The following is a 144179-nucleotide window of genomic DNA, read 5'->3' as shown; positions in this document are numbered from 1 at the left end:
ACAGGATCCTGTCCCTCCTGATAAGGCTTTCAGTGGCTCCCCTCACCCTCACCAGGCCTTCCTGTGTTCAGTCTACTTCTCAGATCTTGCCACTCTACCCGCATGATCTTCTTAATGCTTGTCCCCTCCACCTGGAGCACTCTTCCCCCAGTGTTGGCTAAAAGTGAGTCATCCTAGAATTACTAATTTCCGACATTTCCGGGCCTTTCCTGACTCCACCAGACTAGACTCGAGGCCCACGGCACCAGGAGCAATTATCTATCGCCGTCCCAAGCACACGCTTCATTACAACCATCTGTGGGTTGATTTCCCCAACGCGATCAGCTTCTTAACGTCAAGGGTTAGACGATACATCTTTGCATTTCCGGCCTTAGCACGGTGCTAGGATGTTTACTGAACAAATATATATATATGAATAACAGGGTGGTGCTTTTATTATTGGAAAGTTGGAATAGTTCACGAGGTTAACTCCTGAGTTCATCAGGATAACTGTTTCTAAAGTCTCATATTACATGACTAGTATTAGAATAATTAGGATCATTATATAATGAAGAGTTTTTTTGAAAAACTGGCACCACAAAGGATGGGAGCCAAAAGGGAAATATTTCAAGGTACTTTCTCTATCCCCTTCTCCCTCTAAAATAAGTGGGATGTTTTTAAATTGAGCTCCTCGGGTCTTCATGGTTCTTCTGAGAGATACTTTTGCTTCCTTGGCATCTGAGAAATAGCCTGACCTCTACGTGCATGGCCCTGATGACACGAGCCCTGATAAGAGATCATCCCTGAAGCTATTGTTCATGAGTGGGCTAAAGTAATGAGTCCAGTCTTGCACTTAGTGGGTGCTTGATAAATATCTGCCCAAGAACTGAGTTCCTCATGTGTTGCTTGTTTGTGCTAAATCCTGTGAACTCCAGTCTGTGGCTGGAGGTCAATTTCTTAATTTACCTCCTTCAGAAGCAAGAACAGTGTCAGCTGTTCCAGTTTTGAAGTAATCAAGGCATTGGAAGGTTGTAAAAGCAATGGGACAATTATTTAAATCAACCTAAAGTGCATATACAGTATTTACAGTTGATATGGGAATCATCTGATCTGCTTATTTTTAGTGAGCCCATGAATTGGTATTTAAGTTTCATTATATGGGTGTCATTGTCTTTCCATATGAATCTCTTGAAGCTAAAGCCTTAATTGATGCTTGCAATCTACTGTGCAAGGTTATCTTTTTTTTTTTTTTTTTTGGCTGCGGTGGGTCTTCCTTGCTGTGCATGGGCTTTCCCTAGTTGCGAGCAGGGGCCCCTCTTCGTTGCGGTGTATAGGCTTCTCATTGTGGTGGCCTCTCTCGTAGCCGAGCACCGGCTCTAGGCGTGCAGGCTTCAGTAGTTGTGGCACATGGGCTCAGTAGTTGTGGTACATGGGCCTAGCTGCCCTGTGGCATGTGGGATCTTCCTGGACCAGGGCTCGAACCCATGTCCCCTGCATTGGCAGGCGGATTCCCAACCACTGTGCCACCAGGGAAGCCCTGTTCAAGGTTATCTTTTAACATGTCCTTAAACGGCTCCTTTTAAGCTTCAAACAGTGCCCTCTAGTTCTTATGCGTGCTGGTGATTATTAATGACTTTCTGGATTGTGGTTTTATCTTTGGGGTTTATTGCCACTAACTGAGGACCTTACGGTGGGAATCACTGATGAATACTAGCTAAGAACATTTTTTTTCTTGCTTTTAATCTTTTAAAGATTTGTATCATTTTATGCACAAATACACAATGCTTTTAAATGAATATTAACGTTAGATGTAGAAAATACAAATATTTTCCAAATACAAAGTCTTATACATAATGAGAAATTCATAATTTCATATTTGATGGAGAACAGACACTCCTGGGGGAAAGTACCCAGAGATGGGCTTAAGGATCATTAAGAATTTCTGCTTAACAAAGATTTAGAATCCTAACAACTCCTAGACTTACCTTCTTTCCTTGGGCATAGGTGAGATGATAACTGAAAGAATTTTCTTGTTTCTGATTGTTATCTCAAATCAAGAGGCGTGTCTAGCAAAAAAGGAACCTGTGCTCACAGCATTTTACATTTTGAAGGAAAAATAAAGGCAATTTAGTCGTCCAGACTTCTCAGAGGCAGAAATGTTTTAGAACCAAGCTTCCCTGATTTCCCATCTTCTGCCTCTTGCACTATCAGCTAATTTGTTAATTAGGATCACGTTCACCTGAAGAATATATCGTTTAGATGGTCTTCCTAGTCATAATCTTTATTACTAAACAACAAATGAAACTGCTTGGATTTCACAAGTAAAAGCAATCAACTGATATTTATTGGGCGAGGGTTTTAAAGAAAAATAAACCTTTAAAACTGAAGCTTATTTTACATCGGAGCTAGGGATCAGAGGACTAAAGTGCTTTTCTGAGCCTTTACAAGTGGGCAAAGGTGGATTCACTTTAGAATCGCAAGTTTCAGATGAGGATTATTTCAGATTGGCATTTTTACCAAGGGGAGCTCTGGGGTAACAGGAAGTGAGACCGAATGGATGGAGCCATGCAGTGTGACCCAGAAAACAGGCTGAGGAGGACAGACCCCAACAAGCTTAAGCTATCCCAGGTGCCCGCATATTCCAGTGCCTTCTATCTGCCTAACTTTATTTTTTGAAAAGCTCGAACTGTGGGATCCCCAAACTAGGGTCAGCTGGGTTGAGGCGCTCTGGGGTGGGGCGCTCAGGGACTGTTGGGAAGCACTGTCCTGGAGAGTAGTTCTGGGGTGTAGAACTTGAGGACACCCACTGGCTTAGATCACAGGACAGCAACCTCCTGATGGCTCTAGGGTGGCGGAGGCGGGCATGTGACAGACGCCACTCACTGAGTACCTGAAACAGCGGGGACTCAGGACTCACACCCACCCCGAGAATTAGACCCCTATGGACATCTAACTTTTTAGGAGTTTTCACAAAGGCACACATTCTGAAGACACGCAGCCCACACCCACACAAGTTCTCACGCATTCTAACCCCACCCCGGAGTTTTTGCATCCCTACACAAGACAGGAGGGATGAACCAAAAGCTTGAAATTACCCTGGCACAGACTCCCCAAATCAGGTTTCCCAAAGCCCAGCAGAGTCGGGGGGGGGGCGGGGGGGGACAGGGAGGATGGGACGGAAACAGAAGACTTTTGAAATAGATTCCTCCGAGCGAAACTGGTAGCTCCATCTCTAAATATTAGCAACGTTAAGACTTCTCCTGTTGTCACAACTAGGAAAAAAAAGACTTCACACCCCCCAAAAGGGATGGTCCGGGAGAGCACCCCCTACCTTGCTACAGCGCCAGGTGGACAGGTCTCCGAGGCCGGGGAAGACACAACCTGATCCCGGGCGGCTGGCCGCAGGAGGGGCGCAGCTGCGAGTGAAGGCTGCCGGAGCTGCGGCCCTGGCCCCGCCCCTCAGACGCCCCGCCCCCAGGACGCCCCGCCTCTCGGACGCCCGCAAACCCTCGGGGCTCGGCTGCCTTAGCCGCAGCTAGGTAACCTCCGGACCCGAGCGCCCGGTGCATTGTGGGACGCCGGAGCCCGCTACTGAGGCTGCGCTGACCCCTGGCGGGCGCGTCCAAAAAACAGCCCTGGGCTGGCGGGGTGAGTCTGCGGGGACCCGCCGAGGGAGAGGCGGGGCCGGGCACTTCTGGGACAGCTGCGAGCTAGCGTGGGTTACCTGTTGTTCACATCTCAAACTTTGCTTTTCAAAGTGCCTGGGCCCCCCTCTCCCAGGTAGTGACATAAGTAAAAAAACCAAGAAACTTTCAGTCTCGGAAAAGCTTTTTAAGCTAGGAAAAGTAATTTTAAAATCATAAAACTAAATGACATCAAGATTATGGGAAAACCTGAACACTTAGTTTTTAGTTCTGGTGAAACCACAGATCGGCTCAATCTGTCTAGAGAATAAAAATAATATGGAACAGAAACTATGAAAGTGTGTAATTCAGGACTTTCTCTTCCTCAAGGAAATAGTTCAAGTGGAGTAAAAATAAATCACAAAAATATTCACAGTGAAAAATTAGAGTAACAAACAACTAAAATACGTGAAAGGCACAAAGATAAAATGTCGCTGTTTAAATAAGAATATGAACATCATCACTAAGTAGAAATATTTCTATCAAATAATGTTAAAAACAGAACCCAGGAAAGCACATGGCCAATGATTCTGTGTGAAAATATGTGTTGACAAATGTAAATAGAAACTTTGGAACAATGTAAATAGTTTTATATGTCTTAAGTTTGTCTTATTTTTATTAAATAACTTTTTAAACGTTTCTAACTTGTAGGTACTAGTTCTAATTTTGGATGGCTTTGCAATATTTCAGTTTCCCCTCATTCTACATGATAAAGAAAAAATTCTGAGGTTTTAACAAAGATAAGACATTAAAGAGTTTTGCTTATCTGCAAACCCTGATGGGGCACAAAAGAAAAGTACATTTACTGGGGAGTGTATTAGTTTCCTTGAGCTACAAACTACCACAGACTGGGTGGTTTAAGCCACAGAAATATATTGTCTCACAGTTCTGGAGGCTCAAAATCTGAGATCCAGGAGGTCCCATTCTCAGGTGCTGGGAACTAGGACTTCAATCTATGAATTTGGGGTGACAGGACACAATTCAGCCCATAACAGGGAGCAAGAGCTTGAGATTCAAAGTATAATCTTACGAAAAGGGCACTCACCCAATGACAAAAATAATAGTAATAATGTATGCAGTCTCAAATGTATCAAAACCATGACAATTTAGAGTAAAACCAAACTGATGACAACATTCTTCTTTCTGTCCTCTAACACATTTCAGGCCTTTCCAGTGGAACCAGAGATGTTAATGGAATCAGGTAGCCTCTAGCTTCACAGATATAGATCTGATGTGTCTGGCCTCCTGCAGGAAGGGCTTGGAAAAGGGTGTGTCCAAGTGCCCAGAAGAAGGGCGGCATCTCTTACATTTGAGCCTGGAGAACAAGGCAGAGAGGCCACGGGTGGAGAATTATAGGAAGCAGGATCCTGTCATTGGAGAGCACACACAGACACCCTCCTGTGAAGAACTCAGCTTTAGTTCAAGAAGCCGATAAGAGCCTCAGCTTGGGGAGGGTACCCTGCGAAGGTGGAATCCAGTCTTCCTGAGCCGAGCCAGCCTCTCCCAAGTAACCTCACCACATGGGTGGGAAGAGAAGCTTTAAATCATCCCTGAGCCCTGCCTTCTGAGGTGATGGGGACCCAGAAGATCTCTTGAGAGAAGGAAGTCCTGCCTAATACTTCCAGATTCCTTTGTTTGTTTGTTTGTTAATTCTTCCGAAAGAACCAGAAGCCCAATTAGAGGTGTACTGATAAAAATAACTGGCTCTCCAGAAAGAAAAGCTCTGATTCGTGGTGTTTGCAGATTTCTGTGGTGTAAATAAAACTGAGCAGAACCCTGTGGGGCTCCTGGGCATGGAAGCCTTTCTGTGTCCCCCATTTCTTGTTTGTAGGGAATAGGCTTCATTCAGCCTCCATGACCTTCCCTGAGTTCCAAAGGGCAGGTTCAAACAGTTGCTAATCAGGGAAGGGAGGGGATGCAGAGACAAGGGAGGATCAGTCAAGAAACAATAGTGCAGCCTCGGGCAGGGTCCTGGTTCTGCCTCAAGGGACACACATAACAATATCTTTGAGCTCTTCTGCAGAACTAAAACCCCCAGCAAATGGAAGATGTTTACTACTCGAAGCATTCTTCATTCCAGAGAGAAGGTCACAAAAACAAAAGCTTGAGAACAAAAAGCTCATCAGGAGACCACCTGAGGCCAGATTAAAGGAATGCAGGCCGAGTCTAATCCTTATCAGCAGCCCTGCCCCTGAACTATAGCTATAAAACTCCTCACCAAATCCTCCCGGGTTTGGACACAGTTTTTCGGGGCACAAGCCTGCTGTGTCCCCCTCTGCCTGGCAAAGCAATAAAGTTATTCTTTTCTACGTCACCAAAAACTCCGAGATTCGATTTGGCTGTGGCCCAGACAGGCTGAGTTTTCAGCATCATAAATACTTCCACCATGGCTGATTTCAAGCTACCAACATAAGGTCTCTGAACATAGTTGGAATGCCAGCATGCCACCAAGCCCTGGTAATTGGCTTCAGAGTCTCAAAGCCAGGAGGTGGCCAGGGAGCCGTTTCTGGGGGCACCCCAGTGAGGAGTAGAGAGAAGAGCAGCTCTTGTGGGTGTGGAGCAGAGCCTCCAGCTGGGCAGCCGTGCTAGCAGGGAGCCATGGGCAGTGGGGAGGCCCAGTGAGAATCAGGGACCACACACAGCCTCCAGGGCAGCGGGGATGGGGATCAGGTGAGGAGACCAAACACAGAAGGAGGAAGTGCACTCAGAGTGAAGTAAGTCAGAAAGAGAAAAACAAATACTGTATGCTTACACATATACATGGAATCTAAAAAAGAAAAAAAAAAAGGTTCTGATGAACCTAGGGGCAGGACAAGAGTAAAGACGCAAATGTAGAGAATGGACTTGAGGACACGGGGAGGGGGAAGGGGAAGCTGGGACGAAGTGAGAGAGTGGCATGCACATATATACACTACCAAATATAAAATAGATAGCTGGTGGGAAGCAGCTGCATCGCACAGGGAGATCAGCTCAGTGTTTTGTGAGCACCTAGAGGGGTGGGATAGGGAAGGTGGGAGGGAGACGCAAGAGGGAGGGGATATGGGGATATATGTATACATATAGCTGATTCACTTTGTTATACAGTGGAAACTAACACAACATTGTAAAGCAATTATACTCCAATAAAGATGTTAAAAAAATAAAATAAAATAGATAATTAATAAGGACCTACTGTATAGCACAGGGAACTCTACTCAATGCTCTCTAATGACCTATATGGGGAAAGCATCTTAAAAAAGGAGTTGATATATGTGTATGTATAACTGATTCACTTTGCTGTACAGCAGAAACTAACACAACATTGTAAATCAACTATACTCCAATAAAAATTAAAAAAAAAAAAAGAAGTCGCTTTATGACCCTAAACATGGGCCACTGCCAGGAAAAATGAGGAAGTAAACAGCCAGCATCTTCTTTTTGTGTCTTTCCCTTCCAGGCACCAGGTGTTGATAACTGGTATGAATCATTAAGGGTAGAATTTTAGGCATGAGTGGGAAAGAAATTTTTCGGATGTAACAAGGCTGCAGGCACTCCTCAAATCACACCATCACACACACCACATACTCAGCTTGGCTGAAAGGCCGGTCCTACCTGGACAGATCCTCTCAAGACTGAGACACTCTGACAGGAAGTGGGCTTTGAAAGAACATCCTGCTTCCTGGAGTTGAGCATAACCGGGAACACTAGGCTACCCTGATGTAGTCTGAGTAAAAAGGGCTTGAGATGATAAAAGAGGACGTGGCTAAAAGAAGGAAGCAAAAAGAACCTTGCGGAATAAGCCCTGTAAATCAATATTGTTTCCCTTCCATTTCCTAAGCCTGGAGACAGAAACCACAGCAAGTTCTAAGACAGCCTATGCAGAGCCACTAGGTACTGCGGTCACCAGGGTGCTCCTGGGAGCCTTCGTGTGTTCCTAGCTCCTGCTCTATATCCAAGTCCACACTCAGTACACAACTGCTAATGAATTCACTTAGAAAGGAAAGCTCCTAAGCATTCAAGCAATATCAGCCTTGTGCAAAAATCTTAAGGAGCACAAGATTTGCCTTTTACATCTGACTGTCTCTCTCTGTGGGGCTTCCATCTCGCTGTCTCCATTACTGACTCTTCATCTCTTACATCTTCCCCGTTTCCTTCCACATAAAATTATCTTGACCTGTTTATTGAAAGGATCTTATATACGAATTCATACTAAGGTATGCATGACTGAAAATAGCCTACTATACTGCCTTTTGCAAGAGCAGTCACATTTTTCAAAGTAATAATTTCATCAGTGATAGATTGGATATAATTTCCTTTTTAATCCAAGAAATGAAGATATACCACACTAACACCAATCAAAAGAACACTAGAGTACCTATATTACTTTCAGACACAGTGGGCTTCAGAGCAAGGAAAATTACCAGGGATAAAGAAGGGCATTATCTAGTGATAAAGGGGTCAATTCTTCAAGAAGACATAATATCAAAAAGAGTCACGTACCAAAATGTTAATTGCAGCTCTATTTACAATAGCCCGGAGATGGAAACAACCTAAGTGCCCATCATCGGTTGAATGGATAAAGAAGATGTGGCACATATATACAATGGAATAGTACTCAGCCATAAAAAGAAACGAAATGGAGCTATTTGTAATGAGGTGGATAGACCTAGAGTCTGTCATACAGAGTGAAGTAAGTCAGAAAGAGAAAGACAAATACCGTGTGCTAACACATATATATGGAATTTAAGAAAAAAAATGTCATGAAGAACCTAGGGGTAAGACAGGAATAAAGACACAGACCTACTGGAGAACGGACTTGAGGATATGGGGAGGGGGAAGGGTGAGCTGTGACAAAGCGAGAGAGAGGCATGGACATATATACACTACCAAACGTGAGGTAGATAGCTGGTGGGAAGCAGCCGCATAGCACAGGGATATCAGCTCGGTGCTTTCTGACCACCTGGAGGGGTGGGAGGGAGGGAGACGCAAGAGGGAAGAGATATGGGAACATATGTATATGTATAACTGATTCACTTTGTTATAAAGCACAAACTAACACACCATTGTAAAGCAATTATATCTCAATAAAGATGTTAAAAAAAAGACATAATAATACCTAACATGTATGCACCTAACAACAGAGCATCAAAATACATGAGGCAAAAACTGATAGAGCTGCAAGGAGAAATAGATGAATCCACTATTATAGTTGGACACTTCAACAGCCCTCTATCAGAAATGGACAGATCCAGCAGGCAGAAAATCAGTAAGGATATAGTTGAACTCAACACCACCAATCACTGGAGATAATTGACATCTACTTTCAATTCACTTAACAACAACAGAATACCCATTCTTCTCAAGTGCACATGGAACATTCACCAAGACAGACCACATTCTGGGCCATAAACACACCTTAACAAATTTTTTTCCTTTCTTTAAAATTGAAATATAGTTGATTTACAATGTTGTGTTAGTTTCAGGTACACAACAAAGTGATTCGGTTCTATACATATACACATATATATACATATATATATTCTTTTTTAGATTCTTTTTCCATTATAGGTTATTACAAGATATTGAGTATAGTTCCCTGTGCTATACAGTAGGTCCTTGTTGGCTATCTATTTTATATACAGTAGTTTGTATATGTTCATTCCAAACTCCTAATTTATCCCTCCTCCTCTTTTCCCCTTTGGTACCATAAGTTTGTTTTCCATGTCTGTGAGTCTATTTCTGTTTTGTAAATAAGTTCATTTGTATCATTTTTTTAGAGTCCATATATAAGCAGTATCGTATTATACTTGTCTTTCTCTGTCTGACTTACTTCACTTAGTATGATAATCTCTAGGTCCATCCATGTAGTTGCAAATGGAATTATTTTATTCTTGTTTATGGCTGAGTAATATTCCATTGTGTATATATACCACATCTTTTTTATCCATTCATCTGTTGATGGACACTTAGGTTGCTTCCATGTCACACCGCAACAAATTAAAAAAAAAAAAAACTACATACAAAGTATGCCCTCAAACCACAGTGGAATTAAACTAGAAATCAACAACAAAAAGATCATCAAAAAATTCTAAAATATTTGGAGTTTAAACAACACACTTCAAAATAACACATGGTCAAAGAAGCCTCAAGAGAAGTTTTTAAAAATGTAAACTAAATGAAAGTACAACTATCAAAATTTGTCAGATACAGTGAAAGCAGTGCCTAAAGGGAAATTTATATTATTGAATACATTTATTACAAAAGAAGAAACATCTAAAACCAGTAATCTAAGCTTATACTATAGGAAACTCATAAAGAAGATCAAATTAAATCCAAAGTAAGCAGAAGAAAAGAAATAACAGGCATTAGAATAGAAACTAATGAAATCGAAAACAAGAAATCAATAGAGAAAATCAGCAAAACCAAAAGGTGATTCTTTGAAAAGATCAATAAAATGGATAAACCTCTGGCCAAGCTAATCAAGAGGAAAAGAGAAAATACAAATGACTAATATCAGAAATGAAAGAGAGGCTTTCATAACAGATCCCATGGACATTAAAAGGATAATAAAGTAATATTATGAACAAATCTATGCCTACAAATTTGATAACTTAGATGAAATGGGTCAGTTCCTTGAAGATGAAGGGATTTTTCCAAACTCTCTTCTACCAAAACTCACACAAAGAGAAATATATAATCTGAATAGGCTTTTCTCTATTAAAGAGAGTGGATTGATAATTAATAAACTTCTAAAACTGAAAGCACCAGGTCCAGATGGTTTCACCGATGACTTTTAACAAACATTTAAGGAAGAAATCATATCGATTCCCTACCATCTCTTCCAGAAAATAGAGGCACAGGGAACATTTCTTAACTCATTCTATGATGACAGCATTATCTTAATAGCAAAACCAGACAAAGACATTACAAGAAAAGAAAACTACAAACTAATATCTCTCATGAACATAGGTGCAAAGACCCTTAACAAATTATAAGCAAATTGAATCCAACATTATATAAAAAGAATTTTATACCATGACCAGGTGGAATTTATCCTGGGTATGCAAGACTAGTTCAACATTTAAAAATCAATTAATGAGGGACTTCCCTGGTGGCACAGTGGATAAGAATCCGCCTGCCAATGCAGGGGACACGGGTTCAATCCCTGGTCCGGGATGATCCCACTCGCCTCAGAGCAATTAAGCCTGTGCGCCACAACTACTGAACCTGTGCTCTAGAGCCCGCGAGGCATAACTACTGAAGCCCGCGTGCCTAGAGCCCGTGCTCCACAACAAGAGAAGCCACCGCAATGAGAAGCCTGCACACCGCAACGAAGAGTAGCCCCCACTCGCTGCAACTAGAGAAAGCTCGCATGCAGCAACGAAGACCCAATGCAGCCAAAAATAAATACAATTAAATCTTAAAAAAAAAATCAATTAATGGAACCCAGCATATCAGGCTAGAAAAGAAAAATCATATAATCATATCAATAGATGCAGCAAAAGTACTTGACAAAATTCAACACTGATTCATGATAATAGCTTTTATACAAAATTAATAAGATAATAACAATTTTTAAATGAATAAATTATCGTCAAGAACACTTGCCTTGCTAGAATTTTTTTTTTTTTTTTTTGCGGTATGCGGGCCTCTCTCTGTTGTGGCCTCTCCCGTTGCGGAGCACAGGCTCCGGACGCACAGGCTCAGCGACCATGGCTCACAGGCCTAGACGCTCCGCAGCATGTGGGATCTTCCCAGACCGGGGCACGAACCCGCGTCCCCTGCATCGGCAGGCGGACTCTCAACCACTGTGCCACCAGGGAAGCCCGCCTTACTAGAATTTTAAAACATGTTATAAGTGGACAACCATCAAAAGGGATGAGATTAAAATGCCAAGATAACTTTTGCAATGAAGATAGGTTTTGACCAAAACATCATGCTGCCAGACTGGTGATGCCTTTTCTTTCTCCCATCAGAATGCTCCTCTGGACCTAGACAGTCAAACAGCAATTAAGGAAGAGCCCTTTGCCCTTTGCTGCTGGCAAAGGAAGTGATGATCCCAGAATGCCAAGCCTCTGCTCTCACAATGATGACAAGGTCTGGGGTGACAGTGTGTCTGGGGCTTCTGCAGCTAGGAGCGAACAGAATCAATTCTGTATTTAACCCCGTGTCTCCTTTGACATTTCTCTGGCAATCTTAGTCTTCAAAGCACAAGGATTTAGAAAATGAGAAGTATTTTCCAGACATAAAGAAAGAAAAGAAGAAACCAAGAGCTGTAAACAAGGGCAACAAAGAAGCTATGTCAGTATCCTTTCTGTGTCTAAGTGGCCTTTCACTCCTGGGTGTCAGGGTAACAAATGCACTCCAAAGGCGAGGTCAATTACCCTCTCTTGCAATGAAAGGGTGGAAATCATACTCTGGCTAAAGCATTTCAGTGATGGTATGATTCAAAACTCTTGCTGAGAAAACTGAAAAAGTAAACACTGAAATGCATTTAAAATCCAGAATATTACAGCTGGATGAGACCATATACATTAAAATTTTAATGTCCCATTTAATAAATGAAGAAACCCCAGTCAAGAGAGGTTAGAAGTCTGGCCCTTGGACACATGACAAGGAGAAGCAATACAGGACAATAGCCTCCAACAGATCTGGGTGTGATTCCCAAATGCGAAGTCATTGCACCCATCTGAGCCCCTGTTTCTTCAACTGTAAAATGGGCATAACAGGAATCATTTCACAGGATTGGTGTGAAAATTAAGATAGAAACCTGCAGAGCACTGGCATAGTTTTTGCCACATAAAAGTCCTCAATAATTATTTTCCTTTCTTTTGGTTCCCAGGGTCAGAGCCAGAACTCAATGCCTGGGCTCTGGAATCACAGTTCATTCCTCTTTCCTCTGGTCCAAATGACAGCAACAGGTAGAGTATTTGCAGGTATCAGGTCGAGATGGGGATGAAAGGGATCCCTGGGTGTGTTCCACTGGCTCTATAGCTCTGCTCTCCAGCAAATGAGATACTGAATGGAGCTTAGCTTCTGCCTCTGCCCCTGATAAGCTATACATGAAAATCTAGATCCACCTGCAGTTGAATTTTTCCATCTGAGAAATAGGGCAAAGGTCATTAAAAATTGATATTATCTGATATTTTGGAAGCCTTCCCAACTGCTCAATTCAATGAGCGTTTCTTAATCTGTATTTACATCTGTATTTGCTGCAAGAACCAGAAGTGTGTGTGTGTGTGTGTGTGTGTGTGTGTATGACTGTATGACCATCTGTAGAGGGTGATGGGAATAGATGGAAAGGTGGTCCTATTCTAAATGGAAAAATGATCGGGGTCAGTAAGGACGTTGGTCAGCCCAGATCCTCATACATACAAAGAGAAAGAGCCAGTAGGCCAAGAAAAGGAGGCTGCATGGTCTTGGGAGAGTGAGGCTCTAGGGATGTGGAAAGAGAAGAGAATGTTCTTCTGAGAATGCACAGGAAGACAAACGCAATAGCAACTTAACAAAGAGCGTGAGGGGATTCTTCCTATAGCCTCATGGCTCCCCAGGTCTACATTTTCAGCCCTGACCTCTGCCAGAACTCTAGATGAACACTTGAATGGTTTCACAGGTGTTAGAATGAGCTTGCTCAGAAGAGAACTCTTGATTCTACCCTCCCACATTCAAACCAGCTCCTCTGTCAACCATCCCTGTCTCAGAAAAAGGCAACACAATCCACTCAGTTGCTTAAGCCAGAAATCTAGGGATGTTCCTGGGTCTCTTTCTTTCATCTTCCTCAGCGCCGTAGAACCTTCGTTCACAAGACACCCGAATCCATTCTCTTCTCTCCGTTTCTTCTGCTCTGACTCCACCGCCACCAAGTCCGGGCCACCATCAGTTTTTGTTTTAGCATTGCAGTATCCACCCAACCGATCTCCCTGATTCCAGACTTGCCCCCTCTTCATAAACCCACCAGAGTGACCTTCTAAAAATATAGACCAGATCAAATTATCCCAAAGCTTAAAGCTTTCCAACGATTTCCCACTGCACTTGGAAAAAAATTCCAAATTCCTTCTTCTAAGTCACAAAATCCTCAATGACCTACCCCCGCCCCCTACTGCCTTTCTAACTCATCTCATGCCTGCTCTCTCTGTTCAGTCACTGGGCTCAGGACAAGTTGGCCTTGTCTCTGTTCCTCAAATGTGCCAAGCTTGGTCCTGTGCTAAAGCCTTTGCATCAGCCGTGCCTCTGCCTGGAATGTGTTTCCCTCATACCTTTGCCTGGTGGTCTCCTCTAGAACTCAGCATGATGTCACCACCTCAGACGATCTGTGCCACCCATTCACTCACCATTCTGGCACCCTATTTTATTTCTCTGCGTAGCTCACATCACTTGCTGATGGTTTTCTTGTTTATTTCTTTAGTTACTGTCTGTCTCACTCTGTGAGATAGCAGGAATCTTTCAATCCACGCTGTTTCCTGTTCTGACACAGGGAAGGCACGCAACAAATACTTATTGTTTGAATAGAAAAAGGAAAGAACTCCAAACCACCAAAAGTGAACTAAAGAGCCTTATCTTGGGGGGAGTGTTCATTTTAACTGAATCCCAAGACTGTCTCACAGAAATCTGGTGATGTTCAGAAGCCCACCAGGTTAATGGAAATGAGAAGAGCGTGGGCAAGTTTCAGCACAAAACCCTGAACCCTTTTCTAGAGGATCCCAACTGTCTGGACATCTAAGGGCCTCTCCACCAGGAGACCTCTGGAAATAGAGTTCTATGTGTTTCTGTAATGAGACCAGCCCAAATGTTTGTTTTCAGACAGATGAATTTTGTTACAAATGCTCTGCTATGTAAGTCCTACGGCCTCTTTCATGGGAGGCGTTTTGGAAGGGAGAGGTTATCTCAAGCCAGGGCTCAGATGTTGTTAAGAAGAACCAGTTTCTTAAAGCGAATGTGAAATTTCCTTATTTTCACCTCATGCCATGCACTTTCATACCTTTTGCCTTTCCTCCGGCTCCTTCCCATCCCCCACCTCCTGAAATCCTACTTCTTCATCCTTACAGCACAGCTACAGTGCTACCGCTTCTCAGAAACTCCGCGACCTCCTGCAGTTGAGGTGAGCCAAGGCTTTCCCAGATTCCATTACCCTTTTGCACATAAATCCATTAGATTACTTATTTTATTTTATCTTATAATTACTTTTTACACCTAGAGTTACCCTAGAAGATTATAAGTTCCCTGAAAGAATAATTATGTCATTCATTTTTTAAATCTCCTCTTAGCAAGGATCACAGTTATTTATACAGAGGCAGTGTTCGATAAATGAGTGAAACGAACAAAGGAAATAAGAGAGGGCAGTGTGACTCCTACCCAGGTGGCTAAAACCAATTTATGGCTCCGAAGAGTGGGGGGGGTGGGGGAGGGGCGGGGGGTGGATCTTAAACTTCCAACAGCATTTACATATATTCACAGCTACCTTCTCACCTCCCAGCACAAACCCAAGCTTTGCTGTGCTTTGCTCGAGTGACCCAGAAAAGAGGAAGAGACCTCCCCAAACAGGCACCCCCAATATATGCGACATGTGATGCCGAGTCATCCTGACGGGTGAAGATTAACTGCTAAGACAGGAGTGAGTTAACAGAGTTAATAGATGAAAATTTTAGGTTAATGAAGAAAATGTCTGATTTTACTTGCGTATGTGCTTCTAAAGTTGTTCTACGATGCAATCTCTAAAATAATGGAGTTAAACTGTTTTCAGAAACACATTTTTCAGTAAATAAGACACGGACAATTCATGGTCTGTGACTGTCACGGATGTCAAATTTGATCTACGTGACCAAGGCTCCCATCACACCCAGCGGACAGCCACACAATGGGACTCCAGGGGTATTTATTTTTGATTTTGTCTTCAGGAAAATGAATTCACTCGTCTTTACAGGCAAATGACATCATTCTGAACGATTTTAATCTGTTTTAAAAGCTTTGTCCTCTCCATTTGTTTCTCTTTTGTGATCAGCAAAAGAATATTCAATGCTGAAGAGCCACCCCAAAACAGCTACAGTGTTCTCTCTGCCACCCTTACTCGTCTTGACCTCGACATCCCATGGCCAAGTTCATTCCTCGAGCTGGAGCCCCGTCTCCTCCCTCTCTTTTCTTCCCTTCTCTGTTTCTTTTCTTTTACAATCTCCTGTCAGTTTACTCCTTACATCCCTCGCTACTTCTCACTCTCTGGTGACTTACTGGGTCTTCTGAAAACCACAGAGACAAATCTCCACGGAGGATTCTTCTCTTTTCAAGCACTTTGGTTAAAGTAACCAACGTTCGGTACCTGTTAAAGCTAGATGCTTTGCTAAAGGATATGTTATCCTTCCGACTCAGTAATCCCACCCCTGGGTTTACAGCAGGGACATGAGTGTCTATGGCCGCTTACAAGGATGTTCACAGCAGCTTTCTTCAAAAGTTAGAAAAAGGGGCTTCCCTGGTGGCGCAGTGGTTGAGAGTCCGCCTGCCGATGCAGGGGACACGGGTTCGTGCCCCGGTCCGGGAGGATCCCACATGCCGCGGAGCGGCTAGGCCCGTGATCCATGGCCGCTGAGCCTGTGCGTCTGGAGCCTGTGCTCCGCAGCGGGAGAGGCCACAACAGTGAGAGGCCCACGTACCGCAAAAAAAAAAAAAAAAAAAGTTAGAAATAGCTAAATGCCCATCAACAGCAAAATGGATAAATTGTGATATATTCACACACTGGAATGACTCACAGCAAAGAAAAAGAATGAATTATTGCTATATACAACACCATACATGGATAAATCTCAAAGACGATGATGAAAGAAGCCAAACACACAAATATCTATCTATTATCCATTATCTATCTATCTATCTATCATCTGTCTCTCCATATGTACACATCAAACAGACAAAGCTAATGTACAGTGATAGAGACGGGAAAAGTGCTTACCTTTGGGGGTATGCTGACTAGGAGGGGGCATAGGGGATCCTACTGGAGTCCAGAAACATCCTATATCTTAATCTGGTTTGTGCTTACCTAATCCTAGCATACTAGGTCAGCCAAAAAGATTGTTCGGGTTTATCTGTAAGATATGGAAAAACCCAAACAAACTTTTTGGCCAACCCAATACATGTAAAAAGTTGTCCTGATTAATGCAATTTACTCTATATAAGTTATACCTCACTTAAAAAGTAAGAAAATATATTAAAATAAAAAAAACAATAAAGTAACCCATGAATTACCACAAATTTCAGAACAGAAAACAAGCTGTGCTCTATCCCTCTCCCCCACATTTTAATTTAGCTGCATCCTCTTGTGTTTGTGCCAGGATGGCATACGACGGGTGCTGTTGGCATATGATGTGAGAGAGATGTGCAAAGCAAGCAGACAGCCTGGCAGATGGAAGCATACACACCTTGTGAGGGGAACAGATCTGGACCTTCCTTCTGCAGTCTCCTCAGCTGTGGATATAGAAGATGAGCATATGCCCCGAGAAAGATGGTGGAATTAGCAGTTTCTCTATGACTCTTTTCCCAGAATTTTACCCTCACGCTCTACCTCATAGTCAAGGAAAACTCAAAGTGCTAACACCCGGGCTTTAATTTCTGCCCGTTTAATTCACTCTGGACACGTGGTACAGGACCCATCGCACCTCTCTTCTTTCCCTTTCCTCTTCATCACCTATTTCATCCTTTTCATCACATCATTCTCCGTGCCCTCCTCCCACTATGTCTTCTTCTTTTTTTTTTTTCCACTATGTCTTCTTTATCTTCCTACTTCTTTTTCTTTTTTAAAAAAAAATTATTTTATTTATTATTTATTTTTGGCTGTATTGGGTCTTCGTTGCTGCGTGCGGTTTTCTCTAGTTGCAATGAGCAGGGGCTGGTGTTAGTTGTGGTACGTGGGCTTCTCATTGCAGTGGATTCTCTTGTTGTGCAGCACGGGCTCTAGGCACGCCGGCTTCAATAGTTGTGGCACTCAAGCTTAGTAGTTGTGGCACACGGGCTTAGTTGCTCTGCAGCACGTGGGATCTTCCCAGATCAGGGTTCAAACCCGTGTCCCCTGCCTTGGCAGGCGGATTCTTAACCACTGTGCCACCAAGGAAGCCCCCTACTTCTTTTTCTACCCCATCCCTCTGTGTGATTCCCTCTCTCTTCCCAATCTTCCCACTAATGTCTTTCCTCTATAATGTGGGAGAAAGATCTAACAATTTTCTTTTCTTTTTTTTTAGAAGATCTAACAATTTTCTACAGCATTACAGATTATTTCATTTTAAAAAGGAATTTGGAAAAGCCTAGATTTTGTTTTATGAAACATCTTTCCTGTTAACTTAGACACACGTGTACATGATCACATAGAAATCTGCTTTTTAAAGTAGTTTTCATGGAATTCCCTGGTGGCGCAGTGGTTGAGCATCCCCCTGCCAATGCAGGGGACATGGGTTCAAGCCTTGGTCCAGGAAGATCCCACATGCCACGGAGCAACTAAGCCCGTGCAGCTCAACTACTGAGCCTGCGCCCTAGAGCCTGCAAATCACAACTACTGAGCGCACACGCCACAACTACTGAAGCCTGCACGCCTACAGCCCGTGCTCCGCAACAAGAGTAGCCCCTGCTCGCCGCAACTAAAGAAAGCCCATGCAGCAAAGACCCAACGCAGCCAAAAATAAATAAATAAATAGATAAAAATAAAGTAGCTGTTACTCTAAAAGTTAAAAAACAAAGCCTGTTGGAATTGTAGTATGAGGGGCTTGCTGTTTTCCCCTGAGGAAAACAATTTCCAGCAACATTGTTATTAAGGACCGAAAATATTTACTCAAAGTGGAAGTCACATAGAATTTCTACATGACCTCAGCTTATAGACACGATAATTGACAAAGCGCCTCGCGGTGGAAAAGCAGTGAGGGGAGATTTGCTTCATTGCTACCTTATGATCCTCAGAGAAAAGAGTGGGAGGGGGTGTGCATGGAGGGTGGAGAGTGGGGAGAAAGGAGAAGACTGGAGAAATGAAACGGATGTGGGTGGAGGCCAGGCAGGGAAGACACAGATGGAGCCAGGGCTGGACCAACCATTAGACTCGCCTTTCAACCCGCAGTCGTCTTTAGCTGCCTGCTCAGTATTGGGAAGGGGGACAAGAGCTGTACGGTGGGTGTGGACACTTTGCGGTGCCGGGTAGGAGGGAAGGGCGCCCTCTGGGGGCAGCCGCTCCGCCTTTCCCCACACGGTCCCAAGGCACTCAGCTCTCTCTCACCTTGCACACCACCTCGGCAAACCAGAACCCTGAGTTAGCCAGAGCCTCCTCCACGCTCCAGAAGGCCAACTAGGAGCCAGGGGTTATAACTCCACCCCATCCCCAGAAGCCCATCGACTATTTCTTAAAGCTTCTTACTCTACTCTCCCCAAGAGAAAATGCTGGAAATAAAGCATTCTCCACCTCACTACATTTCCAGCAAGGTATGGGCACTCTTTAGAGATGGACGTCTGGGCAACTATAACTGGACCCACCTTTGGCTCAGCTCTGCAAGGAGTTATTGAGGGACCCTTTAGAAAATCCACGGTAGGAACATGGAAAACGCATGCCATTTAACCTGATTCTCAGCTCCTGAATCTTGAAAATTAGGGGTGATAATACCTACCACCCGGGGCTTTTTTGAGGGTTAAATGTGCGGCAGTAGCTGGCATATAGTAGGTGCTCAGTAAATGTTGGTTCCTTTCCACTCCCATCCCACTCTACCTCACCCCACAGCCCTTAAAAAAAGGTGGGGACTTCCCTGGTGGCGCAGTGGTTAAGAAAATCCGCCTGCCAATGCAGGGGACACGGGTTCGAGCCCTGGTCCGGGAAGATCCCACATGCTGTGGAGCAATTGAGCCTGTGGGCCACAACTACTGAGCCCGCGTACCACAACTACTGAGCCCGCGTACCACAACTACTGAAGCCCGTGCTCCTGGAGCCTGTGCTCTGCAACAAGAGAAGCCACCGCAATGAGAAGCCCACGTACCGCAACCAAGAGTAGCCCCCGCTCGTCGCAACTAGAGAAAGCCCGCGGACCGCAACAGCAACGAAGACCCAACGCAGCCAAAAAAAAAAAAATGGTGAGTTGGTAAGTTCATTTCCTCCTCCTACTTGGCCTGCAATCAAGATAAACCGCCCTCTACGGGCAGGGCTGATTTGGTTCACGCCTCCCCGCCTCTCGGTAACTGCATATGTTATTAGGTTTGTGAGAGTTTGGTGCAGCTGCTTTGATGTAGGAGCGTTTTGATTTGGCCTCTAATGCCATCATTGTTTTTCACCTTCAGAAACATATCCACCCTCGGTCCCTGAGACTCCCGTGGATGCCGTCCATCTCCCATCCCCGGATGGATGTCAATTTTGTACATGACATAGGAACAAAACAAACAGCAAACAACAATTTTACATTTGGACACTACTGAATGAAACAATTATGTCACGGAGTTCCTAAGTCAAACAGCAGCATCAAATCAGTTGCTAAAATAGCAACCAAAGTGTTCTGCATTATGACAATCATATTCAGAAACCGGCTGAGCAGTCACTACTTCGGAAAATGTGAGTCCTGTGTAGGGTGTATTTTAAAATCATCTTACATGCAAACTATTATATATAGGACAGATAAACAACAAGGTGCTATTGTATAGCATAGGGAATATGCTGTGATAAGCCATAATGGAAAAGAATATGAAAAAGAATATATATATGTATATGTACATATAACTGAGTCACTTTGCTGTACAACAGAAATTAACACAACATTGTAAATCAACTATACTGCAGTAAAATTTTAAAAATTAAATTAAATTAAAATAAATAAATAAAATAAAATCATCTTACAAACAGCCTTCAGCAACAGTGTGTCATGTTCAAAGACAGGTCCTTTGATTCTGCTGAACTCTTTGATGGTTTTGGTCATGCAAAGGGGGGCCCAGGGCTAAGTTTACCTATTAGAGCCAGAAAGTGTTTTACAGACTTTCTTTTCTTTTCTTTTTTTAAAAAATCACAACACTTATTATTTATATTATGATTGAAACATTTCACAAAACAGTACTTATTCTTACCGTGCACACATTCATATTTTCTATTCTATTTAATTTCTAAGAAAGCCTGGTGGTGACCCTCTGTATTGATTCTATTACCATGAATGGGTTTTGACATAGATTGAAAAACAGTGGGCTAGGATGCTGAACTACTCTATCAAATAGAGAAGAATAAATGTGTAGTTCCCACCGGTAACTGGGAAAAAGCATGTGAGGGAGAGAGAGAAGAAAGGGAAGTGAAAAGATCTATGAAGATGTCGTGAGACCAGAACAATGAGGGGAAAAAATGACCAAGAGTCACTGGCAGGCAACCTGTCTAAGGGACTTTAACAACAGATTTTTTTTCTTTCCAGCTTTACTGAGATATAATTGATATATAACGTGAAGTTTAAGGTGTCTGCCATGATGATGTGACATGTGTATACTGTGAAATGATCACCACAATAAGGTTAGTTAGCACATCCTTCACCTCACAGAGTTACCTTTTTGTGTGTATGTGGTGAGAACTTTTAAGATCTACTCTTAGCAACTTTCAAATACACTATCGTTAAGTACAGTCACCATGCTGACATTATTCATCGTATAACCGGAAGTTTGTGCCCTTCAGGCCACCTTCACCCATCTTCCCCCCACCCCTGGCAACCACCCATCCTCTCTCAAACCCAGAAATTTCCGATGGCCATTTTGAAGCTGTTTGCCTTGGAGCATTGTGACCACTCCCTACTCCTGAACATTCAGTTAAGTCTGTTCCTCACACAGATGCCTCCTGTACGTCAGTTTTAGGTGGGATTGGAGGTGAGGCTCAATGTTATTTCTGGGTAGATATAGTGCAGAACACAGACAGCGCTTATGGGGTGAGGATGAGACCCATAAGCTACACGAATGGTGGAGGCAGGGCTCAGAGTCAGGAAATCACAGAAATGCAGGCAAACGTCTGGACTCCCCCTAGCTTTGCAGTAGGCGTTCAAACCAATGCGACTTGGAGCTTTTTTAAAAATTTTATTTATTTTTGGCTGCGTTGGGTCTTCGTTGCGGTGCACGGGTTTCTCAGTGCGGTGGCTTCTGTTGTTGCGGAGCATAGGCTCTAGGCACACAGGCTTCAGTAGTTGTGGCACATGGGCTCAGTAGCTGTGGCTTGCGGGCTCTAGAGCGCAGGCTCAGTAGTTGTAGTGCACGGGCTTAGTTGCTCCGCGGCATGTGGGATTTTCCCGGACCAGGGCTCGAACCTGTGTCCCCTGCATTAGCAGGCGGATTCTCAACCACTGCACCACCAGGGAAGTCCCAGTGACTTGGATCTTAAGGGCAGGGTTATGCCAGGATTTTTAGACCAAAGATCCCAAATCCCAAGTTCTCAGGAGCAGTTTCATACCCCAGAAAGAACCCAAGAGGAGAGACGTTAGAGCCAGCCTGAGGGAAGGTGGGAGGGAGAGGTTGGGAGAAGAGAAGGGCGGACTGCGGTCAGTAGACTTGGGACCTCCAATCTGGGGAGAGGAGCGGAGGGTTGGGACGGAGGCTGGATGAAACGTGTGAGGGGTGAAGAGCGTCTGTGGGATAGAGAGGCTGGGAGCGATGTAGGGGAGACGGGAAGGTTCAGAGAAACCCAAGGACGGTGGATGTGACTTAGGGTGGAGGAACGGGGAGAGTGTTTGGGGCAGAGAATTGGAGGAGAAAACATGTGTTAATGCAGGGAAAACCTATCTACCCATAAAGATGGGCCTCAGACAGACAAATGAGAGGTGCCCTACCTGGGCTGTCACTCAGTCTCTGAATGTCAAGGTAGCATGTTGCCAATTGCTAAAGGTGAAGTAGGGAAAATGCTTCCCTAGAGACCAGCATCAAAAGGGAGCCACCCTCCTGAGCAGTGTTTCCTCAGCAAATCATTCATCTCTGAAGGTACGAGGAAGGGACTCGTAGAGGTGAAAACGGACATTTTTGAATCAATACAAGGTCAGCTCAAAGCTGTCCAGGGGCAGCAAAGACTGCAGAAAGACGAGCTAAGAATTCCCTCCCTTCCAGCACCCGTGGGCTACAGAAATGGGAGCAGGAATGAAGGGAACCTCCCTTTTCTGGGGAGGGAGGAACCTCCCTTTGCACTTCTGTATAGTGTGGGCTCACGATTAAAGGTGGGATTGCAGTCTGTACTATTGAAGATCAAAGATCTGCTCTATCCAATGGTTGAGTAGAGTCTCGTATTGCTCAGATGACATAGAGTCTGACCCTTCCCTGCTTCCTCTGCCTCTTTCTCTCTGTAGCCACCTGTTCAGACAGACCAGAGAGCTGCTGAAAACCAATCTTGTTCATTCATTCAAATTCTATTAGGTTTCTTGCCTTTTGACGTACCTTCCTCACCTACCGCAGCATGCAATGTAAAAATGTGACAATAGGGGGAGCGACTGTGCTCCCGACATCTGATTATACCCAGGGCAGGAAGCTACGTTCTCATTCACAGCTGAAGGTTCATAAGGGGTAAAATTAATTGTCACAGTTGAGCAAAACAGTAGCCAACAGGGTCTTCCCTGGTGACACAGTGGTTGGGAGTCCGCCTGCCAATGCAGGGGACATGGGTTCAATCCCTGTTCCGGGAGGATCCCACGTGCCTCGGAGCAACAAAGCCCTCAAGCCACAGCTACTGAAGCCTGCGCGCCTAGAGCCCATACTCCGCAACAAGAGAGGCCACCGCAATGAGAAGCCTGCGCGCTGCAGTGAAGAGTAGCCCCCTCTCGCCGCAACTAGAGAGAGCCCGCGCGCAGCAGCGAAGACCCAACGCAGCCAAAGGTAAATAAAAACATTTTTTAAGAACTTAAAAAAAAAAAGTAGCCAACAACTATCCCTCCTGAATGTTTCTTAGAGAAAAATATGAAAGATCCAACTCAGTGGCTTTTAAAATTAGGAAAATAACTAGGGAAACTAAACCTTTATTTACTGAACACTGTTCAATATGTGACAATTATTAGTATTCACTTTTATATTATGGCCAATTTTCAGAAAAAAAAAAGATGGCATGGGGCAATAAACCAAAGATAGATGGAGAAAGAGAGAAGGCATGAGAGAAGGGACAGGAGAGACACTGGCCAGGGAGGAAGGGTGTTAACAGTACAATAGTCAGAATTCTAAGGGGGCAGCAAGAGGGTCAGAGAAAGGAAAAGGGAGAAAAAGTCTAGAATAATCGTTCTTAAGTTTCTTCTCATTACAGTCCACTTTGACAATATGAAAAACTATGGGCCTTTTCCCATACAATAGACTTATTCTTGTATATTCAAGGGATCTATGAACCATAGGTTAAGAACTCCTGGTTTAAGGAAGTTCCCTGGTGAACTAATGGTTAGGATTCTGGGCTTTCACTGCCGTGGCCCGGGTGCAATCCCTGGTCGGGGAATTAAGATCTCACAAGCCGAGTGGCGCAGCCAAAAAAAAAAAACACCAACTCCTGGTTTAAACAGGGCTGCAGAGTAGCAAAAGCAAAGAGAAAGATCCAGCAAGGCAGAAAGATGGAGACATGGGTAGAAAGAGCCTCAAGGAAAGAAAGGAAGATGAGCATTCTCCTCCCCATCCTATCTCCTCTCTCATCTAAACTTATGCCCCATGTTAAAAGGGAGCACCGTGGTCGTGGCACATATATACAATGGAATATTACTCAGCCATAAAAAGAAACGAAATTGAGCTATTTGTAATGAGGTGGATGGACCTAGAGTGTGTCATACAGAGTGAAGTAAGTCAGAAAGAGAAAGACAAATACCATATGCTAGCACATATATATGGAATTTAAGGGGAAAAAAATGGTCATGAAGAACCTAGGGGTAAGACAGGAATAAAGACACAGACCTACTAGAGAATGGACTTGAGGATATGGGGAGGGGGAAGGGTAAGCTGTGACAAAGCGAGAGAGAGGCATGGACATATATACACTACCAAACGTAAGGTAGATAGCTAGTGGGAAGCAGCTGCATAGCACAGGGAGATCAGCTCAGTGCTTTGTGACCGCCTGGAGGGGTGGGATAGGAAGGGTGGGAGGGAGGGAGACGCAAGAGGGAAGAGATATGGGAACATATGTATATGTATAACTGATTCACTTTGTTATAAAGCACAAACTAACACACCATTGTAAAGCAATTATACTCCAATAAAGATGTAAAAAAATAAATAAATAAAAAATATAATAAAAATAAAAAATATAAGAGAAAAATAACCCAAACTTATTGATAGGAGTCATTCTAGAGTAACATCATAAGGGAGCCACCCTCCTGAGCAGTGTCAGCAAATTATTCACCTCTCAAGACCCAATGAAGGGACTCACATAGGTGTAACGGGCATTTTTGACTCAATACAAGGTCAGCTCAGAAGCTGTCCAGGGCCCAGTAGGAGTCCTGGATGCCATGGATGGGCAGCAGGAGCAAAGCCTGCAGAAAGACGAGCTAAGGCTTCCCTCCCTTCCAGCACCCGTGGGCTACAGAAATGGGGGCAGGAATGAAGGGAACCTCCCTTTTCTGGGGTGGGGGAGGAGCCTCCCTTTGCACTTCTGTATAGAGTGGGCTCATGGTTAAAGAAGGTGGCTGTCTGTGTTGAAACCATCAACCTGAAGTGTCTAAAGCTGACCTTTGCCCCAGGCCTCTTCCCTTTGCTTGGAGTGTTGGCTGGGGCTGACCCAGAAAGCCACAAATTCCACCTTGTCTTCCAACTTAATTTTTAACTCCAAATAGATGGTTTTGGCTCTAGCATTTTTATTCTAGAGTTCTACCAAGAGATAAAGAGCTCTAAGAAAAAGGTACTGTAGGGGGTTTGAAGCAGAGATAATATAAGAAATGAAATTTCTGGATTAGGCCAGCCCTTTTACAGGAAGAGGGATACTGACATGATATTCTTAACTTCATGTTGTTTTCTTAGGGGTTATATTTCCGAAGTATCTAGGGGGGCTGGAGGCAGGAATTGCTCAAAAGAACAGAGGCTTTGTTTTGGATGACTTGGAGCAGACAATGTCCCTATTCAAGGGATCAAGGTGGGCTGGGCAGGGGTAATGGATGGAAGAAGAAAGGAATAGATCAAGTGTGAAAAGTCTGTGCCAAACAGCCTCATGAGCTTCCTTCCAGCTAATCTGACCCTTTTCAATGAGAAGGGTGAACTAAAGTGTTGCTTTGATGATCGGTCCACTTTTTTCCATGGGGGTGAACGTGGTGGGAGCCATATGGCCTCCATTCATTTGCAATCCTACAAGAGGAGGCTCTGGGCCAAACGTGAATAATGAGCTCCTCCCCTCCAGTCAGTCAACAAGCAAGCTCGTTAGGACAGCTGACTCAGAAGTGCCCTGTCACTCCCGGGAGCTGTACTGCGCCCACTAGGCTGGCTGGCAGGTGTCTGCCTACTTCACACATGCCCACCTCACGGCACAGAGAGAGGAATTCGGGGACAAAGGGAAGGGGAAAATCTCAGGAAGTATTCAGAACTCACCATCCCCTGCTTATTTGTCCTTCGGTGATAAAGAGGATTTACTTGTTGCCTAAGGGATTCAAGAATCCATGATGGGGCTTCCCTGGTGGCGCAGTGGTTGAGAGTCCGCCTGCTGATGCAGGGGACACGGGTTCGTGCCCCGCTCCGGGAAGATCCCATATGCCGCGGAGCAGCTGGGCCCGTGAGCCATGGCCGCTGAGCCTGCGCATCCGGAGCCTGTGCTCCGCAACGGGAGAGGCCGCAACAGTGAGAGGCCCGCGTACCGCAAAAAAAAAAAAAAAAAAAGATGGAGACATGCCTCAATCCACTTCAGTCCCCCTCACAAGAAGATCAATTAGTATCCGTCCATAGACAAGACACCACTGAGAAAAATCCCAAAAAGTAGAGGTGACGCTGAAGCACCCCCCTGGACCACAGAGACTGAGAAGGACCACATTAGAAGGGAAGAGGAGTGGCTACGCTCTGACCACGTTGCCCCTCCCCCAGGCCGGCACAGCACTACCTGAAGAGGGCCCCTCGCCTACAGTTTGCTCCAGTGGGAAAAAGAGAACCCAAAGTGGACACCCAGCTTTCCCAGTATCGCGGAACGCACTTCCAGGGAGGCGCATTCAGGTCTCCCCTCAAAGAGATCACTTGGGGAACCGGCTGGGCTCCACCATTGGAGACAGAGCGCCAGGCTAGCAGCAGCCAGCGCTCAGACCTCCACAGACCGCGTTACTACTTGCCGTGCGCCGGTGCAGAGATCCCAGCCAGTGGCTCTGCTTGTGGTCCTGTCTGGCCAGGGAATACTGTTGTTTGGCAGTTCTGCCTGATTTGAGTCTCCAGTCAAGGGCCCCCACCAGCTCATTCTACCGCCTCACTTCAGCAGGAAAGCAAATACACAGCCTCAGTTCCTGCCCATCCGGGAAACCTGGCCAGAGAACCTGGGCAGCGGCAGAGCACATCCTATAGTGCTGGTTGGTCTGGGATCTGAATTGACATATTTCCAAAGAAGATATTCAAATGGCCAACAGGTACATGAAAAGATACTCAACATCACTAATCATCAGGGAAATGCAAACCAAGTGTCTCCTTCCATTATTTGATGCCCCCATCTTCATATGTAGCCTCTAGATTCCTGGCTTTTTTTTTTTTTTTTTGCGGTACGCAGGCCTCTCACTGTTGTGGCCTCTCCCATTGCGGAGCACAGGCTCCGGACGCGCAGGCTCAGCGGCCATGGCTCACGGGCCCAGCCGCTCCACGGAATATGGTATCTTCCCAGACGGGGGCACGAACCTGTGTCCCCTGCATCGGCAGGCGGACTCTCAACCACTGCACCACCAGGGAAGCCCTAGATTCCTGGCTTTTAATAAAAGATATAACTCAGGAGCAGCCAGATGGAAGAGATGCACAGGGCAAAGTATGGGGAGACAGTGCAGAGTTTCCATGCTCCTCCAAGCACGCCACTCTGAGGCAGGAGATAGATGGGCCCCAGACTGAGCAGTTGGAGTCTGTCGCTTGTGGACAGATACTCCAAGATGAAGACAATAGGAGCGAGGAGGAGCTGAGCCCAGCCCAGATAAGAGATCAAGAGACCACATATTTCTCATTCTCGAGGTCAAGGAGAACCTCCTGACTACACATGCGCAGAAAGGTTCCTTGGGGGTCAAAAAGGGCGGGGGCGCCACCCCATAGTAGGTGATGTCAACCTACCCATAGGCCTCTGCACTAGAATCCATCTTGGCTCAGAGATGCACGTGCACACATGGGAGGACCCTGAGATGTACCAAATGTGGGCTCAGAGCCAGGCAAAGCAAGATGATTGGCCAGAGGAAACCCGGAAGAAATGCCCCATGTAAGTGATTCAAGCTATCACGAGGGCGCGACTCTCTCTCTGAGCCCGCCCACGTGAGTCTGTTCACACGTACTCTTTTTCCTCCTAATAACACTTGTTTCACTACTTTCCGTCTCTTTGTGGAATTTCATTTCTAAAAAGACGACAGGCCAGGGCCTTGTCACTGGCTACTGGCCCTCCTGGTCTGCTAGGATTCAGAGCTCTCACTGCCACGGCCTGACTTCAGTCTCTGGCAGGGGAATTTTGCTTCAAGCTGCCGCAGGCTGAGACCACCCGAGATCAACTCTCCCCAAATCTCTATGTGTTCACCAACCCAGAAGCTTCTACTTTAACCTCATTCTTGAGAGATAGTTTTTGCTGGTTGATAATTCTTGGTTTACAGTTATTTTGCTCTCAGTAAATTAAGATATATTCCTGGCTTCTGACTTCCATTATTGCTATAGAGAAATCAGCTTTCAGTGTAATCGCCATTCCTTTGAAATTGATCTTTCCCCTCTCCGGTTGCTTTAAGATTTTTTCCCCTTTGGTATTCATCAGTTTTCCTATGAGATGTCTAAGTGCTGTTAAAAAAAAAAAAAAGTATTCATTTTAGGATTCGCTGGGCTCCATGGACCTAGTGATTATTGTCTTTCAACAATTCTAGAAATTTCCTAGCAATTAACACTTCAAATATTTCTTTGTTCCCATTATTCTTTCTGGAATGTTGATTAATCTCATTTCATATTTTCTATCTTTCTTCCTCTGTGCTGCCTTTAGGGTAATTTCTTCAAATTAATCTTGTATCATTTATTGCTGCATGACAAATTAGCCCAAAACCTAGCAGCTTAAAGCAACAAACATTTATTACTTCACACAGTTTCTGGGGGTCAGGAATCCAGGAGTGACTTAGTTGGGTGGTTTTCACTCAGTGTCTCTCACAAGGTAGAAGTCAAGCTGCCCCTGGGGCTGTAATCAAATGAGAGCAGTTCTATTTGTAGTTTTTTAAGGAACCTCCATACTGTTCTCCATAGTGGCTGTATCAATTTACATTCCCACCAACACTACTGGGCATATACCCTGAGAAAACCATAATTCAAAAAGAGTCATGCACCAAAATGTTCATTGCAGCTCTATTTACAATAGCCAGGACATGGAAGCAACCTAAGGGCCAACGGACAGATGAATGGATAAAGAAGATGTGGCACATATACACAATGGACTATTACTCAGCCATAAAAAGAAACGAAACTGAGCTATTTGTAATGAGGTGGATAGACCTAGAGTCTGTCATACAGAGTGAAGTAAGTCAGAAAGAGAAAAACAAATACCGTATGCTAACACATATATATGGAATCTAAGAAAAAAAAAAAAGGTCATGAAGTACCTAGGGGTAAGACGGGAATAAAGACACAGACCTACTAGAGCATGGACTTGAGGATATGGGGAGGGGGAAAGGTAAGCTGTGACAAAGTGAGAGAGTGGCATGGACATATATACACTACCAAATGTAAAATAGATAGCTAGTGTGAAGCAGCCGCAGAGCACAGGGAGATCAGCTCGGTGCTTTGTGACCACCTAGAGGGGTGGGATAAGGAGGGTGGGAGGGAGATGCAAGAGGGAAGAGATATGGGAACATATGTATACGTATAACTGATTCACTTTGTTATAAAGCAGAAACTAACACACCATCGTAAAGCAATTATACTCCAATAAAGATGTTAAAAAAAAAAAAATGAGGGCAGGACTAGGGCTGGCAAGCTGTGTCTGAGACAGCTTATTCAGGAGGCCTCTGTTCCTCCGCACAGGGGCCTCTCAGCAGGCTGCCGGAGTGTTCTCCTGACAGACCAGCTGGCTTCCCCAAGCCAGGGATCTAAGAGAGGGAAAGCAGCAGCAGGAAGGCACAGTGTCTTTTATAACCCAGTCCCCAAATCACACACCTTCACTTCTGCTTTATTCAATTTGTTAGAAGCATATCACTAAGTCCGATCTATACTTAAGGAAAGGAGAATTAAACTCCACCTCTTGAAAGGAAGAATATCAAAGAATTCTGGACATTTAAAAATCACCACAGGGCTTCCCTGGCAGTCCAGTGGTTAAGACTCTGTGCTTCCAATGCAGGGGGCACGGGTTCCATCCCTGGTCAGGGAACTAAGATCCCGCATGCCACACGGCGCGGCTAAAAATAATAATTTTAAAAATAAAAAATAAAGTTAAAAAACATCACCACATATATTTCAGTTCAGTAGTCTTTCATCAGTTGTGCTTAATCTGTTGTTTCTAATTTTGATTATTAAATCATCCATATCTGGAAATTCAACTAGGTCTCTTTTTTCAAATCTGCCTAGTCACTTTTCATAGTATTGTGTTATATACCCAATACCTTCTTTAATTTCTTCAAACATGTTAAATTGTTATTTTATATTGTGTGTTGACTCTAACATCTTAATCCTTTGGAGAATAGGCTGTCATTTGTGATGTCTTGTTCTCTTTTGTATGTTTTGCTAGTTTTGACTATGACCTGCTCCTTTCCCTTGGAAATTTCTCTGTGGAAATTCCTTGGCACCTAAATTAAAATTGCTTTCCTCTTCATTTGCTTCTGACAACTGCCTGAAGTAGCAAGCAATCCAGAACCCTTTGAGTTATATTCTTGGCTTAAGGTTCAGATCACACACAGTGTACATTTGGACCAAAAAATGTGCATGAGGGCCTTTACACATTCTCAGGGGGAAATTCCACCATACTCCTGCCAACCAATGCTAAATTTGAATTCAAATTTCTTTGATGTCCTTTTCTGGGTGACTTTCTTTTCTTCCTTCTCCTTTACATTGAAGGTATAACCCATTGAAGTCCCAGCTTTATGCAGAGATCTATTACATTCTCCAACTGATGTTGACCTTAGGGTTAATCTCTTATCCCCCAAATATGGTGCTGTCTCCGGGGCTCAGCAAAAAAAACTCTTAGAGCAGAAGCTGGTATTGGTGCTGCTTTATTGCCAATGTTTCTCGCTTTCACTTTGTTTTTGACTTTTGTTGGTAAGATCATGGCAGTTCAGCAATACAAACACAAAGGTGATTTTTATATATAATCCAGCATTTTAACTGCTTACATTGGGAGGGTCATTGAAAGTACCGAATCTTCCAACTGCTGGAAATGTAAGTTCCCCATTTTCTCTCCAATCCACTCCATGCTGGCCCCCCTCCCACTCTATTTAAGTTGTTCTTTTCAATAACCTCCACGTTGTCAAGTCAAATGATCTTCCTCAGTCATCATCTCCTTTATAAAACACTTCTCTCCTGGCTTCTCTAACAGGTTCCCTGGATATTCTTATCTCACTGGCTTCTCCTTCTCAGTCTCCTCTCCTGACCTTTTGTCTTCTACACAACTTCTCCTCTCTATCCAGTCTTCTCCAAGGTGATCTCATATAAAGTGATGGCTTTAAATGCTACCTATATCTTGATGATGCTCACATTTCTATCTTAGGCCAAAATCTCAACCTGAGCTCTAGACTTATATCCAACTGTTTACTTGGCATCTTCACTTGGATAACTAATAGTCACTTTAAACCTAACCTGTCCAAAACAGAGCTCTTGATTTTTCCCGTCAGCATCTATTCTTCCTCCAGTTTTCTACACCTTAGGAAGTGGCCCCTACTCCACCTCACTGCTATAGCCAAAGAACCAAGAGTTATCTTTCATCGTCCCCTTTTCCTCAACTATCACATCCAATGTTTAAGACATCCTGAATCTTCCTTTTTCTGTCCATCTCTACAACTACCATCTGAGTGCTAGTCATTATTATCTCTAACCTGTACTCATGCAATTGCTTTTTTATTGGTTTCCCTGTGTGCATTCTTGATTTTCATAATCCATCTTCATAGAGCTACCAGAATAATTTTTTAAAAAGGAAAATTAGGTCGTGTTAATCACTTAATTAAAATGCTTCAATGGCACTCTTTTGCACTTTGGACAAAATCCATATTCTTTACCAAGACCTTTAAGCCTCTCCCTCCAGGACAGTCTTAGTCTTGTAACACTTATTACTATCTGAAATTAATCTGTTAACGTCTTTACTTATTTATTGTCTGCCTCCTCCCTTTAGATTCAAAATTTTGATTAGAGAACTAAAACAGAACTGCCTGTTTTGTTCCCTGCCGTAACCTCAGCAATTAATAGGTGATTAATAAATTCCTATCGATTGGATCTTTCATACTCTATGAAAGTTCTCTGAACGCCCAGTCTTCTTGGCAGAAGGAACTTCTTCCACATCTGTGCTCAAATAACACTTTGAACACATCAGTATTACGGTCCTCATGTGTTGAAAAGCTTATCTCCTTACTAGCATGTGAACTTTACACGAGTATAAATCATGACATTTCCTTCTTTGAATTCCTAGGGTCTTACTCACTACCTGGTAAGGAGTAGGTAGACAAATGAGTGTTTACTGAATAAATGAATGAATGAATTCATGCTAATGAATGGTCACAGAGACTTGAAAGATCATTTTCTAAAATTACTTTCATCAACAGACAAGAAAAACAATATGAATATAACCCTCGGCTCTGGAAAAACAACTAAAACTGTGACAGCTAAAACAAGTTTATAGTTAAATATGCCATGTCTCTGCCAAAGAACTCCTACCAATGGATAGGACAAAAGAGAGGAAGAAAAGGACTTCTGGATTAAAGGTGTAGTTTGTTCTCCTCTGAATTTGCTGACCAATTTTAGTGCTGCAGCAATGGCTCCAGAAACAAACCAATTTCTGGCAGCCACATGGCCCACATAATCTTTGGAATTTTTAGAAATGCTTATCATTAAGGGAATCTCTCCTTGCTTTGTGGTAAGGGTTCATTTGAAATCTACTATATTGATGGTTAAGGGCACAGGTATTACCCCGTCCTCAGGATTCTTACCAACAGTTCCCTTAAACTGGCTCAACCAAAGCCCAATCTGTTGCCAGAGAACAATGTCGCTTCATCTGCCCTTGCAGCCACCAGGACTTGTGGGAAACCAGAAGCTTGCATATAGATATTAGTCATGGATCTAGTCCCCGTATTCAGCAAACACTTTTCTAGAAAATCCGGTGCCAAAAAATTCTTAAAATAAAACTGTATATGCTTCATTGATTCACTTCATGTGAAGTGTTTAAATGCTTCTATTGTATTTATTATTGTTCAGTAGCTCACGTAATATTATTTGAAGTTGATGAAGACCTTCCATTAGCCCCTTAGGGCCTTTAGTTTTGCGCTAAGAGATAGTGAAAACGGCTCAACATAATTTTTCGGCAGCAAAATAGAAGATAGTGACTAATCAGTACCTTAGCAAAAACCTTTTGTTATTTTCAAAATACTTTTGAGTGCCTGCTTTTTTTTTTTTTTTTTTTCGGTACGCGGGCCTCTCACTGTTGTGTGGCCTCTCCTGTTGCGGAGCACAGGCTCCGGACACGCAGGCTCAACGGCCATGGCTCACGGGCCCAGCCGCTCCGCGGCATGTGGGATCTTCCCGGACCGGGGCACGAACCCGTGTCCCCTGCATCGGCAGGCGGACTCTCAACCACTGAGCCACCAGGGAAGCCCACCTGCTTAGTTTTGTGTTGATTTCTTTTTTTAAATAAATAGATTTGTATATAACCCTCTTTTGTGAATGCATGTGGTGCTCTGGAGTACCCAGAGACCAGGTGGTAAAGCTTTGTTCCTTACCTTTTTAATTCTTGGCACACTTGAAAATCTCGACATTCTCCCAAGGCTCCTCTCATGTTCTGCTCCTTATCTCCTTCTGACAAATGGGTGGGTACGCTGGTGGGGGTGTGGGGCTGATAAAAACATATGCTTGATTAGCAGAGAAAAATGAAGAGCAGTGTTTAAAAGAGGAGGAGGAAAGTAGGATGGAAGAGAGGATAAAAGGAAAAATGGGAATAAAAAGAAAACTGGAAAATAATGGTGAAAAAAATGGAAGAATAAAATTGGAAGAAGGGCACCAGGGACTGATTGCTCTTATTAAATAATCTCAGTACCTCCAACCTATCCCAGCTACCTCAGCAGTCTGTTCCATGGCAACTGGCCAACTCCCTGAAACGTTTCTGGTCCCTAATGGACTCCTTGGGCCACTTTCCATTACTCACTTGTTCATTGCTTACACTTTGCAGATGTGCAAGTGTGAGGCTGAATATATTAGTCTTCTATTGCTGCTCTAACAAATTACCCTAACTTTAGGGGCTTAAGCAATACAAACTTATTACCTTCTATAAGTCTGACATGGATCTCACAGGGCTAAAATGAAGATGTCAGCAGTTCCTTTAGGAAGACTTTTGGGGAGTGTTAATTTCCTTCATCATTTTGGTTGTTGGCCGACTTCAAAATGACATGGAAGGCCTTACAGAGTAGTAAGCTTCATTCAAGCCGAGGCTTATAAAAGATGGTTCTGAAGGATTTTTGTACTGGGTTGGAAGTTGGACCTTATGATTTCTAAGGTCCCTTCCAACTAAACACTGTACAATCTAGGCAAAAAAAAACTCTAATAGTTTAAATCCTGATCTGCTGTCCTGTGTGTGAAAAAAAAAAATCAACTGATTTGCTTATGTGGGTAGGATTTTCTATTGGGAAATTGATACTTTAATGTATTCATTTTTTCCCCTATTATGTGCCTAGTGGCGGTATATATTGAGGGTATAATAATGAACAGAGATGGGACTCATCTATATCAACAAGTGTGAAAGAGCTATAATACAGAATGGTGTGTTAATATATTTCTATATTCCAGATTAGTGTGGATCCTGTTATTATGAATGAAAAAATTAGTAATTAGAAGAACATAAAATATGACACCTAATTTAAAAACAGCAGCTTAGGGGCGGGGACCGATGGGGCCTGGCGGACAGGCTGCAACGGGGCTGGACTCACCTGGACGCCAGTGTGCTGGGCTGCGAGGGGGTGAAGCGGGAGTTGCGACCCGCCCGGGATGGGCCAGCCCTGGTCTGGCGGGGCCGAGCCAGAGGCGAGGGTGGCAGGGGGGCCAGGCCTGCTGGGCGGGCGGCCCTGGGACTGAGTTGCTTTAGGTCATGACCAGCCTTTGAAAAAGGAGAAACCCAAATGGAAAAGCGATTATCCCATGACAGATGGACAACTGCTCAGCAAGAGAGATGAATTTTGAGATACTGCGTCAGCTTTTGAAGGCTGTAAAGAGATTTGGGATGGCTTGAAGGCTGCAGCACATGCTTTTGAAAGCAACGATCATGACCTGGCACAGGCAATCACTGATGGTGCGAACATAACGTTACCACATGGTGCGCTTACAGAGGGCTATGATGACCTGGGGAATAGGCATCAGCTTCCGGTCTGTTGCGTGGCACCACCAATCAACATGATAGAGGTAAAGAGCAACATAGAGACTCTGGATATTCCTGAGCCAGCACCCAATTCTGGGTATGAATCTCAGCTCCGTCTGCGCCATTCCACGAGCAAGGACTCAACCCTGTGGTCCACAGCACAGACACACTGTACCACATGAAGAGGCGGCTACATGCAAGCAGAAGGAGTGGAACTGGGCAGTCAGTGCTAGTTCTTTTCTGGCAGATCCCTCACTGACAAAAATGAAGCTGGAAGACATGAAGATCGTAAAGGCCTATGTTATACAGGTTATAATGAGCCAACCTTTGCAAAACCCAACACCAGTTGAGAACTGAACTGGTCCTGCTGGCTGTCCCCAGATCCCTCCTGCTCCTTTTTACCGTTATCATTCCCTACTCTATGGTGTGAAATTTATTTTCACTGCTCTGAATTCCATATGAATGGATTTAGGAGGAATTACCAGTGAAAAATTCCATCTGTGATGGAGACCAACAAAAATAATTAATAAAACATAAAGAGCCAGCCGTTGAGACTCATGTAATTACAGTTTCTAATTCGAGAGGCAGTTAAGAAATAGATAACCATTTATTTTAAAATACCCAACAATTATGTAATGGGTGTAAATGATTTGGACTGTAAATAGAACACTGCATTCATGAAGAACCAAGCACCTGTAAATACAGAATTCTTAAAAAATAAATCAAATTTCTGGAAATCATCAATAACACTTATAAAACTTGAGCTTTTTAAAATGGAAACTGAAAGGAGCAGTACTTGAGGTTCACTTCTTTTCTGGTCTTAATTCCTTGCTCAATTAATATTTAGCCATAAAGGAGTAGAGACCAGCAAATTGTGTTTCAGTATTGCTTTCCCTATCCCCGTATGTTGAGCTCCTTATTTACATTCACACTAAATTTTGGTGCCTTCCAGCACGTTGGTGGCAGGCACCTTTCTGGAACACTAGGCAATAATTGAGTCAGTGCATTCAGATCTCTGACTTTCAACTGATACTTGGTTGAAAAGTCTATTTTCCTCTTGCTGCATAGGTATTTTGAAATGTCTATATAATGAAGCTGTTTCATATCCAGGCTTAGAAGGTCACTACTATGTAATACCTTCACTGATCTACCTACTCTGTGTAGAACTTTTCAGAGCTAACTGTACCCCCAAATGCGTGGATACTAGGCCAGGGAATGCACAGAATCAAGTATGGCTGTTCCCACTGTAGGATAATAAAGTAATTATCTCTTCTTCCCCAATTTGCAGGAAGGAAAACCCATTCTATCTGTGCCTGGGAGAATTGTGGCTACCTTCAATCTTTTGGAAAAAATTTCAACTTATAATTTGCTAGTGTGAAAGATTCACTGACATCATTTAAACATCGGCAGTGAGACCAAATGATGATACGTTGCTTTAAACTTTAGTGCTTTCCATAGTTCACTGTTACCTATAGTTGTGATGGATGAGAATTTTCCTCTCTCATCTTTCCTAGCAAAGAGGCAAATTAAGAAGCATCTGCAGATTTTATCAGAGGACTGAAAAATTTGGTGAGATAACCTGATTCTTCTGTACTAGGACTGGAATAAAGCTGCCAAGGATTATTTTTAATTTGGAGCCTTTTCAAAGCTGGTTCCATAAGTGAGAAGGGGGCTACCACATGACCTCTGAACCCCTGAGAATCCATGAGATGGAAAAGTAGAGGCAAGAAGGCATTTACGTTGTTCTCAAATGAGAAATAATCAAACCTTCACACCTACTTTGGATGTGAAGCACCATTATTAATTTTGATGGCAAAATGAAACTGCTATTTAGTTTAAATGTAATGTTTAAAATAGTATTACATTTCGTATAGCCTGATTACACATATCTATAATTGTAACATATCACGTTTCTGAGAGCTTTAGCTACTTCTCTTTTTTATGCGATCATTTTAAAGACTGTGGCTACATTTAATTTAGGTTTACTGACAATTGAATCTAAATTCAAGAGGCGACAGCAGCATTAATTCCAAAGGAATATTTTTATACATGGAGGTGGAAGTATGCGAGGGTATTTCAATATAATGCCCCGTCATCAAAATGTTTCCTTATTGTGTGCCACATTGAACAGCAACATCTCTCAAAGGTGTCAACTGGAGGAAAAATAGTGTTCAAATCTATTTTTCTTAAGTAAATTTGGTGATATAATAAAAAAAAATAAAAATAGCAGTGTAATATGTTAAATAGAGTCTAGAAGATGAGGTAGAAAACTATACTCAGTCAGGTACTAATGACAAAATACAGAACAAATCATTTAATTTTATTACAAATTTCCAATTTATAACCAAAATATACAACCACTACATTTAAAATCAGTTTATACACTCACAGTTAAAGTGCTAAGTAAAAACATTTACAAAAACTGACATCAGTCTACTGTAAACAAAATAAATCTACAAGAGCAGAGTGCAAAGCACACCCAGCTAATGTGAAAGTACATTTCATGCTCTAATCAAGCGCACTTGTCCTATACAGAGCTCAACAGTAACTTCTCCACTCATTTGGAAATGAATGAACGATTTTAAATACATAAAAAAGAAACATGAAGAACTAATGCCACAAAACACAAGTCTTTATGAGCATAAAGTTTCTAACTAGATGTTTATATGATAAAGCAAGATTAAAATTTTAGAATCAATTTTAGAATCACCTCATCAACTTAATTCAGATTAGAGTTTGAAAACTAAATTGCTAAGTGCCACCTGTTTAAGAATAATAGTTTCTGAAAATAATGAAAAACAATATCCTTTCTACCTTTATATCTCTTGAAAAAAAGAGAAGGTGGTGGTCATTGTTGATAACAGTAAAATGAGGCAAGACTTTTTTAAAACAAGAATGGACAGTGCCCATCTGTAAATTTAATATCAAGGAGCAGAGCCGGAACGCAGGCCTACCTGAAGGTAGGGCAGACAGAGCCTGAAACACAGCCTTAGAAGAGCGTGGGTGAAGGATATCTAGGATGTTCCAGACACAGCCTTTGAACTGAAAAACGTGAGATCAGTAAGGCCCCGACTTCATATGACGCATGAAATAGAAATGACTAGCTCCTTTCTTCAAGGTCACTGAAAATATACAGTACTTTGAGTCATCACAGGGGTTCAGGGCAACAGGAGCAGATTCCCAAGTTAGGTCATTTAAATGATATCCCTTGTCTCAAAATAGTTCCACCAACACTAAATTATTTCCACTTTTAAAGCTTAATATTCTACTAACTGATAGTAATCTGTGCTAACAACAATGTATTTGTTTGTTTTTAAGAGAGGTGAAAGGGCTATAGTCACTAACACTTTATTCCAAACCAAGACCCCGAGATTAATACTGTAGTGCACTAGGTCAGCTCTTGTTGGCTATCTGTTACCCTTATTATTCACAAAAATATTATTTATATGAGGAGATGTAGTATGACTTTGGAACAACGCAATCTGCAACCTTTTAGAACATAGCTCTATTTAAAATTGGGGATTTCCTGTGTAGGAGCTTCTTAATTTTATATGCTTTTTTATACTCATATATTTTAATTCTTACAACCTGAAACATATGCATAAAGAAAATCTTTAAATGGCACTTTAAGGCAAATTTGTTGACTACATAACATAATAGTATTCATTATTTTAGAACGCCTATCAAGAAGACACAATTCTATAGCTGGCAAAATTTGAGTCCATATTAGATATTGGGTGGGGAGGGGAGTTATTTTGCCTCTAAATGATATTTAGATGTATGAAAATGTTTCAATAATGAAAGCTTAAAAACTACACACAGATTTAATGAAAGTCGTATGTAACTTAAGTATTCCCGAAAGATATTTGCTTCAATTACCGAAGTCATTTTGTTTTTTTGGGTTTTTTTTTTTTGTTATTTTGCGGTACGTGGGCCTCTCACTGCTGTGGCCTCTCCCGTTGCGGAGCACAGGCTCCGGACGCGCAGGCTCAGCGGCCATGGCTCACGGGCCCAGCCGCTCGGCGGCATGTGGGATCTTCCCGGACCGGGGCACGAACCCGTGTCCCCTGCATCGGCAGGCAGACTCTCAACCACCGCGCCACCAGGGAAGCCCACCAAAGTCATTTTGATTAAACACCTTTGAAAACTGGGCAATTTAAAAGCAAAACAAAGCAGAATTTTCTTGATAGACCTACGGTTATCTGTAGTTTGAGTCTCTTTCATAAAGCCTGGTAGGTTGATTAGAAGAGTTGAAATGGGAAGTCATTACATCTGTTCTAAAGGATCTTTGTTTGGTTGTTTCTTGAATATATATTATGAAATTGTTAACATTTGATCAACAAAACCAGCAACTTCACATAGCTCAGAATAATATTATCCAACTATGACCACATGATATGAATCTCCTTGGGCTGATTCTCAGAAAGAACAGTCCATCTATGGAAGAGTTTTCTGCTGAGATGACTGTGATAACCTAACATATACAATACTGTACAACATTAAGAAAATAAGACAAAACAAAAAAAAGTCTCAAAAAAAAAGCTCACATTAAATAAATGTGAGCTTCAGGTATCGTATATTACAGAAAGCGAAATAACTATTAACTATAATAAATTGTAGACGTATATACTTACATAAATAATATCCCCAATTCATTAACAGATTAAAATATAGCAAAGTTGGTATTTTCCTAATTTAAAAAGTTTAAATTAGAAGAAACAGTTTCCATAGCTCTTTCAAATAAAAATAAGACAATTTAATAGCTTTTGAGTGTCAAATGAACTTTTCCTTTTGGGACTGGGAGTAAGGGACTGTGATGTTGCTGTCTTTATCATGCCAAAGTAAATTTCTAAACTGCATCACTCCTTCACATATGCAATACGTTTAAACTGCAATGAAAAAATAAAACTCTTGAAAACAGAATTTGACATTTCTGAAAATAAAAGCAGAAAAGTTGTTTGAAGTTGCTATTAAAGATCTGTGAAATGGGATAATTTTAGAGAAATTAACTTTTTAAAAAGATGAATGATAAAGAACTCAGATTTACTATGATAATTCACAAGCTAAGGTAAAAATAGCACCTGATGACAAGAATTTCCAGACTAATATTTTCAAATTAGAGTCCTTTTCATGATTAAAAAAATAATTTCAAGTTCACATATAAAGAAAACATAATATTTTCAAGTACACAAACACCTCAGCTCAGTGTAAAGAACTACTGTGTTGATCTTGTCTCAGAAATATAGAATTATTTCATATTAAATCTTTCTACCAACAAGAGTAGTTCAAAGAAAAATTATCTGAGGCAGGACTAAGGGAGGGAGACAGGGAAGAAAGACATAAACTTCCTTTTCAAAACTGGGGGAGGGGATAAGTAGGTAGAGAAATAGAAAAATAGTGGATGGATAAATATAAATTAAATCACCCTAGGATTATCTGTTTTATCTTATAGAATATCCCATTATCAAAACCCAGAAAATACTCAATGAAATGTTTAGACCTCAGACTCAAGCTTAACAAATGTAATATCAAAACATGAAGAGACAGAGAACTGAAAATAAAGTGGTTGTTTTTAACAGGCAGTTAAAATAACATTGTAATACAGGCATGTCTGAATGAGAAAAGCTGGGCATCTAATTCAATTTCTGGAAGTCAGGAGAGTTGTCTGATCCAGTGAAAGACAAGGAATCAAGTACAGCCAAAGAAATCACACCAGAAACCAGTACACCTTCCTATATCAACTTTCCATTATTCTTCTCTACCCATCAGACACCAAACCCAATACCTAGACTGTAAATCTATAGACCAAGGGTTCAAGAGATTGATATGAGCTAATGAAGACAATCAGAAGAAAGACAATGATCTTTAAAAGTAACAGGAACCTCCTTGGCCTGGTTCTCAGAGAACGTAATTAAATCTACAAGAGAACTCTGCTGAGAGATGGAACTAATGGAATTTCCACATTTTATTACAGAAGGAGGCTTTAGAGAAACATCTTCTGCAGAGCCAGAAAAAAATAAAAAATAACACACCACATTTATCTCTAACAATATTTTAAAGCAGGACATTCACTTGCCCATGGCAATCTTGCAACTATATTTATGCAATGAATCTAAGAATACAGCTTAAGAATAATTATTGAACAGAAAAATTTCAATCCATTCCTCTTAAATTCCTTTTACATTTTATAATCATTTTAATGTCAGTAAAACCTAATAGCTTTTTTAATTAGCTATATGGGCCAGTGCTATCACTGCTTTGTTTACTAATTTTACCTTGAATACATTTTGTTAAAAGTTTAGCCTAAATAGCTACATTCATATTTAAGAGAACAAAGATCACAGAATTTTACATGTTATTTTTTTTTGTATGTCAATTTTAAGGTGCTTATGCTGGCTCTTTAGGAGACTTTTCCCTTGGGAGAAAAAAAGGTCATGTCAATTATTTGTAACCTTTCTTTTACTTTTATTATCTGTAATATAATTTTCCTCCTTTAAAATTACTTAAAATCAGGAATTCCCTGGCGGTCCAGTGGTTAAGACTTGGTGCTTTCACTGCCATGGCCCAGGTCCAATCCCTGATCGAGGAACTAAGATCCCACAAGCCATGCAGTATGGCCGAAAAACATAAAATAAAATAAAATAACTTCAAATCATGAATGGGAAACAAAATTAGCAACGTATCTGAATCCTATTAATTTGAGTATAATTTGCATTAACAGTACAGGCTGATCTAGTAAATATAGTTCATGGGAAGAATAACAAGAATAAAAGTAAGCCTAGATAATGATTATAAAATAGTCAAGGGATAACCAAATCAGAAACAGGTGGAATTTGAGACACTACCTGATCTAATCCCCTTGTTCCTTTCATTTACAGATGAGAAAACTGAGGTCCCAAGAGGTAAAATTCCAAAGTTACACAGCTCATTGAAAACAGAGGCAACACTAGAGATGAGGTCTTCTGACACAAAGTTTTGTGGTATTTAAAAATAACATAATGCATTTTTACTAAGCATTAAAAAAATCTGCCAATTTAGAAAAAAGAAATTATTAAGCTGTAAAGTTTTTTCTTTTATGTCAGTAAGCATGTCAACACAGGTAAAGAAATACTTGCAAGTTAGCAATACAAACAAGCTGACTTATATCACAAAAACCCCAGGGCAATAATAATAACAACAACAACAACAACAATAATAATGTTGTAGTTCACCCTACTTCAGGAAATACGATAAAATAACAAGCTTGAAAAATAGCACTGTCTTATAAATACTAATGTTACTAGCGAATGGTAATTATCAAAATAAGGGAACACTGAATTTTCAAAACCCGAATTACTACAAGGTAAAAAACTTGTTTCTCTTGATCAGGGAAAAGTGGTGACAGTGGCCAATAAAATGAGAAAAAAATTATGAACAATGCTATCACACCAATGAAAATGTCCAAGAAAGGACATAATAGATTTTCTGAGAAAAGTGATTATTAAAAAAAAAGTACTCTGAAGGAAACCAACCTTCAATACATTTAAATAGACTGAATGACTCTCACTTATAGGAATAATGTTGTACTGGTATGGGATTTGACTAAAATATAGGTGAAAATTTACCTTCTTTTATCTTTATGGCAACAAAATTTTTACTTTCTAATTAGAGATCACAGAATAAGAAAGATGCTTATTAACTTATTATATTAAATCTTTATAAATCAACCAAATTGGAATGTCTGCAAAGATGGCTGGTTCTGGATAGACCTTAACATTTTCTTTCTCAGAATACTTTGGATCCTGAGAGAAAATTATAACCCGATATCAATTTGGCTGTTAAAGAAATATAGAATTTATATTAGAAAAAAACCCAGGAGACTAATTATAGTCAGATGGAAGGTAAAGGTTGCTTAGTCTTCCTACTCCTTTCTCAAAACTCATATAATTGGAACAAAAAAGAAGGGAAGAGAACTAAAATATTAAGAGATGTCAACATACTTTTTTCATATAAAATAGATTAAAATGATATAAGAATGTATAAAATCAAACAGCTACCAAGAAACATAGCTGAATTAAATGTAAACATTTTTTCTTATTTTAATCAGTTGTAAAAAAGGCATAAAAGAAGTTTAAAAGAATCATGAGTTCCTTTGTAAACTTAAGTTCTATAAAAATGCTCTTTTGCGTGCTTACGTGTGGAAAAGAATGGAGAAATCCTTACTTTATGCAGGTTTAAAAATTATATATGCAAATATACAAACAAGATAATATTATCACTTAAAATGTAAAGTTTTGCTACGATGAAAACCAACCAGTTACAGTAATCACATTTTAAAAATTGTTCTTAATTGGAAAGAACTGGGCACATGAAAGTCCTCAAAGAAAGAAAAATAAGGCTTACACTTCTCTTTATATTTTTCTTATAAATTTCATTGAAACCAAGCTAATGTAGTTATATCATTCTGTATCAAAGAAAACATAATGGAGATCCCCAAATTTCTGATGAAAGTGACCTACAAATTCAGCCATATAAAATTTGAAAACATATTCTGGTATAACATATAATAAAGAACCAATACAATCTAAGGGCATAGCCACTCTTGAAAAAGAACCTCATTTTTAAAGGATTAATTGGATTGCTGACTTAAAGGTTATACCAAATGAATATTGGTCTAATTGCCTATTCTGTTGTTACTGCTAAATACCACTGAAGACCATTATTCTTGCTTTCTGTAACCCCAAAATTCTAACAAAAACACATACTATCAGTAGGGGAACTTACAGGTTAAAGAGCACTGTAATTCCTGTTATCTCATCTGATCCTCACAATGTCCAGTGAGGTAGGTTTCGGGGCCCCAAATTACCTTATCCTTATTTTACATCAAAGAAACTGAGACCAAGAGAAATTAAATGAGCTGTCTAGTTTACATCATAATTATGGGTCTTTTGATTCCAAGTATGATAATATGTAAATATACCTTTGGCATGTCAAAAGCAATATAAATATCATCATAGTGAAATTTTGGTATATTAATGCTTTCTAAGCTCAAGCCAATGATCCACTACTTTATCAAAAAACTTTTAAGTAGTTCCTTTTATTTCATGGGGATATAGCCTAAACCAATACAGTTACAACTTCAGTTACTGCCCGCTATTATCACAAAGAAACTAATGAGGTAGGTTAAAATGTAGTAAATTTTTCTAATTTGAAGAGATTCTCAGAATTTTCATAAATCTGCTCTAAGAAACAGCTTTTAGAAAATCATCATTAATCAAGGTTTACTTGAATATTCATTTACCCAACCACTACACAAAGATCTAACTTCACATAAAACCAACAAGAACCTAAATACCTCTAAGAATTGCTCATCACCTTTTAAAATTAATATAAAGTGTTGGTACAAGTTTGTATATATATTTCTTTAATTAAAATAGCAATATGGACTGTTACTCTAGGAGAAATACACTTTATTTGGTGCAATTCACATATTACTAACTGCCAAAGATTATTCTGGTAAAGCAGAGACTTCATTTCACTTAGTTTAAATTTAGACTCTTCAAATTTCTTTGAAGTGAGACTTCACTGCTAGAGTAAAAGTAAGTTGCATAACATGAGTTATTCATTCATTTAAATATTTATTGAAAACCTACTATGTACTATGCCCTCTGCTAGTTGTTGAGTTACTAATCAGTTGTTCTTTGAAACTACTGTTTCGAGCTTAATATTGTCTTGAATTGTTTGCTTTAATCACTGAAAAAATTCAATACAATATTGCTGAAATCAGAGTACTTCTCGAAAACCTTTCAGTTATATATTAACATTTTAGAGAGAACTATTATTTTCTCAGTTGTCAACTGAACAAATAAAATACTAAACATTATCATATGCCAATCACAACACAAATTAAACATATGGTAGGAAAGCTGTCAGGACTTGCTTATGTTGGATTAAGCTAGTTGAGACTTGAAATGGTTGTTTTGTTATAGTTCTTCAACTGTTTCTTTAAAGAAAAAAAATCTTAATTTGGAGCGCTAGTTTGATAAATAACACAACCCAAACTAAATACGGTTATTTAAAACAATGCATTAACAATATTAAGTAAATTTTGTGGAGCAAAACTAAGATACTGAAAGTAACTGAGAGGCCAATATATCCTTTACAAATACATCAACAGTTTAGTAGAGAAGATACAAATGAATATATAAAAATCAAGAAGCACAAAGTTAAGATTTTCATAATGATGTTCACTTAACTGTCTATACTTGGCCCACAAAAAAACCAATTAACATTTTTTTTTTTTTTTTTTTTGGTACGCGGACCTCTCACTGCTGTGGCCTCTCCCGTTGCGGAGCACAGGCTCCGGACGCGCAGGCTCAGTGGCCATGGCTCACGGGCCCAGCCGCTCCGCGGCATGTGGGATCTTCCCGGACCGGGGCATGAACCCGTGTCCCCTGCATCGGCAGGCGGACTCTCAACCACTGCGCCACCAGGGGAGCCCCCAATTAACATTTTGGCAATTGATAATATAATGCAGATGGCGATGGATGACAACATCTTTGAGCTGAAACTGGTACCTTCTATAGTAACTTATTTTTTTTGTCTGAATGTTTGTTTTGGTCTCTCATGCTGTTCTCAGGGGAAATCCTCAGACAAAAGCCTCAAGAATTACTGATTTATTTATAAATGAGTTGTTTTAAGTTTGGCTTTCAGAGTAAAGGGTTACTAACTGTCAGATGTGAGGGAATTCAGACTCTACTTGTCTTGAGTATTAACTCCAGTTTCAAGGGAAAAGACGATGAAGATGGAGGAAAAAGTAAAGCATTTGAGCCAAATATTCAACTATATCTTAAGAAGAATTAATAATAAATATTAAGAAATACATACTTTGAAAGAAAAAACATGATACACAAATTATTATTATCAGAAAACTGACTTCTGCGCCTGATAAAAGCTTCTGTCAACACCTAATTTCTTGGTGCTTTTTGTTTTAAAGAAGGAGAGGAAAAAGTACACATGAATTAAACACATGTCAAGGAATGTACTATGGTAGCCCTCAAACAAATCTCTTAAATCCTCAATAATCTTAATCCCTTATAGTTCATAACACTTTAAAATTTTCAAAGAGCTTTCATATGAGTTTTCATCTGATACCTATTTGACAATTTTGTGAGGTAGGTATTTATCTTCTGTCTTCATTTATAAACAAGGGAACTGAGGCTCAGAGAAATTGACCTGTTAAAGGTAAAAAATTAGCATATGGCAAAGCCAGGCCTCTTTAGAGTCTAGAATATTTTTTGAAGTGTGATTCTTGGATACTTGCATAAGAATCACCTCTGGTATTTCTTTTTACAACCAGATTTTAAAGGCCTACCATCACCTTTGACTTAATGAGTAAGAATCCTTAGAAGTGGGATCCAGAATTCCCGTTGTATACCAGGTAATGATATAAAAGCATAACACTGAATCCAGCTAGATTTTCACGTGATACAACATGATGCCATCACATCATCATCAGAGGCAAGTTAGTTTAAAACACCTTGCAGCCACGTTTCAGATTAGAATCACCTGGAAAGCTTTTTAAAAAACTACCCGTTGTCATCTGAATGAGAGGAAGGTGTCCTGTATCAGAGGCTCCCCAAGTGATTCTTATCTGTAGTCAGGGTTGAGGATCCCTTGTTTAAATACACTTTTCTATAAAACACATCCAGCATTTTCCAGAATTTTTCTTTCCCTTCCGATCAATTTCACACTTAATAAACTTCACAGTTTTTATTATAAATTATTTAAATTTTATAAGACAAAATGTCGAACATTTTTGAGTTGATATTTTTAAGATTAAAGGATACTTCACAGCAGGACTAATCATGCTCCATTTAGCTACAGTGATTTTCAAATACCCCAAATTAATCACCTCTTTGGACTTAGGTTACATGTATTTCAGCTATAAACAAGAATGATCCAGAATCTGAAAATAAGGGTGTGGGGCAAAAGCTGTAGCCTATTGGCTACTGGGCAATGCAAGTGCAGACAATCAACCCACTGACAGGAGGGGCCTGGATACCAAGATCTGGTGGCTTTGGCAAGATCACATCTCACTGTAGAAAAATACAATGACGAATACAGAGGAAACATTTTGCCATTTTGTAATTATGGTTACCACAAAAAACCTTATAATGTGTGATGCTTATTCTATTACATGCTTCCACAGAACATATCTGAACATGAAGTTCTCTAGGAATCAATACTACTACATGGGAAAACATGGCTACAAAGTAAAAATTTTCCATCATGCATATGGATAAGTTATAAAAACACAGCCAGTAAAAGTAATATTTACAAAAGTAATAAAAACAGCACAATTACCGGGAAAAATGCCCATCTCCGCTTTTACTCCGTTGCTAATCCTGCTCCTGTATTTCTCTGAATAAAGATTATTTTGATAGAATTTCAAAAGAGCCTTCAATAGACTAATCAGATTCTTCTGTTGATTTTATATTCTATTAGCTAAAATACCCTTGCTGATTTATTAAATTCTCCTACAGTTTAAAAACACAGTTCTTTTTCACTTAGTGGAAAGGAAACTACAAAGTCCTACTGTTTATCTGAGAAATAAACCTTGCATAGAAAATTTCTTTAATTCTGAAATTTTGTTTTATTAACAGAACTACCAGAATGTTATCTCACAACTAGTTGATATTATATGAAAGTTCACTATAAAGCAGTCACCACACATTTAGGATTTTTCTAAATATAAAACAAATGGGTTTATAAAAATGCTTACCAGACAAATAATTATTTCTTCATAACCTAGAAATAAGAATTATTTATGCGATAATTCTTAGCATTTTGGATGCCTTGATGTTACAAGTTTGTTGCAATATAAAAAGCAAAAGTTTACTTTTCAATGGACACAATCTGCACCTGACTGAAAGCATCATAACAGTGAGTTACGGCAATCAGTCATGCAAAGGCAAAGAAGAAAATCTGCTTTTTAAACAACACAAGTTTTCCACCTTAGGGCAATTTAAGCACTGGTTCCATCTTCTTCAATAACCCGATTCATGCTGGTGCCATGTGTGATGTGAGTCAGAGGATTATTACTGAGATCTCTGATGCTGCTATGTCGTGACTGTTCATTGAGCCGATGAGAGCTACTGTGCCTGGAGTGATCCGTGAGTCGTGACATGCTGCCATGAGGTAGTCTCTCCTCCATTCCTCTGTAACTGCAGGGAGTGTACCTAACATAGGAGAGTTTGTTTTGAAGTAGGTAACAGAACACACTAGAAAATAACACTAAAAATTTTCATGAAAATACCTCATCAAGTGAAATAATTAGGAAACTAACAAGTGAAAAAGTAACAACCAACTTTTGATGATTTACACTCTTGAATTATTCAAGTGGCCAAACAGAAAGGAGAGAAAATCTACTGATTAGGCTCAGAATTAAGGTATGCTTTGCAAAAGGACAGAAGCTGAAGTTAAGAAGAGCTGACTGATCTGGAGCTATGCTAACTAAGTAAGGATACTTTTCTCATTCAAATAAGTTTTGGGTTATGAGGTGGGTTCCAGGAGAGGAAGAACAGCAACAGAAGAAATATGACATTGTCCCAGGGAGTTTAGAAGAATGGTTATAATCAGTAGGACAGCAAACTCCAATTTTACTAAAAGAGTAGCATTGGAAAAGCGAGCAAATGAAATTAGAGGAGAAATTACCGTGACCCTAAAAAAAAAAAAAAAAAAAGTGAGGGAATCGGCAAGCAATGATGATGCTAGGTGCCGACAGCTTCTTTACAGAGAGCCCAGTTAACAGCTGAATTAACTACCTGTAAATGGTCTTAATTACTTTTCATTAGGGCTTCAGGCTGTGAGGATGCTCTTTTTGTAAAAGCTACATCAACTTAAATACAGAAGTAGCAAACTCCTAAGACTTTGTAACCCATATTCCTGCAAAAGCAAATTCTCTCCTTTATCCCTAGCCCAAGACACAGCTTTTGAGTATGTCAACTGGGCTACTTGGCTTATTGCAGACTGTCTTCTCCGTCATTCTACTTATCCTGAAAGGCAGCAGTGGGAGCTGTTAAATTTTCTTTTGTTGCAATTCTGACTCACTGAGCCCCCATCAGAGGTAAGAAAACTCACACTCAAACATACTATACACTTTTTGTAAAAAATATTTAATTTAGAATAACAAAGATCAAAGAAAACAACTGAAAATAATTTATACCTTTAATTAATACATTAAATTTTAAGTAGTATTTCTAAAAACAAAAAGGTAGCAGGCCATTCCTTTTTCAAATAGTCATCAAAACAACTAATCAAAAGCAGCTGAAGACCTATTGGCTGTCAAAAAGCATTTATCATTTCCCTCATTTAATGATTATAACGAATTTCATGACTCAATATGAATCATTTGTAAAATTTAAAGATTTTAAAGATTGATTCATATACCACTGAGCTGATCTAGTATTATAGCAGTGCTTGTCAAATAATGTTTTCATTAGATCACAGTTTTAAAATTAAGTCCTTTAAAATTATAAAAGAAAGCATGTCTTTTTTCCCAGTTTGCATAAAGCAAAAAAGAACATTTAAGAATAAAAAGCTACATTTAAAATATTTTTTAAATTCCTCATGTTAACGGAATGGTTTATAAAAGAGCATTTAATTCTTATTTAATAAAAGAATTCACATTCAGAATACAAAGGTTTTACCTTTGGTTTGCAAGTTTTGGTAAAATAATTACAATGTTTGCAAATGAAAATATTTCATAATAAGCCTGTTATTCTAGTTAATAATTATGTTACATAATAATCATTGCCCTAAACTGAGTGAAAGATTTCTCCAAATATGATTTGCCAGCCAATATGGAGACCTTTCACCTCTCAATGACTTCATAAGTATCTATTTCAAACAAATATGGCAAATGAAAAAGACCAAATATGATGCAGTGTTCTAGGAATGATATCAAGGTAATTAAAAATATGAATTGAGTATTTTCTAAAATGAAATCTGTCTTTGAGTTTAATTTAATGAATAAGACTAAAAGAATACTTTTTTTCCATAGAAAAAATTGAGTTCTTATGTCTAATTATTATTATTTTTAAAACTTTTTATTTATTTATTTATTTAGTGTGTGTGGTATGCGGGCCTCTCACTGTTGTGGCCTCTCCCGTTGCGGAGCACAGGCTCCGGACGCGCAGGCTCAGCTCACGGGCCCAGCTGCTCCGCGGCACGTGGGATCCTCCCGGACCGGGGCACGAACCCGTGTCCCCCGCATTGGCAGGCGGACTCTTAACCACTGCACCACTAGGGAAGCCCTGTCTAATTATTTAAGTGAAATAGATGGCTATCCACAAAATTCTAGAATATGAACCACCTGCCCACGGATAATTAGGACTCAACTACATAGTAAAATGTCACCTATTTACCAAACTAACCACTCTTTCTCAAACCTCCATCTACCTACTCATCTACTTCCTTTTTTTTGTTGTTGTTGTTGTTTTTTTGCGATACGCGGGCCTCTCACTGTTGTGGCCTCTCCCGTTGTGGAGCACAGGCTCCAGACGCGCAGGCTCAGCGGCCATGGCTCGCAGGCCCAGCCGCTCCGCGCCATGTGGGATCTTCCCAGACCAGGGCACGAACCCGTGTCCCCTGCATCGGCAGGCGGACTCTCAAGCACTGCGCCACCAGGGAAGCCCCCACTTCCTTTTTTACATCCTCTCATCTAACTACCAATTACTTATTCTTTGAAGTTGACATACATGTGAAGGTATATTTACCCGTCTTAGTTTATTTTACGTAGCACTGAGATCAGTAATTATCCATCAAGGAGTCTGGACTAGAGTGAGTACTGAGAAGCAGGAATGTGTGTATACGTGTGATCTCACAGCCAAGATACCATGAAATGATGAGAAAACCATGGCCAAATATAGTGTTCACGTGTAAACTTAAAAACTGATGCAAAAAGAAATCGCCATGAGACGGCATGCCCACATTATTTCTAAAGTTGTTTGATAGATTTATTTGTCTCCTAATATGCACCGGGCTAGATACTGTAGGGGAATATACAAATGTCTGTCACCAAGTTCACATCCTCCAGAAACTGCAAACTTAGCCAAGGAAAAAGAACTGTATTGAAAATAGGTCACACCGAAAGGATGATTAAAAAGCAATTAATTAACTGCCATGGATATGGGAATCAAGCAGGCCTTAAAGGATGAGTATGATTTTAATTAATCAGAGATAAGAAAGGCCATTACAGGAGGTCATAGTATATCCCCTAGTTTCCATGACACTATACTTTCATAGATTCCTTCATATGTCTATAAGCACTTTCTCTGAATCACATGCTAGGCTATTCTTATTGTATTATTATTACTTTTTTTTAAAGGCACTTAATTTTTTTTTTAATTTTTAAAATTTTTGGCTGCGTTTGGTCTTTCTTGCTGCATGTGGGCTTTCTCTAGTTGTGGTGAGTGGGGGCTACTCTTCGTTACGGTGCGCGGGCTTCTCATTGCAGTGGCTTCTCTTGTTGCGGAGCACAGGCTCTAGGCGTGCAAGCTCAGTAGTTGTGGCTCGCGGGCTCTAGAGCGCAGGCTCAGTAGTTGTGGTGCGTGGGCTTAGCTGCTCTGCGGCATGTGGGATCTTCCAGGACCAGGGCTCGAACCCGTGTCCCCTGCATTGGCAGGCAGATTCTTAACCACTGTGCCACCAGGGAAGTCCCTCTTATTGTATTATCATTACTGTATTTACCAAGGTCTTGTTCTTGGTCTGTTCCTTTTTTTAATTAAGATTCAAGGAATTCTATCTCACAATTTTAATTACCAACTACCTTATATTAAAGATTATAAACTTTCTTATCTAAACTCCCATTCCATTCAGATTACTGATGCTGAAATCCCCCTATATATAATTGCCTTCAGAAATTCTCTACTCAATATGAACTTATCTTGTATTACCGTTCACTCACCCTACTTATCTCCTCTGAGATATTTTCATGGGCCAATCTGATCTTCCCCTTTTCTGAAGTTCTATAACATTGATCATCTCTAATACTCACTGTTTTAATTATATGCTGACTTGCATTATTTTTTAGTTGGTTCTTATGTATATGTCCTATCTTTCTCATAAGGTTATATTCTTCTAGAGTGCAGAAATTATACTTTAGCTTTCTTCTATATATCTCTTTATACACAGAATGCCACATGCATAAGAGCTGTATTCTAACTGTTCATTCCTTATTGAAAAGGATAAGGCTAATAATGTCAAACATCAAATAATGCTGAGAGTCAGTTCATGGAGGGTGGTGTTGACAAAACGTACTCTGAAAGATTCTTTGATTTCCTCCCTCTTTATGAGTGTCTTAAGTTAAGACCTCTAAATTACTCTAGAAACTTCCCAACTGGGCTTACTTACAATCTCCTCTCCTATGCTATTGTCAAAGTGATCTTCCTAAAATACAAATCTGATTTTATCACTCCAATGCTCAAAGTCTTCTAATAGTTTCTCATTGCTGTAAGGGAAAAAACCCCAAACTTCCCAGCATGTTTCATCTCCTACAGTTGCCCTGGTACTTAACTGCCCGTTTGTCCTCCTTCCCTCCTCATATGCTGTTTCCTTGTCTGAAATTTCCAACTGCCTCCTCTGAATCCTATTCAAATTAAAGTGCTATCCTGTTTGTGAACAAGACTTTCCATGGTGACTTAAATGGTTTTCTTCTCTGGAATCCCAAAGTACTTTGTACATGATTTTATCATACCCATTAAAGTATACTACTACCGACTGTTTACTCTTCTGTCTTCCATCTCTGTGTCCCTAGCACTTAGAAGAATGCTTTTTATTTAGGAGTGCTGAATGGAAGGAAAAGGTAGGAAAGAGAAGATCTTTGAATGTGATTAAAACACAGGTCACTGGTGATGTTAGAAGTGGGTAAGAAGGTGAAAAAGACTAGAAATACAAGGAATGAAGGGTGCAATTGGTAGAATGGAAATATTCAAAATATTCATTTCAAAAATCTGGCAAGGAAAAGAAAAAGAAATGGATAAAAGATAGAAAATATATGATAGTCAAAGAAAGGCTGCTACTTTTTAAAACATAGGGTAGCTGACCAAGTTAGAAGGCGAAAGAAAGCAAGTTGAGAGGACAAACCAGAAGGACTAAAAAGACAGTAAGTATAGGAATCATATCCTATACTAGGAGGACAGGGAACACTGAGAGAAAGGCTGGAATGAGACTGGAAGGATACAGGACAGCTGTAGAAACAGATGTTTCAAAGTGAACAAAGAATTTCAGGCATTATAATTTTCATTCTTTCAGTTTCCCAAACTAGAAATATTAAAAAAAAAATCTTTGGCACATTCCTTCTCTCCAATTGCTTTAATCCATCTCCAACTCCTATCACTTCATTTCTTCTTTTCAAATATCCTTCAGATCAGCTCTTCCTCTCTTGCCACTGCCACTGCTCTTCCATAAGCCTTCATCATCTCTCGGCTGAATTAATGCAAAGCTCCTAAGAAGTTTCTAATTCTAGTGTCTCCACCATCAAAGTTAACAGGAAAGCACATCCAGCCCACTCTCAAACATTCTCTGTGAAGCTTTTTCCCATCCCCTTCCCCACCACAATTAACCACCCCCTCATCCAAGCTACTAAACAGGGGTTGGCCAACTATGGTCTGCCAGTCAAATGAGGTCCCTTGCTATTTTTGTAAATAGTTTTACTGGAACACAGCCATTCCCATTTTGACTACATATTGTCCATGGCTGCTTTCATGCTACAACAGCAGAAATGAATAGTTGTCAACAAAGACCATATGACCCACAAAGACTAAAGTTATTTATTATGTGGCTCTTTATAGAAAAAGTTTGCCAACCTCTGGACTATACCATTATATTTGCATTTTACTTTAATTATTAACTTATAATAATGATAATAAAAGTTGATATCAGGCACTTAACTGAGATGGGCACTGTTCCAAACAATTAGGTACATTATCTCATTTATTGTTTACAACATTGCTAAAAGGGCAAATATTATTACTATTTCCATTTTACAGATGAGGAAACTGAGGCTTATCATTCCAGACTCCATGCTTTTAACCACAACACGAATAATGACTACACTATCTTTCTTGAGCTTATTAAGAACAAAGATCATGCCTAAATCATCTTTGTATTCCCAGAGCCTAGCACAATACCTGACATGGTAGGTATTCCATAACTGTTTGCCAAATTAATCTTACTAAAATAACCACTTTTACCCTGCCTTCTCCCTGATCAGTAATACCCGTCAATGACTCCATATTGCTTGCTGCATCGAGTCAAACTCTAAACTCCTCTGACTGGCATTAAGTCTGACCATAATCTGGGACAACTGTACCTAGGAAAGTTCAAAAACGTTAATAATGATCAACTTCTTTTTCAGAATTGGCTACTCTTCCAATAGTAGTAGTCACATTGGCTACTCGCCGTGTGACTCTAATTCAGCACACGAAATAAACTAATCTACCAATAAAACTCACCTGCCATCACGGGATCTGTGGAGGCTGCCATGGTAGCTGCTCACTTTGCTGTGGACACTCCCTGCTTTGCTTCTCTGATCATCCACCATGGCCAGCTGAGTTGAAGAAGCATGTGTGGATGTTCCTTGAGTGGAAGTTCCTCTTGATTTTCTTATAATAGGAGTATTTGGATCCCTCAGGAGGGACTGAGCGAAATCAGGTTCCTGGAGTACCTGTCGGCTCTCATTCACTATCCTAGACAACAAAATACTAAGTTTAAGATACAGACTAACATCTCTACTTTTTTGACAAACTGATGTTATTCTTGAAATTAATTCCTTCCCAAATAATGTCTTTAGGACAGATATAAGGTAACACTGTTGACCGAAGAGAGAATATAACAAAAATCTGTGTCAATCTGTTCCCAAAAGTGGTAGGATAGAAAGAGGTTCGTATTAGAATAAGGAAATCAGGATTTTAGTTCCAACTCTGTCAATAAATATATAATCTTAGGCAACTCACTATCCCCTTTTCTTAATTTTCCTCATCTATAAAATGAAGGTACACAATTTCATCATTTCTAAAAAGTCCCTTTCAGCTAAAGAAATTTATCATTCTCAAGGACACTAAAATATTACAAAGGTACTATTATAAAGTAGAAATACTATTTTCTTGCATGGTTTATGGAAGTAGTAGAGGCCTCATCATGGCATAGACACATTTTTTAATTTGTAAGAGCAGTTGTTTCAAGGTAACAAGTTGACTTTATGACAGAACATTTGTCTAGTGCTGGAATAAACATGAATGATCATAACTAGAACAAAACATATGAAAAATTAATTTAAGCAAACATACAATTAAGTCCCAGAACCATTAAAGGCTTAGGAAAAAAGAATTAAGGGGATGAATTATGTCCAGAGTAAAAGTCTTTTTTTTGTGGTACGCGGGCCTCTCACTGTTGTGGCCTCTCCCGTTGCGGAGCACAGGCTCCGGACGCGCAGGCTCAGTGGCCATGGCTCACGGGCCCAGCCACTCCGTGGCATGTGGGATCTTCCCGGACCGGGGCACGAACCTGCGTCCCCTGCATCGGCAGGTGGACTCTCAACCACTGCGCCACCAGGGAAGCCCCAGAGCAAAAGTTTTTAACTGCTATGAAAGGGTTAAAAGCAGACAGATGTTCATGATGATGAACAAACTGGTAATTAATAAAAGAGCCAATTAAATAGTTGCAAAGGTCAGTGTATCAGTTTGTGTAAATAATGACTATGAGAATCATACATAAAGTTAAAATTAGACAATTTCATTAAAAAAAACCTCTCCAACATGTAAAGATTGGATCATAAATTGAGAAAGTGCATATATTCGAAGTTTTCGAATTAGAAAAAGATCATTGTTGTTATTGCCATTGTTGTTTTAGTGCTGGGGTAGAAGGGCTGAAAGAAGACTAATATTTGTTGAGTACCTGAATTGTGCCAGGTATTTTACATATACTCTCCTTTAATCTTTCTTAATAATGTTTTTATTATAGAGATTAAGTCCTAAAGAGATATTAGATATCCATTAAGAATAAATATTGTGATCCCCATTTTATAGATGAAGAAACTGAGGTTCTAAGGGATTAAAGGACTTTCCAAAAGTCATACAACAAAACAGCAGTTGGGGGTGTGAGGGAGGGAGATGCAAGAGGGAAGAGATATGGGGACATATGTATATGTATAACTGATTCACTTTGTTATAAAGCAGAAACTTTGACATACCACTGTAAAGCACTTATACTCTAATAAAGATGTTTAAAAAAACAAAAAACAGCAGTTGGGGATCAAACTTAAGTTTAAATGGCTTCAAAGACAATCATAAAGTAATGATAAAACATAATGTTTATGTATATGATAAAAACAAAATGTCAAAAACTAAACAGAATAAAGTACAACTCAAAGATAGTTAAAACAACATTTGTTCTTGTGTTATCAATGGCCCTATTCATATATACATACATCCCAAGTCACTAAGGATTGCTGAATTTGTTTTCTAAACTTATTTTTAAAAATTGGTTCAAACTGACTTCTGGTCATTCCAAAAATTTAATTCACCTTCAAATGGTGAAGGTCTGTCCCCTCATTTTACAAATAAGAAAACAGAGGTCCAGAGAAATTAAGTGCCGTGACCCAGATAATTCCAAAAGAAGATTTCTAAAAATATTTCAATCAGTGTCAGAAATATTAGCATAAGCACAGTCTTAAATGTGGCTTCATTCAGAGGAAGAACACTAATTTGATTTGCATAATTTTAGAAGCCAGTCTTTTGACACACAGTATAACAGAGGGGTTAAGAGCAGGCTAGAGTCAGACTGCTTGGGTGTGAATCTCAATTCTACCATTCACTAGCTATTAAACCTTGGTTCTATGCCTCAGTTTCTTATCTGTAAAATGACGATCTCCCTCACAAGGTTGTTTAGAGGATTAAATGATTTAATAATATGTAAAATGCTTAGGACAGTGCTTGGAGTATTAAGTGTGCTCAATTAATTGATAACCATTATTATGATTACTCCATAGTCATTTCTCAAAGGCTCAACCAGACAAATGCTAGAAATGGCTGTAGGGTGCTCACACTCTTGAGGAGTGGTACTCTAGCCCAGAGCACTGGAGGGTCACAATGACTTTGTTGGGTTGTGGGGGTGGTCCATGGTTCCAGAAAACCATATAGAAGGGTTCTTGGGAGTTCTAACCAGTTTCAAAAGGATTCTGACCCAACCAGGATCCCCCAAATAACTGGAAAGATTCCTCAAAAGGGTAGCTTGGGCTTAGCTCCATCTGGAGTTTCTAGTACAACAGAATTGTTGTATTACAGAATTGTTTGTGTATGGTCCAGAGATGACCAGGAATGTTTAATTCAAACCCTCAGAATTATGTTTTACTGTGATTAAAAAATATTTAAAAATTTCAAAAAATATACAGATAAATCCCCCAAGGAAGGATGTTCCACAAAAAGCAAGGACTTGGCCTGTTTTGTATGCTACTGAATCCTTGGCATCCCAATATAGTTCAAAGCACACAGTAAACATTCATTAAAGACTTTCTCAAAGGATGAATTCTTAGGAAATACATTTTTGTTGTTGAATTCATCTTTCCCCTTCTTTCCTTCTCTGCCCTATGAAACTGTATTTAAAGGGGAAATGCATTATCTGCTATTACTAGCAGTAGTCTCAGATATGGTAATAAGAAATGTACACTTTAAAACTGTGATTTTAAAAAATCTCAATCTAATCGATGTAACAGAAGCTGCTAATTACTGGTATTTTAGAAAATACAGATCCTGCTAATGCAGTACTTTAAGTTGTATAAAAAAAGTACATTAACCCATACAAGACACAATAACATTTTAAATATAATCTTAAGAGTTTTATAGACTATCCCACCAAATCCATTTTCCATGGAACTTAGGTTAAGTAAAATCATAAGAATATAGACTCCACTAACTTAGAATTTGTGATAATTCAAATACAGTATACATACAAGACTTATACTTAGTAAACACTTTGAAGTCATTTGTTCCTTTGTGAATACTGCAGGGTCTTATTTTGTTTTGTTTTGTTTCATTAATTATGGGGTCAAAAAATTCAAGATTCCTCAAATATGCCCTGAGAAGACTGCTTTGGCAAATCTTATATTTTACCGTGACAGTCTAATATGCAATGTGGCCAACTATGAATTAAAATAATTTCTTTAACGTATTCCATTTTATCTACTAATATCATTTTACTATTTTAGCTTTAACGTGTACCACATGAGAATGGAATAACATGCTGTCTCTTTAAATAATTTATGGTACAACCTGGAAGAATGATGGACAGTTGGAAATGGAAGTCTAATCTAATACCTATGTGACTTCAGACAAGGCACTTAACCTCTCTGTGCCTCAGTTTTCTCATCTGTAACACTGAGATGATAATACACACCAGTCCTCAGAGAAGTGTCAAGAAGATCAAATAAGAATATATATAAAATCATTAATTTGTTTTTAATTTTAAGAAGATTATGATTTGGATTTTTTAAAATAAAGATTGGTCTTCCCTCAAATATTCTGAATTAGTAAGGAATAGGCCTTAAGCCTGGTTCTACTTGGCTATCTTTTCTGAATAAGTTTTTAACTGTGATTTAAGGTTTAATCATAACTGGTGGAAGCTGAGGTTACAATCTTTTTGGAATACTTCCTCCAAATCCAAATTATTTTAACACAGGAAACACAAAAATATTGCGTAAATGTGAAGTTTGTGAACACCATGATAATTTACTTCAACTTACTCTTTTTTCCTACGACCATGAAAAAAACTGGCCCATTCAAAGCATGTCTTTTTGCTTCCAACCCAAAAAATGGAAGGAATACCAACTATGAGAGCCATCAGGTATTTCATCAGAAAGACAATCAGGTCTGGACGACTCATTTGAGTAACCTATAAGAAGGGAAAGAAAAATATCTTACACATATAAATAGAATTTTCTATTAAAGGCCATTATAAAATCTTTTAAATAAAATAAATAGTAAAATAATTCTATAAGTCTGATATTTTCACTTACACAGTTCTATAGTTAATTTTCTTGTTATATGGAAAAGACACACTACTGAAAATTTGACAACAAATTTATGTTCTATATTTTGAGTTCTATAGTCTTATTAGCTCACATTGGATACCTTCTAAAGAAAAAGATTACTAATATAGAAAATATACCAGGAATAGGAATAGAGGCTCAAATAATACCTACATTCTTCTTGGCCAATTTCACTCATCTTATCATTGGTCATCACAATACACAATTAGGAAAGTGTTAATCTTTCCCCCCCCATTTTATTAATTTCTGTTTTTATATTTAATATGCTCTTCCTCCTACCTACTTTCATGTTTACTTTGCTGGCTGTTTTCAAGCTGCTTCTTTAACCTATGAGTGAGTTTTTTAGTTTCTATTCAGATGAGTTTTTTTAAAGTTCTCTTTATTGTTGATTTCAAGTTTAGTTACTGTGGTCATAGAATGTGGTCTATTTGATTCTGGTTACCTTAAATTTTGGGGACTTCTTTTGTGATTTAGGACACAGTCCATTTTAAAGTATTCCTTGTGTGCTCAAAAATAACGCTTACTCTCTATTTGTTGGGTACAAAATTTTCTATATGTATTAGATCAACTTTATTAGTTGTGTTGTTCAAATCTTCTATACAAGCATCCTCAGAGATATTGTAAGTCTAGTTCCAGACCACCACAGTAAAGCAAATACCACAATAATGTGAGTCATGGGGATAATTCTGTTTCCCAGTGCATATAAAAGTTATGTTTACACTATAATGTAGTTGAATAAGTATGCAATATTTACTCATAAGTGTCTAAATAACAATGTTCATACCTTAATTAAAAAATACTTTATTGCTAAAAAATGGCAACCATCATTGAGCCTTCAATGAGTCATACTCCTTTTGTGTGGAGAGTCTCGCCTCAATGTTGAAGGCTGCTGACTGATCAGGGTGGTGGTGGCTGAAGGCTGGGGTGGCCGTGACAATTGCTTAAAATAAGACCACAGTGAAGTGTGCCTCATCCATTGCCTCTTCCTTTCATGAACAATTTCTCTGTAGCAGGCAATGGTGTTTGAAAGCATTTTACCCAAAGTAGAACTTCTTTCAAAACTGGAGTCAAACCCTGCCACTTCTTAATCAACTAAGTTTATATAATATTCTAAATCCTCTGTTGTCATTTCAACAAGATCTTCACAGCATCTTCACCAGAAGCAGATTCCACCTTGAGAAGTCAGATTGTTCATGCTCACCCATAAAAAGCAACTCCTCATCCAGTAAAGTTTTATCATGAGATTGTAGCAATTTAGTCACATCTTTAAGGCTGCACTTATAATTCTAGTTCTCTTGCTACTTCCACTATATCTGCAGTTACTTCCTCCACTGAAGTCTTAAAGCCCTCCAAGTCATCCATGAGGGCTGGAATCAACTTCTTTCAAACTCCTGTTAATGTTGATATTTTGACCTCGTCCCATGAATCATGAATGTTCTTAATGGCATCCAGAATGGTGAATCCTTTCCAGAAGGTTTTCAATTGACTTTGCCCAGGTCCATCAGAGGAATCACTATCTATGGCAGCTATAGCCTCAGTGTAATTTCTTATGGGAATTCCCTGGTGGTCCAGTGGCTAGAACTTGGTGCTTTCACTGCAGTGGCCCAGGTTCAATCCCTGGTAGGGGAACTAAGATCCCACAAGCTGAGCAGCACGTGGACAAAAAAAAAAAAAAAAAAAAAAAGTGTATTTCTTAAATAATAAAGACTTGAAAGTTGAAATTACTCCTTGATCTGTGGGCTGCAGAGTGGATGTTGGGTAGGCAGGCATGAAAATAACATTAATGTTGTACATCTCCATCAGAGTGCTTGGGTGACCAGATGCATTGTCAATAAGCAGTAACATTTTCAAAGGAATCTTTTCTTTTCTGAGCAGATCTCAACAGTGGGCTGCAGTAAACCATGTTGTAAACAGTTGTGCTGTCATCCAGACTTTGTTTTTCCATTTAGAGAGCACAGGCAGAGTAGATTTAGCATAATTCAAAATGGTAAATGAACATTAGCTTCAACTTAAAACTCACCAGCTACATTAGCCCTTAACAAGAGTCACCCTGTCATTTGAAGCTCTCACGGCAGGCACTGACTTCTCCCCTCTAGCTATGAAAGTCCTGGCAGCATCCTCTTCCAATATAAGACTTTCATCTACATTGAAAATCTGTTGTTCAGTGCAGCCAGCCACCTTCATTAATTTTCTTAGCTAGATCTTTTGGATAACTTGCTGCAGCTTCTGCATCAGCACTTGCTGCTTCACCTTGCACTTTTATGTTATAGAGATGGCCTCTTTCCTTAAATCTCATGAATCAACGTCTGCTAGCTTCAAACTTTTCTTCTGCAGCTTCCTCATCTCTCGGTCTTCATAGAATTGAAGAGAGTTAGGGCCTTGCTCTGGATTAGGCTTTGGTTTAAGGGAATGTTGTGGCTGGTTTGTTCTATCCAGACCACTAAAACTTTCTCTATATTGGCAATAAGGCTTTCCCACTTTCTTATCATTAGTGTGTTCACTGGAATAGCACTTTTAATTTCCTTCGAGAACTTTCCCTTTGTGTTCACAACTTGGCTAACTGTTTGGTTCAAGAGGCCTAACTTTTTGCCTGTTTCGACTTTCAACATGCCTTCCTCACTAGGCTTAATCATTTCTAGCTTTTCATTTCAAGTGAGAGATGTACAACTCTCCCTTTCACTTGAACCCTTACAGACCATTGTTAAGGTTAGTTGGCCTGATTTCAATATTGTTGTGTCTAAGCTAATAGGGAGGTCCAAGGAGAGCCTTTTATATGCACATGGAAACCAAAAAATTTGTGTGACTTGCTTTATTGTGATATTTGCTTTATTGCAGTGGTCCGGAACCAAACCTGCAATATCTCTGAGGTATGTCTGTAATGTGAGAATTACCAAAATGTGACACAGAGACAGGAAGTGAGCAAACGCTGTTGGAAAAATGGTACCAACAAACTTGCTCAACACAGGGTTGCCACAAACCTTCAATTTGTAAAAAATGCATTATCTGCAAAGCACAATAAAGCGAAGTGCAATAAAACGAGGTACACATGTTTTCCTAATTTTCTGTTTACCTATCTATTTTAATAGAGGTATGCTAAACTGTGGGCTCATCAGTTTTCCTTCTAACCCTGTCATTTTTCACTTTTAGGCCTATGTTACGTGTTATATAAATGCTCTAGCTGCCCAATTTACTTTTTTAGTGCTCTTCACCTTTAACAGTATTTTATGTGACATTAATATTGCCACATCAGCTTTTTATTTCATCATACCAGCACATCTTCAAGGTGTATCTTTTCCTATTTACCAATGTATTTCTTTCAAGTCTGTTAGGGTTATACTGCTGCTTTTAAACAATATATAGTTTACTCCTTCTAAAGTATAAACTCCATGAGGAGTTTTTTTCCCCAATGGTTTTATCCCCAGAGCCTAGACCAGTGTCTGGCACATAGTTAAGTGCACAATAAATACTCACATACATTTACAATATATACTTATACTTTGTATTATATTAGAAAAAAAATACATTGAAAATTATTCAGCACTGCTAGAGACTGTTTCAAGATGGCAGAGTAGAAGGACGTACACTCACTCCCTCTTGCGAGAGCATTGGAATCACAACTAACTGCTGAACAATCATCGACAGGAAGAAACTGGAAAACACCGAAAAAGATACCCCACATCCAAAGACAAAGGAGAAGCCACAATGAGACGGTAGGAGGGGCGCAATCACAATAAAATCAAATCCCATAACTGCTGGGTGGGTGACTCACAAACTGGAGAACACTTATACCACAGAAGTCCATCCACTGGAGTGAAGGTTCTGAGACCCACATCAGGCTTCCCAACCTGGGGGTCCAGCAACTAGAGGAGGAATTCCTAAAGAATCAGACTTTGAAGGCTAGCTGGATTTGACTGTAGGACTTCAACAGGACTGCAGGAAACAGAGACTCCACTCTTGGAGGGCACACACAAAGTAGTGTGCGTTTCGGGACCCAGGGGAAGGAGCAGTGACCCCAGGGGAGACTGAACCAGACCTAACTGCTAGTGTTGGAGGGTCCCTTGCAGAGGTAGGGGGTGGCTGTGTCTCACCATGAGGACAAGGACACTGGCAGCAGAAGAACTGGGAAGTGCTCCTTGACGTGAGCCCTCCCAGAGTCCTCCATTAGCCCCACCAAAGAGCCCAGGGAAGGCTCCAGTGTTGGGTCACCTCAGGCCAAACAACCAACAAGGAGGAAACCCAGCCCCACCCATCAGGAGACAACAGGATTAGTGTTTTACTGAGCTCTGCCCACCAGAGCAACACCCAGCTCTACCCACCACCAGTCCCTCCCATCAGGAAACTTGCACAAGCCTCTTAGATAGCCTCATCCACCAGAGGGCAGACAGCAGAAGCAAGAAAAACTACAGTCCTGCAGCCTGTGGAACAAAAATCACATTCACAGAAAGACAGACAAGATGAAAAGGCAGAGGGCTATGTACCAGAGGAAGGAACAAGATAAAACCCCAGAAAAACACTAAATAAAGTGCAGAAACGAAACCTTCCAGAAAAAAGAATTCAGAATGATGATACTGAAGATGATCCAGGACCTCAGAAAAAGAATGGAGGCAAAGAATGAGAAGATGCAAGAAATGTTTAACAAAGACCTAGAAGAGTTAAAGAACAAACACCTCGAAGAATTAAAGAACAAACAAACAGAGATAAACAATACAATAACTGAAATTAAAAATACACTACAAGGAATCAATAGCAGAATAACTGAGGCAGAAGAACGGATAAGTGACCTGGAAGACAGAATGGTGGAATTCACTGCTGTGGAACAGAAGAAAGAAAAAAGAATGAAAAGAAATGAAGACAGCCTGAGAGACTTCTGGGGCAACATTAAATGCAACAACATTCGCATTATAGGGGTCCCAGAAGGAGAAGAGAGAGAGAAAGGACCCGAGAAAATATATGAAGAGATTATAGTCGAAAACTTCTCTAACATGGGAAAGGAAATAGCCACTCAAATCCAGGAAGCACAGAGAGTACCAGGCAGGATAAACCCAAGGAGAAACACACTGAGACACACAGTAATCAAACTGATAAAAACTGAAGACAAAGAAAAATTACTGAAAGCAACAAGGGAAAAACAACAAATAACATACAAGGGAACTCCCATAAGGTTAACAGCTGATTTCTCAGCAGAAACTCTACAAGCAAGAAGGGAGTGGCATGATATACTTAAAGTGATGAAAGGAAAGAATCTACAACCAAGATTACACTACCCAGCAAGGATCTCATTCAGATTCGAAGGAGAAATCAAAAGCTTTACAGACAAGCAAAAGCTAAGAGAATTCAGCATCAAGACCCGTATATATGCTGTCTACAAGAGACCCACTTCAGACCTAGGGACACATACTGACTGAAAGTGAGGGGATAGAAAAAGATATTCCATGCAAATGGAAATCAAAAGAAAGCTGGAGTAGCAGTACTCATATCAGATAAAATAGACTTTAAAACAAAGAATGTTACAAGAGACAAGGAAGGACACTACATAATGATCAAGGGATCAATCCAAGAAGATATAGCAACTGTAAATATATATGCACCCAACATAGGAGCACCTCAGTACATAAGACAACTGTTAACAGCTATAAAAGAGGAAATCGACAGTAACACAATAATAGTGGGGGACTTTAACACCTCACTTACACCAATGGATAGATCATCCAAAATGAAAGTAAATAAGGAAACAGAAGCTTTAAATGATACAATAGACCAGATAGATTTAATTGATATTTATAGGACATTCCATCCAAAAACAGCAGATTACACTTTCTTCTTAAGTGCACACAGAACATTCTCCAGGATAGATCACATCCTGGGTCATAAATCAAGCATCAGTAAATTTGAGAAAATTGAAATCATATCAAGCATCTTTCCTGACCACAATGTTATGAGATTAGAAATCAGTTGCAGGGAAAAAAACGTAAAAAACACAAAAACATGGAGGCTAAACAATATGTTACTAAATAACCAAGGGATCACTGAAGAAATCAAAGAGGAAGTCAAAAAATACCTAGAGACAAATTACAATGTAAACACAATGATCCAAAACCTATGGGATGCAGCAAAAGCAGTTCTAAGAGGGAAGTTTATAGCAGTACAAACCTACCTCAAGAAACAAGGAAAATCTCAAATAAACAATCTAACCTTACACCTAAAGGAACCAGAGAAAGAAGAACAAACAAAACCCAAAGTTAGCAGAAGGAAAGAAATGATAAAGAATAGAGCAGAAATAAATGAAATAGAAACAAAGAAAACAATAGCAAAGATCAATAAAACTAAAAGCTGGTTCTTTGAGAAGATAAACAAAATTGATAAACCATTAGCCAGACTCATCAAGAAAAAGAGGGAGAAGACTCAAATCAATAAAATTAGAAATGAAAAAGGAGAAGTTACAACAGACACCACAGAAATACAAAGCATCCTAAGAGACTACTACAAGCAATTCTTTGCCCATAAAATGGACAACCTGGAAGAAATGGACAAAGTTTTAAAAAGGTATAACCTTTGAAGACTGAACCAGGAAGAAATAGAGACTATGCGCAGACCAATCACAAGTAATGAAATTGAAACTGTGATTAAAAATCTTCCAACAAACAAAAGTCCAGGACCAGATGGCTTCACAGATGAATTCTATCAAAGATTTATAGAAGAGCTAACACCCATCCTTCTCAAACTCTTCCAAAAAACTGCAGGGGAAGGAACACTCCCAAACTCATTCTATGAGGCCACCATCACCCTGATACCAAAACCAGACAAACATACTACAAAAAAAGAAAATTACAGACCAATATCACTGATGAATATAGATGCAAAAATCCTCAACAAAATACTAGCAAACAGAATCCAACAACACATTAAAAGGATCATACACCATGATCAAGTGGGATTTACCCCAGGGATGCAAGGATTCTTCAATATACACAAATCAATCAATGTGATACACCATATTAACAAACTGAAGAATAAAAACCATATGATTATCTCAACAGATGCAGAAAAAGCTTTTGACAAAATTCAACACCAGTTTATGACAAAAAACTCTCCAGAAAGGGGGCACAGAGGGAACCTACTTCAACATAATAAAGGCCATATATGACAAACCCACAGCAAACATCATTGTCAATGGTGAAAAACTGAAAGCATTTCCTCTAAGATCAGGAACAAGACAAGGATGTCCACTCTTCACCACTATTATTCAACATAGTTTTGGAAGTCTTAGCCAGGGCAATCAGAGAAGAAAAAGAAATAAAAGGAATACAAATTGGAAAAGAAGAAGTAACTGTCACTGTTTGCAGATGACATGATACTATACATAGAGAATCCTAAAGATGCCACCAGAAAACTACTACAGCTAATCCATGAATTTGGTAAAGTTGAAGGATATAAAATTAATGCACAGAAATCTCTTGCATTCCTATACACTAACGATGAAAAATCTGAAATAGAAATTAAGGAAACACTCCCATTTACCACTGCAATGAAAAGAATGAAATACGTAGGAATAAACCTACCTAGGGAGACAAAAGACCTGTATGCAGAAAACTATAAGACACTGATGAAAGAAATTAAAGAGGATACAAACAGATGGAGAGATATACCATGTTCTTGGATTGGAAGAATCAACATTGTGAAAATGACTATACTACCCAAAGCAATCTACAGATTCAATGCAATCCCTATCAAATTAGCAATGGCATTTTTTACGGAACTAGAACAAAATATCTTAAAATGTGTAGGGAGACACCAAAGACCCCGAACAGCCAAAGCAGTCTTGAGGGAAAAAAACGGAGCTGGAGGAATCAGACTCCCTGACTTCAGACTATACTACAAAGCTACAGTAATCAAGACAATATGGTACTGGCACAAAAACAGAAACACAGATCAATGGAACAAGATAGAAAGCCCAGAGGTAAACCCACGCACCTATGGTCAACTAATCTATGACAAAGAAGGCAAGGATATACAATGGAGACAAGATCGTCTCTTCAATAAGTGGTGCTGGGAAAACTGGACAGCTACGTGTAAAAGAATGAAATTAGCACATTCTCTAACACCATACACAAAAATAAATCAAAATGGATTAGAGACTTAAATGTAAGACTGGACACTATAAACTCTTAGAGAAAAACATAGGAAGAACACTCTTTGACATAAATCACAGGAAGATCTTTTTTGATCCATCTCCTAATGGAAATAGAAACAAAATGGAATGGAAATAAAAATAAACAAATGGGACCTAATGAAACTTAAAAGCTTTTGCAAAGCAAAGGAAACTACAAACAAGATGAAAAGACAACCCTCAGAATGGGAGAAAATATTTGCAAACGAATCAATGGACAAAGGATTAATCTCCAAAATATATAAACAGCTCATGCAGCTCAATATTAAAGAAACAACCCAATCCAAAAATGAGCAGAAGATCTAAATAGACATTTCTCCAAAGAAGACATACAGATGGCCAAGAAGCACATGAAAAGCTGCTCAACATCACTAATTATTAGAGAAATGCAAATCAATACTACAATGAGGTATCACCTCACACCAGTTAGAATGGGCATCATCTGAAAATCTACAAACAACAAATGCTGGAGAGGGTGTGGAGAAAAGGGAACCCCTCTTGCACTGTTTGTTGGTGGGAAGGTAAATTGATACAGCCACTATGAAGAAAAGTATGGAGGTTCCTTAAAAAACTAAAACAGAATTACCATATGACCCAGCAATCCCACTACTGGGCATACACTCAGAGAAAAACATAATTCAAAAAGACACATGCACCCCAATGTTCATTGCAGCACTATTTACAATAGCTAGGTCACGGAAGCAACTTAAATGCTCATCAACAGACGAATGGATAAAGAAGATGTGGTACATATATACAGCAGAATATTACTCAGCCATTAAAAGGACCGAAATTGCGTCATTTGTAGAGACGTGGATGGATCTAGAGACTGCCATACAGAGTGAAGTAAGTCAGAATGAGAACAACAAATATCGTATATTAACACATATATGTGGAACCTAGACAAATGGTACAGATGAACCGGTTTGCAGGGCAGAAATAGACACAGATATAGAGAACAAATGTATGGACACCAAGGGGGTAAAGCGGCGGGGTGGTGGTGGTGGTGTGATGAATTGGGAGACTGGGATTGGCATATACTAATATGTATAAAATGGAAAACTAATAACAACCTGCTGTATAAAAAAATAAATAAAATCCAAAAAAAAAAAAAAGAACAGTCTAAATGAGCAACAACAGCAAAGGGGACAAGTAAATACGGATTATTTTGCAACCACTAAAGACTGTAAATATGGAAACTACGTAGCAACTTGGAAAATAGCTTATAGGGTAATGTTACTTGAAGTAACCAGGAAACATATGTATGCATACACCATGATCCAACTATTTTAAATTTTGTTTTCAAAATGAGACAAAAGGAAAACTAAAAACAATATGGTTAGAGAGTGAGATTTTGAGGCTTTTATTTCTTTTTGAAGTTTGCTCTAATGTACTATTTTGTTTGTGCTATGAATAAAAATCAAGGTGGAGCAGTACAAAAAAAAAATTATTCAGCACCTCCATCTCCTTGAACAAGATTATGCTCCTAGCACACTTCAGCTACCTATACTCGTTATTATTTTCCAGACATTCAGAACAACCTTTACAAAAAGAACTGGTTCTGTTATTATTATTGTTCATTAACTTTGCCAAAAAGTACACTCGACTCCTATCTTTGGGGTTCTCTTTTCTTCTTGCTAAAGGATGCCCTTTAGAAATTCTTACAGATAGGGTATGCCAGAGATAAATTATTTTAGTCTTTGCCCAAAAATGTCTTTATCTTGTCCTCAATCTTGAATGGTGGTTTAGATGGATAAAGTCATCATCTCTCAGCATTTTAAAGACATTAATTCATTAGCTTCTATGATTGCTGTTGAAAAGCTTGCGTAATTGATAATCTTTTGGAGATTTATTTCTTCTCTCTGGTAGCTTTTAAGTTTGTCTCTATCCTTCTGTTTTATAGTTGCAATGAATGTTTCTCATTGTGATTGGTTTTTATTTGTCCTGCTTAGTATGCAGAGTGTACATTTAATCTGAGAACTCAAGTTTTCAATTCTGAAAAATTCAAAGACATTAGCGCTTTAGTTATCACTTCTTAGTCATTCTTATGGCCTCCTGTTCTAGAACTCCCGTAAGATGTATATTGAGGTCCCTCAACCTAATTTTTAAAATATCTCTTAATGGCATAATTAGATAATTTTGAGTATTTTATGTCTCTCTGCATTCTGCATTCTGGGTGATCTCTTCAGAACAATTTTCCATTTCACTAATTCGCTCTTCAATCATGTCTACTTTAGAGTTCATTCCATCTATTGACTTAATTCCCATAACTTCATTTCTAAGCTAATTGGTTTTTATATTTGTCTATTCTTATTTCATTTCTGCTAATTTATCATAATTTCTTATTCCTTTAAAGTGGTTTTTATTATTTATCTTTTGAAGAATCCTAAACATACTTATTTTAAAAATAAGTCTTTAAAAAATTTTATTACTTTTATTTCATCTGGGAGTGAATCCATCTTCTGACTGTTTTTATTGGATGTCTTTCTAGGTTTAGCTTTTCTGTTTCATTGTGCTTTGGAATTTTAGTTTACAGATTTTGCATGAGAGAGTTCTCCCTCTGTCTTTCTCTCTCCCTCACTCCCTCCATATATCTCACCTGTTTCATTCCTTTTTTGTCTTCACCAGTACCCATGAGGCCCTAGTTAAAAACCAAGTCTAATATTCGTGACAGCACACTCCAGATATTATCAGGTACTGCAGGTTCAGGTACTGAGTCATTGCAGTTTGGCCCTCCTACATCTCTAGATAAGTATTTTAAGCATTTTTATACTATATACAGCTTCAGAGAACAGTTGTACCTTTTATACAAACTTCCTTTCAGGAGCAGGAGAGTCCCATTTCCAATTCCTACTTTTAACCAGTGCACCTAGTTCTGGTCCTGACTCCCATGTGACACTTTTACCTCCCTATACCCCATAGAAAATGAATGCCCTAGCCACCTCCAGCAACTTCAGACCTAGATTCTAGTAGCCCCTGTTTTTATCTCTAGTCATCATTTTGCATTTCTATTCTACAAATTAGTTTATTTTGCCTTTTAGGCTGACTCTGTTTAAATTTTTTTCTTATTACATTTTATCTCTAACTGGCACATGATTATAGTTGGACTGGTAAGTTCAAAACATGGAACTTAAACCACAGTCATAACCTGCAGTTAAGGTATAATTCCTCTAAGATTTACATAAAAGTCAAACAACAAATATTTATGGATTATCTACTACTCTAAGAATAATGTTATTCAAAAAGCCCCATGAGACTTATAAACAGAAGTAAGGTTTGACTAGTGTTCCCACCAAGCTGATAATCTAGAAGAAAACACAAATTAAAGAAACCATAGAATAGTTAAGAACTAAAATTAGGAAGAGTCACTAAAAGCATGATCACCTAATCTATGACAAAGGAGGCAAGAATATACAATGGAGAAAAGATAGTCTCTTCAATAAGTGGTGCTGGGAAAACTGGATAGCTACATGTAAAAGAATGAAATTAGAACATTCTCTAACACCACGCACAAAAATAAATTAAAATGGATTAGAGACCTAAATGTAAGACTGACTACTATAAAACTCTTAGAGGAAAACACAGGCAGAACACTCTCTGACATAAATAGCAGCAAGATCTTTTCTGATCCACCTCCGAGACTAATGAAAATAAAAACAAAAATAAACAAATGGGACCTAATTAAACTTAAAAGCTTTTGCACAGCAAAGGAAACCATCAACAAAATGAAAAGAAAACCCATAGAATGGGAGAAAATATTTGCAAAAGACGTCACCAACAAGGGATTAATCTCCAAAATATACAAACAGCTCATGCAGCTCAATATCAAAAAGAAAAACAACCCAATCAAAAAATGGGCAGAAGATCTAAATAGACATTTCTCCAAAGAAGACATACAGATGGCCAAGAGGCACATGAAGACATGCTCAACATCACTAATCATTAAAGAAATGAAAATTAAAACTACAAAGAAATATCACCTCACACCAGTTAGAATGGCCATCATCAAAAAATCTACAAACAATAAATGCTGGAGAGGGTGTGGAGAAAAGGGAACCCTCCTACACTCTTGGTGGGAATGTAAACTGGTACAGCCACTAGGGACAACAGAATGGAGATTCCTTAAAAAACTAAAAACAGTGCTATCATATGATCCAGCAACCTCACTCCTGGACATATATCTGAAGAAAACCATAATTCAAAAGGATATATGCACCCCAATGTTCACTGAAGCACTATTTACAATACCCAGGACATGGAAGCAACCTAAATGTCCATTGACAGAGGAATGGATAAAGAAGATGTGGTACATATATACAATGGAATATTACTCAGCCATAAAAAAGAGCGAAATAAAGCCACTTGCAGTGACATGGATGGACCTAGAGATTGTCATACTGAGTGAAGCAAGTCAGACAGAGAAGGACAAATATGATACCGTTTATATATGGAATCTAAAAAAATGGTAAAAATGAACCTATTTACAAAACAGAAATTGAGTCACAGATGTAGAAAACAAACTTATGGTTACCAAGGGGGAAATGGGGGGGAAGGATAAATTGGGAGACTGGGATTGACATCTACACAATACTATATGTAAAATAGATAACTAATAAGAACCTACTGGGCTTCCCTGGTGGCGCAATGGTTGAGAGTCCGCCTGCCGATGCAGGGAATATGAAGATCCCACATGCTGTGGAGCGGCTGGGCCTGTGAGCCATGGCCGCTGAGTCTGCACATCCGGAGCCTGTGCTCCGCAACGGGAGAGGCCACAACAGTGAGAGGCCCGCGTACGGAAAAAAAAAAAAAAAAAAAAAAAACCTATCGTATAGCACAGGGAACTCTATTCAACACTCTGTAATGACCTATATGGGAACAGAAACTGAAAAAGAGCTGGATATATGTATAACTGACTCACTTTGATGTACAGCAGAAACTAACACAACATTGTAAATCAACTATACTTCAATAAAAAAAAAATTAAAAATTTAAAAAAAAGAATCACTAAAGCAGATCACAAATAACCTTCTCATTAACAAATACAATGGCTTCTTGTTGGCTTGCTTTTTTTTTTTTAAACACCTCTACATAGTATCAGTTATTGATGACCATCTCAGACTTTACAAAACTTTCATCTTCCCAGTTTCTACGATACTGCATAGTCCGGTTTAATCTCCTAATCAGGCATTATTACCCTTTCTTCTTGACCTCCTACTCCTGCTCTACTACCCTTTCATCCCCCACTACCCTCTATATAGGTGTTCTTAAAGTCACTCCTTAATTCTCTCTCTACTTTCAACTTATCATGTAGACTTAGAAGTCTTACTCTTTACCTAACAAATTAATTTGCTTTTAATTTAGTTGTTCTATGTATATAATCAGTACAGTGGTTATGATAAAATACAAAGTTGTCTCTTCCATGTTCAAACAGCTCTAGCCATTCTGCCCTTCTGTCCTAGTTCTTCCCTCTGGAGCTACAGAGAATAAGACTAGTCAATTTAATAAGATACCCTTAAAAGAAAGAAAAAACAAAACAAAACACACTAGTATAATAACTGGGAACAAAGAGACAAAAAGACTATCCAGAAAATCCAAGAGAAACTGAAAAACAAAAAGAAACAATCAAAGGATTCAGTAACTAAGTTGGACAAGATTAATATGCAAAAACTGAATGTTTTCCTATATACCACCAATAACCAGAAAAGAAACATAATGAAAACAATTTCATTTATAATATCAACAAAAACTATAAAACACCTAGGAAAAAACCTAACAAGAAAGAAAAAGAAAATAATAAAACGCTATCAAAGGACATAGAAAAAAACTGAAGTAAATGGATTAAATACTCCATATTTCTATATGGAAATATTCAATGATTTAAAGATGTCAATTCAATTATCCCCCAAATTAATCCTATAAAGTTGATGCAATCCAAAAAGATCAGTAGGATTTTTCACAGAACATGGAAAGTTAAGTATATGATAAAAGTATTTCAAATAAATGGGGAAAAGATAGACTATTTAATAAGTGACGTTGAAATGGCTGGCAGTCTACCTGGAAACAAAACAATTTAGATGCCACCTCGCACAATAAAGAAAAATAAAATCTAGAGAGATAAAAGCAAATTATAGAAGTATGAAAAGAATTAAGAACATTTTTATAATGGGGGGTGCAGAAGGCCCTTTTTAAAGAGTAATATGAAATAAAGAAGTTAAAAAAGGAAAAGATGGACAGTTTTGATTATTAAAAACTTAAAACTTCTGCAGAACAATAAACTGTAAGTCAAATTAATAGACTAATAGTTAACTAAGAATATTAACTGTGTTATCCATCAATAAAGTAAAAAGAAATGGAAGGAAGTAATGAAGATAAAAGAAGAAATTAAGTAATTTCAAGACCAAAAAACAAATTAATAAACCCCAAACTTCAATATTTGAAAAAAAATTCTCTAGCCTGATCAAAACAACAAAGGGACGAAAACAGCAAATACACACACACATATATACGCACACACACACAGAGAAATGATAATAAGTAAAAAATTACAAAGAGAACAAAACTAAAATAATCTTAAGAGATTACTTTGCTCAATTACATTTCAATAAACTTAAAAATTAATGAAAACAAATGACAGAAAAATATTTAAAAAACTGATTCCAGGGCTTCCCTGGTGGCGCAGTGGTTGAGAGTCCGCCTGCCGATGCAGGGGACACGGGTTCGTGCCTGGTCCGGGAAGATCCCACATGCCGCGGAGCAGCTAGGCCCGTGAGCCATGGCCACTGAGCCTGCGCATCCGGAGCCTGTTGCTCCGCAACGGGAGAGGCCACAACAGTGAGAGGCCTGCGTACCGGAAAAAAAAAAAAAAAAAAAAAAAAAAAAACTGATTCCAGAAGCAAGAACACTGCACCTAACTCAACATACTCTATAAAACAATAAATCTATATATGTCTCATTTATGAACTTGTATGCAAACAGAATTCAACAGCAAATTCAAAGAATAAGTCATGACCAAATATAGAAATGCAAAGACAGTTCAATATTAGGAAACTGATTTATAAATTCAACACATTGTTGGATCAACAGGAAAATATATATAATCATTTTCACGTATGCAAAAAAGGCATTTGATAAAATTAAGAATCTATTCTTGGCTTTTAAATACTGTAATAAAATACATACAGATGATGAATAAGCCCTTAAGGTGACAAAATAATTCTATCATGCTTAAAGGGAACACCAAAGGCACTAAATATTTGCGTTAAAGTCAGGAATACAAGAACAGTATTTACCACCACCACTCTTTCGTTTTTTTCTGGTGAGCTTATTTTTTTTTTCTTTTTTAAAATTTTTGTTGGAGCATAGTTGCTTTACAATGTTGTATTAGTTTCTAATGCACAGCAGTCAGTCAGCCATATGTATACACATATCCCCTTTTTTGGATTTCCTTTCCATTTAGGTCACCACCACCACTCTTAACCTTGTTTCAACAGTTCTAACAGACTGCAATTAAACAAAAGAAATAAGGGTATAAAAACTACAAAGAGGGAGATAAAATTATTATTATTTATAAATAATAATAATTTTATTCCTGAAAAAGCTAAGAATAAAGTAAAAACTATTATATATCATAAGCAAGGTCACTAGGTAAAAAGTAAAATACAGAAATCATATATACATATATACGATCATATATATATGCTAGTAGGTAAAAGAAAGAAAAGTCTTCATTTGCCACTGTTATGGGTCCTCCTAAAATTCACATGTTGAAAACCTAACTCCCGTACCTCAGAATGTGATTTATTAGAGATAGAGCCTTTAAAGAGGTAATTAAGGTTAAATGAGGTTATATGGGTGAGCCCTAAACCAATCTGATTGATGTCCTTATAAGAAGCGGAAATTTGGAAACATAGATACCAGGGATGCACCATGTGAGAAAAGATCATATGAGGAAAAAGACCACCAGAAAAAACCATGTGAGGAAATACTAAGAGAGTGGCCCCCCGCAAGCCAAGAAGAAAGGCAACAGAGGAAATGGACTATGCTGGAACCTTGATCTTAGACTTCCAGTCTCCAAAACTGTGAGAAAATAAATTTCTGTTGTTTAAGCCACCCAGTCTGTGGAACCTTGTTATGGTAGCCCTAGCAAACGAATACAACCATAGTAACAAAAGAGATAAAACACCTAGGAATACATTTAATAAGAAAAATGAGTGATGTATTTGAAGAAGCTTTAAAACATATTTCCTTTAAAATGTTCTTTGCTAGAAAGAATCACTATCATAAAAATGCAAATCTTGATTTAGTCATAAATTTGAACACAATTCCAATAAAAATACCAACATAGTTATCTGAATTAAACAGGATGATACTAAATTTCATACAGAAAAACAAACAAGCAAGGCTTAACAGGAAAATGCTGAAAGAGAAATAGATTAAGCTTTAATAAAATTGTGTTATACTGGGGCAGGGGCAAACAGTTTTAGTATTTATTTTATGTGATATTTCAAACCATTCAGAAAAAGATGAATTATTCAACAAATGGATTCTAGATAAGCATCTAGAAAAAAATAACACTGAAGCCATACCATATCTCATACAAGATGAATTTCAAGTAGATCAAAAATTCAAATGTAAAAAAGAAATTAACAACAAAAAAGCCATTAAGTTCAAGATGAAAGCACTTATATACTTGGGGTGGAGAATGACTTTTTAGGTATGACACAAAATCTAGAAGCTGTAAAAGTAATCATATGGAGGTTCCTTAAAAAGCTACAAATAGAACTACCATATGACCCAGCAATCCCACTGCTGGGCATATACCCTGAGAAAACCGAAATTCAAAAAGAGTCATGTACCAAAATGTTCATTGCAGCTCTATTTACAATAGCCCGGAGATGGAAACAACCTAAGTGCCCATCATCGGATGAATGGATAAAGAAGATGTGGCACATATATACAATGGAATATTACTCAGCCATAAAAAGAAACGAAATTGAGCTATTTGTAATGAGGTGGATAGACCTAGAGTCTGTCATACAGAGTGAAGTAAGTCAGAAAGAAAAAGACAAATACCGTATGCTAACACATATATATGGAATTTAAGAAAAAAAAAATGTCATGAAGAACCTAGGGGTAAGGCAGGAATAAAGACGCAGACCTCCTAGAGAACGGACTTGAGGTTATGGGGAGGGGGAAGGGTGAGCTGTGACAGGGCGAGAGAGAGTCATGGACATATACACACTAACAAACGTAGTAAGGTAGATAGCTAGTTGGAAGCAGCCGCATGGCACAGGGAGATTGGCTTGGTGCTTTGTGACAGCCTGGAGGGGTGGGATAGGGAGGGTGGGAGGGAGGGAGACGCAAGAGGGAAGAGATATGGGAACATATGTATATGTATAACTGATTCACTTTGTTATAAAGCAGAAACTAACACACCATTGTAAAGCAATTATACCCCAATAAAGATGTTAAAAAATAAAAATAAAAATAAAAAAAAGTAATCATAGACAAATCTGTCTACATAAAGTCCCAACATTTCTGCATGGCCGCAACACTCAAAAGACAATTTAAAAGCTCACATAAAATTGCTGTGAAAAATTGTTGCAGAAGATATATTGTTAAATTATGGTAGATAAAGGGGCTAATTTTGTTAATAAATAAAGAACTACAAATACAGTCCCCTCCCTTGGCATCTTTGGGGAACTGGTTTCAGGACCTCTCATGGATACCAAATTCCACAGATGCTCAAATCCCTCATATAAAATGGCACAGTATTCTCATTTAACCTACACACATCCTCCTGTGTATATTAAATAATTTCTAGATTACTTATAATACCTAATACAATATAAATGTCATGTAAATAGTTGTAAATACAATGTATTGATAAATAGTTGCTGGTGCACAGCAAATTTAAGTTTTGCTTTTTGAAACTTCCTGGAATTTTTTTTCCCAGATATTTTTCATCTGGGATTGGATGAATCCATGGATGCAGAACCCATGGATATGGAGGGCCAACTGTAAATATAAGTCCACCACCGAAAGAAAAATAGGCAAAAGATATCGATAGCTTGCAGAAAATGAAATCTAAATATAAGAGCTCAGTCTCACTCATAGTTTAAAAAAATTAAAATTACATGCTAATTCTATTTTTTAGCCTATCAGATAGGTAAGATCCAGAAGTCTCATAGGCCATTTTATTAGCAAATGCATGGTAAAATATACAGTCGACCCCTGAACACGGGTTTGAACTTCACAGACCACTTATACACAGAATTTTTTCAATAAATACATACTACAGTACTAAAAAGTTATAGAGATTTTCCACTACATGGGGGGTCAGCATCCCTAACCCTTGCATTGTTCAAGGTTCAGCTGTAGTCTCATATATTGGAGATGGTAACGGAAATTCATACAACCTTTACAATTTAGTAATGTTTATCAAAATTATACCTTTTATGAAACTAACACATGTCAATTATATCTCAATAAAATATTACAATCATTAATAAAGCAATCCTTTAAAAAATTTATGATACAACTATATCACATATATATAAATCTGTTCATACATACACAGATTGTTTGCAATAGTAAAATATTAGAAACAATGTGGTTTATTCAGTCAGTGGCATATTATGAGGTCATAAAAAACACTAAGGAAGCCTTTTCTCTTTAGGAATTGATCTCTAACATATACTGTTAAATGACAAAAGCAAGATGAAGTGTGTAGTTACTACTGAGTAAAAACGAGGGAGACAAAGAATATACTTGCTTTTCAAAAACAGAAATATAGATCAATGGAACACGATAGAAAGCCCAGAGATAAACCCACGCACATATGGTCACCTTATCTTTGATAAAGGAGGCAAGAATATACAATGGAGAAAAGACAGCATCTTCAATAAGTGGTGCTGGGAAAACTGGAGAGCTACATGTAAAAGAATGAAATTAGAACACTCCCTAACACCATATACAAAAATAAACTCAAAATAGGTTAAAGACCTAAATGTAAGGCTGGACACTATAAAACTCTTAGAGGAAAACATAGGCAGAACACTCTATGACATAAATCACAGCAAGATCCTTTTTGACTCACCTCCTAGAGAAATGGAAAAAAAAATAAACAAATGGGACAATAAAACTTAAAAGCTTTTACACAGCAAAGGAAACCATAAACAAGACGAAAAGACAACTCTCAGAATGGGAGAAAATATTTGCAAATGAAGCAACTGACAAAGGATTAATCTCCAAAATATACAAGCAGCTCATGCAGTTCAATATCAAAAAACCAAACAGCCCAATCCAAAAATGGGCAGAAGACCTAAATAAACATTTCTCCAAAGAAGATATACAGATTGCCAACAAACACATGAAAGGATGCTCAACATCACTAATCATTAGAGAAATGAAAAACAAAACTACAATGAGGTATCACCTCACACCGGTCAGAATGGCCATTATCAAAAAATCTACAAACAATAAATGCTGGAGAGGGTGTGGAGAGAAGGGAACCCTCTTGCACTGTTGGTGGGAATGTAAATTGATACAGCCACTATGGAGAACAGTATGGAGGTTCCTTAAAAAACTAAAAATAGAACTACCATATGACCCAGCAATCCCACTACTGGGCATATACCCTGAGAAAACCATATGTCAAAAAGAGTCATGTACCAAAATGTTCATTGCAGCTCTATTTACAATAGCTCGGAGATGGAAACAACCTACGTGTCCATCATTGGATGAATGGATAAAGAAGATGTAGCACATATATACAATGGAATATTACTCAGCCATAAAAAGAAATGAAATTGAACTATTTGTAGTGAAGTGGACGGACCTAAAGTCTGTCATACAGAGTGAAGTCAGTCAGAAAGAGAAAAACAAATACTGTATGCTTACACATATATATGGAATCTAAAAAAAAAAAAATGGTTCTGACAAACCCAGGGGCAGGATAGGAATAAAAACGCAGACATAGAGAATGGACTTGAGGGTGCGGGGAGGGGGAAGGGTAAGCTGAGACGAAGTGAGAGTGTAGCACTGACATATATACACTACCAAATGTAAAACAGATAGCTAGTGGGAAGCAGCCACATAGCACAGGGAGATCAGCTCAGTGATTTGTGGCCACCTAGAGGGGTGGGATAAGGAAGGTGGGAGGGAGACACAAGAGGGAGGGGATATGGGGATATATGTATGCATATAGCTGATTCACTTTGTTGTACAGCAGAAACTAACACAACATTGTAAAACAATTATACTCCAATAAAGATGTTTAAATAAAAAAGAGAAAAAAAAGAAACAGACACAGAGGTAGAGAACAAATGTATGGACACCAAAGGGGGAAAGGGAGGGAGGGCGGCAATGATGGTGTTGGGATGAATTGGGAGATTGGGATTGACATATACACTAATATGTATAAAATAGAATAAGAACCTGCTGTATAATAAATAAATAAGTAGGAAGAAAAAGAATCTACTTGCTTTTATATACATAAACATCTCTGAAATGATACACAAATTCCTTGTAACATTCAAGTTACCCTTGAAAAGGGTACTGGGAAACTGGGAAATACAGGTATAAACAGAGGGGAGACCTTTTCCCATATATTTATGTAACTTTGGGGTTTTAAACCACATGAATATATTATCTTTTTAAAAATTTTAAGAATCAAAAAAGTACAGAGAACTTAATTTTTTTTTTAAGTATGAGCATTCCAAATACAAAAATAAGAGTTGGGTGGCATATGAGGAAATACCTTCATTGTTGGGGAGGGGGAATATACCTTGGTATAATCTTTCTGGCACATAATCTTATAATACTTATCAAAAGTTTAAATGTATATACCATTTAATTCAGAAATTCTATTTCAAGAAATACACCCTAAAGAAATAATAGATTAATAATAGGGGATTACTTAAATAAAATATGGTGCATCCAAATAACCAAATTAGTAGCCATTCAGAAATGATAATGTAAAGTGAAAAAAGGAAGTAACAGACAGTGGTGTGCTGGTAAATGTTTGTTAAACATTTACCAGCACACATTGGTAGCTTTCTAGATGAAGGGAAGCCCTGGTTTGTAGCATCTGCCACTTTCTGTGGTATAAATACACCAACCATGGCTATTTCAAGCTACCAAAGTGATATCACTGAATGTGACGTCATGTAGAAATGTGCTCAACTGTCTCTTGTGAGCCAGCCCTAGTATGCTACTAGGTGTAGACTACTGTATCAAATATAATCACATTTTTATTTTAAGATTATACATAATATCCATAACACAACATATTATTTATACATATATCATATATGACTTTTTGGTGTGTTTTGTTACATACCACCATGCATTGTTCTGGTCATCTACTGCTGTGTAAGAAACCACACCAAAATGGATTTAATGGCTTAGAACAAAAATTTATTATCTCTAACAGTTCTGTGAGTTGACTGGGCTCAGCTGGGTGACTTTCACTTGGGTTCTCACATGTAGTTGCAGTCAGATGGCAGCTGGGGCTAGAATCATCCGAATGTAAGATAGAGCTGGACATACATATAAAGATGACTTCTTCACTCAAATGTCTGGCATCTTAACTAGCATTGCTGGAAAGGTGGGAGCTGGTTAGGGATCTCTCTCTGTCCCTCCTTCCCTTCATGTAGCCTTTCCATATATGACTAGATTGGGAGTCCATACATCTTGTGGTTTAAGAGCAGTCTGACTTCTTACTAGAGGCTGGTTTCTCCCAGAGCAAGCATTCCAACAGACCTGGCAAAAGCCAAAGTCTTTTTATGACTTAGTCTCAAGGTCATGCAGAATCACTTCTGCTGCATTCTACTAATCAAAAGCAAGTCACAGGGCCAGCCAATTCAAGGAAAGGGACCACACAAGAGCAAGAAGTGTGGTTCACTGGCTGGAGGCAAGGGGTGGGGTGCATATGTAAACAGTAGCTACCAAAATGATACAAAAATATACAGGAAAATGTAAATAGTGACGGGGAAGTGTGTTTTTCCTCTGAGCATGTTTTTACAATAACTTTTCCTGATATTTTGAAATTTTTTAAAGTGGAGAAAACCATATATATATATCATCAACATTTATAAAACATATTTAACCAGGAAAACTTTTATCATATTAACAGAATGCCAAAAGCTTATGATACAATGTAAATTTGGATTAGTAGATATCAATAAATGTTCTGCAGATGAATCACCCTAAAACTATCAAAAAATTATATTGATATTTAATACACAGTACACAGTGAATATCACAAATATTTAAAGTAAGCTATATAAACAGATCAATGATCAACTAGATAGAAAACATGATGAATTAACTGTAAATGAATCAACACACAGGACTTATATTCTGCATTCACACACACACACACACCTTCTAATGCTATTTCTTCCATTCTCTGCTTTGGCACACTGCTTCTTAAAGATAGATTTTCACACAGTGTTAAGAAAGAACAAATACATATAGTATGTAAAATGGGTTAAAACATGTAAAGTACTTAGAACTGTGCTCGACACCTTATAAATGCTCAAACATGTGGTACTACATGAAGCACTACTGTCCCAGAAGATACTAAAAGGTAATCCATAATAAGATAGTCTGTGGTAAAATAAAACTTGGATATTATAACCCCCTCCTGGAGATTCACATGTACATTCATATAATATTAAAGGCTCTGAGAAGTGCTAAAGGAACTGTTTATCTTTGTTTATCCTAGTGTTTCCTATGCCGCTATATACTTAAATTTCCCCATCTGAAAATTAAGGGATTGGAATAGGCAAAGTCATTCATCCTATTAATCTTGAAAAATTTTCTACGGAAATTAAAGACTAGTTTTTATTACGTCCAATTTTACTACAAAAGTTATTTTCCTTTTCCATGATTTAAAAACCTGCAGTACTAGCTAAGATGTACATGTGAACATGACTATACACATTTTTTTTATTGTAAACATTTTTTTGACTCACAAAAAAAGAAAAAGTTCCTATAAAAGTTGAGGGAGGGGGAATTCCCCAGTGGTCTAGCGGTTAAGACTCCAGGTTCCCAATGCAGGGGACCGGGGTTTGATCCCTGGTCAGGGAACTAGATCCCGCATGCCGCCAACTAAAGACCCAGTGCAGCCAAATAAATAAACAAATATATATTAAAAAAGAAAAAGTGGAGGGAGGTAAGGGGAAGAATGTGACCATTGAGAAGCATTCTTCAAATCACATCTGCTTATATTCAATGCATAGTGATAAAAGAATGAATGAAGAAAAACAATTATTTGTAAATGTAAAGATGTGGCTTACAGAAACAATATAATGAAAAGGAACAAGGTCAAGAATCTAAAAATTAAAGCTAGTAAAGTTGTAATCAAAGTATAGAGGGAGATTTAATCAGAGTTGAGCACTGAATTAGAGGTATTGTATGATGTGAAAAGAGCACTGGCCAGAGCAATGTGACCTCTATATATTAAATAGGGGGCCTGAACTTAAAGAAACTTTGGGGTTGCCTTCAATTCTAGATGACTGATCATCTGTAGTCTAAAACACTCTTCTTCAGAGATCTTATAGATACAGTCAAATCCCTTTGTTTTATATACGTGGAATCAAAGTCTAGGGAAGTAAAAAAAAAAAAAAAAGTCTAGGGAAGTGAACTGATTTGCTCAAGGTCACGCAGCTAATTAATTTAGTCACTTAAATACCTAGTGCCTACAATGTCCTGGTAAAGAGATGTAACTATAAATGAGTCAGAAAATTCCCTGCCCTTTAGAGTTTACATTCCAGGGAGGGATGGGGGCAGGGTGACGATGGAATGTTGTCAATAAACAAGAAAATAAATCTTTTAATTTCAGGTAGTAATAAACTCAGAACTACAGCAGGGTAGGGAATAGCATTTGGGATGCAGTAGATGGGGCATGTATCAAAGTGGTTAGAAAGGCTTCTCCAAGGACTTAACAATTAAGCAGTGATTTGAACTATACTGTGCAGTAGGAGTATTTCAAGAAGTAACAGCAGTAACAATAATCCTGAGAGAACAAATTTGTTGTCTCTGAAGAACAATAACATGGAAACCAGCGTGACTAGAGCCGAGGATGCAAGGAGGAGAACAGCAGAAAATAAGTCAAGGAAGTAGGAAGGGGCCAAATTACATATGGCCCTGTAGGCAACATTAAGAATTTTGGGTTTTATTCTAAGAGTAATAGGAAGCCCAATACTGGAGAGTTTTGTTTGAAGGTGCAACAAAATCTCATTTATGTTTTTAAAAGATCGCCCTGGCTACTGTGTTGGAAAAAAATTGTAAAGGAACAAGAATAGAAGCAAGAAGATGAACTGGAAGGCCACTGTGGAAGTATCAGATAGCTTGGACTAAGGTAGAAGTGGAGGTGGTGATAAATTGATGGATTGAGTGTGATGAGGTATGTGAGAAAGGGAGGCTCAAAGATGGCTCCAAATATGAGTCTGAGCAACTTGTGAATGATAATACCATTTACTGAATGGAAAGAACAAGGGATAGGATGCAGGGAGCAGGTTTAAGGAGAAAAATAAAGAATTCTATTTTAGACATGTTAAGTTGGAAATGTCATATAAATAGATATATGTCTGGAGCTCAGAAACAAAGTTGAGCTATATAATCTAAAATATGGGACTGGATAAGTTTTCCCAGAAAAGGAGGAGGGGAGAAAAAGAGAGCCTAGGGAAAAACCGCATCTTGTAACTTCTACAGTGCTTTTAAACTGCATTGTATTGTCTTTCATAAATTAGAAATACTGTCCACATAACAGAAATGCTTGAAATACAGGGAAGGAGTGCTAAAAACAAAATCAGTAATAACAGCAACAACCAAAACGGTCAATTAGGCAAGACAGTACAGAGGAGAATTGGAGGACAGAGGGTTGCAACATGGAACATTTTGTATTATAAGGTTCAAAGCCAAACTCCCAGGGAAGACAAGTCAGTACCTGCCATGATAAGGATACAGTGAGAAATCAACTCAAGCAACACCTATTTTGTGAATGTGCTATTGGTAAAGGGTGTTGGAGCCAGAAGGCCAAGATACTGGGGAAGAATGCAAGTTATTGCTATAAGGAAAGGAGTTTTGCCTTATAAATGAGGAAAAAGAAAGAGGAAGGAGAATGCATTATTATCTGGCTGTAAGTCACACAGGGAACACACAAAAATGCAGGCAGTTAGTATGTAAAACAGAACATGTACTAGCTAGAAAGGCAAAACCCACTAAAGAAAAAGTTAAAGGAAAAGGAATACAACATTCAGTTTTTATTTTAAAATATCCCTATAATGAACTGAATGCCTACAGACCTTTTTTTTGGGGGGGGGGCGGAATCCACTAAATATCTTAGTTCCTTGTATAATTAATATGGACAAATGAAAAACTTCAAAGTATTCTTTTGTAACTGTCCTTTGAAAATACTATATTCCTATTGATGTTAAAATATACCACCTTGCACATGAAAAGATGCTCAACATCACTAATTATTACAGAAATGCAAATCAAAACTACAATGAGGTATTACCTCACACCAGTGAGAATGGCCATCATCAAAAAGTCTACAGACAACAAAAGCTGGAGAGGGTGTGGAGAAAAGGGAACCCTCCTACACTCTTGGTGGGAATGTAAATTGGTACAGCCACTATGGAGAACAGTATGGAAGTTCCTTAAAAACTAAAAATAGAACTACCATATGATCCAGCAATCCCACTCCTGAGCATATATCTGGGGAAAATCAAAATTCAAAAAGATACATGCACCCTAATGTTCATTGCAGCACTGTTTAAAATAGCCAAGACATGGAAGCAACCTAAATGTCCATTGACAGAGGAATGGATAAAGAAGAAGTGGTACATATATACAATGGAATATTACTCAGCCATAAAAAAGAGCAAAATAATGCCATTTGCAGCAACATGGATGAACCTAGAGATTATTATACTAACTGAAGTAAGTCAGAGAAAGACAAGTATCACATGATATCACTTATATGTGGAATCTAAAAATATGATACAAATGAACTTATTTACAAAACAGAAACAGATTCATAGACTTTGAAAATAAACATGGTTACCAAAGGGGAAAGGTGGGAAAGAGGGATAAATTGGGAGCTTGGGATTAACATATACATGCTACTATATAAAAAATAATCAACAAGGACCTACTGTATAGCACAGGGAACTCTACTCAATATTCTGTGATAACCTATATGGGAAAAGAATCTGAAAAAGAATGGATATATGTATATGCATAACTGAATCACTTTTGCTATTCACCTGAAACTAATACAACATTATAAATCAACTATACTTCAATATAAAATAAAAATTAAATTAAAAAAATACCACCTTAACAATTGAAAAAACTCATCTGATATATTTTTTTGCTCCATTTACTGGGAAATGAAGGAGAATCCCAGGCAGAGAAAGGAGACAATCAGCATCCACTTACTTGATCACTGTCCTTTTTCTACAACAGCCAGGCTAGCTGTGAACAGCCTATATTCACTATCTTCTGAACAACGGATCTTCACTAACACCACTCTAATTTTATTTATTTATTTATTATTATTTTTTTTGCGGTATGTGGGCCTCTCACTGCCGTGGCCTCTCCCATTGCGGAGCACAGGCTCCGGACGCGCAGGCTCAATGGCCATGGCTCATGGGCCCAGCCGCTCTGCGGCATGTGGGATCCTCCCGGACCGGGGCATGAACCCGTGTCCCCTGCCTCGGCAGGCGGACCCTCAACCACTGCGCCACCAGGGAAGCCCACCACCACTCTAATTTTAACCAACAGAATTTTGCAATATGACTTTATTCGATCACAACATGGAAAATATTTTCCTGTATTTTGTTTTCCCAATTTAGATCCATAATCCACCAAAGACCCTGGGGCTTAAATTCTTTTTAATTTAAAAAAAAGCCTTGCAGAAGAAGAAAACCACCAAGGGCATATTTACGGTTATTGTGATGCCCCAATTATTGTTTCTGAGACTCTGGCTTTGAATCACGTCGGCAGAGTCCCTGCCTGGCTTCTTTCCCTATCAAGTGGAATCTATCCTTTACTAATGGAGACACATATTGTATTAGATTTGTTTTCATTAAAAAAATTTTTCATTACAAAATGCTGTCTTATATTGAGGCTGTGGTCATCTAAAGCCCACATAAAAATAAACTATTGGGTTTCCCTGGTGGCGCAGTGGTTGAGAGTCCGCCTGCCGATGCAGAGGACACGGGTTCGTGCCCTGGCCTGGGAAGATCCCACATGCTGCGGAGCGGCTGGGCCCGTGAGCCATGGCTGCTGAGGCTGCGCATCCGGAACCTGTGCTCCGCAACGGGAGAGGCCACAGTGGTGAGAGGCCCGCGTAACTCAAAAAAAACCTTAAAAAAACAAACTATTGATCGGGCTCATGCAGAGTCTGTCATGTTGATAAGTGCTAACAGTTCTGGAATGGAGGTCTTTGGATTCCAAATTTTGTGCCCTTATTACATACACTACATAGGCTTTATCTGCCTTTACTGTTATTCTGCTTTGAAAACTCACATACTCACCTTATCAGATATAAAGACCTATCAGAATTAAGACCTACAGTAATTAAGACAATGACAGAAGATCAAGACAAGGATAGAAAACAGACCGTGAAACAGCAAAATAAGTTTCATAGATGGAAACTTGATACTGTCTGACAGAGGCAGCATTACAGATCAGTGGAGAAAGGATGGACTAGTCAATAAATAGTGCTAACTAGACATCTACATATTTTAAAAATGATATTGCCTCCTCACTCCAGATCTGAAAATAAATTCTATAGACTAAAAATCCAAATCTGAGAAGAAGCAAAACTTTAAAACTGTTAAAACAAAGAATTTTTTTTAACAAGGTAAGCTAACCCACCATCTATTTTTAAAAATTTATTTATTTTTATTTATTTATTTGGCTGTATTGGGTCTTCATTGCTGCACGCCGATTTTCTCTAGTTGCAGTAAGCGGGGGCTACTCTTCGTTGCCGTGCGTGGGCTTCTCATTGCGGTGGCTTCTCTTGTTGTGGAGCACGGGCTCTAGGGGTGGGGGCTTCAGTAGCTGCGGTACATGGGCTCAGTAGTTGTGGCGCACAGGCTTAGTTGCTCTGTGGCATGTGGGATCTTCCCAGACCAGGGATCAAACCTGTGTCCCCTGCATTGGCAGGTGGATTCTTAACCACTGTGCCACCAGGGAAGTCCCAAAGGAGAATATCATTTACAACCTTTGGGTAGAGATTTCTTAAATAAGACACAATTTTAAAAAAAAGAAAAAGAATATATATATATTAAAATTTTAAACTTCTGCACATCAAAGGACACCATTAAAACAATGAAAAACCAAAGTTAGATGATATCTGTAATGCATAAAACTGACTAAGAAATTATAATCCAGAATATATGTGTGTATATACAAGTAATTCACAGAAGAGGAAATCTAAATAGCTAATAAGTTATTTAACTTATTGTAAGTTATATAAGAAGTTCAATCTCACTAGTAATCAGGGAAATACAAATTAAAATAGCAAAGAGGACTGCCAATAAGATTGACAAAAATTTAAAAGTCTGACAATTGGTATCAATGTGATGGTGAGGATGTAGAACAATGAGAACTCACTGTACTTTCATATGTGGTTCTAAATTGGGACGACTTTGGAAAACAATTTAGCAACATCTGGTAATGCTGAAGATTCACAAGATCCAACAGTTCCATTATGAGTTATACATTCTAGAGAAACTCACATGGATGTGCAATATTCACAGCAGTATTATTTATAATAGAGTAAAAACAATGTGCAACCTAAATATCCATTAAGAGTAAAATAGATAAACAAATGTGATATATTCATACAACAGAATACTGAACAGCAAAGACAGCAAATCAACACATACTGTACATATTACCATAGATAAATCTCACAAAAAGAATGAATGACAAAAGCAAGCTGCAAAAATACATACAGTTTTGACACTGTAAAGTTTTTAAATACTTCAACTAATATATTGTTTAGGTAAATATATAAATGAGTAAATATATAAGTAAATACACACTGGATAATGATAGTTTAGAAGGGAGATTCAATCAGGGAGGGGGACCTGGTGTTTTGTTATTGTTTTATTAAATGAGTGATAAATCTATTGTTCAATGTATTATTCTTTATAATATACATGTATATGACATACAAAAATACATATAATACCTGTATGTCCGAAACAGTTATAATACCTTTTAAAAATAAAGGACAAAAAGGAAGTCAAAGGCTTCCCTGGTGGCGCAGTGGTTGAGAGTCTGCCTGCCGATGCAGGGAACACGGGTTCGTGCCCCAGTCCCGGAAGATTCCACATGCCGCGGAGCTGCTGGGCCCATGAGCCATGGCCGCTGAGCCTGCACGTCCGGAGCCTGTGCTCCGCAACGGGAGAGGCCACAACAGTGAGAGGCCCGCATACCGCCAAAAAACAACAACAACAAAAAAAGGAAGTCAAGACTCCTATAATTTCAAAATACTTTGTTCCTTTCAGAGAGGCAATAATTTTGAAATTAAATTGGCACTAGGTAGGGTAGAGAACTAATTAGTAATTCACCCCTTTAACTAGATCTTTATCAATCTATCTTCCTTCCTTTTACTTCTAAGTTTATCTTCTGCCATCCTTGGCCCACTGATTTATTTGTAACCCTGTGAAAAATATGTACAGTAAGCTGGTATTTCAATTCCCAAGCTTTCCTTCAATTAATAGAGGAAATGATAAAACAAACTCCACATTTCAAATATTTTGCAAATAATCTCATTTTCTTTTCCAAACACAAAGACTACCTTAAAAGAATGCTTTCTTCTAAATTCAAGAATGGCTAATGGCAATGAGGAAAGGTAAACAATTTAGATCCTAATTAACTTTACCAATGACTGCTGTAAAATTCTGGGTGATGTCAACTTTTAGATAAATAAAAAATAAAATTTAATGATTAAAGAACAAATTTTTATCCCATTATTTAAGGGACACACAACTTTCCAAGTGACAGACTAGTCAGGGAAGATGAGAAAATGGCTTCAGTAAATGGACAGGAAATAAAGGAGAGCGTGTCTGATTAGAAAGGAATTGGTACAGAGCATATATACTCAGAAGAATAACCATAGAATATTAACATCTCAAAGATTTATCATGACATCTGGATATATTGTGTCTATTATTTAATTAACCTCATGGAAAACTCACAAATTAGGTAAGAAAAGGCTTAAAGCCAAAATTCACTCAAGAACTTAAAATGAACACAGAAATCATAGTTGTCTCAATTCTATTCCTATGCTTTGATGACATTATGAAACAGAAAATTCTACTTCTTCGGAAGTTACATTTGATTAAGCAAAGGACAACATCTTGAACTTTCATCCTAATTATACTGAGGGAAAAAATGATCATTACTCTTATGTCACTTTAATCTTAAGAACTAGAAATAGCTAGAAAATGGAACATTATTCTGCACACATACTTTACAATAATGGATGCAATAACTGGGAAACAAATAATTTAAAACTCTGTAGAATTTATGCTTAATCTTGATGCACACAGAAAACTCTTAATCAGAATTCAAAGGATAATGATGCTCATTCATCTGTGAAAAGCATAACCTTTTTTTTTGGATTAAAGTAATAAACTATTGTTTTTCCTCAAACCAAATCAAATTAAAGGTAAATCATATTGAAAAGTTCCATTCTCTCTTCTATATATGACTGAAGAGTAACAAGTAAAAATTTTAAAAATTAGTTTGTTATTAAGTATAGAATAATGAAACAGAAAACATGGCTTAGACTTTCCTAAGCATTACAACAAAAGATCAACTTCCGGGCTTCCCTGGTGGCGCAGTGGTTGAGAGTCCGCCTGCTGATGCAGGGGACACGGGTTCGTGCCCCAGTCCGGGAAGATCCCACGTGCCGCGGAGCGGCTGGGCCCGTGAGCCATGGCCACTGAGCCTGCGCGTCCGGAGCCTGTGCTCCGTACCGGGAGAGGCCACAACAGTGAGAGGCCCGCGTACCGCAAAAAAAAAAAAAGATCAACTTCCTCAGCCCGGAAAATTTAGGGGACAGACCATGTTCAGAAATGAGTTCTTTGAAACTCCACAAAATTGTCCTGTAATCTCATGATTTACAACAAGAAAATAAGATATTAAAGAAAAAAAATTGAAGACAAATAAATGGAAAGATATTCCATTCTTATAGATTGGAAAAATTAATATTGTTAAAATATCCATATTGCCCAAAGCAATCTACAGATTCAGAGCAATCCTATCAAAATTCCAATGGCATTTTTCACAGAAATAGAACAAATCCTAAAATGTGTATGGGACCACGAAAGACCCAAACAGCCAAAGCAATCCTGAGAAAGAAGAACAAAGCTGGAGGCATCATTCATGCTGTCTGATTTCAAACTGTATTACAAGCTACACTAATCAAACAATATGGTACTGGCACAAAAACAGACACATAGATCAATTGAACAGAATGGACTCCAAAAATAAACCAGTGCATATATGGTCAATTAATTTCTGATAAAGGAGCCAAGAATACACAATGGGGAAAGAACAGTCTCTTTAATAAATGGTGTTGGGAAAACTGGACAACCACATGCAAAAGAATGAAACTGGACCACTATCTTACACCATACACAAAAATAAACTCAAAATGGATTAAAGACTTGAACATAAGAGGTGAAACCATAAAACTCCAAGAAGAAAACATAGGTGGCAAGCTCCTTGACATCAGTCTCAGTAATGATTTTTTGGATCTGACACGAAAAGCAAAGGTAACAAAAGCAAAAATAAACAAGTGGGATTACATCAGACTAAAAAGCTTCTGCACAGCAAAGGAAACTACCAACAAAATGAAAAGGCAACCTCCTGAATGGGAGAAAATATTTGCAAATCTTACATCTGTTAAGTACGAATATTGAATCATTACGTTGTATACCTGTAACTAATATGTTATATGTCAATTATACCTGAATCAAAAAAAAAGAAAAAACTAATCTCACATTCAACAATACTTGAAATAATAAAACAATTTGCATCTTAGGAAATACAGGCACAACCAAACTTTCTAATTTTTTTTTTTTTTGCGGTACGCGGGCCTCTCACTGCTGTGGCCTCTCCCGTTGCGGAGCACAGGCTCTGGACGCGCAGGCTCAGTGGCCATGGCTCACGGGCCCAGCTGCTCCGCGGCATGTGGGATCTTCCGGGACTGGGGCACGAACCCGTGTCCCCTGCATCAGCAGGCGGACTCTCAACCACTGCGCCACCAGGGAAGCCCTGGGCTCTTTTAAGTATACTGTGACTTACTTCTCAAAACAACCTTATGGAAAAACAAACTCTGGAAATACATACAAGAAACCATATATGGTGGTTACTGGTAGAGATGGAGAGGGGGCAAAAATTGAGAATATGAGGAAAAAGAGTAGGAATAATGCTTCACAATATATATTTTTAACATTATAAACATTACAAGTCACCTATTCAAAAAATTAAATTAAAAAACAATCAGAATTTTAAAAAACCATAAAGAACAAGAGGCCTATGAGAAGAGTAATAAAAGGGGGGTGGGGAGGGCATCTGTCAGTTGTTCTAGATCATCAATTGGTATCTGATGCAGCTGATTATAGCATTAACCCAATTTTGGTCTATATATACATTTTGCTGTATTTTTTTTTCTACAGGATTTTAGATGTATTTCCAAATTACACATTGTTACTGGTATTTTATAGAAACAATATTTGTTTAGCTGTATATATATGTTCACAACTTTATTTCCTCATCATTCCTTCTTGCATCTCGTACTATCTATGAGATCATTTTCATTCTTCTTGAAATATAACCTTTAGAAGTTCTTTTAGTACAAGTCTTTTGGTGGTAAACTCATTTTGTTTATATGTAAATGGCTTTATTACATCTTTGTTTTTGAGAACAAATTTGAGTTTTCCAGAACATGCAAAGATGAAGTTTGCAGTGCAAGATCTTTATTAGGGAACAGTATCTGTGAAGGAAAGAGTGGAAGCAGGATTGGGCAGAAGAAAATGACCTGCTGTGCATTCTCAGAAAAGCCTTTTGCCAAACTGGTAAGGAGTTGTGGAGTGAATAAGGACCTTCAGAGGGTCCCATGCTGGGCCAATGGCCAGGCCTTCTTAGCCCACCTAACAATCGCTGGTTGCAGGCCACCCCAGATATGGCCTGACCTCAGATAAAGCAGCTCTCTGCACCTGAAGGGTATCTGCTGACCCCACTCCCTGCAGCTGAGCAGCATGCCTTTCTTTAAAGGGCATCTGGCAATGCATCCCCAGGTCTACCACAACAGTTTTACAAGGTACAAAATTCTGGTTGAAAAGTTTGTTTTTGTTTAAATATTTATTGGTTGCACCAGGTCTTAGTTGCGGCAGGCAGGTTCCTTAGTTGCGGCATGCATGTGGGATCTAGTCCCCTGACCAGGGATCGAACCCAGGCCCCCTGCATTGGGAGCGTGGGGTCTTATCCACTAAGCCACCAGGGAAGTCCCTGAAAAGTTTTTTTATCTCAACATTTAAAAGATAACATATCGTCTTCTGGCTTTCACTGTTATTGTTAAGGACTCTGTTGTCATTCTACCTGTTGGTCTTTTTTAGATGATCTGTCCTTTTTTGAGACTGTTTTCAAGATTCCTATCTTTGGCATTCTACAGTTTCACTGAAGTGTGGATTTCTTTTTATTTATCCTGCTAGTGGTATACAGAACCTCCTTGGTCTGTGAATGCACAGGTTTAGTAGTTGTGGAATATTTGCAGCCATTATCTCTTGAAATATTGTCTCTCCTACATTTTCTCAATTCCCTCCTCCTGGAACTCCCTCCTGGGACTCTAATTATATTCCTATTAGGCCTTCTCATTCTGTCCTGCATTTCTCTTAACATCACTTTCATATTTTCCTTGTCTCTCTTACTGCATTCTGGATACCTTTATTTTCACCTACTACTAGTTCATTAAATTTCTCTTCAAACAGCAGTCTAAACTGCTGTTTTATATTTCAGAAATTCATCAATTGAGTATATTTCAAAAATTATCTTTCTAGATGCTTAATTTTTTAAAAATCTTCTATCCCAAGTAGTTTCTTGTAGATTTGTAATCTTTGTGACTGTATCTGTTATTTCCATAAATGTTACACACTTATCTATTATTCAGTTTTGACAATTTCAGTATCTACAGTTCTAAGTTTGATGCTGCTATATCCAATGACTCTCAGTCATAGTGGCTTGTTTTCTCATGTGTTTGGTGTCTTTATTTTGTGAGCTATTTGGTTAATCAGTCAGTGGGAATCCTGGAGAAAGAATTTGTTCCAGCTGATTGCCAGGAGGTACAACTAACCTGCAAACACTTCAGCCTATGACCCTGATGATTTAGGCTAACAAGGGAGTTCTGGCTCCCTTTCTCAACTTCCCAGCTGGCCCAAGTCTCAACTTCCGCCACCGTTAGCAACCACACTTCAGTTACCTTTCCCGTCTCATTCACCTAATTGACTCTGTTTGACGAGTTGACAATTATTGTGCTGGTTCCAATTCATAATAATTTTTGAACTGGAGGACTCTTTGGAGATCTTCCCAAAGAGTATGTAAGACCTGTCATGCCTCAAAGAGTGTGTTCTTTCCAGATTTTACTGGTTCAGACTTTAATTGTTGATGCTCCTATTCAGACTTATTGTCAGAAGTCATATTGTCTGAAGAAACCTGACTGTATTTTATTATTTTCCTAATGTTCTACTTTAAGACAAACTTCTTAGCTCTTTCTTCAGCGAAGTTACAATATTAATGAACTCAATGACCTTAACACAGCTTAAAAAGTCACTGATAGAATGTTTGTGATTCAGTAGAGGAAATAAAATGGAAGATTTCCCATTTGACATGATCAGGTAGGTGGTTAGTAGTCTCTGGAATCAGAAATACAATTCACACCCCAGCTCTAGCACTTACTGTAAGAATTTGGATAAGTTGGGGCTTCCCTGGTGGTGCAGTGGTTAAGAATCCGCCTGCCAATGCAGGGGACACAGGTTCGAGCCCTGGTCCGGGAAGATCCCACATGCCGCAGAGCAACTAAGCCTGTGCGCCACAACTACTGAGCCTGCGCTCTAGAGCCCACGAGCCACAACTACTGAGCCCACATGCCACAACTATTAAGCCCATGCGCCTAGAGCCTGTGCTCCACAACAAGAGAAGCCACTGCAATGAGAAGCCCTCAAACTGCAATGAAGAGGAGCCCCCGCTCGCTGCAACTAGAGAAAGCCTGCACGCAGCAACAAAGACCCAACACAGCCAAAAAAAAAAAGAAAAAGAATTTGGATAGGTTGTATATAATTATGAGACTCATTTATAAAACTGAATACAATCTAACTTAGTGGGCTACTGTTAGGATTAAAGGAAATAATGTGTATAAATTTGCTAAGTACAGGACCTGATATATAGTACATACTTAATAACTAGAAGCTTCTCGGATTATTGCTTCTATTTTACTATTCCCATAAACTACTCAAATTATTTCTTTAAACTGGTGTGGTGATAACTTCAAAGACAACTGTAAATAAGATTTATTGGCATGTCTTTATTATAGTGATGTACTAGAATTTATTTTATTATCATGATATAATACCAGATTTTATTGAATATTTTTAATACCATTATGTGATACAGTAAAATGATGATCCTCAAAACTCAGTAATGAGAATGAAACAGTGACAATTTCCATGGGACAGAAAAGTGCCAGAGGTTATGAAAGAATTCTCAAAGGTGATAGAGAACCACTGTTATGAAGGAATTCTCAAAGGTGATAGAGAATAACGCTTGCTGTAGTTCACGGGTTGGCAAACTACAACCTACAAACCAAATGTGCCCCAATTACGTTACTGTAAACAAAGCTTTATTGGAATACTTCCATTTGTTTACATATTGTCTATGGCTGCTTGTGCATTACACCAGCAGAGCTGAGTAGTTCTGACAAAAACTACACGGCTGGCAAAGCCTAAAATATTTACTATATGACCTTACAGAGGAAGTCTGCTGTGCCCTGCTGTAGACTGTGGCAAGTACATTGAATTTTTTTCTAAACATGTGTAAACCATTTTATACCCGATATATCTGCAGTTAAGACTTAAATTGAACTCATGGCTTAGGCTATTTATTCTGTTTAGCAGACGCCAAGATAATAGCAACTTGTATGTTTTAAAATATTAATATTTGGGCTTCCCTGGTGCCGCAGTGGTTTGAGAGTCCACCTGCCAATTCAGGGGACGCGGGTTCGTGCCCCGGTCCAGGAAGATCCCACATGCCGCGGAGCGGCTGGGCCCGTGAGCCATGGCCGCTGAGCCTGTGCGTCCGGAACCTGTGCTCCGCAACAGGAGAGGCCACAACAGTGAGAGGCCCGTGTACCGCAAAAAAAAAAAAAAAAAATTTATCCCAAAGTGCCATTTCACAGCATTTTACAACCTGTACATAATAGTATGAATAGTTTTTTAAATAAATTTCTTTAATATTCTATATTTCTAAAATATATTATTTTAAAATATTTTCCTACAAGAGACTTAGAATATTTTTTCAGGAATTCTCACTCTTTCCCTCTATTACAGACACTAAAAAATTTTGAGGAAAAATTAATTTGGTGCTAGGAAGTCACAGGCAGGATATTTACCACTTTAAAGATTAGTAGCATAAAAAAAGATAAGTAGTATGTACTATATATTTTATACAGAATTATTTGTTGTCAGTAATGTTGGAACTGCAAAACACACCCATTTCCTTATTGTCCTTTCATAAACAATGCTGATTCCTTTTGGAATTGTCTGGTAAAGGGAAACACTCTTATCAGAAAATGAAGCTAAAATTGTTAAGTTAGATTTGATGTTATTCTGCTATTTTTGTACGTTTCTGAATCAAGATTAGATAAACAACAGATGGGTTGCCTTGTGTGGCTGAAAGAATACAAATAATGTTTTTTTAATTCTACAAACGGCTCTAATGTGAATTTGACAGTCTTAGCTAGGCTGCTTCTATTATGCTAACACATTTATTTATATTTTGAAACACAGGTTCTAGTATCAAAATTCCTTGAGATATACAGCATTGGATAAGATGGATGAAAAGAGATGGAAAAAAAATGAAGGGGCACTTTAGGAAAGGGAACATGTTTTTTTGAAAATCAATGTTTAAAGAAAAAAATGATGATTCTAGTACAGAGTTTAAGAACAATCCTTTTTTAAACCTCAGGAATTATGTACTTGTAACAACAGAATACTGAAATTTTTCTTTGTGCAAGGCATTCTAGTAGGAGGTTTAAGTTTATTTTCTCATTTAATCTTCTCTGCCACCCATGAGGTAGATATTACTATATTTAACATATTATTTCCTACATTTTACACGAGGAAACTGAGGCTCAGAGTGTTAGAGACAGGACTTCAAAGCTCATGTTTTTAACCAGTATTTTACATGTGAATGGTTTTCCAGAAATATCAACAAACTTTGAAACTTGTAAACTCTTTCATAAAATGCTTTGAGCCTCTTAGAAGCCCCTGAATAAATAAAGGGAATTACTTTTAAAGAAAAAAGAGAAAAAGAACGCTAAGTACCTGGAAAATTACTAATGTGTTATTTAAATAATACATAAAAATAAATAAATACATAAATAAATGATTAACATATAAGATGAAACACAGTCTAGGAATAAACTTTACTGATTTTAAACTGTGAAATATACATTATTCTGAAAACTCAAGCTATATTTCACAATTAATTCTTGATTCAGGCATTAAATATTACTGTCTCAAGTTTCATTTAATATGCACTTTTTAAATAGACTGTTCTTGAAAAAATAGTTGGTATAAAGTATTTTAAAATCCAAACAGCAAATTTCTGTTTTCAGCAAGGACACTCATTTTAAATATTTTAAAATACTTTACACAAGCCCATTTTTCTTCAAATTATGGACTTAAATACATGCAATTTACATTAAACCCAATTGGTATTTTGAAACAATGTGATCAACTACCTCACAAGCTGATTTTTCAAATGTTTTAAAGCTTCAGTACTATAAGAAATGACTATAAAGCAACCTCACTGATTTTCAAGTAAATATATATTCAAATATTACGTTCTCTAAGTCACCCGAGGAGGCTACCTCAAATATAACATCATTGCTTAACACATTTTAAAAACTTCTCATTAGGAATTATGATCAGAACCTGCTAAGCATTCTTTTAGGTATGCTCAGTAATAGCAAATCTTGTTCAATTATGTATGGATATTACTTCAAATAGAAATTTAACATCTCTAATGCTCAATTCAAAAGTCTATATAAGATTCCCCTAAAGTAAAATTCTGAATGAAAGTTAGTATTAAAATTCTAGTATTTGAAGGCTTCCCTGGTGGCGCAGTGGTTAAGAATCCGCCTGCCAATGCAGGAGACACGGGTTCAACCCCTGGCCCAGGAAGATTCCACATGCCGCGGAGCAACTAAGCCCATGCGCCACAACTACTGAGCTTGCACTCTACAGCCCGTGAGACACAACTACTGAGCCCATGTGCCACAACTACGGAAGCCCACGCTCCTAGAGCCCGTGCTCTACAACAAGAGAAGCCATGACAATGAGAAGCCTGTGCACCTCATCGAAGAGTAGATGCCGCTCGCCACAACTAGAGAAAGCTCGCGCATAGCAACGAAGACCCAATACAGCCAAAATAAAAACAAATAAATAAATAAATTTATTTAAAAAAAATTCTAGTATTTGAGTTCCACTTATATGAGGTACCCAGAGTAGTCAAATTCATAGAGACATAAAGTAGAAAATTGGTTGCCAAAGGCTCGGAGGCAGGGAGGAATGGGGAGTTACTGATTAATGGGTGCAGAATTTCAGTTGAGAAAGATGAAACTTCTCTCTCCTTACTTCAAAGATACCATGACAGAGGTTTTTTGTTTTGTTTTGTTTTTTTGTGGTACGCGGGCCTCTCACTGCTGTGGCCTCTCCCGTTGCGGAGCACAGGCTCCGGACGCGCAGGCTCAGCAGCCCTGGCTCACGGGCCTAGCCGCTCCGCGGCATGTGGGATCTTCCCGGACTGGGGCACGAACCCATGTCCCCTGCATCGGCAGGCGGACTCTCAACCACTGCGCCACCAGGGAAGCCCAACAGAGGGTTTTTACAGGAGGATATACCAGCCCTTTCAAAGAACAGACAGACCCTATTTATTGTAAAAACTGTTTCAATGAATAGAAGAAAAAAACCTCATTTTATGAAGCTATTATAACCTTGACACCAAAAAGGAAAAGGACAGGGCAAGAAAAGCAAAATGACCACAATCTTTCTCACTCATGAGTATAGATGGAAAAATCTTAAATAAAACATAAGAATTGGAAAGCAAACAAGATATGAATTTGTCCTTATTTGCACACAAGAGGATTTCTACAAAGAATATCTAAGAGAACCGATATGCAGTTAGAACTAATAGAAGAGTGTAGCAGGGATGCTCAGTATAAGGTCAATATGCAAAACTCAGTGGCATTCTTTTTTTTTTTTTTTTTTTTTCCGGTACGCGGGCCTCTCACTGTTGTGGCCTCTCCCGTCGCGGAGCACAGGCTCCAGACGCGCAGGCTCAGCGGCTATGGCTCACGGGCCCAGCCGCTCTGCGGCATGTGGGATCCTCCCGGACCGGGGCACGAACCCGTGTCCCCTGCATCGGCAGGCGGACTCTCAACCACTGCGCCACCAGGGGAGGCCCAAAAAATCAGTGGCATTCTTGTACACCAGCAATAACCAAATGAGAAGTGTAATACAGAAAAGACCTCATTCACAATTGCAACAAAAACTGTATGGTACCTATGAACAAATGAATGAATACATACATAAAGAAAGAAACTAAAAGATACTAAAACTCAGTATTACAAAGATAGCAATTTCTCCCAGATTCATTTAAAACCTAAAACAATTTCAATAAAAATCCAAAGTGTTTTTCATGGATAAATTATTCTAAAATTCATATAAAAAAGTGCCAAGATGGTTAAAATAATTTTGAAGAAGAATAAGGTAGAGGAAATGTGGAATTGTTACAAGGTTATACAAACAGACCAGTGCGCAAAAGAGAGAGCCTAAAAATGGAACTTGTATACTATAGCCGTTGCATTACAGTTCAGATGGGCTATTTGATAAATGTTGCAAAAAGCATACTGCTTATTCATATGAAAAAATAAAATTATGTTACTCATAACATACATAAAAATAAATTTCAAGGGATTAGAGCTATGAATCAAAACATCAAATTTTAAAAACTGCTAGAAAAAATATGGCAGACCATTTTTATGACTTTGAGAGGCAGGGAAGGATTTCTTAAAACACAAAAGGCAAAGAAAACACAAAGTGAAAAGACAAGGTACACAGCAGAATAAGAAACCTGCAATGCAAACAACTGACAAAGAATTAAAATAACAACAAAAGGCAAATAACCTAACAGAGCAATGGACAACAGTAACAAATAGGCAAATCACAGAAGAGAAACCCCAAATAGCCAATAAAAATATGAAAACATACTGAACCTTATGAGGAATAAGGGAAATAAAAATCATGATAGACTTGAGATATTGTTTCAAAGGTTGGCAAAAAGCTAAAAGTCTGAGAACACCAAGATGGGGAGAAATGGGGAATTCATACTCTATACTGGGAGTGTAAATTAAAATAACCACTTGAGTTGAAGATGCATATATGTTACAATTCCACAATTACACTTTTGGGTATACAGCCCATGGAAATTCTTGGTCATGTACAAGGAAGACAGGTATTACAACAGCAAAAAAACTTGAAAACTATATGTCTGTCCATCAACAAAATAATGAGTGAACAAACAGCAGTATATTTATAGATTAGATTACTGCAGTTAAAATGGACAAGTTAGTGGTACACATATCGGCATGCATATTCTCAAAAACTTAAAACAAATATAGCATTTCCTAAAGTTTGGTATTGGATGGTTTAAAAAAAATTTATATATGTATGTATGTATGTGTGTGTATACATATCAATAACAGCAGCAACAATAAATGAAAAAAATGAACAATAGAGCTAACATTTGAGCACTTACTATGTAGAAGGCACTCTTCTAAGTGTTTGCATGTAGACTCCTAAATACAACCCTAGGAGACAGATTCTACTACTATTTGTATCTAATATGATTACTCTTTCATTACTATTAGATTCTATTACTCATTTTACAGATGAGGAACTGAAGTAGAGAGAGATGAAGCTGATCTAAGGTTATAAAACTAGTAAATAATGAGAGTTAGATATGAAGCCAGTATTCCTAACCCAGACTTTACAGCTTAATAACTATGCTACTGTTATTATACCATTCTCTATTCTTTTTAGGATGTTGGAAATCCAACATTATTTCTGTAAGTTGGAAATAAAAAATCACTTTTAACCTATGACTATAAAGAGATGCATACACACACACATTTTTGTGCAACTCAAACTGGTTCTAAAGATGCTAAAAGAATTCTAGGAATGTCTTGAAGATAGCAGCAGCCCAACTATTCTAATTTACTAATTTACATGTTTGAGGTTTGGTATGTTTCAGATCATTATTTCAGAGCCAAACATTATTTGTTCAATAGCCCTAAGACAATATATATTTGGAATCCTAGAAACCTTATATTGAGACGCGCACAATGTAATTCAACCATCTCTTTCACTCTCGTTAGGGGCAAAATTTGATTACTTAGCTTCAGGTCTGAAACCTCACATTAAGAGTTTTAATAAGTAATTCTGTCAAGAAGTGTAATACAATTTCAATTATTCATTTTTTCTGGTCTTTCAATTATGAGTTGGTTTTTTTTAAAAGCCAGTAGCTAATATGGCTATACATATACAATAAAAGATACAATAAAAATTAATTTTGTATTGGATTATTTATACCACAAAATAAAAAAGGGGGAATTGGCATTCTCAGTCATCAAATATTTATGAGCATTGACTATGTGCCAATCACACACTCCTTGTCTGCAGTACCACTGTTACCATTTCTTAAAAATGTCTTTTCGGGGCTTCCCCGGTGGCGCAGTGGTTAAGAATCTGCCTGCCAATGCAGGGGACACAGGTTCGATCCCTGGTCCGGGAAGATCCCACATGCCACAGGGCAACTAAGCCCATGCGCCACAACTACTGAGCTTGTGCTGTACAGCCTACAAGCCACAACTACTGAGCCCACGTGCCACAACTACTGAAGCCCGTGTGTCTAGAGCCCGTGCTCTCCGTGACAAGAGAAGCCATGACAATGAGAAGCCCACGCACCACAACGAAGAGCGGCCCCCGCTTGCCACAACTAGAGAAAGCCCACACACAGCAATGAAGACCCAACACAGCCAAAAATGAAAACAAATAAATTTATAAAAATAATATATGTATTAAAAAAAATGTCTTTTCGAACTTCCCTGGTGGTGCAGTGGTTAAGAATGTGCCCGCCAATGCAGGGGACATGGGTTTGAACCCTGGTCCAGGGAGATCCCACATGCCATGAAGCAACTAAGCCCGTGTGCCACAACTACTGAGGCTGCGGGTCTAGAGCCTGCAAGCCACAAGTACTGAGCCCACGAGCCTAGAGCCCGTGCTTCGCAACAAAAGAAGCCACCGCAATGAGAAGCCTGTGCACCACAACGAAGCGTAGCCCCTGCTTGCCACAACTAGAGAAAGCTTGCGTGCAGCAACGAAGACCCAATGCAGCCAAAAATAAATAAATGAAATAAATAAATTTATTTTAAAGAAGTCTTTGCTTCTCAATCTACACATTCACATTCTCAATGCCATCATCTACTAACCTACAGAACGTGCTTTCAAAAAATATGAAAAAGAAGTTCTTGCTTTCAAAGAGTTCACTGTCTAGTAGGGAAAAGAGACAAGTAAACGTAAGTTATCTAAAATGCATAAGTACTCTAATAAAGGTATGTAAAAGGTATTAGAGAAACATAAGAATTGGGGGAGATGAAAGGGTGGCTGGTGCACTTTGAGAACAGGGAAGCTGGAGCACAACGAACATGAGACACCAAGTGGAGGCAATTCTTTCAAGAAAACTTGTCTTAAAAGAAAGAAGAGAGGATAATAGCTAGGAGCATAGGTTCTAGAGAGGTTTTAAGATGAGAGAGATAAATACTTAGCATCAATCCCTCTAAACTGCTTTCCTTGTTCCACTCCTCTCCTAGAACTAAATCCAAGCAGAGTGTGAACAAGTCACTTAGTAATTCTAAGCCTCAAATGAGACAGATGTTTAAGAACTCTAAATTATAGAGGGAACCTGAATAAATGATCTCTAAAGTCCTCTCTAGATCTAAAATTCTATGATTATTTGATCTCTTTAAACTCAAAGGTAAAACACTTCAGTATGCCAAAAAGAAAAACCAAGACTATTTAAGAGATGAACTTGTTTGTACAACTGTGTCCTATTTTTTTTTTGCAAAACTGTTAAAACAATCCTTATTCTGAATATCAGTAAAATTTCCACAGAAAGACACTGCCTTTTAATCAACAACTTCCCCTCAAACCTGTAGACTTCTAAATAATCAACAAGCAACTATTTTGCGATAACAGAAGTAAAGTGCTTAAAAGCCCACAGCTTGAACTTGTAAGAGTCATCTTTTAAAAGGAAAATGTTTATAGAAACATGTGTATGACATTCTTACTACAATAAATTTGTTCATTATCTTCACTTTAAAATTTTAATGTACAGGTCGTTCATGAAGAGTTAAAAAAAAAACCAAAATAACAACAACAAAAAAACAAGCAGCTAAGATTAGCTCTTTTCACTGTCACATATTCTGAAATTTAGAACAAGGTTTCCCTTACCTGATATGGACATGGAATGTGATATTCTCTGCAGCGTTCTTGTATCCATGTTGTTTCCCAGATGCCACGGTAAGCTTGCTCATAAAAGTAGCATCCAATTACAACCAAGAGTGGTACAAGATAAAGAATGCTGAAAACACCAATCCGGATCATAAACTTCACCAGTTTATCTTGGTTCTCCTTTTCTAATGGAATCTCAATTCGAACTCTGTTTAGGGATATGATGCCGGCTAAGAGAAGTGAAACCCCAACTACCACATACAGGCAGAGGGGTGCAAGAACAAAATACCTCAATGAATCAACATCGTAGAGGCCAACAAAACACACGCCACTGATATTGTCACCTTCAATTTTATTCATCGCTAAAAGGATGATAGTTAGAGTTCCAGGGATGCCCCACGCGCTGGCGTGAAATAGCAATGCCTTCTTCTCAATAGCTTCACTACCCCACTTTGGCACAGCTGCCAAGAACCACGTGATGGTAAGAATTACCCACCAAACGCTGCCAGCCATAGTAAAAAAATAGAGTACCATAAAAAGCATGGTACAGGCTTTATTATGAGATCCTTGTGTCACTGTGGAAGCCTTATATTGTGCAGGGCTAGATGCATTGCAGGCTACTCGGTCCTCAAGCAAAAACCCAATAAAGAAAATTAATGATACCATCATGTAGCAGACTGCATAAAATATAATAGGTCTTTCAGGATAACGGAATCTTGTGACATCAATCAAAAAAGTTAAAAAAGTAAATAATGTGGCAGAGAGGCAAATGATTGAAATCAGTCCTATGAAATATCGAGCAAATGAAAGTTCTTCTCTCCTAAAGTACATATTTGGACAAGGAGGTGAACAATCACGCACGTGCAAAAAAGAATAGCCAAGATCAGGATCAATTTTCAACTCTCGGGGACACCAAAAACCATAGTCCCTCTGCACTGCCACTGGGGCTCCTTCAGTAGGATCTCCAGCTAAATTCAGATCCACAAGTCGAGGATACGGCTCATCACAATCTGGGAACCTAAAAATACAAGACGAGAACCATTTTTACTTATTGGGAACCTAATGATCTGGATTTCCAAATTTAGCACCTGTGGTGTATTCTTATGTCCTTGGAGCACATTACAATTAAGTGGAAGAAATAATGCAAATGGTCATATTTTGTTTGTGGGTCATAAAACTAGATTTTACACAGCTGACAAAAAAAATGAAAAATTTATACTTAATTTTGTTTTGGCTTCAAAAAGATTACTCTTGATTAAAGTAGTCAGGCATAGCCATCAATAAATAGTGTATTTACATACTATTTATTTAGGACACACAGTTTAGAGCAAGATTTCAAAATATAAATTAAAAAATATATATATATAATAAATATACATTAAAAAAAAGCTCCAACAGAATAGTAGCTAAAAGTTACTTCTTTCTAAAGTTTAATTACAATATAGTCCTCAATTTACCCTAGACTCAAATAGAACTTTCTTAAAAATAAGTGTTAAAAATCTTCCCTGATTGCATGGCCCAAAGTGTTCTGAGTTAGATTAGCACTAAAAATCCTTACAAGTGGCTTAGTTTTAGATCTTTTCTTCCCATTTAAAATTCACTCTCTGCTTACCATATTGGTTAATTAAAGTCCTCCTAAGGTCTCTAATGTCAACTAGTTCTTTCCTACCACTACTAATGTCTCTCCAATCCACTGCATTCTCTATTCCAGTTATTCTCAAACACTGACATGCATGAGAAAAACTTAAGGTCATTTTAAAATACAAATTCTTGGTCCTCACCACCTCAAATCTTATTTCAGTATGCCTGTGTTAGGGCCAAAGAAATCTGCATTTTGACAATTTTCCAGACTTGAGAAAGCGTCATAACCATAGTACAGAAAAAACAGGGCTGTGCTGCAGACATACACTATTGAGAGTACTATTCTCATGAACTTCCTGCATCTTCAATTTTCTTGCCAGCATCAGTTTCTAAGCCTTCAGACTCCCACCAACTAGATATTTAGCAGTTATATGCATCAAATAGTTTCCAAGAAACTACCACTGATATTATGTTTGCCATATATATGTATAACCTTACACTGAAGCTGATTAATCTTTTATTTTCTAATACAAACCATTTTCTTCACAGGGCTTGGATTATAAAGCCAAATGACAGAAACTTACTGCATGCAGGCATTTACTGGAATTCTACAGTATGCCAGGGCTTTAACAGAAAAAGACCCCAAAACCCAGGATCTCTATCCTTGAGTCCAAAAGGAGGCAAAAACTTGTAAACACAACACAAAATACAGCAGTGTGATATATGAAGCAATCAAAACTTATATAAAATATAAAAATGATATAAAGAAGGATTAATTATTTCAGGGGAAGAGGTTATGAAAGACTTCATAGAGTAAGACCCTCAACACAGGATCTCTGAATCAGTATTTGCCAGTATTGGCAGTATGGCAATCAGTATTCTAGCAAGAAACGGGAACAAAGGCACGAAGGTTTGAACAGGGTGTGTTTAGCATTGCTGGGGCATGAGGAGTGCATGAATTGTGACAGGAGATAAGGTTTGGAGAGGTAAGCACATTCCAGAAATATATGTGCATGTATGTATGTATAAACATTGATATAAATATATCAATGGCTGTATCTGTATATCCAACTGCCAATTCACCATATACACACCCCTCACTCTTTAACCCTCCCAAAACCAAACACTTGATTTCCACTCCTTAGTTTCTCCATTTCCACAAATGGTAATCCCATTCTTCTAGTCGCTCAGGCCAAAAACCTTACAGTCCTCCTTGAAACCCCTTCTCCCTCATATCCACCTCACAACCTACCAGCACTTCCTGTCATTCTACTTTGCGATGTTTCCAGAATCTGACCACTTTCCATTTCATCTACTGCGGCCACCCAGTCTGAGCCATTAGTACCTCATCCCTGGACTTGTGGAGTGGTTTCCAGTTTATCTCCAACTCCACACAAGAGCCAGAGTGATCCTTTAAAGATATGTCACTCCTGTGTTCATGATCATGTCTCTTCTGCTCAAAATTCTAATGGCTTCCCTTCTCACTCAGTCAAATCCAAATTCCGTAAAAGAGCTCTAAAGACCCACCCCCAGTCCTTTTCTGATCTTATTTCCTTCCCTTCTCCCTTACTCACTTGGCTCCAGCCTCTTTGGTGTCCTGTGAATATACCAGCATGCTTCCACTTCAGAGCCTTTGCACTTGTTGCTCTGCTTCTTCTGCCTGGACTGTTCTTCCCTAGATATCTATATAACCTGTTCTCTCATTTCATTCAGATTCCTGTCTCACTGCCTCCTTATTGAAAAGGACTTCCTCAACATCTCCATAGAAAATAGAGTCCTTCTGCTTCCCCATATTGTATCACTATCACCTAACTCTATTCTTTCTTATTAACATTCATGACCATCTGACATTATCTATTTATTTATCTCCTACTACTACCACCACAACTAGAATTTTAGCTCCATAAGAACAGAGACTACGTTTTGTTCACTACTCACCTTCACTATCTAGAATAGTGTCTAGCACACAGAAGACATCCAATTAATATTTGCTGAATTGATGATAAATTGAATAAATTTATCATATAGCCCTCATATAGTTGAATAAATATATTCATATAGCCCTCACCAAGTAATTAGAAAGATGACTAGAAGGAGTGTGGAAGACACTTGAGCTGGGCAAAAATGAGAGCAGAGATATCAGTTGAGCCATAACTAAAACCAGATAAGGCAGTGAGAATGAGACAGCTATGAAATTATTTAGATTAAAGCAACAGCATTTATAACTGACTGGATGTGGGAGCTTACTTAGGTCAATGAAGGAGGACTATGCCTTCCAGGAATAAAAAAAATGAGCAAGGAGTAAAATCAATTTTAGACATGTTAAAATTGAGGTATTTGAGACAAATTCAGGTTACCAGTGGCTGCTGGATATGCAGATTTGGAACGTAGCAGAAAGATGCCAAGGCTACAGATTTAGATTTAGGATCCATCAGCATATGAATAAGAATTAAAATCAGTGAGATGGGATTATCCAGGGAAAGCATGCAGAATCAAAAAAAACAGGAACAGAACTCTAAGAAACATCAGAAAGAGGAAGAGGATGCAAGAAAAGAAATTGAAAAGGGCTGGTCTGAGATGTAGCAGACCACAACAGTTCACGCAAAATGGCCTAACTGGATTTTCAGGAAAGGAGGACAGGCTAAGGTTGGGGGGAATACGGGTCAAATACAGAAAAAAGGTGAAATATGGGTTTGAAATGAGTGACATAGATTTGGCATAAGTGCTGAGGAGAATGAACAGAAATTTTCCTGTTGACCAAATTGGAAACTGACCAAAGACAAAGAGCAAATAGAGTTGCTATGGTTTAAAATGTCTATGAATAGGAAAATGGATAAGCAAAATACAGTATATTTATACAATGGAAGACTACTCAGCAAGAAAAAGCACTAGTGATGAACACAAGAACATATTAATGAGTCTTGAAAATAGAGCAAAGAAGGGCAATCTCAACCTGAGCAAAAGAAGAGTTACACAACAAGTACATATTGTATGACTCCATTTGTATGAAGTTCTAGAATAGACAAAGTAATTATTGATACTTTGGAAGGATGTTAAACAGTAGTTTCTTCCAGAGGATGGTATAGACAAGGATTGACCATCAAGGAGCATGAGGTCATGAGGTAATGGTAATGATGATGTTCTACATCTTTCTGAGGATTTGGCTTACTCAGGTGCAGGCACTTGTCAAAACTCAGATATCTTTAGATTTGTGCATTTCCTTGTAAAGTTTTAAACTGAAAGAAAAAACTGTAGACAAATGTTGAATTCTAGTTAGTGAAAGACCTGATAAAATATTTGTGAGGGCAATAACTGTTGTCTCTAATTTACTTTGAAATACAAAGAATAAGGTAGATTAATGGATCAATAGAGGGATGGACAAATGTGAAAAGCAAACATAATAAAACAATGGTAGAGATCTGGGGTAGTTAAAAAAAAAGTTGCTATGGTTTAAATCATTAAATATGCAGCATAATTAATTTGTAAGAAATTAGTTGAGCTGGAGATCTGAACAAGTACAGTGGAAGGAATGAGTTGAAACTGCTAGCAAAAGTATTACTTTATGTGATGGACCACAAAGCTTAACCTAAGTAAGAAAATAAGTAAGATCAAGAAGGGAGCTATAAGGGGCGTGGGGGAGAACCCAAAAGTCTGAGGGTGTCCATGAAGTTGAAAAACAGGTACAGTAGGAACAAGGATATGAGAGATGTGGAAGAATGAAATGTTATTATGAAAGATTGGTTTGCCAGGATTTAAGAGTTAGACAATCCCAGGCAATACTGAGGACATAAAACAGATTTAACCCTATCAAAACAAATAAACATAGATCATAATGACACTTCTGTACTTGTATAAAACCTATTAAAATAAAAAGACCACTAAACAATAGGAGTTAGATACAAAAAACATAAAATAGGGTTCCTGCCCAGGTAATTCATAACTGTTGTTATAAATACCAAGAAATCTACAAACTTCTGAAAGCGGGACTATAAATATTACCAGGTTTTGGGGAGAAAGTGGATGAAGGGTTTGATGGGGTAGATAAGAGAGTGTGTTAAATAGGTGGGAAATAGAGCAGACAAATATGAGAAAGCAAAATGCCAGTGAACTGACTACAAGTAACTAATACATGTTTTATTAAGTTCTTCCATCTGTCAAATGAGAGTAACAACATGTGCCTTTCACCTGTCTCCAAGGGCTACTGTCATATGATAAACAAATTAATTTTAAACATGAAGGAGAAAAAAGTGTTCTGTGCAGCACTGCCCATAATAGCAAAAACCTAGAAGTAACTTAAATGACCATCAGTAGGAGATGGCTAAATAACTATAGGATGGTAATACAATTGGCCATTATACAGCAATTAAGAGGAATGAACCAGAGTTACAGATATAAACACAGATACATGTAAAAAAAATTTAATGTTGTTTATGGATATGTATATATGTAGTAAGAGTATAAAAACAAAGATAGGAATGATTAACAACAAATTCAACATAATGATTATCTCATCTCTGGGGAGAGAAGAAGGAAATGCAATCAAGATGGGTACTAAGAAAGGAAACTTCAACTCTATCTGTACTGTTTTATTTCTTAAAAAAAGAAATCTGGGGACTTCCCTGGCAGTCCAGTGGTTAGGACTCGGTGCTCTCACTGACAGGGCCCTGGGTTCAATCCCTGGTTGGGGATCTAAGATCCCAAAAGTCATGTGGTGCAGCCAAAAAAAAAAAAAAAAAAAAAAAAAAAGGATAATCTGAAACAAACATTGCAAAATAGTAAGATTGGACAAAGCTAGGTAATAAGAGTTATATAAGTGTTCATCTTATTCTTTATCCTTGAAACTCTAAGAATACAAAAGGCACAACATTATTATACAAGAAATACAGTATTACTACTGTATATGTTATTACTAATAATAATGTTCTCTCGTACCAATCTATAACACTGTCTGGTAAATATCCTCAAACCTTTAGGAAATGCTTACAATCTATATATTGGAAGTGATTTGAAAAGTATCTGACATTTTCTGGGTCTGGGTATATTAATACATGACAAAAACGGAACTGACAGGACTACTGTAGTCATTAACACATTTAAATCATAAAGATATTTGAGTCCCATTAAAATCATTAAACATATTTAATAATGAGGTAACAAATGATTATATTCTCTATATTTTCTAATTTTTTAATAAATGGCATTACTTTTATAACCAGAAAAAATCTGTAAGGGAGAGAAATCAACAAGCAATATCTTGATTATGTTTTTCTTAATTTGATTATTTAAAAAATTTCTTCATAGAATGTTTTTCTTTTCCCACCTTTTTCATTTAGTGCTTCCAAATTCCTAAGGAAATGAACAGCTCTGAGGCCATGAAACTGCTGTTCACAATTATGACTAATATACACACTTCAAAAAAGTTCTTAAAAACTGATGAACCAGAAGACAAATAATTTTAAATATACTGCAACATAAGTAATGGTCCATGAAAAGCTATGATTTTCGCACCTACTGCATTCCATATCTTCAGGCCAAGGAACACCAAACATCTCCATGAGCTTCGAACACTCACTGTAAGCCCGTTGACAGAGCCTACGGCAGGGAAGTGTGACACGTCCGTATTCCATACAAATAGGAGCGTAGAGTGCACAAAGAAATGGCCGGAAATCCCGAGAACAATCCAAATTCACCATAGGGTGGAATGGCTAGGAGAAAGTTAAAATCAAATCATTAGATAAAGAGTTGCATACAAGTTAAAGTTTTCTACATATAATACGGCAATATTCTTTTTTTTTTAATCTGTTTTAGAAGATTTCTGAAGGCAATTAAAATTTTCTAAAGGGGAGGGAGTTTGTTTTTTTCAACGAAACCCTCTTAGCCCTATCCCTGGAGATTCTGATTTGGTTAAGTATGAGGTGTATCCCAGAATCTATACATATTTTAATTGTTACAGGTGATATTAATGAAAAGGCCTGGCTGAGAACCATTAACAACAATATGATGCATTTTACATAGAAAAATCCACAAAAGATATGTGTCAAACGCTCAGAAGTGTGATTAGTGCTTGGTGATAGGATTACAAGAGATTTAAATTTTCTTCTTTTTATGTATTTCAATTTCTATATTTTCTTCAATTGACGTGTATCAATAGGAGAGAGAGGACAAGAAGTGAAAGGAAAGGGTGGGGGAGGAAGAGAAGTAGTTATACACAGTAGTACATATTTTGAGGGTGGGAGGTAGTAAGAGATCTCACTTTGGTCTTACATTTTCTTTTTCTTTGTACATTAAAAAAATTCTTTTTAAAAAACGGGAGTTCTTTCAACTCTGAAATCACATGATGTAAACAGAGCTCACAATGTTAAGCTGATATTAAGGAAACAAAAAGAAAAAACAGTGGCCCCAAACATAAAACCATACTAAAATCATCATTATAACCATAGGAATAGATTAATTATCCCAAGAAATGTGCATCTAGGCTTTTGACTACCAAATATCTTTTCCACTTGTTTATATAACAGTTTCAGAGTCACTGCTGATTTTGAACTGATAACAGATGTTCTCACCACCAGGCCTTTCCATTAAGACTCAATCAACTTATTTCTACATCGATATAAAACATTTTCCAGAGTCCTTCTATACACAACACAGTCAGAAAACCAAGTCTCTTAAAGAAACTGGTGTCAAAGAAGTTAACTATAATGGATGTGATAACTGATATATAACAATAAACTATATGTGACTATCACTTCCAAGTATGAACAGGTAATTTGTGTTAAATCAATGTTTCCATCAAGAACAACTTCAAAATACAGGAAAGAAAGTTTTAAAAATACCTATTTAAAGCTATTAGAGAAGTAGTGAAGGAAAAGAACTAGACAGACCAAGAATCTAGAGAGCTCGGAAGCATGGAGTGGTGGCCTGATAAGTGCAGCCACTTTTCCAAGGAGGTATCTGTTGAATCTGGGTATAAGGCAAGAAGCTGAGAATCAAGCCTAGGCTTGTGCTAGAGAACCAAGAAACCAGCAGAGCTCTGGTAGTCTTGCAAGACTAGAAATAATACATGTATATGTATAACTGAATCACTTTGCTATACACCTGAAACTAACACAACATTGTTAATCAACTATGCTCCAATTAAAAAAAAAAAGACTACAGACAAAATGAGAAACAAAAGGAACAGATGGGTGAAAAGGGGAAGTACCTAGAATTGGGCCTGACAAAGAGCCAGTTTTCCCTTCAAGATATTTGAAAATTCTGAAGCTACACAGGGAAGGAGGCTAGGAAGCTAAGAAGAAAGCTCTGAAAAGCAGAGTGGAGATTTTGGAAGTTTTATCAGTATGAGGAAACATGAATTAGAGGTTCAAGTCTTGCCAGGGGAAGTGGGAAATGAACATACCACACTCTCAGCTGGAAGCCCCTGAGTGACTACACTTCAGTAGCAAGGGCAAATGACAGGGAGGCAGAGACCTATGAAAAATGAAACCCAGCCTCAACTCAGCTCAGTCCCTCACTGAATTAAGGAGATCAGCCCCCATTTATCTGCTAAGCAGAAGAAAGGGTGAGCTTTCTCTGGAGTAGTAATATAACATCATGTAGAAGCTCACCAATATTTTGTAATGTCTACTACTCAATAAAAAATACTAGGCATTCCAAGAGACAGGACCATATGACTGAAAAACAAAAGAAAAAATTACAGTGTTTTGGTAATCCCAGCTATTGGACTTAGTAGACAAGACTGTATATAAGAAATATGTTCAAGAAAATAAAAGATGAAGAATTCCAGAAAATTGGAATCTATCATAAGAGGAACCAAAGAGAAATTTTATAAGTGTAATACATAAATGCTGAAATTAAGAACTTATTAGATATGTCAGAAGATAGAACTGGAAGAATGGAAAACAAGCCAATAGGAAATATCCAAACAGAAGCACACAGATCAAAAAATACTGAAAAATACAGAAAAGAGCATAACAGACACGTAAAACACATGAGAAAAATCTAAAATATGCATAACTGAAACCTCAAAAGAGGAAAGAGGGAATGAGCAGAGGCAATATATTAAAAGATGATGGCCAAGGATTTGTCAAAACTGATTAAAGACAACAACCCACAGATTCAAAAAGTTCTGCAAATCCCCAGAAGAATAAATATAATTAAAAAAAGACACCTAAGCATATCTCATTGAAATTGCTGAAAACCAAAGAAAAACATCTTAAAAGCAGCCAGTGGGAAAAAAGACACCTTACCTTCAACAGAACAACTGTTGTTGGACTTTCGAATACTATAAAACAACAGAATGACTACTTAAAGAGCTGAGAGAAAACAACTGCTCACCATAACTCTATGGCCAGCAAAAATACCCTTTATAAGTGAAGGCAAAGTAAAGACATCTTCAGACAGACAAAAAACTGAGAAAACTAGTCACTAGCAAACCTGCACTAGAAGACAAAAGAAAAATAATCTAAGATGAAAATTCAAAAGGAATTAAAAGCAACAAAAGAGGTGAATATGTGGGAAAATATAAATATTCTCTGTATAAACAAACAATAATGGGGGCTTCCCTGGTGGCACAGTGGTTAAGAATCCGCCTGCCAATGTAGGGGACATGGGTTCGAGCCCTGGTCCAGGAAGATCCCACATGCTGCGGAGCAACTAAGCCCATGCACCACAACTGCTGAGCCTGCGCTCTGGAGTCTGCAAGCCACAACTACTGAAGCCTGTGAGCCTAGAGATCATGCTCTGCAACAAGAGAAGCCACTGCAATGAGAAGCCCGCGCACTGCAATGAGAAGTCTGTGCACCGCAATGAAGAATGGTCCCTGCTCACTGCAACTAGAAAAAGCCCGCATGCAGCAACAAAGACCCAACGCAGCCAAAAATAAATAAATAAATAAAATAATTTTTTAAAAAACCCAATGCAGAGACAAAAATATGAAAAGTTTAAAAAATAAACAAATGAAAATAATGTCTTAAAATACATAAAAAATACATGTAAATTAATATGTGTAATAGTAAAATGATAAAGATGGGGGTCAGAGGAAGACTAATGGGAGAGTGATCGAAGTTATTATTTTCACTATAATACTATAAGTCAAGGGTACATATAATTTCTAGGGTAAGCAATAAAAGAATGCACAACTAACAAGGTAATAAAGAGAAATAGAACAATACAAAAGAAGTCAAGACAGCAGAGAAAAAAGAATACAAAACAGTTTGGAAAAATTGAAATCAAGTAATAAGATAGTGGATATTAACCCAAGTACATCACTAATTGCATTATATATAAATGGCCTAAAGACTATGTAAAAGAGTAAAGTTGTTTGACTAGGTACAAATAAAATCAAAACAAACAAAAAAAAACCCATGCCGTTTACAAAGACACGTTTTTCAATATAAGGATAGAGATAGGTTAAAACTAAAAAGACGGCAAACAATAAACAATGAAAGAACCAACCAAAAGCAAGACTACACTTTATGACAAGGAGTGTTCCCAGAGATAAAGAAGGTCATTTCTTAAAGACAAAATAAAAGAATCAATTCACCATGACTAAAAAGTAAATCTAAACATATATGTACCACTTAACACAGCTTTAAATTATTTTAATAAAAAACAGAAGTAAAATGGGACATACACAAATCCACAATCAGAGTGAGTTTGATACACTTCTCTCAATAAGAAGAGTGAGACAAAAATTCTATGAGAATACAGAAAATCTAAACAAGTCAATTAGAAACTTGACCTAAACAACATATTTATAATCATGGCACCCAACAATGAGTGGAACCTATTTAACATACACATGGAATCTTTACCAAAACTGGCCATATTGTAAGTCCTAAAATAAGCCACAAAAAACTTCTTAGTACTAAAACCATTCAGACTGTTCTATGACTAAAATGGAATTAAGGTAGATATCAATTACAAAAAGAACCCTAGAAAATACCCAACTGTTTGGCTGTTTGGAAATTAGACAAAAAAACTTCTAAATAACTCATAATCAACAAAGGAAATCATAATTGAAATTTAAATTGTATATAATTATATATATTACATTTTAATGTTTATATATATGTATAATCTACATTTAGAATTAAGTAGTAAAGACAATAAGTAAAATGTCAGCAAAAGCTATACTCAGAGGAAATTTATAACCTGATATGCATATGTCAGAAAATAAGAAAGCCTGAAAAACAACCAATGGTAAGCTCCATCTCAAGAAGCTGGAAAAAGAATGGCCAATCAAACCTAGAGAAAGTAGAAAAAAGGCAATAATTAGTAAAAGAGGAAAAAACCCACAAATTACCAATATCAGGAATGAAGGACAGAAAATTACTACGAATATAATGAGGATACTATAAATAATAAATTCGACATGTTAGGATGACATGAACTAATTCCTTGGAAAAAGATCACAATTTACCAAAAATCATAAAAGAAGAAATATAAAATCTAGTTTTCTATCAACATTTATGAAGAAATTTAAGCCACCATTAGAAACTATCCCCCCCAAAAAACTCCAAGCCAAGATGGTTTCACTAGAAAAAATTTATCAAACGTTTAAGGAAAAAGTTGCAGCAATCATATACAAACTCTTCCCCAAAAAAGGAAACTTTCTCAACTCACAAAACCAGCATAATTTTTATAACAAAACCCAACAGGGACTATATAAGAAAGGAAAATCACATTTCATGACCATAGATGTAAAAATCATATCCCAAATTAGTAAATTAATCCAGAACAATATAAAAAAGAATAATATATCACACCAAATAAAGTTTTGTTCCAAGGATACAATGCTGGTTAACGTTTGAAAAATCAGTTAATGCAATTAATGGCATTCACAGAAAAAGGGCAGGAAATCACACAATCTATTCAACAGAGGCAATAAAAGCATTTGATGAAATCCAACACCCATTTATTATGAAAACTCTTAACAGACTAAGAAGGGAGTTTCCTCAATCCTATAGAAAGCATATACATCAAACCATAGCAAACCTCATACCTTGTAGTAAATGACTGAAAGCGTCCCCTGAGATCAAAGATGAGGCAAAAGTACCTGTTATCACCTATTAAACACTGTATTGGAAGTCCTCGCTAGAGCATCAAGAAGAAATAAAAGGTAAAGGATTAGAAGGAAAGAAATACAGAGAGCAGTTCTTCTGGGTTCCCTTACCCTGCTGTTCTCCACCCAGGAGCCCCTTCCTAATAAAGTCTCTTGCTTTGTCAGGGAAAAAAAAAAAGAAAGAAAGAAAGAAGAAATAAAAGGTATATGAACTGGAAAGAAACTGTCATTATACACAGATGACATGTGCTCCAGTTACCAAATTTGTATCTCTGTTCCAAACTCACCCTTCAACACATGCTCTGCGATAATGGATGGGATTCCTTTCATCATTTCTTCTTTACATTGAACATGATTTTAAACTGTCTCAATAGAGTGTTGGAGAAATACTGCAGGATGAAGGGGGCTTCTCTTGTTGGTTGGGGCTGCTGCATAGTCAGCAGTGTAAATGTGAGGAAATCTATGCCCATGTGCCTAGAATGATCCTTCATCAACCTCACAGTCCCAGCCCAGCCTAGTAAACACCTTCCTGTAGCCCTCCCAAAATAGACACTGTAGGCTCAAGGCCTCCTGCCTGCAGCAGTGCCCTGACTCTCTCTATTTACCCAATAGTTGCCTATGCCCTGAAGGGTTGCGTCCTGCTTGCCTGGTAACTGTGGACCACCAGCTCTGGCCCAAGCAACCCTGTGATGTTCTCTGCTACCTAGTGAGCTGTAACTATATCCTGTACAACTAAGGTCTTAGCCTTGGGGTGGGGGCCCCTTCTAAGATTGTCCCTCAGCCCTAGAGAACCCTGTAGAGCTCTCTATATATCTTATAATTATTCTTCTTTAATAGTTTATTAATTATTCATATTACACTTCCCTTGTTTAAATCACTGAGTGGTTCTGTCTCCTAATTGAACCAGACTAACAAAACATGGTTGTTACAAAGAAAATCTAAAGTAATCTATAAACCATCAAATAAATAAATTTAGAGTCACTGGATACAAAGTCAATATAGAAAAAAAAATCAACTGTATTTCTACAGTTGATAGAAATATAACTGTAGTAAATACATTAAAAATAAACTTCAAAAAAAGCCAAAAGAAGAGGAAATTAAAAAACAATTCCATTTATAAGAGCATTAAAAAGAATAAGTACTTAGGAATAAATTTAACCAATGTGATGCAAAACAGAAAACTACAAAATACTGTTGAAAGAAATCAAAGAAGACCTAATAAACATAAAAACTTCCCATATTCATGGACTGGAAGACTTAATGTTGTTAAAATGGCAATACTCCATAAACTGATCTACAGATTCAATGTAGTCCCTTCAAAACTCCCAATGGCCTTTTTTTGCCAAAATGGAGAAGCGGATCCTGAAATTCATACGGAATGCAAGAAACTCTGAACAGTCAAAACAACCTTGAAAATAAAGAACAAAACGTTCCCACTTTAAAACTTATTACAAAGATATAGCAACCAAAACAGTATGGTACCAGCATAATGCTAGACATACAGACCAATGGAATACAACTGGGAATACAGAAATAAACCTTCACATGTGTGTCAATTAATTTTCACAAAGGTACCAAGACCACCTGGTACCTAAAGGTACCAATAGTCTCTTCAACAAATGGTGCTGAGACAACTGAGTATTCACATGCATAAGAATAAAATTGGCTGATTGCCTCACATCACATCCAAATTAACTCAAAATGGATCAAAGGCCTAAATGTAAGAGCAAAATCTATGAAACCTGTAGAAGAAAGCATAAGGGTAAATCTTCATGACCCTGGCTTTGTCAATGGTTTCTTAAACACCAAAAACACAAGCACAAAAGAAAAAATAAATTGGACTTCATCAAAAGTAAAAGCTCTTGTGTATTGAAGGACACTATCAGAAGCAAAGTGAACAAGACAATCCACACAGTGAAAAATATTTGCAAATCATATATCTGATAAGGGTCTAGTATCCAGAATACATAAAGAATTCCTGTAACTCAAAAAAAAAACCCCAATTTTTTAGATGGGCAAAAACACCTGAACAAACATTTCTCCAAAGGAGTCATGCAATGACCAAATAAGCACATGAAAAGATGATCAATGTCATTAGTCATTAGGAAATGCAAATCAAAACCACAATGAGATACAACATCACACCCACAACCCCATCTAAAAAACAGAAAATAACAAGTGTTGGTAAGAAATCAGAACCCCCATACATTTGCTGATGGGAATGTAAAATAAGGCAACCACTAGAGAAAACAGTTTGGTGACTCCTCAAGAAGTTAAACATAAAATTACCACATGATCCAGCAATTCCACTCCTAGGAATATATCCAAAATAATTTAAAATCATGTTCAAGCAAAAATTTGTATATGAATGCTCATATCAGAGTAGCATTATTCATAATAACCAAAAAGAGCAAAATAAACCAAAAGCAAAGGGAAGGAAATAATAAAGAATAGAAATCAATGACACTGAAAACAAAGAAGGGCAATAGGAAAAAAAAAAAAAAATCACTCAACCCAAGAGCTGGTTCTTTGAAAATATCTGTAAAATTGATAGGCTTCTAGTAACAATGATTAAAAAAAGAATGAGAGAAAGGAACACAACTTACCAATATCAAGAATGAAAGAGGATATCACTAGAGACTGCCGACATTAAAAATACAATAAGGAATATTACAAACAACTCTATGCACGTAAACTAGATGAAGTGGACCAATTCCTCAGAAGCCAGACTACCAAAACTCACCCAAGATGAAACTGATAATCTGAATAGTCTTCTAACTATTCAAGAAATTGAATCTGTATTTTAAAACCTCCTAAAAAAGATATCCAGGCCAGATGGTTTCACTGGTAAAATCTAACTAACAATTTTAAAAGAATACTAATTCTACACAATCTCTTCCAGAAAATAGCAGAGAACTAATCCCAACAAATTCTATGAAGTCAGGATTACTTAATATTAAAGCCAAAGATAATACAAAGGAAGAAAACTACAGATCAATACCCCCAGTGAACAAAATGCAAAAATCCTTAACAAAATAGTAGCAAATCAAGTCCAAAAATATATTAAAAGCATTATATACCACAACCTAGTAGGGTTTGTTCCAGAAATCCAAAGCTGGTTCCATATTCAAAAATCAATCAATGTAATCTACCAAATCAACAGGCTAATAACAAAGAAAAAAATCACATGATCATACCAAATGATGCAGAAAAAGCATTCATGATTTTCAAAAGTTTCCAGCAAAGTACATACAGAAAGTAACTGCCTCAACTTGATAAAGTACATATACAAAAACCCTACAGTTAACATCATACTTTGTGGTGAAACACTGGATTCCTACCTTTAAGATTGGAAACAAGGGAAGAATGCCTGCTCTCACCACTCTTACTCAGCATAGTACTGGAAGTCCTATCAGCACAATAAAACAAGAAAAGGAGGGGCTTCCCTGGTGGCGCAGTGGTTGAGAGTCTGCCTGCTAATGCTGGGGACATGGGTTCGAGCCCTGGTTTGGGAAGATCCCACATGCCACGGAGCAACTAGGCCCGTGAGCCACGACCACTGAGCCTGCGCATCTGGAGCCTGTGCTCCTCAACAAGAGAGGCCGCGATAGTCAGAGGCCCGCGCACCGCGATGAAGTCTGGCCCCCGCATGCCACAACTAGAGAAAGCCCTCGCACAGAAACGAAGACCCAACACAGCCAAAAATAAATAAATAAATATATTAAAAAAACAAAAACAAGAAAAGGAAATAAAAAGTGTAGAGATTGGAAAAAGAAAAATGTCCCTATTTGCAGATGACATTACTATCTACATAGAATATCTCAAGGAATCTCAAAAAACACTTTTAAATTAGTTTAAAGAAAAAAGTATTCGTCCTAGAATTAATAAGTTCAACAAGGTTGCAGAATACAAGAAAAACATACCAAAAAATTGTATTTCTATATACAATTGCATTTTTATATATAATGAGCATGTAGAAACTAAGTTAAAACAATGTATTTATAATCACATTTATTTTTAAAAAAAGAAACACCTGGGTAAATGTCCAACAAGACATGTATAGGGCTTGTATGCTGAAAACTATAAAATGCTGATGAAATCAAGGAAGATACAAATAAATGGACAGATATACAGTTATACTGGTTTGCTAGGGCTGCTGCAACAAAGTCCCACAAACTGTGTGGCTTAAACAACAGAAATTCATTGTCTCACATTTCTGGAAGCTAAAAGTCTGAGATCAAGGTGTTGGCAGAGCCATGCTCCCCCTAAAGGTGCTAGGGAAGGATCTGTTCCAGGTATCTCTCCTAGCTTTTAGTAGTTCCTTGGCTTGTGGCAGCATAAATCCGATCTTCACACAGCATTCCCCCTGTGCCTCTTCACATATCTTCCCTCTATGTGTGCCTGTGTCCAAAATTCCCTTTTATAAGGACACAAGTACTGGAGTAGAAGTACCTCAGTACTCCACTACTCCAGACGCTATTTCCAAACAAGGTCACATTCTGAGGTACTGGGGGTTAGGGCTTATTAGGGGGACTCAAGTCAATCCATAACAACACTGTTCATGGACTGGAGACTCAACATGTAAGGGTGTCAATCTTCCCCCAAATGGTCCTTAGACTTAATGAAATTTCTGTCAAAAGCCAGCATGCTTTTAGTAGCTAAAGACAAGCTTATTCTAAAATTTATATTTAAAAAACAAAAGAAGTAGAATAACTGAAACAATTTTGAAAAAGAAAGTGGGAAAAATCATGCTCTCCAATTTTAAGACTTACTATATAGCTAACAGTAATCAAGACACTGTGGTATTGGTGGTAAAATAGACACAAAGATAAAACAGGACAGAATAGAGAACACAGATATAAATCCACACAAGAATAACCAACTCATTTTTCACAAAGAAGCAAAAGCAATTCAATGGTGGAAGGATAGATAGTCTGTTCAACAAATAGTGCTAAAGCTAGTGGATATTCACAGCCAAAAAAATGAAACTTACTTTACACAAATTAACTCAAAATTGATCATGGATTTAAACGTAAGACATAAAGCTATAAAACTTAAAAGAGAGAGAATCTTCCAGACCCAGGCTGAAGAGTTCTTAGAAATGACACCAAAATCACAGTCCGTAAGAGGGAAAAGAAATTGGTAAATAGAACTTCATTAAAATTTAAGACTTCTGTTTTCCTAAAGACCTTGTTAAAAGGATGAAAAGGCAAGCTATAGACCAGGATAAACTATTTACAAACCACATATCAAACAAAGGATTTGTATCTAGAATTTATAAAGAACTCTCAAAACTCAAAAGTAAAAAACAAATCAATTGAAAAATGAACTAAAGACATGAACATTTTATCAAAGAGAATATATGAATGGCATATGAAAAGATGTTCAATATCATTAGACATGAGGGAAATACAAATTAAAACCACATGAGATACCACATCATATTATAAAAGCTGAATAAAAAATAGTGAAAATAGTAAATGGTGGTAAGAATGCTGAGAAAGTAGATCTCTCATATACTGCTGGTGGGAATGTACAATGGTACACCTGCTATGGAAAATAGCTGAGCAGTTTCTTAAAAATCCAAACATATGCTTATCATATGATCCAGCAATCACACTGCTGGGCATTTATCCCCCCAAAAGGAAAACTTATGTCTGCACAAAAACCTGTACAGGAATGCTCATAACAGCTTTATTTGTAATAGCAAAGAGCTGGAAAAAACTCAGTATCTGTCAATGGATGATTAAACAAATTGCAGAACATCTATATAATGGAATACTACTAAGCAACTGAAAACAATGACTACTGATACATGCAACAACTTGGATGGATCTCAAGGGTATTATGCTAAATTAAAAAAAGCCAATCTCAAAAGATTATATATACTGTATGATTCTATTTATATAAATTCTTGAACTGACAAAATTATAGGGCTAGAGAACAAATTAGTGGTTACTTGGAAATAGGAAAGGGGGGAGGGAGAAAGGAAGCACAAGGGAGTTCCTCGGTGGCACTAAAACAGTTCTGTATCTTAACCAAAGTGATGGCTACACAAATTTATACGTGTGATAGAACTGCAAAGACAATATACACACATGTACATGTGCATTCACAGACACAAAAATGACTACATGTAAAAACTGGTGAAATATGATAAGGGCTATAGATTGTACCAATGTTAACTTCCAGGTTTTGATACTGCATAATAGTTATATAAGATAGGAAGACTGGGGGAAAACTAGGTACAGTACAAAGAATCTCTCTGCACTATTCTGATGTATGTACATACATCACACATATATGCATATGTATGCCTTAAGTGAGTCTCAAACTTGCGTGGTCCTCAGCAATGCATACAATACCAACTAATCCAATATCGTGATGTTACTATGTTAGTAAAACCTTCATTTGTGAGCCCCATCATGAATTATAAAATTGACTTGAGTGACTATTTTGTGCTGCTTGCACTGAGTCTAAAGCTATAAGTTTATGCTTCTGCCACTTGTTAGCTGTAAGTACCTTGTGCTGTATCTCAGCTAGCATTTACTGACACTTACTATAGGCTAGGCAGTGTTGTAAGTGCCTCACACATCTTTTTTAATCTTCTCAACAATCCCATAAGGTAGGTACTATCATTAGTCATCCCATTTTATAATACACGTGAAAAACAATGAGACACAGAAAGTTACGTAGCTTGCCCAAGATCACATAACTACAAAGACAGCCCCAAGAGTTAAACCTCTGCATTCTTACCCAGAGGCCTTGAGCTTAACCAATGTGTTCTATGTAATCTCTGTAAATTTCATGTTTTTCCTCTGTAAAATGGTCTTATTACATACAAATAAGAATAGGGACTTCGTTGGTGGTGCAGTGGTTAAGAATCCATCTGCCAATGCAGGGGACACGGGTTCGAGCCCTGGTCCGGGAAGATCCCACATGCCGCGGAGCAACTAAGCCCGTGTGCCACTGAGCCTGTGCTCTAGAGCCCACAAGTCACAACTATGGAGCCTCAGTGCCACAACTACTGAAGCCCGCGCGCCTAGAGCCCGTGCTCTGCAACAAAGAGAAGCCACCGCAATGAGAAGCCCGTGCACCACAACGAAGAGTAGCCCCCGCTCACCGCAAGTAAAGGAAGCCCGCATGCAGCAACAAAGACCCAATGCAGCCAAAAATTTTAAAAAAATTTTTAAAAATTAAATTAAATTTAAAAATAGAGTACAGGGCTTCCCTGGTGGCGCAGTGGTTGAGAGTCTGCCTGCCGATGCAGGGGACGCGGGTTCGTGCCCCGGTCCGGGAAGATCCCACATGCCATGGAGTGGCTGGGCCCGTGAGCCATGGCCGCTGAGCCTGCGCGTCCGGAGCCTGTGCTCCGCAAGGGGAGAGGCCACAACAGTGAGAGGCCCGCATACCGGAAAAAAAAAAAAAAAAAAGAGTACAGAACCCAGTAAAAGACATTTTAAAAGGAGATTAGGAAAGAGTTGCAAATTAATAGAGCCGCAGAAGGCCTATCTGATGGGCATGAGGAACCCTGCTGATTTCCCATTCTCAACTCCCAAGTGAGAAAGTCAATTGTCAATTGGAATGGTGTTTTTAAAAAGCAAAACAAAACATGCATGAATCTCTAAATCACTATGCTGGGTGAAAGAAACCAGACATAAGAAAGTAGATACTATATTAATTACATTTATATAAAACTCAGAAAATGAAAACTAATCCATGATGACAGAAAGCAGATCAGTGGTTGCTTGGAACAGGGAGCCAACTCAGGGAGGTGGACTACAAAGGGACACAAGGAAGCTTTTGAGGTGATGGAAATGTTTTATATCTTGATAGTGGTGATGGTTTCATGGATGTATACATCTGTCAAAACTCATCAAATTGAACACTTTAAATGGGTGCAATTTATTGTACACAAATTATACCTCAATAAAGCTGTTACATAAAAACAAAAAAAAATTAATATTTTTCAAATAAGCAAACTGCCTTGATTTTAACCCTAACAATTTTTAACCTCAGCAAAATCAAAATTAAATGAGCTAGGCTGAATACTGCAAAGTTGAGAATATGTTAAGATAAGGAATACTATCAAAGCTCTATAAAGGAGAAAAAAGGAACTTTAGCTGATTAAATTTTTAAAAGATTCTTACTGAGTACTCCCCTAAGCAGTAATACTTTTATTCACTAAATTAAGACCAGGGTATACAAAGTTTACAAACTGAAAAGTAACTTTCTAAAATTAAATTTCTGCTTTCTTCAACGAAGGTACAAGACATGGAACCTTCTATTCTTTGTTCAGATTCAAATCAACCAAGCCTTTGTGCTCTCATTCTCTTTCTTCTTTGAAATTTCCATTCCTGTTACCATAGGAACCTTCTAGCTGACAAGCCCTCAAGCATAGCAACAGCCTAAGCTTAGCAAGGAGTGTGAAAAGGGGACAGAGTCAAAGGCCAAAATTTGACTCAAGAGAATCAGAATTCCAATCTTTGTCACTCTACAAAGGGTCTGATAACCATAGAAACTGTATCCTACTAGGTTTGGGAATATTATGACTAAATTCACTAAATGTGAAACCAAATGTGGAATGGCATTGAAAATTCAAAAATGGTATTCATTCTATTTCAGATCCAAATTAGAGTGAGAAATTATTAAAAAACAACTTTTTAGAATAATTTTAAATGATTAAAAATAAGACCTTTTAAAAACCTTTTTGTAATAATAAAATTCCTAATGAGAAAAGGTCTAAAACTTTAAGAATTATACTTTATATATACATATTAAAAAAATTCTAGGTCTGCAACAAAATACCTTTAATCCCACAGATCTGCTTTTCTTTTACAAATCTTACTTTTTAAATGTCTTATGACAGCATATTAAATACTTTCCAATATTCTTTCAGTGCGTTGGTTTGCAGAAAGATGACATTATCACAGGCCTATATTTATCTTCTTAAGTCAAATGGGAGTTTCCAGAGCTGCCCATAAAATTTTTTTTTTTTTTTTTTTTTGCGATACGCGGGCCTCTCACTGCTGTGGCTTCTCCCGTTGCGGAGCACAGGCTCCGGACGCGCAGGCTCAGCGGCCATGGCTCACAGGCCCAGGCGCTCCGCGGCACGCGGGATCTTCCCGGACCGGGGCACGAACCCGCGTACCCTGCATCGGCAGGCGGACTCTCAACCACTGCGCCACCAGGGAAGCCCTGCCCATAAAATCTGACTTTTCTTCAGAAAGTAAACTTTTTTCAAATATCATGAACAGTTGTAAATTTTGGTCTGTCTCAAAAGATAAAACTTCACAAACCAAATTCCATCACACTTAGTAATTTAATTTAAAATAAGTATTTTTGGGGCTTCCCTGGTGGCGCACTGGTTGAGAGTCCGCCTGCCGATGCAGGGGACACGGGTTCGTGCCCCGGTCCGGGAAGATCCCACGTGCCGCGGAGCGGCTGGGGCCCGTGAGCCATGGCCGCCGAGCCTGCGCGTCCGGAGCCTGTGCTCCGCAACGGGAGAGGCCACAACAGTGAGAGGCCCGCGTACCGCAAAAACAAAAAACACACAAACAAAAAAAAAGTATTTTTAAGGCATTCTTTTAAAGTGATTTGTCACACAAGAAAATCAATTAAAAATTTAAAAGCTATTTTTTTCCTATAGTCAGAAATAACTAAATGCAATTAACTCTCCACTACTTGTGTGTACGTTTTTCAATTTAGAAGTTTCTTAATTCCTGGTTGGTTTCCCTGTCACACAATAGGCTTCTCAATCCAATTCACTAGATTGTTGTTTGCTTAGGGAAAACTACCTTATTAATATTAACCTAAACAAAAGATAATAAGAGAGGTAAATCTGCTGGATAATGCATATATTCTAAAGATATAAGCAATGAATTTCAAGAATAAACATAATCAAAGAAATTTCATTTCCTAAGAAGCCTATCCACAAAATATTACTGGTAGAAAGGGGTATATTATTCTCTTAAAAACAAACAGAAAATCCACCTGTCTTTCAAGGTTAATTCAAATATGATCTGCAGCTATCTCTTCTACATATGATCCTTCTCTCTTTTGAATCCTCTTAGCACTTTATGCCTATTCATGGCATTTACCAAGTTCTTCCTTAAGTTTCAGTCATTCAATCAAAATACACTTAATAAATACCAAGTCTTAGACACTGCAACTGGGAGGTAGACAAAAAAGGACAGCTGAGATTTTTAAAAATAAAGTTTCTGTACTAATTTTACTATTTTGAAAACACAATGTGTTTCTTACAGAAAAATCAGAAAATACTGATACAAACATTAAATGAAAAACATAGAAAACACAAATAAATTGTGCTAATTCAGGAACAATCACTGTTGGCCTTGGCAAAAATCTCTCCAGATCACTTACTCTACATGAACATGCTTTTTTTTCTTCAACTAAAACAGGATGATACTACACGAAATGTTTTATTATCCACTCCTTTTTTTTCTACTTATTAATGCATCAAGTACAACCATTAGAATATGACAGGCAAAGATGGAGATGAGACTATTAAGGCAGAAGGAACATGAGAGGTCTAGAGATGAGAGTTGGTTTGCTTTATTTTTTTTCTTAATTACCCCACTTATAAGTGTAAACAAAATGTTGAAAGCTTCAAGTCATTTTGATCTCCACTCCCCCCACCTCCTGCCAAAAAAGGGCAAAGTAAAATATTAGTGTTCACAGGAAAGTGGTATCTTTGGTATTGGTAAGAGGATTACCATTACCATCGCCAAAAAGCCCATCACTATTTATCAATTACAACTTCAAGAGATTAAGTGCTTAGGTACAGCACTATAACCACAACCATGACTACCACCACCCCTTCGGAAGACACAGTTTATAAAGTTCATTAACTCACTCAAACATTTCTTTAGCAATTATTATGTGTTAGGCACTATGTTAGCTGCTGGCCCTACAAAGATGAGTAAGGACATCAACAGCAAGCTCTGCTTTCAAAAGCAAATGTCCTTCAGTAAGAACTGAATTTCAAAAATGAGGACAGGGGCTTCCCTGGTGGCGCAGTGGTTAAGAATCCACCTGCCAATGCAGGGGACACGAGTTCGATTCCTGGTCTGGGAAGATCCCACATGCCGCGAAGTAACTAAGCCCATGCACCACACTAACTGAGCCTATGCTCTAGAGCCCGCGAGCCACAACTACTGAGCCCACGCACCTAGAGCCCGTGCTCTGCAACAAGAGAAGCCACTGCAATGAGAAGCCCGCGCACCACAATGAAGAGTAGCCCCCGCTTGCCACAACTAAAGAAAGACCGTGTGCAGCAACAAAGACCCAATGCAGCCAAAAATAAAATAAATAAATAAAATAAATTTATATAAAAAAAATGAGGACAATCTCGTACCCATTAGAATGGCTATTATTCCAAGACAAAACAAACAAACAAAAAACCCAGAAAATAACTAGCACTGGTAAGGATATAGAGATATCGGAACCCTCGTGCACTGTTGGTAGAAATGTAAAATGGAGCAGCTGCTATGCAAAACTGTGGTGGTTCCTCAAAAAATTAAACATAGAATTATCATATTATCCTGAAATTTCACTTCTGGGTGTATACCCAGAAAAAGTTTAAAGCAGAGAAACAGATATTTATACATCCATATTCATAGCAGCTATATTCACAACAGCCAAAAAAGTGGAAGCAACCCAACTGTCTGATGAATTAATGGTTAAACTAAATGTTTTGTATATACATACAATGAAATATTATTCAGCCTTAAAAAGGAAGGAAATTCTGACACGTGCTACAACGTGGATGAATCTTGAAGACATTATGCTAAGTGAAATAAGCCAATCACAAAAGGACAAATATTGTATGATTCCACTTAAATGAGGTACTGGAGTAGTCAATTTCTTTTTGTTTTTGGCCAAGCGGCCCAGCTTGTGGGATCTTAGTTCTGCGACCAGGGACTGAACCTGGGCTCGCAGCAGTGAAAGCGCAAAGTCCTAACCACTGGACCACTGGGGAGTTCCCTGGAGTAGTCAAATCCAGAGAGAAAGAAAAAAAGAAAGAAAGAATGGTGGTTGCCAGGGACTGGGGAATGGAAGAATGGGAAATTATTGTTTAATGGGTACAGAATTTTAGTTTTGGAAGCTGAAAAAGTGCTGCAGAAGGATAGTATGATGACATACCAAGGCAACTGTACTTAATGCCACTGAACTGCACACTTAAAAATTGTTAGGATGGGGGAATTCCCTGATGGTCCAGTGGTTAGGACGCTGTGCTTTCACTGCCAAGGGAAGGGGTTCGATCCCTAGTCAGGGAACTAAGATCCTGCAGGCCGCACGGTGCGGCCAAAAAAACCCAAAAAAGATTGGAATGGTAAATTTTATGTTATGTATATTCTGCCATAATTAAAGAAATCTTTTTGAGGAATATCTATAAACGCTACTATGGAATATCCAGGATATACTGTTCAGTGAAAAAAGCAAGGTAGAGAAAACAAACAGTATGACACTATATCAAAGGAAAGTGAAAGAATATATAAATATAGACAGATACTGTATAAACATTTTATATAATTGTTATATTATATTTATAATTTTTAATGGAAGGATAAACAAAAAAACTTTAAAAAAAGACTACCCCCTAAGGGAAGGAAAGAATAAGGTGGAGGGGAGAGGGCCAGAAACTAGACTTCTCTGATTGTACCTTGTCCTATATATAAAGTTCTGAAACATAATTATAAAACAAACTTAAGCAAAAAAAAAAATTTTAAGTCATTCTTTAAAATCAAAATGAAACACAAACCTGAACTGTGTATTGAATTAAACCAAACAGAGAAGTACTTAAGTAACTTAAAACACAGTAATTTGACTGTACATCCTTGGTGAAATACATCCCTCAGGACTAAAAGAAGTAGAAAGAAATCTAAAACTGCTTTCAGTAATTACATTGTTAGTAATAATACTGCTATTATTCTGAAATTATATAATGTCTCTATATAATAAGGTTTCAGTATAAGAGAAAAACAAAACTAAAATTTTAAACTGTTAAATAAAAACTCTGCAATATGATTTAATTGCAAGTATCAGTATAAACTCATGATGTACTTTCTTTTTAAAAAAAGTACTTCCTAGCTCTGTCTATGAAAAGGCCTAAAAATGACTAACCTAGTATCAATAAGCGTAACACCCAGATAGCAGTCTGTGAAAATCCTTTCCAACTAAAAGGAACTAGTGCTCCCTAAAAAACCTGATAATTCAAGGTCTAAGGCAGAATTTTATGAAATGAGGTTAGATCATACCAGAAAGCAAGGAAGCTATTAGAAACCACTAGGGTAGTGTCAAATACACTTAGGAGCTACCTTGAAGCGGCTCCCACTACCAAAGACAGAACAATTTGAGCCCTAATAAAATAATAACTGCAATGGACTGAAACACATCAAATATGGTAAAAATCCATGAGTTCATAATGATACTTAAAAAGAAAAAAAAGAAAAAAGACCTCATTAGTCACTTTTGAAAGATTCTTGTGAATCAATTTATTATCCTAAAAACTAATAAACAAAGGAAAACAATCAAGTATTTATCCTGTCTTTCTTATAAAAACTGAACACAAGAGTAACTTAATAGTCCAATAGTCAAAAAGAAGAAGTTTCTGTTTATAAAGTAGTCTGGCTGAGAAATGAAGAATGACAGAACTAGAATATCACCATTTTGCAAACCCCTAATAAAATTATTGACCTAAGAGATGATCGATGGCTGCTAAAATTACAAAGAGGAACAAGCAGACATTACGTGCCTACGAAGTATTCTTTCAAAACAAAAACAGAGACAGAGGAATATGGTAAATAACATCACAGGGATGCAGTCTGCAAAATAAAACTATGAGAAATAGGGCAAACATACTACAAGAAAAAAGGGAGAGGGGTAAGGGAAGGAGAAACTATAAACTGTGACATCAATTGAATGCATTGCATGAACTCTGATTTGAAAAGTCAACTATAAAATAAACTGTGAACTTCTAAGAGTAATTTAAACATTAATTGTATATTTGATGATACAGGTACGATGTTTACATATTTTGAAAGAGTCGTTACTTTATAGAGATATATACGGAAATATTTATGGATGAAATTATGGTGTTTGGGATTTGCTTTAAAGCAACCCAGGTGGGTGTGCAGTCATAAATGAAACAAGACTAGCTATGTGTTGATAACTTTTGAAGCTGGATGATGGGTATATGGTGTTCATTATATCACTCCATACATTTCTATCAATATATAACTGAAATTTTCCATAATAAAAAGTTACAGGGAGGGACTTCCCTGGTGGTCTGGTCGGTCCAGTGGTTAAGACTCCGCCTTCCAATGCAGGGGACACGGGTTTGATCCCTGGTCGGGGAACTAAGATCCCACATGCAGAAGGGCATGGTAAGACCAGGAAATCACTTTAACTATTTAAGAAAATTCAGATACTGTAAACCACCAGCCTAAGGCTGAACAAAAGAACCCATTTTCAAAGTCATGTTCCCTTCAATATTTAGTAACTGAATTATGAGTACTATTAGTATAGTCTGTTCTTTAAAGTTTTATTAGCAAAAACAGAAAAGATGTAATCATATCATAACTTGGACAATTTTAAACTTCTGAATGGCTATTATCTCCCAAGTTCCAGTGCTTCAAATTTCTTTATAAAATAATGTCTGAAAACTAAGATGAGTAACATTCCCCAAACATGAAATCTTCAATCCATTAGAGTTTGAACCTAAATACATAACTTTTTAACATACAAGATGTAGTTAAAAACAACATTATTTTCCTGTTGTCTATCAGACACATTCATTAGCTTGGTTAAACAGGGTAATACAAGAATCATTTTCTACGACATGTCAAATAATAGATCAAGTCTTACCTCCATTGCTAAAGCTGCTGTCTGTTGGTCATAATGATTCAGAAGATTAGGCATGAAGGTAGTATTATAAGGCAAATCTTGGCACATCCTCAAGGTAATAGGTTCACAAGAAAACAAACTGTGCCCACCTATATGCCTCACAAACAAAGTCAAGGGCCACAGAATGAAGACGATCCAACTCACAGCCATGCTTCCTTGACTGAATGAGAATCAGATGATCAGGCCTACTCAATATGTATGTTAGATCTCTGTACACTTGCAGGTCTCAGCTTGAAAGTACTTCTTCGATCTTTCTGTTAAGTTCTTCAAACAGAAATACTCTTTGCACCGTCAGAGGTTTGTTAATTTGGTCTCACAAAAGGCATTTGTTTTTGGTTTCACAATATGGGAAAATGACATCATCTTGCCTCTTCTTTTCATTTTATTACATAGGGCACCACTTGGCCAACAGATCAAGTTGATCAACCACATTCCCAAACAACAGATTCCATCTTAGGAGAAGAGTTATTTCTTCCCTTGACTGAAATATCTGAAAAGAAATTTTTTAAAAATGGGAGAAATTAGTCATTTCCTCTCAAAATATTATCGACTTGATATTAAAATCTTTGATTAGCTCAGTAAAGTTTCAGGATACAAAATCAGTATACAAAAATCAGTTGCGTTTCTATACACTAACAATGAACTACCAGAAAGAGAAATTGAAAAAAAAAAAATCTTTGATGAGAGATATAATACTGACCTAATAGATAAAATACATGGGTATTTCATATAGTATAGTTTTCCTACTTTATCATTTATGGTATAGATATACTAACATAATACATAAACAGCATTCAAAGGCAAATTTTCTTCCCTCAGTTGCCTATATAACATATCGTTTAATTTCCCATCTATGATGGCAAGTTTTCATTTGTCACAAGACATAATTGATCCATTTTGAAAAATCTGTATGCCGTTGTCCTAAACTTTATTTAAATATCTGCCACGCTTATAACCTAAGTTATTTAATTTAAATTTTATTATATGTGTTTTAATCATTAATAGTGCAGTTTTTACATTAAATGATTCGGCAGATGGTATCTGTGAAAGATGTAAAATATAAATAAATAGAAAGATATGGATTCAAGCCTCTTTATAGCTCTTTGAGTCACTTCACTTCTCTGAACTCAGAACTTTCCTTCCTGAAAATAGCACCTCCCTAACAAAGATGTTTTATGAGTGAATTATGAAGTAATACATGTAAAAGTACTCTATAAAAGGTAAAGCAACATCAAACATTAGGTAGGTTTATTGCTGAATAACAGCTGATACAAGACTACTATCAACCAATAATGAACTGGCAAACAGAAGATTCTAAAAGTAGTATCAGGACATTTTCCCAATATCACTTCATCCTTTTAGACAGTACAAAAATTTAGTACCATAGATGTAGAAACATTTGACCAACAAATGCTTCATTACACACAGCCAAGTTGCAGAGACTAGAAATCATCCCTAGAAAGTTATAGCAGGAATAGGAATGATTCCCAGTTATAGTTTCTTCCAAGTTGTAGAATCTTTGACTTGACACTACTTTTCCAGGGGTAAAAATATGCATCTCATTTGGGGCTGGAAGGGTATAGGTGGAGTGGAAGGCAGGTCTGGCAGGAAAAAAGCATATACTAAGCTATCATACTTTCATTTGGTTTCATAATGATGTTAAATTTGCTTTTATTTCATTTTGTTTCATAGATATTAGATATTTCTGTTGGCGGTAGACAGCCTAGATTGGGAAAACATGAAAAAGACAGGTTCAGAAATTCTCAGAGACCCGGGTTAACAGACAACTTAAATATATACTAGGGCCCGTGACAGCTTAGACCTTGAGACCTGGAACTGGGTTGGTTTAAGCAGGGAAGGAAACTGTCCTCTGTCCACTGACTATCAATGACTGGGACCTCTGCATCCCAAGCTTTAATTACTAGGCAGAAAAAACTATTTGGAGAAAGTAAAGCAATGGCTGAATCTTCCCAATTTCTCCCCCTAGTATTTGGTCTTGAGTAGTGGACGGGAAAAGGAAAGTCTGTGGCCTCCAGAATTAGGAACACTAAAGATACGAGCAAACCTGTCCCCAAACATCAAATCTCTCTAATACTGAAATCTCTAAACCAGAAATATTTGCAAAAGCTTCTGGGCCTGCCATATTTTTTCCTCCTTCAAGTTGGTCCCAAAAATGTGATGTCTGGCTAAAGAAAACTGATAATAAACACAGTCATTTATATTTAAGCTTCATTACCATGCAGCACAGTAACAATTATGCATATCATTAAATGTGTCAACCACTGAAAGCTTTATTTGGTTACAGTATTAAAACATCCATATAAGTTCCATCTTTGTAGTTTGCTGCTTATGTAGCATGTTCATCTGCTTGCAATTAAAAAAAGTTAAAGGGGGGCTTCCCTGGTGGCACAGTGGTTGAGAGTCCGCCTGCCGATGCAGGGGACACAGGTTCGTGCCCCGGTCCGGGAAGATCCCACATGCCGCAGAGCGGCTGGGCCCGTGAGCTATGGCCGCTGAGCCTGTGCGTCCGGAGCTTGTGCTCCGCATTGGGAGAGGCCACAACAGTGAGAGGCCCGCGTACCGCAAAAAAAAAGAAAAAGAAAAAAGTTAAAGGGAACATTGCTCCCTACTGAATATGTATATAACAATAAAAATTTCAAAAATTTCACTTAGACTAATCTATTTTTCAAGCAGTATGGGTTTCAAATATATGGTTCAAAGAAGACTACCACATAAAACTTGAGGAAGAAACTAAGTAATAGCTCATTGGGTTTTTGAAACTAGATGAGAAACCCCCTTATACTTCTGCCTACTCTATTTACTTGTTTTTCTCTCAATTATTCCTTTTGCCTCATTTACAAGCAAGGCTCCCCACCACCTTACAAAAGTGCTTTCCTTCATGTACGACGACATTCAAATTTTCATGTATCAGGACATCCCTGGTGGCACAGTGGTTAAGAATCCGCCCGCCAATGCAGGGGACACCAGGTTTGATCCCTGGTCCGGGAAGATTCCACATGCCATGGAGCAACTAATCCCATGCGCCACAACTACTGAGCCTGCGCACCCTAGAGCCTGTGCTCCACAACAAGAGAAGCCACCACAATGAGAAGCCCGCGCACCGCAACAAAGAGCAGCCCCCGCTCGCCACAACTAGAGAAAGCCCGCGCACAGCAACAAAGACCCATGCGGCCAAAAATAAATTAAAAAAAAAAAGTAAACACAAGTACACATGATGTATAACCAAAATGTTAGTGCGACATTGTTTATAAAATAAAAACCAGAGGCAACCTATAAGTCTACCAATAAGTAACTGGTTAAACTATGGTACAACCAATACATGATATACTCACTAAAAAAGATGAGCAGGATCTGTACACGTTGACGTGGTAAGACAGTAACAATAAGTAAAAAATAAAATTTAAAAACGTTTTGCAAAACAGCATATATATATATATATCACTTCTGTCAAAAAGATACATACACAGAACAGAATAAAACTATTTCAGTTGTTTAAAAATAAAATATTATAGGGAATTCCCTGGCAGTCCAGTGGTTGGGAGTCCACGCTTCCACTGCAGGGGGCATAGGGTTCCATCCCTGGTTGGGGAACTAAGATCTCGCATGCCTCGTGGCCAAAAAAACAAAAACAAAAAATTATAAATAAAATATTATAAATGCTAAAATTTTATTTAAAAATCTGTCGTATATTATTTGTGTATGGGATAATTTAACTCTGCTAAATCTATAAATGTGTGCTGACTGGCTGACAAGAATACTAGCTGAATCACTGATTTATTGGCTGCTAATTATGCAACAAACCAAGGGACACAAAACTGTCCTACTGGGCTTCCCTGGTGGCGCAGTGGTTGAGAGTCCGCCTGCCGATGCAGGGGACGCGGGTTCGTGCCCCTGTCCGGGAAGATCCCACATGCCACGGAGCGGCTGGGCCCGTGAGGCACGGCCGCTGAGCCTGCGCATCCGGAGCCTGTGCTCCGCAACGGGAGAGGCCACAACAGTGAGAGGCCCGCGTACCGCAAACAAACAAACAAACAAACAAAAAACTGTCCTACTGTAAGTAGTAAGAAAAGCAAAAAACTGATGATCAACATAGTATGAGTCAAAAACTGATTTTCAATACTGAAAAAAATCACATCACTTATCAGCTGAATCAAATGTTGTTATACACAGTTTTAAAAAAAACTTTTTTTTTTTTTTTTTTTTTTTTTTTTTGCGGTAAGCGGGCCTCTCACTGCTGTGGCCTCTCCCGTTGCGGAGCACAGGCTCCGGACGCGCAGGCTCAGCGGCCATGGCTCACGGGCCCAGCCACTCCACGGCACGTGGGATCTTCCCAGACTGGGGCATGAACCCGCGTCCCCTGCATCGGCAGGAGGACTCTCTACCACTGCGCCACCAGGGAAGCCCTAAAAAAAATTTTGATATGTATTCTAAACTGCTTTTAAATAACATAATGAAATATCTGCTTCTAATCAAGATCATGTGAGTATGGGTAGCAACAGTCATTTTTCCTAAGGTAGAATCATCCTTGGAAAAGCTGTAAGTTGAAGTTCTAGACAGCAGGACACAGAGAAGATTCCGGACCCCAAGAGATACTGCCAAAATATAGCAACTCATTAAATAAAGGTTTAAAGTCCTTCTGGCATTCTTACTGATACTATATTTTTTTACTATAAGGATCTGCAGAATCTCCGCTGAATAAAGGGAACTGCTGGATTAACATAACTGGAGTGAACAGCCTCAGGAGGCAGGGCCCAGTAAAAAGTGAGCAATATGGCAACAGTTGTTCATGCCCTAACCCTGAGAAAAGAGGCACATTCACTTCTCTACAGAGCAATATAACATGGAAAACTGATTTCAGATTAAGCTACTTGATTATCATTTCATCACAAAACAAAAAGGAATAGATACATTTAAACATACACTTTAATTTTTATCAATGTGTAACATCAGGAATCTGGTATTACCCAATTTACCAGTTTTCTTTTGATGACAGAAAGTAAAAGCCCTTAAAATAAGCTGAGTATTTGTCCTGAAGAACAGCAATAAAGGGGATGCAGTCTTGGAAGACTGTCTTCCCAGGCTGGCTACAAAGCCAGACCCAAAGAACTCAAGTGGGAAAAGCAGGAGATGGCAACTGTGAAGAGGAAAGCAGGCGGAATCCCAGAAGAAACAATGACAACAGTGGGCCCTGAGGGCTTGTCAAGAGGGTCCTACGACAAAAGATTATGTTCAGCAATTCTATTCCAATTCACACTTTCTGTACAGAAAGTGATCTGGTTCATCATTCTCAGTTTAGATTTAATTTTCTTGACACTCTATAAATGTAGATAACATTTTGCATTTCCAATTCAGAAATACCATCTAAAGGTTGCCTCAAACACGGTGGCTACAATGGGAACAGGAGAAATATTCCTTGTCTTTTTTCGGAGGAGTTTTCCAAGAATGCATTACAAGGATTAGCAATGACTACCTCTAAAGAGTTTCTTCTCTCAAGTAAATTACGGTCTTGTTGGAGAGCAAAATATACATTCAGAGCATACTCACTGCTCTAAGTGTTAGGTTCCTTTTCCTAAAACCCATGTGGTTTTTGGCCTTTTGTTTTCCATATCTTATTACTTAAAAAATAAATTCATTCTAGAAATACTGTTTCCTGGTGGCAAAAAGAAAATTTATGCAGCTCCATATTTAATTCATAGGTCGCAGATTCCTATTAATCTCAGAGTATCTCCTTCCTACTTCATCTCTGTAATTTTTAAAGTTCATCTTGTCATCTACTGATTACAATGGATAATCTAATCTTCCAGTGTGCTGAGTGATATGGCTTAGAAAGAAAAACACAGGAAAAACAAATACATCTAAGTTCAAAATTTAAATGAATGGTAGGCATCAAAATCCAGTCCATTTTACAAATTATACATTACTTTTAAGACTAGAGAAAGCAGAAGATCTTTTAAAATGAATCTAAAAACAAAACTGGAAAGTTAAAAGATAGCCATATTCTGGACTAAAAAAAAAAAAATCAGGTGACATTCCAGCCTTGGCTTCCCTTTTCAATTAAAATTTGTTCAGAAAATGGTCTAATATCAAGCCCCTGATTTTTGTTTTTTTCCCTTTAGCATGGTTGTATGCTTTGACTATAAAATTAGTTCAGTGAGGTAAAATTTGGGGACCAGGATTTTTTTTTTTTAAGCCGACTAGCCTAGTTATATTTTCCTCAACCTTCATTTGCAGTGCATTCCTTGGATCCACCAAAACTGTCGCTAGTTCTCAGTATAACAAATTGGAATTCAAAGAGAGATCCATCATTTTTGATGCAATAGTCAGTTAAAATTGCTTCCTAGCCAATGAAGAGTTGTTACTCTTCAAACATTTATCCCTAGCCTTATGGAAATGCCACTATTAAAAACCTTCATTTCTTTCCTCAAGACCCTGCTACACATCTTTTCGCAAACCTATACTGAACAATCTCTCGAACATATTTCAAAGTCTTGCTTTTCATTTTCACTATTGCTCTTTACGTGGGCAGCTGCAGCTTTAAGCAGCCCTAATTCTAGAGTTTTAGAGGTTAAAAAAAACAAACCTGAGGCCAACACTGCTCTCCCCTGCAAAAGAAGGTAAAGATGTGGTAAGAACTGTTTCCTACCACCTGTCTCTTAAAGAAAATAAAGTCAATAGCAGCCTAACACCAACAAACTAATATGCTCAGAATAAGTTTTCAGTATAAAATCTCATAGTTTTACTAACAAATATGAAATTTAAGTTGGGGAGAGACTTTTTTTTCCTGTCAAGTGGGAAACAGAGGACTTATTGTGAGTTAAAAACTCCCCTCTCTTTGCCCAATGATGAAGCTTTCACATTGTACTATACAAAGAAAGAATGTGCACTTTACTATTATATTCCCCTCAACCCTCCCTATTTCAAATATCTCAATTATAGGACTCCCAAGAAAAAGCCACCTAAATGTTCAAAGCACAGAATAAAGCTCAGAGGAATATAGTAACTAAGATGAAAAAAGGAATGAAAGAGCCTACGGTCCTTTCTTCTTTTATTAATGGGACACTGTGGTAGATTCAAGAGAGATGTGGAGGTAGAGAATATTAGTGGATGAGAAAAAAAAAAAGTAGGAGGAAAGAGAAGGTAGGATGGTAGGCTTTACTAATCACCTTCTTATTTTCCTGATAGTTTCAAAGCCCTTGGGGGGTAGAGGAGGAACATGTTATTGCACTAAATAAAAGGCAACCCGGTAAGAGAAGGGCTGCATCTCAATTATCTTTTATCTTCAGCTCTATCCTTGCAAGCCTGCCCCCTTAAGCTTTTACACCACTTTCCTGTCTTATTACCTCTATGCTGTGGTTTGGTAGGTAGTTCAAGCAAATGCTTTTTTTTTTCCTGGAGGAAAAAGATGGTATTGATTTGCTTAAAAGTACGGATGGAAAGCATTATCTTGAGGAGTAAACGCTTCTTAATAACAAAACTACTGATTTATCTATTCTTTTGACTGTCAGCACACCGCTAAAGGCTAAAAGAAGGCTGAAGAGGGAGGTAACATCCCCAATGTCAGGTCTTTGTTTCCTTGTTCTTGCGGTACTGGCTTTGCCAAGTAACCCAATTCCTGTAAATAAACATGACAGGTCTATGAGAACTACTTCTATAAAATAAGATCTTGTTTGGCTGTTTTTATATAGCAGTTATCCACTTCCATAGCTGCTAGTCTGCTCTGCTGCTCCATCCTTTTAAATTTAGAAGGGAACCAAAATTCAAATTTTCATTTTAATTATGGGCCAAAAACCGGACCTCCTTCCTACAGCAGATATTTTGCAACTTTAAGTTGACTCCTATGCCTGAATTAGTGGCATGTGCTTTTGTTCTAAAAAAAAAAAAGGAAAACAGAAAGAAAAGAAAAAAAAAGAAGCAGCCGTCTTTCTTTCTCTTATTGAGGAGGCACCTAACTCTTCAAAAGCCTCTAGGAAGCTGCTAAAACGTCTTGAAATATTTTAACAGCAGCTTCATTTCAGAGGCTATGGATGAACTGCCCCGCGGTACCCCAGGGCAAACACACGGAGCATCAAAGCGGGCAGCGGGGGAAGCCTCGAGGAGGGAGCAGCAGACTTTGCGAACTGACTGGAGGGCGGGGAGGAAACAACTTTTAGGACTGGAAACAGGAGGCCGGTCAGATGCTGAGACACCGCCCGGGCCCGGGGAAGCCTCGACGCGGGTCTCGGGCGGACCGCCGCGCCCCGACGCGCAGCCCTCGGTGCATTGTCCTCCCCGCCGGCGGCCGCGCCCTCCACCCACGCCCCGGGCGGCCCCGGAGCGCCACACGCCCCCGCGGCGCCCACCGAAGCGAAGGGCTGGGCCGGGGTCGGCGCGGAGGGAACGCGGGCCACACTCGCACAGGTTGTCCGGCGCGAGCTCGGGACCGCGAGGGTTAATCCTGTCCGCGGGCATCTGTCCGCCTCAACCCCCAGCCCCAAACCCTGCTCCCCCGCGCCCCGCCGGCCCGCCGCCCACCCCGAGAAGCTCCGAGACACCCCGCCACAGCCCGGCACCCAAGGCTTTTGTTTCGGCCGCGACGAGAATAACGATCCCTGAGGAGGAGCTGCCGGGGCTGCTGGTGGCTCCTCGGCATAGGGTTAGACAGAGGAGCGGACCGCCGCGGCAGCACCTCCTCAGTCCCCACACTCCCCGAGCCCTCTTCCCGCTGAGCCGGACGGGGGAGCCGCACGCTCCGGCACTCACCTCACACCTCGGGGCCGGGCTCCTAGGGGGGCTGCGGCGCCGGCCGTGGGTGGGCGCGGGTCCCTCAGGTAAACGTAGCGAAGGAAGACCGCCAGCGCGCGCCTCAAAGCGACCGCGAGCTTTCGCGAGCGCCGGGGCGCGCGGCCAGCGGAGCGAGCGCGTGCGCGCACGCACGGCGCAGGCGCGCTGCGCACGCGCGGCCGAGCGTTCCATTTTGAGCCCAGCTGCCTGATACCCGCTCCGCTCGCCTCGTTTTTCCCGGTTTCGAGCCGCTGGTGGTGCTGGCGCCTCCTACTCCCTGCGGTGTCGTTCCGAGCTCTGGAAGCGTTTTTCTTAAATAACCCCCTTTGCAAAGCCATCCCTCTTTTCCCTGCTGAGACAGCGCGGCGACTCTCATGTCTCAACCCTGGGATGCTAGTATTGCGAGACTACCAGGACCTGTTTTGAGAACCATTGTGACCCCGGGGACCCGGGAATTGGAGATGGTTAAGAGGCGGGTCACCAGCTGCTGAGGGTGGCACTGGGTTCAGGTGGAGGTAGTCAACTGGCCTGTTGCAGAGCTCCAGGCTGAAACAACAGAGCAGACAGGATACCTGCCCATGAACAGTTTATATCTTCTTTACCAACACCTTAGTGGGCAGGTGGAGCTTGTGGATGATTGGTGGCATTCCCCCATATTTTGCTCCTTAGGAAACGTTTCTCTTCGCTTTTTCTACATAAGTAATTTTAGAACTGAAAGATTTCTTAGAAGTCATCTAAACCCAACCTCTCATTTTTCAGACGCGAAAAAGAACGGTCCAGAAAGGTTAAATGAATTACCCAAAGTCACACAGCGTTTTAATGGCTGAGTTTGGATTCATTTCAAGCCAAAACTGTTCCTCCTTTTGCCTACATTATTTTACCTACCTTTCTCTTCCTTTTCGTCCGTTTTCAACCTAGACTTCACAGGCATCATTTTGATCTCTGGTAGCACACAGGACTTAAAGTAATATTTTGATCTTGTCCCACAATATGAATGTACTTAACGTAACTGTACGCTTGGTTAAGATGGTAAATTTTGGTTCGTATATTTTAACATAATCTTTTTAAAGGTGTTCCCTAAATGATAAAAAATGTTGAGCTGAGACAGCCATAAATACAGTTGAATGTCAGAAGATGAGCTATGGGAAAACGCATCATAAAAGAGATCTGTAGAGACATTTTCAATTTCGTTAATAAATAACTACTCGTGCAGTAACATTTAAAAAAAAAAAAAGAAAGTAGTATTGATCCTTAGGCTGATTCTTGTCAAGTCATTGTGTCCTGTGGAGCCAACACTGCCTCTACTGAGGGTGAGTGAAGCAGCTAAGAGCGTTTGTGAAAATCTGTGTGGACCTGCTTCATGTACTTCCAGATCCCTTGTACCTGCCGATCTTCTGGAGATGTGCTGCTAGCACATTTTTTATGCAATTTACACACGGACACATTGAAGCTGTCAGGCATAGAACATATCTTGGTTCACACCGGGAGGTGGGAATGATGTAGAAATTATCACTGAATGTATCAACATGATCACATCTCAGAAATAGAACAGAGTGGAAAAACCAAACTACAAGATATGTAAGTTATGATAGCTCTCTAAAACCGCCGTATTGTTTATGAGATCAACCATGTATATATAGTAAGCATAAAAAGTGGACTAGTGGGCTACACACTAATTTCATGATAGTGGTTGCCTCTAGGCAAGCAGGGTGGGGAATGAGATCTGAGAAGCATGCAAAAGGGGCTTCAACTGTTAATCACACACAGGAAGCAAAATGTTAACATTTTTAAAAATCTCTGTGGGGAGACAGGGTGTTTCTTAGGCAAGTCTCTAAACTTTTCTTTGTGGTTGAAATGTTTCATTTAAAAGTAATGTTGAATTATCAAGGATATTGAGCCAGTGCGCTCACCATGAACACAGGTCTAGAGGGTGCTGGTTGAGAGGATCGAAGAAAGGGACCTTATTTTCATGGATAAAAATATTTAGCTCTAACAGGGTTAAAGTGTTCTGCTCTCTTTAAACCCATCTCTCTTTCATTCAATGTTGTAACCACCAGTAGAAAATCTTTAATGCGCGGGAACTTCACAGAGACACAGCACTCTCCCAGCATGTTGTTAAAACTGGTCTCTTTCTGGATGAACCCGTCTTGAAACCATACATGTTAACTGGTAATACACGGTAATTTAGTATTGCATCTACCTACCTCCCCCAGGCCTCTGGCCCTGCAAAAAGGCTTTGTTTATTCATTTTACATACAACCTGATCATGCGGAAAAACCACTAGGCTGGAATTCAGACAACCTAGGTTCTAATTTCAGTTTGGCCACTTACTGATCCTTTGTCAACTCACGGAAAGCAACAACTTCTATGAGCTTCACTTTTCATTTTCTTTTTAAATGGGAGATATACATTTCAAAACTGCCTATTTTCAAAACTATGAAACGTTACAAACATAGAGTTTACATTTGTTTGCATAGGAGTACATTTTTATCTATTTTAGGAAATATTAGATAGTGAGAAAGTCTTTTTTGTTTGTTTGTTTAGCTGCTGCCCATAAGAACTGCTTTACATTTACCAGAGAAGCTCCGTTCTGAAATGTTGAATGTTTTGTTTTTCTCTAACACTTGTTTATAGTTCTATCACAGTAGTTATCACTGTGGTCCTTACAGTAGTTATTTCTACATTGCATTTTCCGGGCTTCCTCATTAGATTTCTTTTTTAATCCTTGCATTCTCACTCCGCCTCTCATTACATGGTGGATACTCCACAAATTTAATTAATTAAATTAGACCGATCCTAAAATTTCCCAAGTTTGGAGCTATTCTTATTAAGGCATGCCATCTGCTGGTTCCCTGGTGTATCTGTCAATCGGCCTGAATTCTTTAATCCAATAGATTAAAAGTCATGTTGAAGCATTTGCGAGTTTGTGCGTTGGGCAGTTTTCCCACGTTCTTCCACTTCCTGTGTGCAGGTGCTATTCTTTCACTGAACCTCTCTAGAATTCTTTTTCCTCCAACCTTCTTTTACCTGTCGGCCACTCTTAAAACCCGGAGAAATGGAGTTCACATTTTGGAACCCTGGAGCGACCAGAACGATGTAACTGGGCATGCTCAGTAGGTTGGCCTGATTTGGAACACACGTCTTGAATGAGGGCTTTTAAGGCTGTTTATTTCGGGATCGGCTGCATCTTCGTACTAGCATTATATTGGGAGATTGCAGTCCCTCCCACCCTCTTGGCGCTCACACTTTTTCGTTTTATCCATGCGCCCAATTTTGGAGCCAGCCCTCCAGGATCTCCTGACCAATCAAGAGACCACACATTGTTGCCTAAGAGACCCCGGATGCCAGCGAAAAGGTTTATAGGCGGTGATTGGACTACTGGAAGGGGTGGGGGCTAGACAGAGTCAAAGAAACAGCAACTATGGCAACACCAGCGCCAGAGGCTTGAAGAGAAAGACGAACCAAAAGAGGTGAGAGCAGTGGGCAGTGCATGAAAAAGATGGAGACTTTCGTTTGAGAGCTCCTCTCTCAGATCCTCCTGGGTCTCTCACAAACCTTGGCAGTGCCCCCCGGGAATTACATTTTGCTCCGTTTCAGCTGCAGTTCAAGTGACAGATGCTTCATATTTCTGAAATTAACAACCAACAAATAATTGTTTCTATGCCTATCAAGCACTAGCTCTTTGCACGGTATTATAGTTTTTCTGTTTCTACCTAGTTGAATATCAGATGAATTCATATTTAAGTCTAACCATACCCCCTTTCCTGATAATTTCCTGATAATATCTGATCTCCTCTGATGATACTGCAATGTACAATGGGTGAGATGTATGTTAGTATAGAAACTCAATCCTCTTCCACTCTGTAAACTCCAAATAAAAATCCGATCGTCCTGAGTTTAATACCAGTGGTCAGTTCCTAATGTTGAGTTTTATCCTTCCCTTCCACTAGTCTTAATCCTTAAACTGCCTCCCCTCCACTGTTGTATTCATTCATTCAGTTGACAAATATTTATTGAGCACCCATTACGTACGTACTACTGAGATTAGGATTCAGGTGAGCAGTGTCAGAAAACCACATAAGCAAAGAAGCATCAGTTTTGTACCATGTTCTGTGATCTGAAGTTCAGTGTGTCTGGGCAGATAGTGCATGAAGGGAGAGAAAGGAGGATGAGGCTGAAAAGGTAGGGGGAGGTAAGTTCATAGTGGACCTAGATTTGCATGCTAAGAAGCCTGGATATTCTGTAGCCATTATCAAGCCTCTGAAGGTTTTTGAGCTGAAAAATGACAGGTATCTTTTAAAAATACCTCCCAAGGAGAGTGGTGATTAGCAAAGGTTGGGGGGGCTGGGGAAATGGGGAGCTATTGATCAAAGGGTACAAACCTCTGGTTATAAAATGAATGAGTTCTAGAGACCCTATCTACAGCATTGT

General features: G+C 38.5%; 1 protein-coding gene and 1 pseudogene across 3 annotated transcripts; one reads left to right on the top strand and one right to left on the bottom strand.

The window, feature by feature from the left end:
* The first annotated feature begins 35021 nt into the window (after positions 1-35021).
* On the top strand, positions 35022-35653 carry LOC132523039 (ubiquitin domain-containing protein 2-like; annotated as a pseudogene).
* An 11709-nt stretch (positions 35654-47362) lies between these two features.
* FZD3 (frizzled class receptor 3) lies at positions 47363-139846 on the bottom strand. 3 transcript variants are annotated; one of them, XM_060153609.1, is made up of 7 exons: positions 139735-139846; positions 130929-131457; positions 110486-110682; positions 103397-104414; positions 59033-59181; positions 54750-54983; positions 47363-48473 (listed from the first exon to the last, which is right to left on the bottom strand). In XM_060153609.1, exons 2-7 carry the CDS (start codon positions 131115-131117, stop codon positions 48260-48262), a joined length of 2001 nt encoding a protein of 666 aa, XP_060009592.1. In that variant the 5' UTR covers positions 131118-131457; positions 139735-139846; the 3' UTR covers positions 47363-48259. The 3 variants fall into 3 exon arrangements, with proteins under 3 accessions (XP_060009592.1, XP_060009591.1, XP_060009593.1); XM_060153608.1 differs by having other exon boundaries at positions 139728-139816; XM_060153610.1 differs by lacking the exons at positions 130929-131457; positions 139735-139846 and having other exon boundaries at positions 110490-110623.
* Between the last annotated feature and the right edge of the window lie 4333 nt (positions 139847-144179).

This window comes from Lagenorhynchus albirostris, chromosome 7, assembly GCF_949774975.1.
Source record: "Lagenorhynchus albirostris chromosome 7, mLagAlb1.1, whole genome shotgun sequence".
NCBI lineage: Eukaryota > Metazoa > Chordata > Mammalia > Artiodactyla > Delphinidae > Lagenorhynchus > Lagenorhynchus albirostris.
This window is presented reverse-complemented; position numbering and strand designations above follow the sequence as displayed.

Bases quoted from the DNA above. Each gene is read 5' to 3' on its own strand.
- FZD3 (XM_060153609.1), bottom strand. From the start codon at position 131,117: ATGGCTGTGAGTTGGATCGTCTTCATTCTGTGGCCCTTGACTTTGTTT. The intron at 110,683-130,928 runs GTAAGACTTGAT...ACTTTCTCCTAG, and splicing joins CAGCAGCTTTAGCAATGGAG to CCATTCCACCCTATGGTGAA. The intron at 104,415-110,485 runs GTGCGAAAATCA...TTGTATTTTTAG, and splicing joins GAAGATATGGAATGCAGTAG to GTTCCCAGATTGTGATGAGC.